This window comes from Antechinus flavipes, chromosome 1 (assembly GCF_016432865.1).
Source record: "Antechinus flavipes isolate AdamAnt ecotype Samford, QLD, Australia chromosome 1, AdamAnt_v2, whole genome shotgun sequence".
NCBI classification, from domain to species: Eukaryota; Metazoa; Chordata; class Mammalia; order Dasyuromorphia; family Dasyuridae; genus Antechinus; species Antechinus flavipes.
In genome coordinates this window covers 662,159,348-662,303,526 of record NC_067398.1, presented here as the reverse complement: position 1 = coordinate 662,303,526, position 144,179 = coordinate 662,159,348, and the positions used below count along the sequence as shown (strand labels likewise).

Sequence of the window (144,179 nt, the reverse complement as noted above, 5' to 3'; positions counted from 1 at the left end):
TTTTCTTGGAAGTCTGATTGGTATAGCACTAAATAAATAGATTAGTTTAGGGAGTATTGTCATCTTTATTATGTTCGCTCGGCCGATCCAAGAGCACTTAATATTTTTCCAATTATTTAAGTCTGACTTTATTTGTGTGGAGACTTTTTTATAATTTTGCTCATATAATTCCTGACTTTCCTTTGGTAGATAGATTCCCAAATATTTTATGGTATCAACAGTTATTCTGAATGGAATTTCTCTTTGTATCTCTTGCTGTTGGGTTTTGTTGGTGATGTATAAAAATGCTGAGGATTTATGGGGATTTATTTTGTAGCCAGCTACTTTGCTAAAATTATGAATTATTTCCAATAGCTTTTTGGTAGAATCTCTGGGGTTCTCTAGGTATACCATCATATCATCTGCAAAGAGTGATAGTTTGGTTTCCTCATTGCCTATTCTAATTCCTTTAATATCTTTCTCGACTCTTATTGCCGAGGCTAGTGTTTCTAATACGATATTAAATAATAATGGTGATAGTGGGCAACCTTGCTTCACTCCAGATCTTACTGGGAAAGGTTCCAGTTTTTCCCCATTGCATATGATGCTTACTGATGGTTTTAAATATATGCTCCTGACTATTTTAAGGAAAAGTCCATTTATTCCTATGCTCTCAAGTGTTTTTATTAGGAATGGATGTTGGATTTTATCAAATGCTTTTTCTGCATCTATTGAGATGATCATATGGTTTTTGTTTGTTTGGTTATTGATATAGTCAATTATGCTAATAGTTTTCCTAATATTGAACCAGCCCTGCATTCCTGGTATAAATCCTACTTGGTCATAGTGTATTATCCTGGTGACGATTTTCTGTAATCTTTTTGCTAATATTTTATTTAAGATTTTAGCATCAATATTCATTAGGGAGATTGGTCTATAATTTTCTTTCTCTGTTTTCAGCCTACCTGGTTTAGGTATCAGTACCATGTCTGTGTCATAAAAGGAATTTGGTAGGACTCCTTCAATCCCTATTTTTTCAAATAGTTTATTTAGCATTGGAGTTAATTGTTCTTTAAATATTTGGTAGAATTCACATGTAAATCCATCTGGTCCTGGGGATTTTTTCTTAGGGAGTTGATTGATAGTTTGTTCTATTTCTTTTTCTGAGATGGGACTGTTTAGGATATTTACTTCTTCCTCTGTTAGTTTGGGCAAGCTATATTTTTGGAGGTATTTTTCTATTTCATTTAAGTTGTCGAATTTATTGGCATAAAGTTGGGCAAAGTAACTCCTAATTATTGCTCTAATTTCCTCTTCGTTAGTGGCGAGTTCTCCCTTTTCATTTTTAAGACTAACAATTTGATTTTCCTCTTTCCTTTTTTAATCAGATTTACTAAGGGTTTGTCTATTTTGTTGGTTTTTTCATAGAACCAACTCTTAGTTTTATTAATTAATTCAATACTTTTTTTACTTTCAATTTTATTGATCTCTCCTTTTATTTTTAGAATTTCAAGTTTAGTGTTTGACTGGGGGTTTTTAATTTGTTCCTTTTCTAGCATTTTTAGTTGCAAACCCAATTCATTGACCTTCTCTTTCTCTATTTTATACAAATAGGCCTCTAGAGATATGAAATTTCCCCTTATTACCGCTTTGGCTGCATCCCATACATTTTGGTATGATGTCTCATTATTATCGTTTTCTTGGGTGAAGTTATTAATTATGTCTATGATTTGCTGCTTCACCCAATCATTCTTTAGTATGAGATTATTTAGTTTCCAATTATTTTTTGGTCTACTTTCCCCTGGCTTTTTGTTGAATGTAATTTTCATTGCATCGTGGTCTGAAAAGGATGCATTTACTATTTCTGCCTTACTGCATTTGAGTTTGAGGTTTTTATGTCCTAATATATGGTCAATTTTTGTATAGGTTCCATGAACTGCTGAAAAGAAAGTGTATTCCTTTCTGTCTCCATTACATTTTCTCCAGAGATCTATCATATCTAACTTTTCTAGTATTCTATTTACCTCTTTGACTTCTTTCTTATTTGTTTTGTGGTTTGATTTATCTAATTCTGAGAGTGCAAGGTTAAGATCTCCCACTATTATAGTTTTACTGTCTACTTCTTCTTGCAGCTCTCTTAATTTCTCTTTTAAGAATTTAGATGCTACACCACTTGGTGCATATATGTTTAATATAGATAGTGCTTCACTATCCATGCTACTCTTTAGCAAGATATAGTGCCCTTCCTTATCTCTTTTAATTAGATCAATTTTTGCTTTAGCTTGATCTGAGATCAGGATGGCTACCCCTGCTTTTTTGACTTCACCTGAAGCATAGTAGATTTTGCTCCAACCTTTTACCTTTAACCTGCATGTATCTCCCCGCTTCAGGTGTGTTTCCTGTAAACAACATATTGTAGGATTCTGGCTTTTAATCCATTCTGCTAACCGCTTCCTCTTTATGGGGGAGTTTACCCCGTTCACATTTATGGTTAAAATGACCAATTCTGTATTACTTGCCATCTTGTTAACCCCGGTTTATGCTTTTCTCCCTTCTTTCCCCTTTCCCCCCTTCCCAGTATTAAGCTTGTGAGCACCACTTGCTTCTCACAGCTCTCCCTTTTTAGAATCCCTCCCCCCGCCTTAGAATTCCTCCCCCTATCTTACCCCTTTCCCTCCCAGTTTCCGTATTCCCTTCCGCTTAGCTTATTCCTTCTCTTTTCACTTTTCCCTTCTCACTTTTCAATGAGGTGGGAGAAGTTTCACCATAGATTGAATATGTCTTAAGATTTTTCATTTAAAGCCAATTCTGAAGGCAGTAAGATACCCACTATATTCATCCCCCTCCATTCTTTCTCTCAGATATAATAGGTTTCCTATGCCTCTTCATGAGATGTACTACCCCCATTTTACCCTTTTTCTGGTACAATGTCCTTTCTACATCAATTTCTAGAACAAGGTATACATGTATTCTTTATACATCTATATAGTCGAAATAAGTTCCCAAGATTAATCTTTACCTTTTTAGATTTCTCTTGAGTTCTATATTTGTAGATCAAACTTTTTGTTAAGTTCTGGCTTTTTCATCAGAAATAGATGAAATTCGCTTACTTCGTTGAATGTCCATCTTCTTCCCTGGAAAAAGATGCTCATTCTTGCTGGGTAAGTTATTTTTGGTTGCATACCAAGTTCCTTAGCCTTTCGGAATATCATATTCCAGGCCCTTCGATCCTTTAATGTGGATGCTGCCAGATCCTGGGTGATCCTTATTGTGGCTCCTTGATACTTGAATTGGGTTTTTCTAGCCACTTGCAATATTTTTTCCTTCGTCTGAGGGTTCTGGCATTTGGCCACTATATTCCTTGGTGTTTTGATTTTAGGATCCCTTTCAGTGGGTGATCGATGAATCCTTTCAATGTTTATTTTTTCCTCTGTTCCTATGACTTCTGGGCAGTTCTCTTTGATAATTTCCTGGAAAATAGTGTCCAGGCTCTTTTTTTCATCATGTTTTTCTGGAAGTCCAATGATTCTCAGATTGTCTCTCCTGGATCTGTTTTCCAGGTCTGTTGTCTTCCCCAGAAGGTATTTCACATTCTTTTCCATTGTTTGATTTTTTTGGATTTGCTTGACTGATTCTTCTTGTCTCCTTGAGTCATTCAATTCCAATTGTTCAATTCTGATTTTCAGTGAAGTATTTTCTTCACTCACTTTTTTAAAGTCTTTTTCTAATTGTCCCATTGAGTTCTTTTGTTCTGTGGAGTTTTTTTCCATTTCGCCAATTTTGTTTTTTAGAGAGCTATTTTCTGTTTCCAGTTCACCAATCCTATTTTTCAAGGATTTTACTTCTTTATCCACTCTCTCTTTAACTGACTTCTCCAGGCTCTTTTGCCAAGCCTCCCTCTCCTTTTCCCAAGCTTCCCTCTCCTTTTGCCAAGCCTCCCTCTCCTTTTCCCATTTTTCTTCTAGCTCCCTTGTGAGAGCCTTTTTAATTACTTCTATGAGGTTCATCTGTGCTGAGGAACAGATGATCTCCTCCTTTGGGGATTCACCTGGGGACTGTCTGTTTTTAGTCTCCTCAGGATTTAGAGTCTGCTCTCTATCTGTATAGAAGCTGTCAAGGGTTAAAGTCCTCTTCAGTTTCTTGCTGATTCTGTCTAATAATCAAAGACAAACTAGCAAAGAAAAACAGAGAAAACTGGAATCTTTCTTTGGGGGAGGGGCTGGATGTGTTACCGAGCTTCCTCTCCAGTCTGCGGGGGGCAGCAGTGAGGCACTAGCCCGACTGTGCTGCGCCTGCGCTCTGATATCCCAGAGCGTGCTGAGTCACTGTGGGGGGACAGGGGGGGGGGGGGGGGATGGGGGGGGCAGCCAGGTCCCGGGAGACTCCAGCTGTTTGGGGTTGTATTCTTCACCCCGGGTGTTTTTAGCTTCTCTGCTGGGCTGCTGACTTGCTGCCGGAGCAAAGTATCCAAACCTGTAGCGAAGCTCTCCCCGCAGAGACGGCTGCGATCACTCCCCATCCCCTCTCCAGTCTGCTCCTGTGCTCTCACTGCCGCTGCCCGCCGCCTGCACCCGATCTAAAACCATCCCAGCCCTCCAGTAAAGACAGACCTTTCTTGGCGAATCTCAAGGATGGCTTCTCTTGGTAACTCTTTGTGGGTTTTTTTTCAGTCAAGCATTAATTCAGAGGCTTGTAATGAAATGGATAGTGAGAGAAAGCATGGAGCTTACCCAACTGTGTGCCTCCTCTCCGCCATCTTAACCGGAAGTCCATTAGATTTCTTGAGATGAAAAATTGTTGATGAGATTATTGCAATACTTAAATTTTCATGTTGATTCATGTTATTTGTTACATTATTACTAGCCTGTGTTATATTGCTATGTGCTTATGTAAATTATGTGTAATGCCTCCCATATTGATGGATTTATGTATACCATGTATATCTGTTTCAAAGTTCTGGTTCATATTGATGGATTTATGTGTACCTGTTTCAAGTGAACCCCTTCAGAAACCCGCTAATCTGATTTGATTTCCTATTTCCTCTGGTGTTTTCATCTCCCTTCCTGAGGTGTCAGGGAAGGCATGATCACCTTTTTTGGGGGGTTCTCACCTCCTTGAGAAGTCAGGGAGGTCATGACCTCCCTATGTTCTAAAACAAAAGAAAAGGGGAGATGTTGGAATCTTTACAAACTGCTAACTCATTAGAGTTGATAGATTATTGATCTGATCTTACAAGAAGGTGTTTTGGGCCAGAATCTGAAACAAGGTACTAAGTAGAACTAATTGATACAATGCTTGTGTTCACACCTTTACTCATTGGAGTTCACAAGTATGGGAAGTCACAAAGTAAACTTTGTAACTTTGTGAATTCACACCTCCCTTGAAGCTCTTAGGGCCAGAGAGCACTATGGGAGAAAACCCATAATCCCATTCTCTCAGAAGAGTCATATATAAGCCAGTGAAGAGTGATTCATTAGAATATTTTCCACTTGGCTGGCTGGTGGTAGAAGAAGAGTTTTGAGAGGAAGAAGCTACTAGTGGAGAGTTCAGTAAAGATTGAGAAGGCTCTCTCAGAGGCAAGACAGATTCAATTTGGTGCTGGTTCTGGAGGCTGAAGAAAGCAGAGGCAGAGGCTGAAGGACAAACCTTTGGATTTGGAGACATTTGGAGGGAGCTCTTTGAACCAAGCAGAGAGAGAGGCCTCAACTAACCAGGCTACTTTGGAAGGAGAAAATAAACGCTTGTATTTTTACCAGCTGGCTGCATTTGGGAAGAACAAGAACACCACAGAAAAGGTTTCTAAGGTTCCTCTTAAAGGACCAACTATCTTTACAGATGCATCCAAACAAAATATTTGTAGTGTATACTTTCATGATTTAACCATAGAGTAGTCAGAACTTCTTTTCTGTCTACTCAGCAGAACGAATTATATGCAATCATGCTAGCTCTTACTTATTATCAAGGAGATATATATACAAGATATATACAATATACAATATATACAATGCTTGTGTTTACACCTTTACTCATTGGAGTTCACAAGTATGGGAGATTCACAAAGTAAACTTTGTAACTTTGTGAATTCACACCTTCCTTGAAGCTCTTAGGGCCAGAGAGCACTATAATTCCTCTCTCTCACATCCCACAATTCCTCTCTCTCTCTCTCAAATAAATAGAGCTTCAAAGGGGCCAGTAGCAGGAGTTTTCAGAGGAAGAAGCTACGAGTCGAGAGTGCAACTAAAGATTGAGAAGGCTCTCTCAGAGGCAACACAGATTCAACTTGGTGCTGGCTCTGGAGGCTGAAGAAAACAGAGACAGAAGCAAAGGACAAAGCGGCAAGAGCTCTTGGAACCAAGCAGAGAGATAGGCCTCTAAGCTAACCAGACTATATTGGAGATAATAAAAGATCTGAACTTTTATCACCTGGCTGCATTTGGGGTAATTATTGATCTGAACTGACACTAAGGCTGCCTCAAGAAAACCTCCCCAAGAAACCTGCCCTCTCCCCCAGAGAGAACCTTTATATTATCTTAAAGAAGAGAAAGAACACTACAGAGTTCTTCTTCTAGATCCTCCAAACTTACTTATTGGGAAATCCTCACTAATCAACAGTAATTGTTCATAGTGATTTGCATCTAGAGAAAATGTTTGTTCTTCCTCAGAGAAGTAGGTAATACCCCATACAGACACTGTCACCTCTCCTGAACTTGACAACCCTAACCCTAAATTCTGTGGGGAAATGATCTCAGAGTATATATATACACTATGTATAACAACTATAACAATAGCTTAGTTTCCCCCCCTCAAAAAAAAAAAAAAAAAAAAAACCCAGCCCAAATACACACATATGCTAGTTCCTGTAGCCCTGCTTATCTTTACCTAAGAGGCAAAAACAAACCAGGTGAGTGACTCTTTATGTCTTGAGGTCAAAAATGGGAGAGAGAATGCCTTCGAGGAGATAGAGGAAGAACCAAAAGAGGCCAGGCTTTCTTTTATATATTTCAAAGGATGAGGATAGAAACCTAAAGGGGGAAAGGCTCCATAAGTAGCAATAGAAGAAAGAAGGAGATAGTCCCCTCTGCACTCTGCCCTGGTCTGTCCATAACTGAGGAATATCACAAGAGGAAGACTATATTTTAGGGCAAGTGAAGAAAATTCTGACATATCCAGAATCAGGTAACCATAATGGTAAGTAAACTAAGACCACAGAAGTGTGGGAAAAAAGCAACCAGAAGTGTTTAGCATGAAAGAAACTATGGGTAAAGATGGGAACAGAGAGCAGGGAATCAATATCTCTCTGAATATTTATATAGTGTTGGGAAGAATTTATTCTACAGGCACTTCACATTCATTCCAAGAGTCTTCATGAAATTAAAGTCTTATATTTTTGTTGGCAGATTTTATCTAATAACTCCATCTTTCCTAAGTATCTCAGTATAAATTTATTAAGAAAATAAAATGTAACTAAGGACAGCTAGTTGGTGTAGTGAATAGTTCAAATCTGGCCTCAGACTCTTAACACTTCCTGGCTGTGTGACCCTGAGCAAGTCACTTAACCCCAATTGCCTCAGCAATATATATATAGTCCTTTGAAGTGACTAAATAAACAAATTTAAACTGTACTTTGATCACATTAGGGAAATTTTAGCTCACAATCACAGAAAATAAGGAGAACTAACCCAATCATATAACTATGAATTAGGAATGTCATGTAAGTTTAGGATCATGTTCAGTTGAATAGCATGTACTATAGCATGTGTTGAATAATTTATTGATACTCTCAGCTAGAAGTAGATGAACAGATAAATAGCAATTGAGTTAGAAATAGAGTTCCATACCGCCTTCCTCAATCCCAGTGCGTCAAGGAGAAGCATATTGAGTGGTGGTCCAAATTGAACAGTAGGATATGCCCTCCAGTCAAAGGCACAGAGCCAGAAAATCAAAGGCCTGATTTTCCATAGGGTTTTCAGATGAATGAGCTGTGGCAGCTACCATATTGCCCAGTGTCAAGATGAGGTCAAGGAACACAAATTAAATGTAAATAGGCACCTTTAAATATTAATCAGAAGACCTATTCAGGATCAGAAATGTGTAATTATACTTATTCCACTTGCTCAAGGGTTTCAGAAGCCAATTCTAATTAGAACTCTCTCTAATTTAAATTGTAAATGTAATTATGTAACAAGAGACAAATTTAGGAAAATGGGGACATGAAGTTCTTCTGAGTATGCAAACTATTTAACTTTCTTAGTTTTTAATAGTAAAAGCCCGTCCACTAGCATCAGTAACAGAAAGTTCCTATCTAGAGGAGAGAGAAAGAGGCTAAAATTAATTAGAAAGCTTATACTTTCACTTACAAAAAATACTAGGACCAGAATGGAGGTAAACAAGTATCTCCTTGAAGATAGGACAGAGACATAAAGCTCTTCTTAACAAACTGCTTATTAATCTCTGAAATAAATAGTGAAGCTCTAATGCTGCTTCTGAGGGGAGGCTTCCATCTGAATACTTACTCAATTCTATGAAGCTAAGTGGAGACAGTGAAAAGACTGAAGAAGCAATGTCTCAAAAGGGAGAAATTAGGTGCTTCTGGAGATCTTACTGTTTTCTTTCCTTTGAAAGGGGGAAATCAAACCTAAATGATATAGGACTGACCTGACCAATCCAGTCCAAGTTAATCAAACAAGCAATTATTAAATGCTATGTACAATATACATAGCACCTTGGAAATGGGAGTAATAATAATAACAAAATTAAAATAAAAAGTTAGTCCCCCCTTCAGGTGCTTTTATTATTGAGGAAATATGGAAAGAGGAGAAGAAAGGAACAAGCATTTATTTATTAAGGACCTATAATGTGCCACTTTATAAATGCTCATTTTTACATCTCATATTTACAAATATCTATAATATTAAGATACTCATGTGAGCCAATATATATAATAAAGTGAGAAGAGAACAAGTATTAATATTTAATAATTAGGAAAAAATCTTTCCAAAAACTATTACATCAAATAAGTTTTGAAGGAATACCAGAATTCTAAAGGGCAAAGGTAAGGATAGAAAGCCTAAGGGTAAGGGTTGGAGGTGGGAAGCACAAGAGCAAAGAGAGAAGGAGATACAATGTCCAGATTGGTATGAGAGAAAGGAAAATCTAATCAGTCTGAGAAGATAGACTGAAGCCAGATCATAATCAATTTAAAACACCAAATGAGTTTGCAAATTATGCTAAGAGCAATGGAGAATCTCTGAAACTTCACAAGCAGAATGACTTGGTCAGAATTGAACCACAAGAATATCAATTTAGCAGCTTAGAGGAGGTTCACTTGTAGAGGAGAAAGACTGCATGCAAGGGAAAAAAAATAGGATTCTATTTATTGTAATATGGAAATGGAAAGTTGGCCAGAGTATAAACTGAGGACTGAGATTGAGGTTGGGAACCTGGGTTACTATAAGAATGATGATACTTTTGCAAAATGAGGGAAGAGTGGATGAAGGAAGATAGTTCCTTTTATTTTAGACATTGAATTTGAAATGCTTAAAAAATAGAAAAATTCTTTCAATGGAAAAGTTCAGACAAGGAAGAATCAGAAATAATGGAACACAATAACCCATTATTTAACAAACCTGAAAACATAAATTATATAAGAAAAAGGTCCCTGTTAAGAATTACTGGGTGGGATGAATACAGAGAGGACTGGCGAGACTTACATGAACTGATGCTAAGTGAAATGAGCAGAACCAGGAGATCATTATATACCTCAACAATGATACTGTTTGAGGATGTATTCTGATGGAAATGGATCTCTTCGATAAAGAGAGCTAATTCAGTTTCAATTGATCAAAGATGGACAGAAGCAGCTACACCCAAAGAAAGAACACTGGGGAATGATATAAACTGCTTGCATTTTTGTTTTTCTTCCCGGGTTATTTATACCTTCTGAATTCAATTCTCCCTGTGCAACAAGAAAACTGTTCGGTTCTGCACACATATATTGTATCTAGGATATACTGTAACCTATTCAACATGTAAAAGACTGTTTGCCATCTGGGGGAGGGGGTGGAGGGAGGGAGGGAAAAAATAGGAATAGAAGTGAATGCAAGAGATAATGCTGTAAAAAATTACCCTGGCATGGGTTCTATCAATAAAAAGTTATTAAAAAAAAAAAAGACAAAAAAAGAAGAATTACTGGGAAAACTAAAAAACAAGTTGACAGAAGTTAGATTTAGATCAGTATCTTCCATTTTATTCCACAACAGATTCAAAGTGGATATGTAACCAGAATATGAAAATTACACCACAAGAAAAAGGCAAGAGAAATAGATCATGTACCTCTCACAGCTGTGAGTGGGTAATGAATTCTGAGGCAAAAAAAAAAAAAAAATTAGGGGAAATTACTAAAGTTATTTGAATTAATGAAATTGAAAATTTTTGCACAAACAAAATTAACCTATCTAAAATTTGAAGTGAAGACACTGACTAGGGAAAAAGTTCTTTGCATCAAATATATTTGATATCTGATTTTGGTCTCCAATACATCTAGATAATTAAGAGAATTACAAAAGAAAAAGTTGTTATCACAAAGAGAAGTAGTTAGGTTTGTGATAAATGATTGTCAAAGATCTTGCTCCTTGGAAGATTTCAGAAAAACCTGTATTTACATGAACTGATATGGAATGGAGTGAACAATATCAAGAGAATCTTGTACAAATTACCAGCAATACTGTGTGATGATTAATTTTGATAGATTTAGCTCTCCTTAGTAATATAATAATCTAAGACTATTCCAAAAGACTCATGAAAGAAAATTCTATCCACTTTCAGAGAAAGAGCTATGGAGTCTGAATGTAGTTTGAAACATCGAAACATACTATTTTCACTTTTTTTGCTTGTTTTTTCTTTCTCGTGGATTTTCCCTTTTGTCCCAATTCTTATTTCACAATAAGGCTAATGTGGAAATATGTTTAATATGAGTGTACATGTATAATCTATATCTGTCAGGTTGCTTGACATCTTGGGGAACAGAAGGGGTAAGAGAAAAAAATTGGAATTCTATTTTATAAAAGTCAATGTTAAAAATGATTCTGTATGAATTAGAAAAAAATAATGTATTTTAAGTGGGAAATTTTTAAAAAATAAAAATTTGCTATTCATATCATATGATATTATATCATTTCCAAAACCTCACCAAACTCTTGGCCAATAGATCCAGAACAGCTTTGAGTATCAGGCCTAGAGTCTCTCTAATCTACAGGGGACTGGAGCTGAAATTCTCTCAGAAGAACTCACTCTCTCAACAAGAGAATTTTATATGGTTTGCCTCCAATCTCTTGTTTATGAAAGATGAGCCTCAGGGACTATGGAAGCAGAAATAGTCCCAACAAAAGCTAGTGACTGGGTAGTCCCAAGCCTAAAACAATGCATGGGGTACATATGCAAAGACAAACACCAACTTGGTCTCAAAGATTCCCTCATTTTCTGAAATCATCCTGCTGGTCATTTCAAAAAAAAAAAAAATTCCCTCATTCATCTTCCCTGTGTGACTGGTTTGGGGCACATATTTAGATAACTTAAAATGAAGATACCCCTATGGGAGATTCTGAGGCCTACTTCTAGAAGAAGAAATTCTGCCTTCCTCCAATCACATAGATAGGAGTATTCTCTTTCTATTCATTGTCTGCATAGCTAGAACTAGCCATATCTTTAAAATTACCAAATTGGGGTAATTTCTCTTTCTGGTGGCATTCAGAAGTGAAGGTCTTATTCACTCACAGAATGGGTATTATGTGCTAAGTTGGGTGAGAGAAAGGACAACTTTGTGGCCCCAAGAAATTGACTTGGAGTTTGGGTCAGACTCATTTATCCTTTTCAATTCTAGCTGTTAAGGATTGGAATCCCTGGGAGCTTGAGCCATGGCAAACTTGGAGCCAGGATTCTGGGCTGAATGCTATTGCCAATCTAACAAGAAAGACTTAAAAATTCAGGGGGCCAAGGTGTAAACTCAGGGAGATTTGGGAACATGGCAAGACTAGTGCTTTATAGATACTGAACTAACCAGTGAGCCTAATTCTCCCTTTCAGAGTCTGAGGTGGGATAGAAGGATAGTGGGATAGAGGAAGCATTGGGGAGGAATGTCTGTAGGTTGTTTTTACTACATATAATTGCAGGCAAATCTATCTGCTAAAAGATTAAATAAAACTAGTAGGACAGCTAAAATTTTTGGAAAGAAAATCACTGGGGACCTCAAATAATGGCAAAAGTGAGGGACACCAAAACCCCTTTAAGATGTCTGGCATTCTAGGTTCACACTTCCTAGTGAAGGAATGAATTTGAACCTATCTGGTCTTCAGGTAGTGGGAACTAAAATAGTTATTATGATCCCTGAAAGGTCCTATGTGACTCTTACAGGGACTAAAGATTTTCTACTCTTAGAACTACCCCTTTTATTGGAAACTCTCATTAATAAGCACTCATTACTAAATGGATCATTAAAAAAAAAAGTACTATAATTTACTGAGGCTAAGCCCTATTACTAATAATAATGCTAACATTTATATAGCCTGTACTATGCACCAAATACTATGCTAAGCACTTGACAGTTATTCTCATTTGATCCTCACAACAACCATCTGAGGTAGGTACTATTATTATCCCCATTTTATAGATGACAAAACCAAGGCAAACAATAGTCCCAAAAAACTAATAAGCGTTTGAGACCAAATTTAAACTTGGGTCTTTACTCAAAATCCATTGTTTTATCCACTGTACCATCTAGGTGCTCTTTTAAGGAGTAAGGTCCCTCAGTGCTGCATTTGATCCCACTCATTGCAGTGGAAACCTAAGCCAACAATGACTGCTCACATCCTGAATGACGTAAAGTATTAGTGTCTAATATTATTGTCCTATACCAAATATGGAACCCTGAGGTAGGACTTCAAATATTCTAACTTCTTCTTCTCTGCCTACTGTTAGCCTGAGCATTTCAGAAGATTTAGCATAATTGAAGGTTCTATATTCCAAAATAGAGGAGCAGATAGGAGACAGTTCCTTTGGTTCTTGATCTGAAATCAAAGATAGATAGATAAAAAGGACCTCAGCAATCATCAAGTAAGAACCTCATCAACAACACACCAAATGAGTGGTAATCCTTGTTTGAAGCTTGTGTTTGAGGATCCCTGATGGGGCAGAGCCGACACCTTGGAGTAGCTCTTTGGGGTAAGTCTAATGTTTTGTGAATTTGTATTTACCTAAAGTATAAATCAGCCACTTTGCAACTTCTCACCTTTGTTTCTAGTTCTGTTCTCTAAAGTCAAGCCAATTAAGTCTACTCCTTCTTTCATACCATCAGCCCTTGGAATGGTTAAGGGTAGCTTCGTGTCCTGCCTCCCTTTTCTAGTCTTAACTCAACATTTCATCTTCCAGCTCACTGGCTTCTCACATGCTGGAGCTGTGATGCACAGAATCTGCAGTCTGTGTTTTCAGTAAGGCTTTCTTCATTATAATCTTCCATGAGTACCTAAAATTCCAGTGGCTCCCTGATTGCCTTCTCAATAAAGTTGTATCTTCCATCCTCAGCATTTATCATTCACCTCCCTAGCCTCTTTTTGCATCAACGGATCATAAATTTGAATTTGGAAGAGGCCTCAAAGGTCATCGAGCACAACCCCCTCATTATACAGAAGGGAAAATGATGTGCTCAGGGCCATACAGAAAGTAAGGAACAGGGCCATCAATCAAACCAGGTTCTCTAGTTCCAAATTCTACTTTCCTTTGAAGTGCATCACACAACCTCATATATTCCATTACATTTGCTAAAGCTTTCACCGAGAGATTAATTTGCCTTCTCACTATGGATTTACATTTTGGATTATGTATCTAAGTGGCACAATGGAGACAGTAATGGGACTGGAGTTAGGAGGACCAAAGTTAATATTGTTTTCTAGCATTATGATCCTACACAAATCATTTGACTTTTGCCTCAGTATCTTCATCTGTAAAATGGGAATAACACCTACCTCCTAGATTTGCTATGAGGATAAACAATATTTGTGAAGCTCATAGAACAGTGTCTAACACATAGCACTATCTGAATATTGTTACTATTAATGCAGTGAGATATCATCTCCATCATTGGGGCTTCTTTCAAATTATCCATTCAAACAAGGAAAAAGTGCTTTTTTCCCCCTCAAGTTTATCAAACTTTGTCAACATCATAATTTATTTTTAATGTTGATTTATACTTATATTTATGTTGTTTTATCCTTAACTACATACTAAACACTTTCAAAATAGAGACTGTATAATTTTTCTCACAGTACCTGTGGACTTCTATTTCTTCAGATGGGTTGAAATGATAAAACTCATAAATGCGCAAATATTTGCCCCAAAAAAAGGATGAATCCAGTAAGATCCAACAACATAGCAAGATAAATGAAATGGCAGTATTGGTTAAAATCTTTCCCATGAGATGATTCTCTTCAAGCAAGTTCCTGGCCCACCCCTCCAAATAAGCTCTACATCTATTCCTAGCAGGAAGTAGCTTCAGAAGATGAGATCATTGCCTCATATCCCAAATATCCCAAAGAACTTTGGACTTCATATGTTTGGCAGGAAACTGACTGTTGGGATAAACAGACCTCAAAAAAATACCACCCAATGCCTGAGGGGGCCTCCAGCAAGATGCTAACTGACTTTACATTAGACTCTGCCGTTGGCCCTTATTAACTAACTTTGTATCCCTGTGATATCATTAACTTTGGCTTCAGTTTATCTCTGCAACACTCCAACTCTATAGATCTCTCACTGTATTGATTCACTCCCAGTTTCTGAACAGTATTTAACAAGTATCCCAGGATTTGACCCCTAAAATTTCAGTGGTCTAATAGAACCCCTTCTATTTAATCCACTTTTTAAAAGATTTTTTTAATAAATTAAAAGAATGGGGAAATGATGAAGTCTTCATGGCTAGATGTGATTAGCAGAGGAACTGATAAAAATTAATTTCTTAGGCAAACAGGAAGAAGGCACTGATAATGGAGATCAGTTTAGATACTTGGTCCCACCCTCTAAAGGTAAGCCACTTTTATTATTTATTATAATCAGAAATCCAAGTTATATCAAGTTCCCTATAAAACAACTTATGGTTCGTGGCTTTACTGCTGCCTTCCTTTGGGTCAGCCCACTATGGTACTCTGCCTTATTGTGTCTTTCTCCTTACTTCCCCCACCCATCCTATGTGGTATCTCCTCTAACCCCACTATGCTTCCCACTCCTCCTCCTTACACTAACTCTTTTAGGGTGCTAAGTCTCTTTCAGGATTTAGCCTGACAGCTAAGGGCATGCCCCAACTTCATGGTGTGCTCCCTTTCTACTGGGTAATTGTGAGTTGCACTGAGGAACTTGTCTTTCATATAGTCTCCCACTCTGTCATATTTACCATTCCTGGTATCTATTGTATTCCTGTTTGTAACCTGTTCTCCTAAATAAATCTACCTTTTGCAGAAAGGAAGGAAGGAAGGATGGAACGAAGGAACAAAGGAAGAAATGAATGCAGGAACGAAGGAAGAAAAGAAGAGAAATTTTTCCCATGAACAAGATTCCAGTGTTGTTACAGTCATACCGTCTTTTTCTTTCTCTAGGTGACTCTGGCTCAAGTCTTCTCTTCAAAATCCAAAGAATGCTTTCAAGTAATATATGTCTTGGGATTGTTTTCCTCTGTGAGACTGTAGCTGGGATCATGGTAAATATCTTCCTCCTGTCTCTTCATATTTTAAAGGTCATTACTGGTCACAAGGTGACACCTATAAACCTGATTCTTACCCAGTTGATCTTGGCCAATGTCACCATACTTGCTAGCAAGGGTATCCCACAAACATTGTTAGTTTTGGGGTGGAACAATTTCCTGGATGAAGTTGGATGTAAAATTGTGTTTTCCTTTTAAAAAGTGAGCCAAGGGAGACTTACATGAATTGATGCTAAGTGAAATGAGCAGAACCAGGAGATCATTATATACCTCAACAACGATACTGTTTGAGGATGTATTCTGATAGAAGTGGATTTCTTTGACAAAGACTCAGTTTCAATTGATAAATGATGGACAGAAGCAGCTACACCCAAAGAAAGAACACTGGGAAATGAATGTGAACTATCTGCATCTTTGTTTTTCTTCCCGGGTTATTTTTACCTTCTGAATCCAATTCTCCCTGTGCAACAAGAGAACTGCTCGGTTCTGCAAACATATATTGTATCTAGGATATACTGAAACCTATTTAACATGTAAAGGACTGCTTGCCATCTGGGGGAGGGGGAGGAGAGAGGGAGGGAAGGGGAAAATCAGAACAGAAGTGAGTGCAAGGGATAATGTTGTAAAAAATTACCCTGGCATGGGTTCTGTCAACAAAAAGTTATTTAAAAAAAAAAAAGTGAGCCAAAGGCTTTCAGTTTCCTTCACTTGCCTCCTTAATAATACCTTTCAAGCAATCACTATCAGTCCTAGTGTCTCCAAGTGGACAAAGTACAAAGCCAGAGCCTCAGAATTCATTGCCCCCACCTGTATCTTGTTTTGGAGCCTCAATCTTCTGATTGAAATTCCTGTACCAGTAACTGTGAGAAGCCCAAAGATCAGTACTAACATTACATATAGGATAAATATTGTGTATTGTTCTTTGGGAAGATTTCTGAAGACCTTTTTAATCATAACCACTCTCAGAAATGTGTTCTGTGTAGGACTTATGATCTGTACCTGTGGGTATATAGTATTTCTCCTGTAAAGACACCACCAGCAGGTCCAGAATATCTATAGCACCAGGCTCTCTCCCAGAGCCTCTCCTGAGATCAGAGCAACCAAAAACATCCTGGTGATGGTGATCTTCTTTGTCTGCTGTTACTTATTCAACTCCATCTTGGTGCTTTGTTTTAGTTACGTAGGTCAAAGAGATGTCTGGCTATAGCCCATTTCTGCTTTTCTGTCTCTTTCTTTCGCAACTCTTAGTCTTTTTGTGTTTATCCCCCAAGTCCATTATTCCTACTGTGTTTTCTGGAAAACTCAACAACCCAAACCCCCTGTTGACCTCTTGTGAAACCATTCAATCACTAAAATCAATTAAACATCCAATATTCATTATAAACCTACTATGTATCAAGCACTGTCTTAAACACCAGACATATATTCCTCCCAGAATCCATCATTACCAACACACACACACACACACACACACACCAAATCATAAAGTATCTTTTCACAGGGAAGAGAAAGAAAATATGTCACTGATTTAGACACAATAAATGGAACCAAAATCCTCTGGTGTCATAAGATCAGAATTTTAATATTATTTACAGATTAAAAGATTACATGTCCACATTTCCCCCAGATGTTGTCTACCCATTAGAATATAAGCTCCTAGAGAACAAAAACTAGTTTTGCTTTGTCAGTTAGGCTGAACTGTCTTGTAACCTGACCAGAGCAAAACAGAGCAAGCTAGAGACAGTAAAGTCAAGAATCAAAAACATGTTTAATTTCAAAGTGAGGGAAATGGATTGAAAGCACAGATTACACAAAATTCCCCTAGTGGGGGGGACTCACTCTGGTATAGCTAAATTTTAATACTTATGTCAATAACTACACAGTGAACTACAGCCCAGACAGTGAAGGGAAACGGCAATAGTGAGACAAGTTTGATTCATAGCAGAACTTCATTACCATGGGTACATGGGTACTTGTCCAAGCTGGTCTGAGCTCAGAGAATACCTGTTGCTGGTCAAAGCAACACAATAATTATGTAATTTTGCCAAAGAGAGAATGCAAAGGATTGTTGTTATGCCAAGCTCAAGGCACAGCCTGCTTGCTGAGTCTTAGCGCTGGAAAACAGGGTGTCTCCTAACATCTTGACAGCTTTTTATTTTTACGTTAGCCAGTGGGAGGGACCTACCTCCCAGGATTGTTGTGAAGATCAAATAAAATAACATTTTGCCTTTTTTTGTACCCTCATGATTAGCACAATGTTGGCACATAATAGACATTCAATAAATATTTATTCAATGGAGTGAATTAATGGTTTTCAAGAAGTCAGAGTTATTGTTCTGGATATGGGGATGACTCATACATCTTCATATCCCTTAAAGATAAATAAAGTTCTTATCTCCTGTAAGCTGTAAGGAAAGTGTTTGAGGATTATTGGAGACACAGAGAAATAGAAAGCTTGATGACTTCTAGTAACCCTAGTATGTAAAGCTAGAAGGAATCTGTCAAATCCTGAAATAAATCAAAGCTATTAGTTGAGGAATAAAATATTTTTAATTGAGATAAGGTAGCATACTTGCTACCCTGGGAGATTACCAGTGGATTTGCCAACCAAAGAGATCCATAAAAAAGTTTTTATAGTTTTAGGAGAATGGAATACTGTGAGGTGACAAGGTCCCCGGTGGACCCTGGCAGTCTAAGCAAGGAAAGCCACTTCATTCTAGCTGTTTTGCCCTTCATGCCATGAATCCCAATAGAAGGAGTCAAGGACACTAGAAACTGAGATCCAACTTGAGCTGGGCTCCCCAAAAAGCAACAACATGGAGGGGAAGAATGACAGTTCATATTACAATCAGTATTAACAATTTTCTGTCATTACCATTCACAATTATATTAATAGTTTTGTCAAACCTCACCTCTGAGATCACTTAGTTAAATCCTCTACTTTAAAGATAAGGAGACTGACTCTCAGAAAGATGAAGTGATTTTTCAAGGCCACAAAAACAGTATCACAATAAACAAGACTTTTGAACTCAGGTATCCTTAGTCCAAATCCAGAGCTTTCCCCCATATACCAGGCTAAGAACAATAAAAATAACACAAAAAGAACATTAAATCCAAGACTTAAACTGAAACCAATTTATCAACTTAAGTGAGTTACTTAATTTAAAGATCACCCCTGATCTTTAAAATCAGGGGGTGGTCCAGATTATCTCTGAGACTGTTTCCATTTTTAAATCTATGATTCTGTGAATCATCCATAGAACTGCAGAATCTCCAAATCTGAAGGTATTGAAAGTTATGTTAATTCAGTTACCCATTAATCCCAGTTTTGCTTATCAACCACTGTTGGGGGAGACAGTGATGGGGAAGAAAACACCAAGTCTTCAGCTTCTGGTATTATCAACTCTTTATCAGTACCCCTACCTGCAAACTATCACATTCTTGTAATCTTAGGAAGGAACTGAGACTCAAGGGCCCATCCTTTTTTACTGAAGTGGATCTCTCTGTATTGTCTTAAAGTTACATATAAAAGCTTCCTCCACTTTGAAACCATCGATGATCTTCATTGATCAGTTTATCAATGTGTTGCTATCTTGACTTACTTATAATAAAATTCTTTTAATTCTCTTTGTCCTGAGTTTTGCTTCATTAATAAGGGTAAAAACCCAAATAAGGAATTTTCCTTTCAACAAAAGAAACCTCAGTGACCTTTGAGGATGAAAGGGAACATTCCCTTGGAGGAATACTTATTCCTGAAAAAAAGACACATTTTTAGAAATGCTTCAAGGTTTACAAGTGATGCCCCCACATCAATCTTGGGATTATGTATTATCTCCATTTTACAGATGAAAAAGTTAAGGCAGGAGGACTTTCTTGCTGAAAATCATCAGAATAGATTTTTCATGTACATCATCATAAATGTAGAAATATGTTATATAAAACTGCACATATTTAACCAATCTTGGATTACTTGCTATCTACAAGGAGGGAAGGGAGGGAGAAAAAATTGGAACACAAGGTTTTGCAAGGGAAAATATTGAAAACTATCTTTGTGTGTACTTTGAAAAGAAAAAGCTATTATTATAAAATAATAAGGAGCAGCTAGGTGGGGTAGTAGATAGAGCACCAGCTCTGAAGTCAAGAGGACCTGAATTGAAATCTGGCCTCAGACACTTTACACTGCCTACTTGTGTGACCTTGGGCAAGTCACTTAACCCCAACTGCCTTGGCAAAAAATAAGAAAGAAAGAAAAAAGAAAAGAAAAGAATAAAAGTGTGGGGGGAAGAAATTAAAGTAATTATTAGAAGAAGAAAAAAGAAAATCATCAGAGCAGTGACTATGAGAGCCAAGAATTTAATCTTACTCTTTTAATGATAAATCCCAGCATTCTCCATAAAAGGACTTTTAAAGTAGGTCAGGAACTATCCTGAAGAAAGGTTAAAAGTAGTGTAATTTAAAAGAAAGAAAATTGTTGGCGAAGGCTCTCCATTTTTTTTTTTTTTTTTACTGCCACTTTCTCAACCCTAAAGTCTAAGGTCCTGATCTTTGGGTAATTTCTTCCTTGCTGAGTCTCCCATCCCACTATGTCTCACAGGGCTCTCTGTTGGGACTAGATAGTGTTGGAACTGGAGTGCTCTCCACTTTATAGACACTCTTGAAGGCCCTGAGGCGTCAGACCTGGGCCACAGAACCAAGACATATGGTAGGACTTGTTTCTACTGAATCCAGGACAAGATAACACAGAGAAATCATCAGAAGGGCAGGAAGAGAAGATGCAACAGGGAAGAGGACCAGTGAAATAACAAACAATCATGCAGCCCCTTCTCATGAGAGATTTAAATCAAATTCTGACATTTTCTTAGTAACATTGGATGATGGCATGACCACGGAATATTTTGTGATCCCGAATTGAAGTGAAAGTTCATCTTGCTGTGGGAGACAAAGGAATTATCTTTTCAGTGATAGTCTAAGATCTTTGATAGAGGAAGGAGGTCCAACTTAATATAACCTGACAAATATTATTAATGAAGCAAAACTCAGGACAAAGAGAATTAAAATCTAGTGGCATAATGTCATACTACCTGAGATTTAAGGACCAAAATCCATAAATAACCAACTCTGTGCTCAAGGTGCTTACATTCCCCTGGGGGAAACATCTTGTAAACAGATGAGTATGGGTGGTGATAAATTGAGAAAGAGGCAAAAAGAATGACTAACCAAATAAGGGGACTAACTTAGAGAGGCTGCGCACAAGAGATCACACCTGAAATGAATCTTGTGGGAAAATAGACAATCTAAGAAGCAGAGAGGAATAGAAAGAAAACAAGCAATTGTTAAGCACTTATTAAATGTCAGACATTATGCTAAGTTTGACCCTTACCTGGTAGGTACAATTCCTATCTCAATTTTACAGCTAGGGAATCTCAGAAAGGGAAGACTGAGTTAGATTAAATGACTTGCATTGCTGGTTATCCAAGTATCTCAAGCCTAATTTGAACTCACATCTTCCCATCTCCAGACCCAGCATTCTATCCACTGAGCCACTACTAAACAAGAGAAACATTCTATACAGACACACAGGTGTTAGAGGGTGGGATTAATGGATAAAGACATAACTCTGGTTAGCTAGAACAGATTGTATGAAGGGTGAAAGAAGCCTATAGAGAAGGGACAGAGCCACACTCTGAGGGCTTTAAGTACCAAGTTAAGACAGATGCATTTTATTCTTTATCCCCTATAGCCCAAGTCTGTAAAGAGTAGATGAGATTCCCAGAACCTCCATCTAAGGAGAAAACCCAAGCTAGTCATCTCTTTATTTCCCACCCTGTTATATCCTCTGGATTTCTTCATCATGCTCCCATGCTGTCTACCTTCTCCCTCCATTCTTTTATTCAGCTGTGTATTGCTCTCCCCATTAAATTGCAAGCTCCTCAAGAGCAGACTATCATTTTTTTCATATTTTTATTCTCAGAGCTTAGCATAGTGCCTGACATACTTCTTGTTGTTATTGTTGCTACTGTTCAGTAGCTTATCTCAGCTGTGTCTAAATGTTTTTATGAGCCCACTTTGGGTTTTCTTGGCAAAAATATTGAAATACTAAGTCTTTTCTTTCTCCAGCTCATCAGGTAAACAGGGTTGTGACTTGCTCGGGATCACTGTTTGAAGTGGACTTTGAACTCAGGCCTTCCTAAATCTAGATGTGTTACTCTATCTGCCCTGCCAACCACATAGTAGGTACTTAATAAATGTTTATAGATTGAATGGCCAGCTATCACTAAGGAAACCATGCAATTATCATTGGCACTACTTGTGAAGTTTAAGAGAAAGGTCTTATTTAGAAAATAATAATAATTGTAGCTGGAATTTATATAGAACTAAGGTTTGCAAAGCACTTTGCATGGGTAATTTTGAGATTATATCATTTCATTATGATTTTAAATTGTGTAATTAGATTATATAAACTGCCTAATATAATCTTACAACAGCACTGTGAACTAACTGCTATTATTATCCCTATAAGGAAGAAAACTGAGACTGAGAGAAGCTAATAGATTTGCACAGGATCTAATAAAAGTCTAAACAAGGATTTGAGCTCAGGCTTTCCTGTTTACAAGTCCAGCACTCTTTTCCATCACACCACCTTCTTTTCTATCATGTGTATCAACTTACATTTTATAAGTTAATTAATCAATATTAAGCACCTATTGATGTGCCAAGCACTGTGCTTTGTTTAGGGAACAAAAAAGGACTCTGTCCTCAAGAAACTCACAGACTGCGATGATCAGCTATGAAAGGCATGGTTCTCAGTACTTCAATGATCCAAGGCAATCTCAATAAACTTTGGATTGAAAATGCCATCTGCTTCCAGAAAGAGAATTGTGTATGTTAAATGTAAATCAGCAAAGCTATGTTCAATTCTTTTTTCTGTTTTTTTCTTCTCTCGTGGTTTTTCCCCTTTTGTTGTGATCTTTGTCTCCCAACATGATTCATAAAGAAATATGTATTTTAAAAAGTTAATATACCTGTATAACTAGAAAAAATATTTAAAAAAAAAAAAAGCTCACAGACTAGGGAATAAAAATGCCAACAATTATGTGTAAACAAGCTATATACAAAATAAATTGCTAGAGGGGGCAATCTGCTAAAATATTCTAGATGGAATGGAAACACTTATTCCTACAGAGGATTTGACCTTGGCAAGAAGAGCTACCTGGTCATGAGAGACAGCAGTGAAAGGCAATAGAAGACAAGGAGAAGAAAAGAAAAGAGAATTCTCAGTGAAGAGCTTTATTTTTTTTTTCCAGTAAAATACGAACTAAAGTTCTCAGCCAAGAGAATGTTTACAGGGGAAGCTATGGAAAGTTTAAGAAGGGATGAAAAGATCTGGAAGAGCTACTGTGGTGAATGGGATAATTTGTTAATTAGGGAGATATAAAAGGATTGTTTTGCATCAGTGAGAGAGCCTACATAAAACAGTGAGAGAGCCTTTATAGGTGAAGCAGTGCAATTTAGTTCTGAACTTAAGAAGTTGTTATGATCATGTACTGGTCAACCCATCATCTGGGGGAGGGTATGGGGAATAGAGGGGAAAAATTGGAACAAAAGGTTTTGCAATTGTCAATGCTGAAAAATTACCCATTCATTACATTATCTTGTAAATAAAAAGCTATAATTAAAAGGGGGTAAAATTGTTATGATTATGTGATAGTTTTCAATTGCATCCAAATCTTTATGATGTCAATAGAGTTTTCTTGGCAAAGATACTAGAATTATTTGCCATTTCCTTCTCCAATTCATTTTATATAATTGAAGTAAACAGAGTAAAGTGACTTGTACATAGTCACACAGTAAGTATCTAGGTTTCTTCCTACTCAGTGCAATAGATAAGAGTACCAGGCTTGAAGTAAGAAATACAAAGAATTAGACATGATGGAAATGATATGACAGCTTCCTGACTCCAAGCCCAGCACTCTATCCTCTATGCCACTTAACTACCTTAGGGCAGAGGAAAACCTAAGTTTAAATTCAGTTTCAGACACTTACTAGATATGTGACCTTAAGCAAGTCATTTCTGTTTTCTCTACTACAAAATAGGAATGCGAATACCAACACCTATCTCCCAGGATTGTTGTAAGAATCAAATGAGATAATCTTTGCAAAGTGCATAGCATAGTGTTATATAAATGTTAATTATAATAATTACTATTAAAGTTATTTGCCTAAGTCTTTGTTAATTTCCTCTGAAGGATAAGTAAGCATATTATAATCTCCTTGGATTCTAGATTCTACTAATATCCATACTTCCTGAAACTGAGATCCTCATTTCACTGTTACTCTTCCTACAGCAAATATTTCCCTAATCAAACTGTTCATAATGATAGAGGATCCTTTGAAGACTTTGCTATATATAGAAAACTTTTTCAAGTTTTTCCTCTGGTTCTAAAGTGGCAATCTGAAGGTAGCTGTATATTATAATACCTTCAGCATTCTGGGAGTAACTCTGGGAGGTTACTAGAGTTCTAGTACTTTTCCTCATTTAGGTGCCACATTGATAACTATTATGGGCCAGAACTTGAAACAAGGTGCCAAGTCAGTGGAATTGATAGAGACAATGGTTGTTTAGCATGGTGCTTAACAGTTCCCTAGTTCAGTACATATACTTAGTACTTACTATAGTTCTACAAGATTCACACCTTTGAGAGCATATATAAGCTAGGAGCCTCAGCCAGGATTCAGTCGGGGAGATTCAGAAGCCAGAGAAGACAAGCGGAAGCTCAAGCTCTCAGAACCAAGGCCAGACTGAAATCCTCTCTAGAAAGCTGCCCAGCCCCAGGAAGGAGATAATAAAGGCTCTGGACTATAAGAAAGCTAACCAGGCCACAGGAAAGGAGACAAGACTTTGAAAAAGACAATAAAGAATTTGGACTTTAATTCCTGGCTGCACTTGTGGTGATTACTGAACTGAAATGAAAGCTGCTCTCAGAGACCCAAGAAAACCCCAACAAGAGAACAATACATTTTAGAGAGAATATTACAGATAACTAGCTAGCATCTCAAATACCTTTTAGAAAAGTTACTTACTAAACTGATATAACAAAAGCAGTTGTTATACAAACAATCCCCCCTGAAAAAAGCCCTTGAAATTACCCATGCATATGCTTTGTAAATAAAAAGCTTTAATTAAAAAAAAAAAAAAGCCCTTGAGTAGAGAGAGGCTAAAATAGGAACATGGTAGTAAGGAATATAGAGAGAATCCATATAGCAAAGAGTTAACTCACAGATTCTCATTATTAGAAATCCTTTTTCCCTTTTTATAAAGCTCAACCTCTGATGCAGATCCAGCTGTTGCCATCAATCATTGCTTCTCCAAAGTCACAATTATTTCTATGATGTTTTCAGATTCACATTTGATTTTGATGGTTGATTCACTTAGTGATGAAGGAGAGATATCTGTAATTAATCAAGTGGGAATGTGTGACAACCGCGTATTTTAAAATCAGCCGGAGTCAGGAATTCAGGTTAAGGGAAAATCTTCAATCTTTATTCTTTTTGAGGTGAAAGGGGATTAGCAATGTGAGCAGCTGCAAGAAGACGCCAGCCAGCAGTCTCTTTCCGCTTCTCTCTTCGCCCCTCTGCCTCCATCCACCAAAATCGTCATTTCCTATACAACACATCAGGACTTGCACAAAGAGTGGCGGAAGCCATTCTTTCTCCAAGCATATATATTAATAGAGTATGGTCCAATTACTATTTAGCCTCACATGCTTGGGATCTCAGTGCATAAATTCAAGCTTCAGCCCATTACAGGGATGGACATCCATTTTTACACACACACACACACACACACACACACACACACATACACACACAAATTAAGAGATAGAAACCACTAAAAACTACAAAAATCATTGCAAACTTCAACAAAAGCAGCACTTTAGTTGAGCCTTGAAGAATGAAAAGGATCATGAAAGTATTAAATGATGAAAGAGTACATTCTAGATATGGTAACAGTGCTGAGACAAGGTGGAAGGAACTTGAATCTTTTATTATCTGGGTTTTTCTTTATTAATTTTCCTCATTTAATAAACATTTATTTTCTTTCTCACAAACTCTATCTCTGAAAAAAGAAAAAAAAATCCTTAAAAGAAATGTGAATAGTCAAGCAAAGCAATTTCCTACATTGGCCACATCCAAAACTGTTTGTCCATCACCTTCACATTATAGGGTGAAGTTCTCTGAAATCATGGTAATCATTGGGTTATCAGAATTCTTAAATCTAAGTTATTTGTCTTTACCATACTGTTCTTAGAGTATAAATCATTCTCCTGATTCTCCTCATTTCACTCTGTGATAGTTTAAAAAATCTTCCAAGCTTTCTCTGAAACCATATCTTTGACATCTCTAAGAGCACATTCCATTATATTGGTATGCCATAATTTGTTTAAGTACTCCTCAACTGATGGGCACCCCTTAGTTAACAGTTCTTTGCCATCACAAAAAGAGCTGTTATAAATATTCTGTGCACACAAAATCTTTTCCTCTTTCTTTGATATCTTTAGGGCACTTATAGTCCTAAAAGAAGATCTCTAGATAAAACATGCGCAGTTCAATAAATATATTGATGTAGTTCCAAATTGTTTTCCAGAATAGCTAAACCAAATCACAGCTCTATAAATAATGCATCAATATGCATTGATTCTCATATCCTGTCTCCAACATTTGTCATTTTGGATAATTAAGTTTACCAATCTGATGTTTGTGAGATGAAACCTCAGAATTGATTTAATTTGAAATTATCTAATGAATTGGTGATAAGGAGCATTTTTTTTTCATGATTGCTTAGATATCTTCCAAGAATTAATTATTTATATACTTTGATGATTTATCATCTGGGGAGAAATGTGTTGTATTCAGTGAAAACTAATCATATAATTACTCCCAAAAGTAGATTTTATAAAGAAGATGTCACTGAAAGTTATGGATTAGTAGAGTTATTTAGGAATATTATTTTTCAGTTGTGAGGAGAATAAATTAATTAAGAAAGACAATGTAAACTCTGAGGTACCATTTCACACTTCTCAGATTGGCTAAGATGACAGGAAAAGATAATGATAAATATTTGGGGAAGGAATGTGGGAAAACTGGGACATTAATGCATTGTTGGTGGAATTGTGAAATGATCCAACCATTCTGGAGAGCAATTTGGAACTATGCCCAAAGAGCTATCGAACTGTCCATACCCTCTGATCCAGCAGAGTCTCTATTGGATTTGTATCTCAAAGAGATCAAAAAAGAGGAAAGAGGATCCACATGTGCAAAAACGTTTGTAGCAGCCTATTTTGTAGCAGCAAAGGACTGGAAATTGAATGGGTATCTCTCAGTTGGGAAATGGATGAATAAATTATGGCATATGAATATAATGAAATATTATTATTCTGTAAGAAATGATGAGCAGGCTGATTTTAAAAAATCCTAAAAAGTCTTACATAAACTGATGCTAAGAGAAGTGAGTAGAACCAAGAAAACATTGTACACAACAAGTACAACATAACTGTGTGATGATTAACTATGACAAACTGATCCAAGAAAATTTTAATGGACTTGTGATGGAACATGCCATCTGCATTTAGAGAGAGAACTATGGAGACTGAACATGGAACAAAGCATAGTATTTTCACTTTTTGTTTGATTGATTTTTCTTTCTCATGGCTTTTTTCTTTTTTCTGATTTTCCTTTCAAAATGTGACAAATATGCAAATATGGGAATTGCATGTTTACCCATACTGGGTTGCTTGCTGTCTTGAGGCAGAGGGAAGAGAGGGAGAAAAATTTGGAACAAAAGATTTTGCAAAGGTGAAAGCTATTTTGCATCTATTTGGAAAAATAAAAAATAAAATACTACTAAAATGTGAAAAAAAAATTAAAGTAGGTTAGAAGAGGAGGAAAGAATTTTTTTTTAAAAAAAAAGGAAGAAAGAAAGAATGAGCAAGCTGAATTCAGAAAACCCTGGAAAGGCTTACATGAATTGATGCTGAATGAAGTGAACAGAACCAAGAAGACAAAATTATGTGATGACCAGCTGTCACAGACTTGGCTCTTTTCAACAGTGAAGTGATTCAGGACAATTCCAGTAGATTTGTGAGGGAAAGTGCTATCCACATCCAGAGAGAGAACTATGGAGTCTGAATGTGGATCAAAGAATAGTATTTTCACCTGTTGTTGCTTATTCTTCTTTTCTTTCATGTATTTTTAATTCCCTTTTGATCTGATTTTTCTTGCACTGTGTGATGAATGTGGAAATATATTTAGAAGAATTGTACATTTAATCTCTATCAGATAGTTTATTGTCTTGAGGAGGGAGGAAAAGGGAGGAAAGACAAAAAATTTGGAGCGCAAAGTTTTGCAAAGATGAATGTTGAAAACTATCTTTGCATGTATTTGGAACAATAAAATACTATTAATTTTTTTAATTGCAAGCAATGAAATCAATTAGTAGACTAGAATAATAAAGATAGCAAAATTTTATATTTACATAGGAAGGACAGCATTCTCTGCAGAAAGGAAGCCGTCAAGAAATAGAGACTGAGGCAGAAACAAGTTTAAAAATAGATTTAATCTAAAGCTCAAATTTTAATCTGGCTAGATATGTGTGGGTATAGCTGTGAACCTGATTTACAAAAAGAATTGAAATAGTCTAACGCTCTGACTAAAGAAGCTAGATCTCCATTCTTATAGCAAGAATTTGTATATCCTTATAGTTCATGGCAGATGGCACTAGAGAGCCAAAGCCAAGCTGAGGATTGGAGCCAGCAGCTATAGCAATAAGGACCACAGTTATCAGTCTGTCTGCAAATTATTATGTGCACAGTCTGAAGACACCACCAGTCATGACATCAACATGTCCAGATAGAGAGAAGGAAGCAGCAGCTTCAGAGGCAGAGTTGAAAGAACATGAGTTAGCCTAGCTTCTTGAGTTTCTGGATGGCAAAAGTTCCATTTGTGTTTTTACTTTCAGTATATTGCCACTGACTACAAGTGATCTGTCTATATATACATTTTATATGACTGTTCATTGGCCATGAGTGTGGTATAGAAGTTCTTTAAATTAAGAAAATTATGGAACATTGCCCATTGAATAGATAACTGACACCTCATTAAGAAATGTCTAGGGCAAACTGAACCAATCACCTCTGATTTATAATTTACATTCTATTATATTATATCATGTAATATTATATCATGTTGGCTTATATTATATTAGATCATTAATATTGTGTTGTACAATGATACATAGTATTATACCATTTGGTATATTATATCATATATTATATTATATTACATTAAATTGCTACATTATATAGTGTTATGTGTTCTAAAAGTCTTCATGTTTTAACTTTAATAGCTATTTATTGAATAGCTACATATTAAAGCTTAAAATTGCACTAAGGCTTTTGGAACAACTTGTATTATATTGTATCACCATATTATGTTTTGTTAACCTAGCACAGTGCCTGATTCAGAGAAGATACTTAATAAAATTTTATTGAATGACTGACTATACTATGTAGTGCAATGATATATGATGTAATGTGATTTAATGCATATATATGCAAGTTTTACATATATAACATGTAATTAATATAATCATTAGATTAACATCTATACATATATATATTAAGGCAAATCATCTAGCAACTCAAAAGTAGGAGACAAGCAAGACTCCAAGAAACTATTTAATGAGATTCTGTTCTCTCCTATCCCTACCATCAATCATAAAACCAAACAGCTAAAGAGAAACCTATAAAGTAAAGAGGATCTACAGAAAAGGGTAACTGACAAAGGATCAAGAAGGATGAGAATTAAGAAAAGGCCATTAGATTTGACAATTAAGAAATCACTGGATCTTTGGAAAGAACTGTTTCAGTTATGTAATGAGATTGAAAGCCAGACAATAAAGCTAAGAAGAGAATGAGAGTTTATTTCTAGGTCCCTTTAGGGGTATATGGATACAGCCTCCTTTTCCTGAATTCAAAGCTGATCTAAGACACTAGCTGTGTGATCCTGAGCAAGTGACTTGACTCTGTGTACCTCAGTTTCCTCCTTGTAAAACTCTGCAAAAGCAGGAGAAGGAAATGGCAAAGCCCTCCAATGTTTTTGCCAAGAAAACCCCAAATGGTGTAACAAAAAGAAGAACACAACTGAAAATGACTGAACAGCAAATAGCAACAACAATCTAGCTCCTGGCCCCTGCCTCCTCTGAAGAGTCAAAGTAAAGGAATTATTCTGGAATATGCATTCTCTCTACTATCAATCAATTGAACCCAGACTTTCAGTTTGTCACTCTCATTAATCAGAGATGAAGGAGAGAAACCATGTCTTCCAGATAAAGATGAAATTGTGGCCTGGGATCCTTTAAAAATAAAAGGAAAGAAAAGTTAGTCCCCAAAAAGGCTTGTGGCTGAACAAAAGCCTATTACCATTTCAGCCCATCAAAGGGACTTTGACTTTACCCCTCCCTACCTAGATCAGAGCAGCATATACCTGGACCTCCCACTGAGGTAAGATTTTTGTCTCACCTGGAGACTTATTGATTGGGACTGATCTTCAATCAGGTTAGGAATCTGTTTTCCAGGATTTCACCTGCAGGTGGAAAGTTGGGCTCAGTCTGTTAAAGATTGTTTTCATTATTGTGTTTTTGTGTATAATCATTACTGTTTCTTTGGCAACTTCTCCACACTGAAATCCTGAGGAAAAACAGGTACTTTTGTTGTTAAAATGTGGCTTATATTAGCCAATAGGAGCAGCTGGTGATGCAGTAAATAGACAACTTCCCTGAGTTCAAATTTGACCCTGGACACATACTAGCTGTGTGACCCCCCCATTTGCTTTAGTTCCTCATCTGTAAACTGAGCTGCTAAGGAAACCCCAAATAAGGTCACAAATATTCGGGAAGATTGAAACAATTCAAGAATAGTTAGCCAATTATTGTTAGTTAGGACCAATGGATAGATTTCAATACTTTATATTATTGTTAAAGTTATAATATATACCATAAGTAATCAGCATTCAATAATAATAAGCAGGAATATAGATCTTTCTCTCAGTCTCAAGTCTTGGAGGGCTAGGTCTTTCAAAGTAAACAGAGATAAGTGTGGAGTTCTTGTTATTTTTTAAAACAATATAATGGTTTTCTCTCTGGGAGAAAGCAGGTTTCTCGGGGAGGTTTTCTGGAGGCAGCCTTAGCATCAGTTCAGATCAATAATTACCCCAAATGCAGCCAGATGATAAAAGTTCAGATCTTTTATTGTCTCCAATACAGCCCAGTTAGCTTAGAGGCCTATCTCTCTGCTTGGTTCCAAGAGCTCCCTCCGAATGTCTCCAAAACCAAAGATTTGTCCTTCAGCCCAGCCAGCCAAGTGGAAAATGGAATGGATCTCTCTTGCCACGGAGAGAGGGCTTCTGGCTCTCAATCTCCCAGAGTGCTCTCTGTCTGAACCAGAGTGCTCCTCTCCAATCTAATTCAGCTGTACTCTCCTCACTGGGCCTCTGCTTTCTTCTTATATATCAGAGAGTGGGATTATGGGTTTTCTCCCATAGTGCTCTCTGGCCCTAAGAGCTTCAAGGGAGGTGTGAATTCGGATATCTCATACTAAACCATGAAATCTCCCAAATGTGTGAACTCCAATGAGTAAAGGTGTGAACACAAGCATTGTATCAATTAGTTCTACTTAGTACCTTGTTTCAGGTTCTGGCCCAAAACATCTTCTTGTAAGATCAGATCAATAATCTATCAACTCTAATGAGTTAGCAGTTTGTAAAGATTCCAACAGATAAAGTATAACTTTGCAGTAGAGATACCAGGGCAACTTGAAATCAGAAAAAATTACAACCTTGGCAACCATTTCTGTCAAGGCGTTTCCACAAATAAAACCATTTTTAGTCTTGGTGGACAACAGCAACAGCAACCACATAGCATCAGCTGGAGATGCTGTAGAATACCCCCAAAGCATCCAAACAAATCAGTGTTGGTTTTGACTATTTGCTAAAGTATAAGATTGAGTAAGAGAAATGGGTTCAGGACCTAGACAGAAGGGCAATCAAGATGATGGTCATGGTACACAGTAGAATGCAGTAGAACGCTGAGAAGAGACAGTATATCCCGAAACCAGTGCTCCAAGGAAATCCCTAAGACTAAATCTATCCACCTAAAACATGAAGACAGGACTATGGAGCATAGAATCTGCAAAATTAAGACAAGTGGCTAACAACTTAGTAGCAAAAACAGCATCATAGGACTTCCATCCTCCCACCCTATCAAAATAGATATGCTCCACAGTTCATTTTGGACAACATTGGAGGAAATAAGAAATGATTTGTTCTTTTCAAAGATTATCACAACTCAATATATTGGGCATTGGGGCAGGGAAGAAAGAGCTGGAGACTGACTACTTTTCTTTTTTTTATGTTCAGTACTTAATTGATATTTTTTCATTCAAAACAGATGAATAAAAATTTGATCAAGGAAATTCTGTGTAACCCACTTTAATGATAATAGTGAGCAGCAGAGAGACACATTGGTTTGAAACTCTTCCATGGACTTGAATATGAGTTACATGACTCTTCTGTTTCTTTCTGTGGTGTTCTTGCTCAAATCTTCTTTTCAAAATACATTGGAGCTAGCAAGCATAAATTTTCCTCTCGCTTTATTCTTTTACTTTCCTTGCTGGCCACAAAATCTGTCCAATAATCCTGAAACCCCCACTTAATCCTAGCCAGCAATTCTCTATTCCAAAAGAAACCCAGAAATATTTGAACCTAAATGTGTTAGGGTCAAATGACTGGCTGATGATGCTAAGCGTAAATTTGTCTTTTTCCTTCACAGGGTGAGCCAAGGGTCCTGTGTTTAGTGTAGCTTCCAAAACATCACTATCAGCCCTAGTGACTCAAGGGAGCACAGAATGCAAAGCCAAAGAACTAGAGCTCCCCTGCTTTTGCTTCTGAATCTGTGACATACAGATAGAAATTCTGAATCAATGTCTAGGAGCAACACAAGGATTACCAGAAATTTTTATATCATGTATTGTTTTCTGAGTATTATGGGTATTTCTGTAATCATTACTATTCTCAGAAATGAGCTCAGTATGGTGCTTATGGTCTGGGCCAGTGTTTACAAAGTGGCTTTCCTATACAAACACAGCTCCAAATCCAAGATATTCCTACATAGTACAAGCTTTTTACCCAGAACCCCACCTAAGATCAGAGCCATGGAACCAACCTGTGGCTGGTAAGCATCTTAGAGCCACCTTCACTCAACTCCACCTTTACTCTTTGCTTTCTTTATTTGGAACAAAAAGCCCTCAGAATGCTATCAACTCTTTTTCCAACAATCAGCTTTTTATGTTGATGTTGTCACTTCTAAATTCTACCCCTCCTCTCTCCCTTCTTTAGACCAGAAGCAATCAGATATAGTTTATATTTGTACAATTATACAAAACATTTCCATATTTATTCATTTCCAGATGATTTTCAAAACAATTGTCTAATCTTGCGTCCCCTATTTCTTACTTGTGAAATTGATTTATGGTATCTAAGCATAAACTTTACATCTTTTCTATTGAATTTGATTTGATAAGAAAAAAAAAGGAAAAAAAGGTACAGCATGACATATATTGGGAGAATTTGGGGTCTATGTGATGTTTTAGATTAGAAATTTATTTAATTCTTGGTGTGATAATCAATCAATTAGGTATCTTTAATAAGTTCCTACTCTACACTATACTAGGCTCTGGTGGGAATTGATTGTGGAGATAAGTACTGGGAAGAGGAGATGTAACACTGGTGGTAAGGTTGGAAATGGAAGTGTTTCTTTACTCCAAGCATAGAATTGGTAAACCTAGGGCCTTACAGATGAAAAAACTGAGACTGAGTGAGGTTAATTGATTTGCTCAGTCACATAGCTAATAAGTGTCTCAGGTAAATTTGAATTCAGATCTTCCCAATTTCAAATTTAGCACCCTATCCTCATGGGCAGGTAGGTGGTGCAGTGGATAGAGTGCCAGGCCTGATGTCAGGAATTCAAATCCTGCCTCAGATACTAGCTATATGATCCCAGGCAAGTTACTTCAACCTGTTTGTCTCCATTTCCTATTCTCTAAAATGATCTGAAGAGGGAAATGGCAAACCACTCCAATATCTCTGCTAAGAAAATGTCACATAGGATCACAAAGAATCAGACACAACCAAACCAACTCAACAACAAAATCCCAGTTCCACCTTCCTGTCTCTAGACGCCAATCAATCACCTTCTATGTTTGAGATAGTGCGCTAAGTGTTGAGGATACAAAGAATGAAACAATACCTAATCTGTAAGAATCTTACATTCTAAAGGGGGAAGACAATAAGTATTTATATAAATACTTTATATAAATATATTCAACATTAGGTGGATAAGCACAAATATGTCCAAAGTATTTAAATACAAGTTAGTTTGGGAATGAGATCACTAGCAGGTGGGGTAGTAGGGAACAAAGCCTTCAAGCAGTAAATGATGCACTAGTACCATCTTTCACTTTTCTCAAAAGATAGCCTTTATGACATAAAGATAAGGAAAATGAGTATGTGAAAATAATAGAATATTATTGTTCTATAATAAATGATGTGAGTGCAAGGGATAATGTTGTAAAAAAAAAAAATTACCCATGCATATATACTCTCAATAAAAAGTTATTTTAAAAAATGAAAAAAAGAAATTATGAACTGGCTGATTTTAGAAAAGCCTGGGAAGATTTACATGAACTGATGCTGAATGAAACAACCAAAACCAGAAAAACAATGCACACAACAACAGCAGAATTGTACGATGATCAACTATGACAGATTTGGTTCTTCTCCAGTATTTCAGTGATCCAAAGCAATGCCAATAAACTTTGAATGGAAAATGCCATCTGCATCTAGAGAGAAAACTATGAAGATTGAATATGGACCAATACATATTTTTTCACTTTTTCTTCTTATGGTTTTTCTCTTTAGTTCTGATTTTTTTCTCCAACATGATACATATGGGAAAATGTAAAAAAAAAAAAAAAAATGAATATACATGTACAATTTAAAAAATGTTTTTACATATAACTAGGGAAAATAGAACTGCTCACATTAAACCTAGAGAAAAGAAGATTCAACAGGGATATATTAATTGTCTTAAAATATTAGAAGGGTTGTCATCCATGTATACTTATTTTGTATTTAATTTATACTTTAATATATTTAACATGTATTGGTCATCCTGCCACATAGGGGAGGGGGTGGGGGGAAGGAGGGGAAAAATTGGAACAAAAGTTTGGCAATTGTCAATCTGTAAAATTACCTATGCATATAACGTGGAAATAAAAAGCTAGTAAAAATTAAAAAAAAAAAAAAAAAAAAAAAAAAGGTTGTCATATAAAAGAAGGGTTAGACTTTTTCTGTTTGACCCCAAGGGTCAGAACCAGGATTAATAGGAAGAAACTGCAAAAAGGTAATTTTAGGTAATGTCAGGAAAATCTTATAATTAGAGCTGTTCAAAATGTAAATGGGGTGCTTCAAGACATTCAGTTTCCTCCTCCTTAGAGGTTCTGAGAAAAAGGCTATGTTATTATTAATCATCAAACTCTCCATGACTCCATTCGGGGTTTTCTTGGCAAAGATATTGGAGTGGTTTGCCATTTTCTTCTCCAGCTTATTTTACAGCTGAGGAAATAAGAGGCAAACAGGGCTAAGTGACTTATTAGGATCATATAGCTAGTAAATTTCTGAGACCAGATTTTAAGTCTCCCAACCTAGAACTTTATACAGTGTCACCTAGCTGCCCCCTACTACTTTGGGGGCATGTTAGGCTAGGTACTCATTTCTCTTATGGCTTGTACAAGATGGTTACTGAGAAAACTTCTAACACTTCAGTTTTGTGAGTATGAATAACTGAAGGTATCCCTCCTATGTTATGAATCTCCCACTCTTCCCTTGGAAATGTTCCCAACATGTGCTTGACATGTGACCATTTAACTTATATAGAGTGAGGGTACCAGCACTGATGTATCTATTTCAAGTAATGCTTAATTCTGTCATCTTTTTTAGATGAAAAATAAATATAAATATTTCTAATATATTTTCTTCTCACATTCTCATAGGTTGTCTTGCAAAACCCACTTTAGAGACTACAGTTTTAGCCCAATTCCCTCATTGTGCAATAACAAAACTAAGGCCTAGAGAGGTGCTTTACTTAATTTACCATTATCAAGGTTCTTTTCTTGTCTTCTACATTTGCCTATTAGACTATTCTCTACAAGGGGAATGAAAAGATGAATTTGACATATACTTTGTCACATTCATTTCATTCCCTTTAGAATCATTTAACTACTTTGCAAAGTAACTAGGTGATGCAATGAACAGAGTACCAAGTGTGAAGTGAGGAAGACCTGAATTCAAATCCAGCACCAGAAACTTCCTAAGCTGCATGACCCTCAATTAGTCATTTAACCCTATTTGCCCTATAAAATGACTTGGAGAAGAAAATGGCAAACTATTTCAGAATCTTTGCCAAGAAAACCCCAAATGTGGTCATGAAGAGTCAGACACAAATAAAAAGACTGAACAATAAGTACTACTATGGATATTGGTTTCTCTTTCATAAAATGAGAAAGTTAGATATTTAACATGAATGAGACTGCCTGCCATCTAGGGGAGGGGGCAGAAGGAGGGAAGGGAAAAGTCAGAACAGAAGTGAGTGCAAGGGATAATGTTGTAAAAAATTACCCAGGCATGGGTTCTGTCAATAAAAAGTTACAATAAAAAAAATGAGAAAGTTAGGATAGATGACTTCTAGGATACCTTCTGCTCCTATCATATGACTAGATTATCCCCCTGTCCTACTTAAAACCCCGCAGGAGCTCTTAATCAAGTAATGAAGAACAGAATTGAGTGTTCTGGCCTCAGTTATTCATCCTATATGGTCCTACATGGAAAGGACTCTCCAACTAAACAGAAGTCATCATCTGCCCCCTTCCTTGGAATGGGCCATTTTAGGTGTTTGCCTCCAATCTCTTCTCCACAATTAAGAGTATACTTCAAGGCCTGAAAGGTCAGAAGCAGCCCCATTACAGGGCAACAGTGGGGGAACTCAGAGCCCAGAGCTATGCACGGGCCTGGGGTCTAGGACTATGATGGCCTCAGATTTCTCTTTTTCACCTTCCCTGTATACCTCATCTGACCCTCTCAGGGATTACAAAAGTTTTCCTTCCAGCTGCTCCCCTTTCCTTTGCTGGAAATTCTTATTCATTGTTGATAATTGCTAATTATACCTGAGTCAGTGACTCCCTATACAGACAGTGTCACATAAAAGACAATCACACATCTCTGGGGGCCATGAGTTCTGGGAATCTAATCCTTGTAATTGTGGCTAGGCCTTTTCCTCTGCCTGCTCCCACCTACCTTCTACAGGCAATTATTCTGATTACTGACAGCCCAGGTCTCTCTGCATTAGCCACCCCCAGAGACCAGACTGTGGAGAACTTTTTGTGTCATACCTAACTTTTGTTGTTTGTTCTTCATTCTCCACGAGGACCATGACATCAGGTAGCTGCCATGACAAGTAAGTGAATTGTATTGGAGTGAGAGAGGCTGTACAAAGCCACCTGCCTCACTTTCCCCTCCGGAGCTACCTGGGTCCAGTGGCCAGATATAGATCAGAATGGTGAGATGGACCTGGGTGCAACAGAAGACCTTGACCTTTTTAATCTAGGACTTCAATAGGTCTCAGTTTGACTGAGGTCACATCTATTCAATATAATTCACACACTGTTATGTTTAATCTGCACTATTAACTCTTTACCACTTTCTTAAGTCTAGATAATCAACCAACAATAAATTAAGGCCTTAGGAGTAAGAATGTACTGGAATGTAAATGTCCACAGTGATATATTCAATATATATTCAACATAATTCAACAATTTCTTCTTATTGGATCATGGTGATAAGCTATTTTCTTCCTGCCTCTAGTCTTATCCCAAGTCTATCCATCCTCAGCACATCTCCAAAAATACTTTTCCTAAGACTCAAATCTTACTTGTCATCACTCTGATTCTGTGCTGTCCCCATTATATATGAAGAAGTATGTGTTACATCCTCCATCACCATTAGACTGTAAGTCCTTTAAGGAAACACGTAATCATTTTATCTTTATCCTACTATCTGAAGTGCTTAACATAGAGCCATGAACATTTTTTTTTTAAGTTGTAGAATTAAGGTAGTTGAACTAAGATAATTTCTAATGAATTTTTATGAATCTCACTTATAGAATAAGTCTCAGGCCATTTTCTTCTCCAAGTCATTTTATAGGGCAAACAGGGTTAAATGACTTGTCACAATAGTGATTTGTGAGACTCAAATGACATAATGGATGTAGAGTACTTTGCAAATGACATAAAAGCCATCAGTTGTTGATGTTGTTGTTGCCAATTATTCTACCAGTCACCAAAGGAAGTCTGGTGATGACTTCCTTTCCTCAGTTTTCTACTGCATGGTTACTGAATTCAAGCAATGTTTTTACTGAACCAGCTATGGAGACCTTGAGTTGGCCATATAACTTGGCTCCCTCAGTTTCCCAACTGATAAAATGCAGATAATTATAGTTTTTACCTCATATGGTTGTTTTAGGGATCAAATGATATAATATTTGTAAAGTGCTTAGCATAGTGTCTGGCACATAGTAAGTACTATATAAATACTACTTATTAATGTCATTATAATAATAATAACAAAAATATAATAGAAACATATGGAGGTACCAGTAAACCAGTTTCTGGTGAGGAGAAAATGTATACATCACACACTGTTATGTTTAATCTGCATTACTAACTCTTTACCATTTTCCTAAGTCTAGATAATCAATCAACAATAAATTAAGGCCTTAGGAGTAAGAATGTACTGGAATGTAAATGTTCACAGTAGTGATCATTTAACAATGGGCTCTTGGTCTAGCGGACTCTAGCACATCCCTGGTCTTAACCACAATTGTCTCCATATAGTTTCTTCAAAAAGGAAGAGAATGGAGGTTCTCAACTTTACATCAATTCAATTCAATATTAAATGCCTACTCTGTGTGCCCAAAAAATTGTCCTATATTCTGAAGGAAATACAAAAACAGCTATAGAATGTATATAATAACAACTACACTATGATACCATATACCCTGTATTTGTTAAAAGCTGCAGCTTATTCTTCCTCTTCTTTCTTTTCCCCTTCCTCCTTCCTCTTTTTTCTTCTTTCCTTCTCTTCTTCCTCTTCCTCCTCTACCTCCACCTCATCATCATCTCATCTTTCTCCTCCTCTTCTTCCTCCTCATTCTCCTTCTCTTCCTCCTCCTCCTCTTTTCTTCTTCTTCTGCTGCCTATGACGCTGCTTCTGCTTCATCTGCCTCTTCTTCATCATAAAATTGACCCATCTCTGACCCTGCTTGTTTGCTTGTTGGCAAGGGAATCCCACAAGCTATTGAAAGCTTTTAAACAATTTTCTGAATAATATCATATTTAAATTTATTTTCTTCCTTCATAGAGTGAACTAGGGGCTTTCAATTTCCTTCATTATCTTTCTGGGCACTTTGCAGGCCACCACCATTAGTCCTCCTGTCTTCAGTTGGGCAGAGTTCAAAACCAAAGTCCAAGTGCAAAAACTCTTTTTGTCTCGTCTGTTGACCCCTTTATCTGCTGTTAGAAAGTGGTATAGTAGTATAGGTATATGAGAGGCCTAAGGAGAAGAATCAACACATGGATGTTGGGTTTTGTACTCCAAAAAGCATTATAGTAATACATATGATCATTACCACCCATGTGCTCTATGTGGGATTCTCAGAGTCAGTGACTACATGATTTACAGAAACTCAACCAGAAAGTACAAAAAAATCCTTAGCACCAATCTCTGGCCTCCCCCAATCCTCAGCTGAGATGATATCTTCAGTACATGTTATATCCTCTGTCCTCCATATACCAGAGGTATTATGATTAGTAAGCCTCTCACAGAGAAGGACTTACCCTCAGCTAGGCTGCCCCAGAAGATAACAGAAGCCTCGCTAAGATGTGCTCTTGGAATATGCTCTAAATTGTTCAAATCATAGACGATCAAAGAAAAGTCTCCATTTTCTGCCTCTCTCCTTGAGTCCCTCAGTTCTATCCATTTAAGTACTTAATTCAAAGAAATTTTCATGAGATGTCTGGATAAAAGGGCTATCTAAATCAAGACAGGAAGTCCCAGAATTATATACCTTCTCCAGGAGAAAAAAAACTATAAATAATACCAGATCAAATAATTCCCAAGAAATTTAACATAAAATCACATTAAGTGATTTCATATACTCTAGAACTTCACACACACACACACACACACACACACACACACACACACACACCAGCCAACCAGAGGTTCACAGAGAATAAGAAAGGACATCCCCCAGGAAAAAAAAATAAATCTAACAAGACAAACAAACTGGAAGTTTTCAAAGGCAACCAGATACAAACCTATGTATCTGAAGGCAAAAGAATGAAGGCTCCCATAAGAATGTCCCAAGATGGTCACAAATCTACATCATGAACTTTGGAAGTAACCAAAGTGATTACCCAGACTGGGACAGCCAAGACCCAAGTGCATAAAGGTCCATAGCTCTCTATCCTATTCTTTTATATTTTTGCTTCTTTTTCTCCACCCCTCACTCTTACAAAAAAAAAAAAAAAAAAGGTAGTGAGGAGGGAGAAGTATGCTTAGCTCCTCTATTTTGGGAATTGTTCCCCTGTCCTTTTTCTTTTTCCCTTTCCAAGCCCAGAGCCTCTGAGTTGAATTATCCTCTCTATTTCTCTTTTTAAATCCTTCTTTGAAATCTATCCTTCCTGATTAAAGTTTGGTTTTTTTTTAGAATCAATCCTTCCCTTCAGCTATTTGGTGGAGCGGTGAATAGAGCTGGATCTGGAAACAAAAAGACTCAGCTATGTTGGTTTTGTTGTTCAGTGCACTCTTTGAGACTCCATGGACATGCTAGGCTCTCCTATTCTCTACTATCTCTTGAAGTCTGTTAGAGTTCATGTTTGTTGTTTCCATGGCACAATCTATTCATCCCATCTTCTCCCATCCCCTTTTTCTTTTACCTTCAATCTTTCCAACATTAGGGTCTTTTCCAATGCTGTAGCATCATGTAGCCAAAGTATTTAAGCTTCAACTTCAGTATTTAACTTTTCAGTGATTAGCCTGAATTAATTTATTTACATATTGACTGATTTGATCTCCTTGTTATACAAAGGGCCTTAAAAGTCTTTTCCAGAACCACAATTTAAAAGCATCATTTCTGTGGGGCTCAACTTTCCTTATAGTCCAACTCTCACAGCCATACATTGCTACCAGAAAAATGATAACTTGGACTATTCAGCCCTTGTCTGCAAGGCGATATCTCTGCTTTTTAGTAAGCTCTCCAGATCTGCCATACCTTTTCTTCCAAGGATCAAGCATCTCTTAATTTCATGACTGTAGTCATCATCTGTAATGATTTTTGAGCCTAAGAATACAAAATCTGATACCAATTCCATTTTTCCTCTCTGTTTGCCGGGAAATTATGGGACTAGTGGCCAAGATCTTTTTTTATGTTAAACTTCAAGCCAGCTCTTTTACCTTCTCTTCTTTCACCCTCATCAAGAGGCTTCTTAATTCCTCTTTTGATATCATGCATGCCTAAAATTGCTGATATTTTTCCAAGCAATTTTGATTCCAGCTTTTGATCATCTATCCTGGCATTTTGCAAGATGTATTCTGCATATAAGTTAAATAAATAGCTTAATAATATATAGTCTTGTGGCATTCTTTTTCCAATCTTAAACCAATCGATTCTTCCTGACCCTCATGCAGGTTCCTCATGAGACAAAGTCCTCTTTGAGAACTTTACCACATTTCCTTATGATTCACATAGTCAAAGGTTTTAGTGTAATCCCTGAAGTAGAAATAGATGTTTTTATGTAACTCCCTTGCTTTCTTTATTACTGTGTGACCCTGGGCAAGTCATTTAACTGTGTTTGCCTCAGTTTCTTCATCTGTAAAATGAGCTAGAAAAGTCTAGTCCAGTATTTTTGGCGAGAAAATCCCAAATGTGGTCATGAAGAATTGAACATGACTGAAAACAACTGAACAACAGTAATCCTTCCCTTAACCTATCCTTTCTTTTATTCTCTTCTCCTTTCCTTACAGTTTCCCTGTTGAGTAAAATCTAATTCTACATCCAATTGTATGTGTGTGTGTGTGTGTGTGTGTGTGTGTGTGTGTGTGTATTCTTCCCTCCTCTGACCGTTAAAATGAGGTTCAAGTGTTTTTTCTTTCCTTGCCCCATCCTCTTTGTTGCAAATCTTTTTCTTGCACACTCAAATTATGTGACTTTATTTCCTCCATCCTCCCTCCCCTTCCTCACATCTCTTGTGTATTCTTTTTCTTTCCTTTTCGTTTCTTCTTTTAAAATCATCAAAAACATTCCTAGGTCCACTGTTTTTATTAAGCTTCATCTCTGATCCTTGATAATGATAAGGTTCTGAGGGCATTCATGTATCATCTATCCATATTAAAATGTAAAGTTTGTCCTTCTGTAGGTCCTTATGATTGCTCACATTTACCTTTTTTTTTTTTTAATTCCTCTTGACTTCTGTCTTTCCAAAGTTTCTATTCAGTTCTTATCTTTTCAACAGGAATGATTTGAAGTCGTCTATTTCATTAAAAAATCATTTTCCCCCTACAGAATTATACTCAGTTTTGCTAGGTAAATTATTCCGGATTGTAAACATGTATATTTTTGCTTTCTAGAATATCATACTCCGTACTGTTGAACTACCACTACATTCCAATATTGGCTACTTATTCATGCCTGAATCTGATTGTAGCACCTTGATACTTGAATTATTTCTTTCTGGCTACTTGAAATATTTGTGTTTGACCTAGATGCTCTGGATTTTGTCTCTAATGTTCCTAGAAGTTTTCATTTTGATGTATCTTTTTGGAGGTGATGAATGGATTTTTTTCTATTTTAATCAATAAATATTAATTTACCTCCTACTACATACCAGGCACTATGCTAAGTACCAAGAAAACAAAATGAGTCAAAAAGTAGACCCTGCCATTAATGAGTTCACAATCTAATGGGTGATAATAAGCACAAATAAACAAATATGTACAAACAAGCTATATACAGGAGATATAGAAAATAATTAATAGAGGAAAGGCACTAGAATTAAGAGGGGTTGAGAAAGGTTTCCTGTAGCTGGTGAAATTTTAGCTTGGATTTGAAAAAATCCAACAATTAATAAGGATATAAGATAAGGAGGCAGAGAATTTTTGGAATGGGAAATAACCAGAGAAAGTGACCAAAGCTAAGAGATGGAGTGTCTTGTTCACGAAAGAGCAAAGAGGACAATGACATTGGATTAAGAAGGAAGGAAGTGTAAGGAATAAAGTAGACTAGACAGGGGATGAAGTAGATTGGAAATAATTCATAAAGGGCTTTGAACACTAAACAGAGGATTTTTTACTTGATTCTGTGGTAATAGGGAGCCATAAGATGGTTGAAATGGTGTTTTAGGAAAATCATTCTAGTAACTAATTCCCAGATGGAAATTCAGTCTGGTATTTTCTGGATCTTTGTAGAGTAGTATAGCAGAATGTGGTCCTTCCTCTGCCATCTTGGCTGGTCTCACTTCTTGCAGTAGAATTTTTATTTTTTTTTTTTTTTGTCTGTGAGTTATTTAATTAAGTGGCCTGCCTAGTGTCATACAGCAAGTAAGTTTTTAGTGTCTGAAGCTGGATTTGAACTAAGGTATTCTTGACTCCAGGGCCAGTGCTATATTCACTATACTCTCAAGCACCCTAACTCACTTTTAAAAAAATAATATATTTGTTTCTCTCCCATGACTTTTTGCAAACTTTATGTTGACTTTACCCCCTTAAAGTGCAAACGTGCTCCTGCCTTCTAAAAAATAAATTACCTTCTAGTCCATCATAATCCCTCCAATATAATTGAGTTGGCTTAATTTTGCTTTTGTATTATAACTGTTGCAAGATGTATATAGCAATCAGATTTAACTTTGCTGAAGTATAACTGCAATCTTTCTAATAATTAATTGATATTTGAATTATTATGATCTAAAGCTCATATATATATATGTATATAAAACCAAAGTCAACTTGCTTTAATAAAATTAAACTTTTTGGCTTCTTATAAAATAAAAATCTAGGGGTAGGAGAAAAGTATGAAAATGTGAAGGAATGGGTTGGGGGATGGACTTCAGAGAAACTTCACTCTAAATTGGATTAAGGATGGCTGAGGGAAAGGAAGGAGGAGAATCAGAAAAAGTGAGTAGTCTCAAGCATAATCTTCAACTTCAGGAAATGATTCTGAAGGATTAAAGGAGAGGAAGGAAGGCAAGGAACTAGAAATTAATTGAGTAACAATTAATTGGGATAATAACAGAACAAGTTATGTTATTTTAATATGATATATAATTATTATATCATAAGTAGCCAAAGACAGAATTTCTGAAAATTGTAAAAATAACTGTACGTCTCTACAGAAATAAAATGTGCAGCAGTGGGAGAACAATTTAAACAACAAGAATAACATAATAATGAAAAATGACTTTGAAAGACTTGAACTCTGATCATCACAGTGATTTCAGTGACTTAAGAGGACCTGTGATGAAATAAGGTGACATATAGAATTGACAGAGATGTTGGATTCAACAAACAGAAATTTCAGAGACAAATTTTGTCAGACATGCTTGACTAAGCGTATTTGTTATGTTTTATTTTTCCTTTTTAATGGGAGGTGGGTGGGTGAGGGAACTAATGATAATGATGATAAAAAAAAATTAAAAAGAAAAACGGGAAATTGAAATATTTTTAATTCACAACATACAAGGAAATTCAGGAAGACAACTTTGAAACAATATGCTCAATTTATTACTTTTTAAAGTATTCTGCATGAAATCAAGATTAATCATTTCATATGCAATCCTCCTTTTATATTCTACTTTGTACATGGAAATGCCCTTTTTATGTTGTCTTAAGATTTTGGCTAAAAACTAAAAAAGAAAAGAAAGACAAGTCAAATAGCAGACTGAAGTTGAGGAACAGAATATGAAGCTAGGAAGCAAAGAAGCTCAAAATCTAAGTCCAATTCCAGTAGCTCCAGTTCTCTGGATGAAAGTGGTTTTATGGCTGAACACACACACACACACACACACACACCAAATACTGAAAATACTGGATCAGAGGTTGCTATTATAATCTTTGATACATTTCACTAAGGCTACATTGCAGCTGCAACTCAACATAAAACCAGTAGATGGTAGAAGAGAGTAGCAAAACCCTGATCAACCAAAGGGTTCCAAGGACCATTTATCAAAAGTTTCACACATTCCAACATCATCATTCCATCTGCTAGAAGGTAGAGAGAGGTCCAGTAAGGAAGAGAACTGAGTTATATGGGAATAAGAGTTATACAGAGGAAGCACAAAACATTTTTATCTCTAATTTCAGGCTTACGTTCACTTTAGGTGTTATCCTGGCCTCTTCATTCTCACTCACCTTTCCCCAGTTATAATCTGTGTCAAGTGTTTTCAGTTCTGCCTTCATACTATCTCATAGAAGCTCCCTTGCCTCCTCTGACATTGTTACTTCTTCAGTAAAGATCTTCATGCCTTCCCACTTAGATTACTGTAATAGCGCGATGGTTGGGTTCCCTGCCTCAAATCTCCCCCAATCCAGTCCATCCCTGATTCAGCTATCAAACTGATATTCCAATTGAAAGTACAAGTCTGCCCTTGTCACCCCACCCCCTCCTCCAGTAGCTCCCTATTAGCTCTAGGCTCATTTATAGAACTTTTAAACAACCTAAATCCTTCTTACTTTCCCAGTTTACTTTACTTTTATTCCCCAAATCTGCAAACCATCTACAATGGTCTTATTACTGTTCCTCATAGAACATACTCCACCTTCCAATTATGCACTTTTTCACTGGCCATCCCCCCATATCTGGAATGCTCTCTCTCCTCTCTTCAAAATCCTGGCTTCTCTTACTTCTCTCAAGTCTCAGCTTAAATCCGATTTTACCCATTTTGTCCTCAATGCTGGTGTCCTCTCTCTGAGATTACTCTAAATTATCCAGTTTACATCTTGTTTGTACATGGTTGATTACATGTTGTCTTCCCTCCCTTCCCCCTTCAAATGTGAGCTTCTTGAGGGCAATGACTGTGGTTGTATTTCTTCCTACATCTATATCATCAGTGCTTAACCCCATGCCTGGCATTGCAAGTGCTTAATAAATGTGTGTTGTTGTAAACAGCAAGAATAGCAAATATTACCATACTGCAGAAACTTCAAAATGAGATTACTAATCATACCATTTCTTTGATGAAGGAAAAATCAAGCAAATGAAGACTTTGTTGTTCAGTTGTTTTTCAGTCATGTGCAATGCTCCATGACCCAATCAGGAGTTTTCTCAGCAAAAAATACTAAAGTGGTTTGCCATTTCCTTCTCCAGCTCACTGGAGCTTAGGAAAACGAGGCAAACAGCATTATGTGACTTGCCAAAGGTCATACATCTAATAAGTGTCTAAGGCAAAATTTGAACTCAGGAAGGCAAGACCTCCTAAATCCAGATCCAGGGCTCTATCCATTGTACTACCTAGTTAGCCCAAATAAGGAATATTTATTGTCTAAACTCTCTAATGTCTAAATTATGATCTAGTGTCTAAATTGGGATCTAGTATCTATACTATTTATTTTCTACATAGTTGGACAGACTAGAGTTCCTCCATCAATATGTATACTTAGAATAGATAAAGCATTTATTGCTAAACATTGACCTAAGCCTTAAATTGTACAAATACAAGCAAATTGGACAGTTCCAAGCCCCAAGGAACATTTTTGCTTAGCAAAATCCTAGAGAAGAAAGATTAACAGAAATAAAAGAAAAAATAATAACAAATAAAAACAAAATATGGGAACAATTTCAATAAAGCTTCTTTTTCTTAAGGGAAATATTTTAAAAGTTATTATGACAATCAAAAGTCAAAAAAATTTTTTTATTTAAACTACGTACTTACATTTAGTATTCTAAAAACTATTTGTCTCTCCTACATGAAAACTTCTAGATATCCCTTGAATAGAAGATTTAATCAGTATTGAGAAGTCAACTTTCTTATCTGGTGTTCTTACTTGCATTCTTATCAAAGACCTAATCTTTTCTTATTGTAGAAGACTCAATAAAGTTTAGGAAAGAATCCTGATTTCCTGGAATTCAAGATGAGATGGTGAACAAAGTAAGAATGGGAACCTCTTTTGCTTAATCCAATTAAGACATTCCTCTCTGCTTGAATTGAAAAGGGAATCCTTTCAAGGATTAGTTGAAGGAGTAATTGGTTTTTTGGAAGGTATAGCAATACTAACACTTGTATAGTTATTCGGTGAATCGAAAACTTTAATCTAGGCTTTGTATCCTTGTCTCATTTTGCTGTGAATTTTTTGTCTTTCAGATGGTTACTATTAAATGAAAGAAGACATTGTTTAGATGAGAAGGAATTCCAATTAGCAGAGGAAATTTTGCTGATTAAAATGTCCCTCAAAGCAATAATGTTTATATGATAAACTTTCTGAAAGACATTTGCTAAAAATGCACAATACAAAATTTTCCTTCCATAATAACAATAGTAAAAGACTTCAAAGCTTCTCTATAAGAATTCAATAAATAAAATATAAAGTAAAACATCAAAGAAATCATTTAATAAATTAAAATAGCTACATAGTGAGAAAACTAAACAAAATGCACATCTTTTTCAAGTTTGCACAAAAATAAAATACTTTCTTATAGAAAAACTTTCTTATAGAAAAAATTCAAGAAGGCAGAAATTACACATATGGTATTTTCAGACCATAGGATAATTAAAACAATAAACAATATAAAATTAAAAGGAATCTGAAAAGCAATCGACTACACAATTGGGATGAAGTAACATGGCAATGCAAAATAAAATAAATCTGGAATCAGAAGACCTAGATTTAGATTCTAGCTCTAATAGTGACCTGGGTGATTTGGAGTAAGGTGTATCATTTCTCAAGGCTATCTCCTCATCTGTAAAAATGAGATGATTGTATTAGATAACTTCAAAGATCTTTTCCATTTCTAAAACTGTGATAGAACCTTTGATTAGGTTACAGAAGAAAGCAGAAGAAACCAATATTTTAAAAACAAGGATCACAACTACACTGTAACGTCCATTGACCTTTATGACTAAGCGAGGAGTGTCACACAACTCACCATGCAGCCCAGCTAGGGAAACTTAATAGTAAACATTTGCTATCCAAAAAAAAAAAAAAAAAGCTGAACAACTGTGTTTTTCTCTTGAATTTTTATATATTTCCAAGTCCTCCCCATAGAATAGATTGCATCCCTCCCAGGATTCATGCAACCCACTTTGAAAACCACTGGTCTGAATTCAGAAGGCTAACAGAATGCTACTAAGATCATAGAAAATAGAGCAGGAGAGATGTTAAAAGATGGCAGAAAGATTATACAAATTATTCAGGTTGAGACTTAAACCAGTTTCCTGGTGATCAGCAGAGATATAAAACAGGTTCTCTGGGAGGTCTAGATTCAAACTAGGCTCCCACAAGTTGTTTAGCTTTGGGACATGCAAAAGGAAAAAACTAGAAACATCCAACTGAAAGTCTGATGGATAAGCAGGATGGGAAACAGCACTAGGATAGCAATAGCAACATTTTATTGTCGTTGTTTTTATTATAGACTCATGAAACTTGTAAATTCTTAAACAATTATTATGCTAGAGATGATCTGACTAGTTTCAGAAAGAAGAATTTATTGATTTAAATAAAATTGTGTCTCAAAAAATTAACATTTGAATCCTGCAGGAATAAAATTAAATAGGCTGAAGAGTAAACTTTCTTTGCTTGATATGCAGAAACTTCTAAAGAATACCTTATCTCAAGTTAGGCATCTTAATGACTACAGTAAACAAAAACTAAATTCCAAACTCTAAAACAAATATACCTTCCTAATCAATCCATTTTTCCTGTTTTTTTCTCTCAATCCTCAATTAGCTACAACTAATATAGGAAAAATGGGAAAGGAAAATGGAACTTTTTTATTCTCTGGTCCCTAATTTGGTTGGACTGAAAAGTTTTAAAATAATGGTACAGAACAGATTCCTACTATCCTTATACTTCTTCCCTCTCTTTTTCCCTTTATCCCTCTAGGACTACCACTTTCCATAATTCTAGTATTTTTCTCCAGGCCTTTTCCTTGATTGTGGATCAATCTAGGAGTGACCATTTGTTAAATATATAATGAATTAGTGGGAGGGAATGGCTTGATGACTATGACTTCTAGGAAATAATGGGGATTTGAACACCATTTAAATCCCTTGAACTCTACAATGTCATTAAAGACTACAGAAGAATCTTAGTTTAGAGAAAAAATAGCTAATATAGGATAGCATTAACTTATCTGGGCAGATATTAAAGAGGCCTCAGTTGCTATGCTAGCTAATGAATTCAGATAATGAATTGTGGAAGAGACATAGTGACCCAATGTTGATCCTGAATAACATCAGAACCTTGTTTTGATTTGGCAGGAATTGTTCAGTATAATTCTGACAGTCTGTAACATGAAAACAGAATGCCAGTTTAATAATTACAAGCAAGATAAGGATGAGTAACCAGCAGATTGCTTCATTGTCTAAAAGAAGTTTTCAAAAGGCATTCCTGTGTTGATGATCCACTCAGAAGTGCCAAGGAAGCAGGAGCAGCTGTATATATACCCAAGATCAATTCTCAAGATTTTAGGAAGAACTGCATACCATTGGCATTGGGGTGGTGGACCAAGGATCTTCAAGAAGGAGTAGTATTATTTATTGAAAAAAGGGAGCAAGGTGGGCTGGGGAAAGGGAGGGAGTAGGGAAGAAGGGAAGAGAATCTCTGAAGCCAAATACTGGCTCTTCAGTTGCAAAGATTCCAGTCCAATAACATCAGAGATCACAGAATGAAAAGAAAAAAGTTATCATGGCAATATGTTAATAATGCTTGTACATGTACAACCTATATCAGATTGCTTGCTGTCTTGTGAGGGAGGAGATTAGGGAGAGAAGGAGAAAAAAATAGAACTCAAAATCTTACTAAAATGAATGCTTAAAACTATTTTTTATGTGTAATTGGAAAAATAAAATAAAAAATAGGAAGTCCTGGGTTCAAACTCTCATAAACTTATTAGCTTTGTGACCCTGAGCGAATCAGTTAATTTCTGTGTTCCTCCTCTGTGAGGAAGGAGGATATAATGATCAACAATAAAACTAAGATATTATGATTGCTTTGTCCCTTAAAATACACTTTGTCTTTCATTTCAGTCAACTTGATCACTGGAAAAAGGAATCCCCTAACAATCCAAAAACAACCTGTGCTTCAAACCCATCCTCAAAACTTTTACCACTAGAAGAATCTGAGGATAACTACTCTATCATCTTCTATTCTTGCCATTTGATGAAGATAGCCTATATTGAATACTTAGTAAATGACTCTAAAAGATCCTGTCTGGTAGATACCAGAACTAGCAGCTCCCTGTTCAGTACCCAAGATTTCCCTAATCGTCAGCTTTCTGACAATATATTCAATGCCATAGGCATTAGCAAGCAGTTACTCACCTAGTTAATAAACTTCATTCTGTTACTATTACATCTATTTCCAACCAGCATATCTTTTGATTCAATTCTTTTCAAAACCTTTTGTTTGGAATACACTACATTACAAGCTGAAATGTATAGTCTCTTTTTTTCCCCCTAAAGTTTTAATTTTTTTCCAATTATATGTAAAAACTATTTTAACCTCCTTTTTTTAAATATGAGTTCCAAATTCCTTTCCACTCTTCCTTCCCTCCCCAATCATTAAAAAAGAAAGCAATTTGATAAAGATTATGCAGTCATACCACAAGACACATTTCCAAATTAGTCAAGTTATGAACAAATATACAAACAAAAAAAACAAAAAATAAAATTTTTAAAAAGCATACTTCCATACACATTCAATTCCATCAGTTCTTTCTTTGGAGATGAACGGCATTTTTTCATCATAAGTCTGGATTGTCTTGAATCATTGTATTGATAAGAATAGCTAAGTCATTCACAATGATCTTACTAAAATATTGCTGTTCTCATTTCACTTTGCATCAATTCATGTAAATCTTCCCAGATTTTTCTGAAAGCCTGTTCATCATTTCTTATAGCACAATAGTATTCCATCACAATCATATACCACTTGTTTGGCCATTCCCCAATTAAGGGTCATCCTCTCAACTTCCAAAAGGAGTACTGTAAATATTTTTGAACATATATAGGGCTTTTTTGTTTTCCTTTTTTAATCTCTTTGGGATATAGACCTAGTGGTGGTATTGCTAGGTCAAAGGGTAGAGATAGTTTTATAGTCCTTTGAGCATAGTTCCAAATTAATGCACAGTCTCTCATATTACTTCCAGGAAGAGTTTTTCTTTGTTCTCCAGCAGAAAATTAATGTGTTATCTTGGCAACTCTGTGGGAATAGCTATTGCCTTCTTAATTGGCTTCTGAACAACTGCTGAAGTTGAGTCTCAAATAAAAAGCACCCAATTTGTAGTTTTAGTAGAAAAATAAAGACAGACACATGTTAATGGAAAAACTAGTTCAGCTTCATTGGAATTCTAAAAAGCCTTTACCCCCAAGTCCTCCTCTACTTTCTATAGCCAAAGAGAGAGAATGGCATCAGGTCAGTTATTTCTGACCTTCTAAAACAAGATCTTACAATTCCAATAACTAATCTTTATAAAACTACTATATTACTTATTGCAAAATCTGGCAAGGAACCAATTTGTTTGTTCAAGTTCTAAGGGCTACAAATTCTATTTCCTCCTACTTCTTAATTGTGTCAAACATGCTATTATCTGATCTACAAATTTGTTTTCATCTTAAGATTGTTTATTTCTTCAACTTCCCTGACCATCCTTTCTAACACTGGCTGAACTGTCATACATAGCAACTCCTCCAACTCACTAGTCACATAGTAAGGAAGTTAGAATACTCCTTGTTCCCCATAGCCATTTTAAGTTTCTCCTATTTCTAACATTACTTTGGCAATCTGTTTTCCTCTGATATTCATTTAATCCATATTTATCATTCAATCAAGATTCTGGTAGTTTTAATCTCCTGAACTTCAGGACATTTTTTCTTCTTCAATGAGTTCAGTGGCTGATTCACAGTCTTTCCTCCTCAAAACCTGAACTCATACTAGGGAACTTCAACATACTATCCAATGCTATCCAACGTACATATTGGATAATCCTCCAAACAGTCAAGCTCATAGTTCCTCAATTTATTCACTTCCCATAACTTTACTCTATTCTATCTTAGCTATATATACAGATGATCATATATCCTTGATTTTATATCACCTAAAATGTTCCACTTCCATGTACAAGAGCTCTGAAATTGCTTTATCTAATCATTATCTCCTGCTTTTTAACCCTTTTTTCTTTCTCATCATGACCTCTAATGCCTTCACTTCTCAATTCTTTCATAAGCCATCACCCACACACTGACCACACTTTCATTTCCCTTCCTTTACTTGACTCCTTAGTGAACCAATATGAACTCTATACTTTTATCTTCCCTTCTCCCCAATCCTATATTTGGTCTTGCACTGTCAAGTCTAAGCCTTGGATTACTCCCACCATCCACTGCTTTCCCTCATGTGCAGTTGAACAAAGCTAGAGAAAATCACAAAATCTTTCTGATTGGACCCATTACATGTTTGCTACATAATTCAAATTGGGTCTTACCAAAGCAAGGCAATACTTTTACATTTCCCTAATTAACTCAGTATCCCACTCCCCACTACAACTTTTCCAAACCTTTTCATCCGTCCTCAAACTTTCTGTAGCTGTACTTCCTTTTCCTCAGCTAAGAGCTTTGCCACATACACAGTGGAAAATAACTGAGGCTAGTGTAATAAAAAGTCCCTCTTCTCCCCTCCTTATCTCACATTATTCAGAGGCCTTCTAATATTACCTCTTCCTTCACCCCTCTTTCATAAGGAAGAGATGACTCTTTTTCTAGGGCTAACCCTTCTACACGTACAGGTAGTACCTTTCCATCTCATTTTTTTTCCAGCAGGTTGCCTCCTAAATCATCTCTTCTCTCTCACTAACTTTCACTCTCTCCCTATCTACTGGCTATTTTCCTATCACCTACAAAAATATCTTTGCCTACTCTGATCTCAAAAATCCTTCACTTGATCTAGCCATCCCACTAGTTCTCATTCCTTGAGCTATTTTATCTCCTTCTTGTGGTTAAACTCCTTAAGAAAGCCATATAAAATTGATGCCTTCCTCTCATTCTCTTTAATCCCTAAAGGATGACTTCTGACTTCATTATTCAACTGAAATCACGAACTCAAAGTTACCAATAATCTCTTTATTACCCAATCTAATGATCTTTTCTCAACATTATTTTTCTTGATCTCTCTGCAGCCTGTGACACTGTCAATCATCCTCATATCATTGATAATTTCTTCCCTCTAGGTTTTGACAATACTGTTCTCCTCCTACATGTCCAACCAGCCCCTCTTGGTCTCTTTTTGTTCTTTTTGCATCTTTATCCAGATCATGCCTTCCAACTGCAGGTGCCCCTCAAGGCACTATACCAGGTCAGCTTCTCTTCTATACTCTTTTGCTTAGGGATTCTCATCAGTTCCAGAAATTCAATTATTATCTCAATATAGATAACTCTCAGCTTCACTTGTCCAGTTCTTCTCCCAACCTCCAGTCTTTTTTTCAAATTGCTTCTCAGACATCTGAATTGGATATCCTAAAGACATCTTAAATTCAGTATGTCCAAAACTGAATTAATTATCTTTCCCTATAAACTGACTAATGTCTTTATTACTGTCAAGAATACCACCATTTTCCCATATTCGTAACCTAAGTGCCAGTCTTAATTTCTCACTGTCATTCATTACTCATATTCCTACTCCATGGCAACCTTTCACATCCTTTTCTGAAGTCCATGATTTTTTGAATAACTAGTTGCAGACTATACATGATAGTTTTGTTCATTAATATTGATCTAGTAGTTTAAACAGTTATTCAGAAGTCCCTCTTATCTTATGACCAGAGAATTATGCTTAGAAATTCTGGGATTGAGAGTGTCACCATTCAAAATGAACCAGCTATTCCTATAATTTCACTAAGGAAAACTGGGCTCCAATTTAAAGCTACTCAGGTCCTACACTGGGTAAGTATATGAGAGTAAGTAATACACTGCAATAAAATGGCAATCAAGCCCTAATGAAAGCTTCACCTACATTCCTTTGTTGCTGGAATAATATCAGATAATTTGTATGGAATGAGATATCAGTGGACTTTCTGGTATTTGCGACCACCCCAAATGAAGTGTGTGGAAAAATTAGAGAGGGGGACCTTCTGCGGGCTTATGATAAGCAAAGTTTGCTGTGCTGAACAAGGAATAGAAAGTACAATCTCTCTACAAAATGTATTTGGGCCAATGATAGTTGGATGGGAGAAATCAGTACTAGAACTCAGAATGTCCTTTTTATAAAAGCTATGGTCAAGGAGACATAGACTACCTTCTGGTTTGCCTGTTGATAGATTAAAGATTCTCTTTAATCATATCATCCTGATCCCAAACAATTTATTAATTTCAATAACCTGCTTATTGTTACATCTATTTTTCAGGTTATTAAAGAAATGGAGATTTAAGGTCTTGTTTTATAGAACATGTTTGATTTGAAACAATGGATCTTTCTCTGAACTCACTGAACAGTTCTTTTTTGTACCTTCATTGAAATTGGCTACCAAGTATTCAAGGCAATGCATCAACCCTATGATGGCACAGCATAAAGTTACAATGTCGTAGTTTTCCTCTTTGACATCATAAATTCAAAATGTGCAAAAAAGATCTATCTTTCTTCCCAAATAGTAATTCCTAAACATCCTTTTTCAAACTTCCTAATTCTATCAGAAGTACCACCATTCTTCCCACATTGATAATGTTGGCATTGTACTCGATTCCTCACTTTTTTTCCCCACTTATCCAATCAGTTGACTAATCTTGCTCTTTCTGCTTTCACAACATCTCTCATATCCTCCCTCCTCTCCTTATTTACACAGCTACTACTAGATTATGGCAATAATAAATCTTCCTGTCTCAAGTTCCCCAAATTAAGTCTATCTTAAACATTGTTATTTTTTAAAATGCTTTTAAGTGTAGATCTGACCATATGACTCCTTGGCTCAATCCAACTCCTCTAGAATCAGTTAGAAATTTCTCTTTCAAAGTGCTTTTAAAGCCTTTCACAACCTAGTCCTGATCCTTCTTTCCAGCTTTACTGGATATGACTCCAACATTCAGCTATCCAGCTAAACTAGCTCTTCACTAGTCACATGACTCTTCATGACCCACTTCTGTGTTTTGCTCATACCTTTCGATGTATTCATTCCCCACCCTCATAGGATTTCTCTCTTTCTTTAAGATAACAAATCAAGCAACATCTTTTACATCTAGTACCCATCTCTCAAAATATCTTCTATTATCTATTTGTTTATCCTGAAGGTAAATGAAGTATCCCTGTTGCTTTATCCTTTGGAATGCAAGGTCCTAGCAAATGGGTATTTTTATTCATTGCATTTTCCTCAAAATGGACATAGTAGACATTTAATAAATTGTTCACTTTTTGGTTGTTGAACTAGCTACATCCTTTGTATTAAAGTACAATGAAAAAATATTCAGATTATATTGAACCAACTAGAGCAATGTATCTTGATGACCATTACATGCAGCCTAAAGTACGAAAATAACAGGTACAAAATGAAAACAAGGAACTGTCATCTTTTATTCAATCTCTCCGTGTAGAAGAGATTAGGAACCTGCTCTGAGAAACTCATGATGACACGTCATGAGAGTGCCTTGGCGTATGACAGACTTCTGTAACCATCTGACTATGTGAATGGAAGACTTTGATTTGCCACAATTGCAGAACCAAGACAGAGGACAGCACGGAAAGGCCTTAACTGGGTTCAGTCATTTATTTTTTTGACTGCTCTCTCTTAATGGGACCCTGATCTTGGTTTAACTCACTGGTAATATCTAGTGAGAGACAATGCAATAAAGAGAGAGGCCTGAGACACTCCCCCCTCCAAGGATGATATGTAACTTTATGAAAATAGATCTAGTTCTTTGGCATACCTCAGTGTTTGTTTTTTCATTTTAAGAAGAGATTAATCTGGAGGTTCAATCTGCCTATTTAAGGTACCCCAAAAACCCTTATGGAGGGACATAGATACCCTCATTCTGGTAGAGTAAGCCCAGAGGCACTTGTTTTACTAGAATTAATGATCATAGAAAAAACATGGAAGAAAAAGGGGGTGGGGGAAATATGGAAGCTTATTGTTTTAGAGCCTCCAATATGTTTTTTAAATTAAGGGTTAATATTACAACAATGTTCTTGTTCTATTACTAGGTCTTCTTAGTGTATTATGTATCAAATCAAAAGATAACAATTTATTGATTATCTCTAAATTATCTTGTATATATTTTGTTCTATATAGATACTTGCATGACTGTAAGTTCCTTGAGAACAAGACCCTTTTTGGCCTATCTTCGTATCCCCAAAACTTAACAAGGTGCCTGGCACACAATAGGTACTGAAAAAATGATTGTTGACTCACTGAAAAGAGAGAAAGTTTTCCAAGAAGACATCTTCCCCAAGACTGTATTCACATTACTATTTTTAATTTGATAAATAATTCTGAATCCCTATCTGAAAACTGCATGCTTTTGTTTCTCATTTCTGGGAGACTCGTTCATCTTTTTCCCCCCACAATTACGTGAAAGATGGATTGGCCATGGCTTGATTGTGGGCAGCTAGGTGGCACAGTAGATAGAGAGCCAAGACATGGCAAGAATACTGATCTTTCTGTATTCAAATCTGGCCTCAGACACTTACTTGCTGTGTGACACTGGGCAAGTCACTTAACCCTGTTTGCCTCAGTTTCCTCACTTGTAAAATAAACTGGAGAAAGAAATTGGCAAATTGTTCCAATATTTCTACCAAATAGGATCACAAAGAATCAGACACAACAATAACAATTGCTCCATCAAAGCATTTTTCTAATTTCTAATTAGCAAGAGGAACTCTCTTCATTAGAATCTCTGTCTAACTATTGCATTGGTAGTGGAGTTGTGAAATGATCCAACCATTCTGGAGAGCAATTTGGAACTATGCCCAAAGAGCTATAAAATTTTGCATACCTTTTGACCCAGCCGTGCCATTACTGGGTTTATATCTCAAGAAATCATAGAGGAGAAAGGACCTACATGTGCAAAAATGTTTATAGCAGTTCTTTTTATGGTAGTAAAGAATTGTATATATGCATATTGTACTTGCTGTCTAGGGGAGGGGATGGGAGAAGGGAAGAAGAAAAATTTGGAACACAGGATTTTGCAAGGGTGAATATTGAAAATCATCTTTTTATGTATTTTGAAAATAAAAAGCTATTTTTAAAAAATATTCAATTTAATATTAAAAATGTTTAATTTTTTTTAAATAAAGAAAGAAAATAGATCCAGGAGAAATAATATAAGAATTATTGGACTAGTTGAAAACCAAGATTTAAAAAAAAAAAAACTGGACCATCTCTTTCAAGAAATTATCAAGGAAAACTGTCGTGATATACTAGAACCAGATGACAAAATTGAAATTTTAAAAATCCACTAATCACCATGTGAAAGAGATACCAAACCAAAAACTTCCAAGAACATTATCAAATTCCAAATTTGGTATTCCAAATTCCAAAGTTCATAGATCAAGGATCAAGCAGCCAAAAATCATGGAGCTAGAGCCAGAATTACACAGGATTTAGCAGTTTCCATATTAAAAAACTGAAAAATTTTGGATGAAAGAAAATATAAAGAGCATTACAAAATGTGAAATACATCATTTTGATTATATAAAATTTAAAAGGTTTTGAACAAACATAACTAATATAACCAAAATTACAAGGAAAGCAGAAAATGGGAATGAAGGCAAAATTTTGCAAAAGATATTTTTAATAAAGGTCTCATTTCTCTAATATATGAAAAAAAAGAGTCAATTTTATAAAAATACAAGTCATTCTCCAATTGATAAATGGTCAAAAAATACAACCAGGCAATTTTCAGACAAAGAAATCAAAGCTATCTATACTCATATGAAAAAATGCTCTAAATCACCATGGACTAGAGAAAAACAAATTAAAATAATTCTCAGGTACCACTTCATACCTATCAGATTGGCTAATATGACAGAAAAGAAAAGTGATGGATGTTGTAGAGCATGTGGGAAAATTGGGATACTAATGCATTGTTAATGGATTTGTGAGCTGCTTTGAGATCTATTTATCCAGCCTTCATCTGTCCCTGAATCTCCTGCCTCTCTTCTCCTTACTATCCAATGGACATAACAAACATATCAAATACAACATGTCTAAAAAATACACAATTCTCCCAGTCACTCAGGCTTATAATCTAGGTTATCATCTTTAGATGTTATTTCTCTCATTCCCCCATAGCCAATTTGTAGTCATATATTGTTGTTTCTACCTTCATAACATTTCTTGAGTACTCTGCCTCTTAATTCAAATGGAAAGATCTCAAGGTCCTTAGGGTACAGCAGTAAAACAGATGATAATCCATCTTCTTTAATATCATTTCAACTGATAAAATCTCATGCATTTCTAATGTTGAACATTTTGACAGTGCCAAGAACTATAGTGACAAGATCTTTCTATTCTCATATCTAGATTATTGTTATTGCAATATTGTCTTTTCAAAACTTTATATTATTTTTAATTTATGAAAAAGAAAAGCATCTCTATAGAATTTTTTTAAGTGCTGAATGAAACAAGCAGAACCAGGAATACATTGTACACAATAACAGCAAGAATGTGCAATGATCAACTATGAAAGACTTGGTTCTTCTCAGTGGTTCAGTGATCTAAAGCAATCTCAATACACTTTGGACAAAAAGTACCATCTGCACCCAGAAAAAGAATTAAGGAGACTGAATACAAATCAACACATACTAGGTTCGCTTCTTTTTTCTGTTTTTTTTTTTTTAATTTCTCCCATGGTTTTTCCCTTTTGCTCTGATTTTTCCCTCCCAATATGATTCATGAACCAAAATGAATTAAAAGTAACTAAGTGAATGAATGAATTTTTTAAAAAAGATAATTGTATGTGAAATGGCAAGTCCATTATGTACAACTTGTTATTCCTCTTAAATTTTGTAAAGTTAATGTAAATTTTTCCTTTTTCCCCTCCCTTTCCACACTCTAGAGATGGCTACCATTAGACACAAATGTTTGTATATGTAAAATTATTCTATGCATATTTTTATTTATCAGCTCTTTCTCTGAATGCAGATAGTGTCTTTTTTCATATATTCTCTGTAGTTAATTTGGGTATTTATAATAGTGAAAATGACTCATTCACTCAAAGTGAATTCATTTAAAACTTATTCACTTAAAACAATGTTGTTACTGTATACAATATTCTTTGGATTCAGTTCATTTTTCTCTTATTTCATGCAAGTCTATCCATGTTCTTCTAAAATTATTGAGCTCATCATTTCACAGTAGCATTCCATCGTGATCATATACCATAGCTTGTTCAGCCATTCCCCAATGTCTCTCTGCCTCTCCTCTTCCAATTTATCTTCCCCTCAGATGTCAAAGTGATCTTCCTAAAACACAAGTCTAACCATATCACTTCCTTAGTTGATAAACAATGGCTCTCCAATACCTCTAACATCAAATATAAAACCCTCTATTTGGCTTTGAAAGCCCTTCATAACCTAGCCCCTTCCTACCTTTCCAGCCTTCTTATTCCCTTCTACATACTCTGCAATCCAGTGACATGACCACGATGCACATTCCTCAAACTGTCATTCTCACTGGATATTTTTTGTGCCTGAAATGTTATCCCTCCTCATCTCAACATCCTGAATTCTCTCGACTTCCTTCAAGTTAAATTAAATCCCACCTTTTCTTTTCCTCATCCTCCTTAATGACTTCCTTCTGCTGATTACCTCCAGTTTATCCCTTATATAATTTATTTGTACATAGTTATTTTCATGTGGTTTCCCCCATTCTATTGTGAGCTCCTTGAGAGCACAGACTTTTTTACTTTTCTTTGTATCCCCAGACTTTTATCACAATTACTGGAACATATTAAGTATTTAATAAATATTAATTTATTTAATGAATGACATGCAGTATTGGTAGAACTTTGATTTGGGAAAATGAGCCCAACAAGTCACTCTACTATGCTTTAACCCACCTTTTGAGTAAATGAAAAAGTATTTACTGGGAACTTATTATATGCAAAGAATTATGCAAAGCACTGGGATACAAATAGAAGAGTAAGACACACTCTCAAAGAATTCACATTCTAATGGGAAAAACAACCTATAAATTTCACATGGAAAGGTCCCAAGGTCCTTAGGATGTAGCAGTAAAACAGATGATAATGCATCTTCTTTAATGTCATTTCAACTGATAAAATCCCATAAATTTCTAATGTTGAATCCTTTGATATTGCCAAGGACTATGATGGTAAGAACTTTCTTTTCTGATCCTTCAGTAGCTACTGTAACAGTATTTGGAAATGATGGTAATGGGGCATTGGTAGAAAGTAGGGTGGGCTGATAGGATCAGGGGCTCAATGCTAATCACCAGGTTCTTGATCTCAGAAATTCTAAGATATTTCCATCAGGATCTGAGGAGAGATAGTGATTTACATGGTGTTATGATATGATTTGCCTAGTACATTTCTCCTCATCTCCCTCACTCAGGAACCTCGTTGCTTTGGCTAGATTGCCTTGCCTGACCCATATGTTGTGGTACCCCAATGAAAGCAAAGAAAAAGAAAAGGACACAGATGTTTATAGCTGCTGTTTTCATAATAGCAATGAATTGGAAACTAAGGGAGTGCCTACATATCAAGGAATGGCTAAATAAATTATGGCATATGAATACAATGGAATATTGTATTGCAATGATGATGATGAGTACAGCCAGCATTTAAATAGCCCTTTAAATCTGGAAAGTGTTTAACGAACACTTTATTAATCTCACAATATTATCCTCACAACAATCCTGGAGGTAGGTGCTATTAGCATCTTTATTTTATAGATGAAGAAATTGAAATAGATGGAAGTTAATGATTTGTCCATGGTCACACAGCAGTATCTGGGGCCAGATTTAAACTCTAGGCTTCTGAATCCAGGTCTAGAACTCTATTTACTGCAACACCACTGAACTTTATAGAGTGTATGGTTGCCAAGAAACATAGGAGGACCTGAATGAACTGAAGTAAACGGAACCAGGCCTGGATATAGAAAACTTTCTATGAGGAAACTCTAGCTACCAATTTAGTTGATTTGCCCTTCAATCTGTAGAATGAGAGCATTGCTTACATAGATCCTAGAAATTTGCTCCAAATGACATAGTGAGTATGTTTCAGAGCAGACATGATCCACGTTTTTCTAATTCTGAGCCTTGCTCTCTGTACATTCCAATGAACTATCTTTTGGCTATATTACATATGATTAAAAAAAAAACTGAATATACACTAAATACCCAAGAACAGAGGGATAGGATGGTTAAATTAATTGTAATAAATGGAGACAAAAGAAATAAAATGAAATAATTAAGATCTAGAATGAAAAAAAAAATGAAAAAAAGATTTATGAAATAATACAGAGGAAAAAAAAAAGAAGGAAAAAAAAAAAAAAAAAACAGAACCAGGAGAATAAACTACATTAAGAGGTAAAATGAATGAGAAGGAATCAACATAGAATTCAGATAAGGATTTAAACATAGTGACTCAAAAACTATTAGGATACATTGTTAGTTAAAATTAGTTAATTTATGATCAACACCTAACCCCTATACCAAGATATGGTTGAAATGAGGTCATGATTTAGACATATAGGGTAATGCTATAAGCAAATTAGGAGAACAAGGGATAATCAGTCTACTTATCAGATTTGTGGAAAAGGAAGGAATTTATGGCCAATGAACTAGAGAACATTATGAAATACAAAGTGGAAAATTTTGATTATATTAAATTAAAAAATTTTTGTACAAACAAACCAATACAGCCAAGATTAGAAGGAGTGGAGGAAGAATTTACATCCAAGGATTCTGATAAAGGCTTCATTTCTAAAGTATATAGAGAATAGACTCAAATTTTTAAGAATACAAGCCATTCTCCATTGATAAATGGTCAAATGATAGGAACAGACAATTTTCAGACAGCAAAATTAGAGCCATTTCTAATCATATAAAAAAATGCACTAAATCACTCTTGATTAGAGAAATGCAAATTAAGACAGCTCTGAGGTACTACTATAGATGGCTAAGATAACAGAAAAAGATAAAGATAAATGTTGGGGGAGGGGGAGCAGGGAATTGTGAAATGATCCAACTATTCTGGAGAATAATGTGACACTATACCCAAAGAGCTATCACTGTACATACCCTTTGATCCAGCAGTGTCTCTACTGGGTCTGTATGCAAAAGGCATCATAAAAAAGGAAAAGGATCTATGTGTGCAAAAATGTTTGTGGCAGCCCTTTTTGTAGTGGCAAGGAACTGGAAATTGAGTGCCCATCAGGTAGGGAATGGTTGAATAAGTTATGGTATATAATGTAATGAAGTATTATTATTCTATAAGAAATGAGCAATAGGATAATTTCAGAAGAACTTGGAAAGACTTACATGAACTGATGCTAAGTGAAGTGAGTAGAACCAGGAAATCATTGTACACAGCAACAATAAGATTATGTAATGATTAACTGATAAATATGGCTCTTTTTAACAAGTCATTGTGATTCAGGTCAATTCCAATAGACTTATGATGTAGAGAGCTATCTGGAGAGATTCAGTTACTATGTTGTGATTTTTCTTATGCAGCATGATAAAATGGAAATATGTATAGAAGAATTGCACATGTTTAATCTATATCATATAGCTTGCTGGCTAGGGAAGGGGGATTGGGAGGGAGGGAAAAAAAATTGTTACACAGTATTTTGCAGAGGTGAATGTTGAAAACTATCTTTGCATGTATTTTGAAAATAAAAAACTGGGGTTGAGGGGGAGGGGATTGTTTTCTTGTTTTTGCTGAGGCAATTGGGGTTGAGTGACTTGCCCAAGGTCACACAGCTAGGATGTATTAAGTGTCTGAGGTCAGATTTGAACTAAGGTCCTCCTGACTTCAGGGCTGACTTCAGCTCTATCCACTGTACCACTTGCTACCCCAAAAAGCTGTTATTAATGGAAGAAAATTAGTTAATTTAAATGAAAACGATTATTAAGAAAGTTTGATTGATTCTATTGGTATTTATTTTTTTAATATAACTTTTTATTGACAGAACCTATGCCAGGGTAAATTTTTACATTATCTCTTGTACTCACTTCTGTTCCTATTATTCCCCTCCCTCCCTTTACCCCCTCCCCCAGATGGCAGGCAGTCCTATACATGTTTTAAATATGTTGCAGTGTATCCTAGATACAATATATGTGTGCAGAACTGAACAGTTTTCTTGTTGCACAGGGAGAATTGGATTCAGAAGATAAAAATAACCTGGGAAGAAAAACAAAAATGCAAGAATCTTTATATTAATTTCCCAGTGTTCTTTCTTTGGGTGTAGCTGCTTCTGTCCATCCTTGATAAGTTGAAACTGAGATCTTTTTGTCAAAGAAATCCACTTCCATCAGAATACATCCTCATACAGTATCGTTGTTGAAGTATATAATGATCTCCTGGTTCTGCTCATTTCACTTAGCATCAGTTCATGTAAGTCTCTCCAAGCCTCTCTGTATTCATCCTGCTGGTCATTTCTTACAGAACAATAATATTCTATAACATTTATATACCACAATTTACTCAACCATTCTCCAATTGATGGGCATCCATTCATTTTCCAGTTTCTAGCCACTACAAACAGGGCTGCCACAAACATTTTGGAACATGGTATTTATTGTTAAACTTTTAATATTATTTTTTAAAAGTAAACTCCAAAGCCCTGAGACTGTATGGTTGGGGATGGCTCTATTTCTCTCTCCACATGTATTTCCCATGTAATAACCCACATTTGATTCTATATACTTCATCTCTAGGCATGCTCATTGTGTATGTTCCCTGCTACTGGGGCATATATTAATGAAAGGTTTATGAGGGTTGGGAGTCCTATTGCAAAACTTGTAATTATTGTGAAAGTAGACTTAAAACCCTCTCCTTTTAAAAATATTAATAAGGGATATACAACTACACTATTCTGAAGTCTTTGAACTAATCTAAAAGAGAAAAAATCCTTTCAGTCTTGATTTAACTACCATTTAGGAAATAAAGTCTTGCTTCACTCTTTCCAAGAGACTAAGAAAGATTGCTCCCAGAAGTCATTGGGGTCATGACCAGACTAAAGCAGAGGACCTTGGGTTGATCCACTTGAACATAATGGCAAAAGAGCAGTCAAAGAGAAGTCTCTGATTACAGCAGTTAATAGAACTATATTTTGTGTTCACCTTTGAGCCACTGTACAACAAATTCTTAAAAGGAATAGTCAAAGAGGATGTTGAATAGTTTTTAGAAAAATTAGTCTCAGAAGTGGTGCTGAATCTAAGTGACTATTGTTCATGGCAGAACAAAAAATTAACTGAGCTTTACCCTGAGGGCTGTATGTTTCATATCTTTGTGGAACTGTGTGTATTGTCCTGGAATGCTATAGGTGGAACTACAAATAGGACTAAAGGACTTGATTTATAACAAGATTTTCAGAGATAGGGGATGGCTCAGTTTCAAATGTTTCTCTCTCTCTCTCTGTCTGTCTGTCTGTCTCTCTCTCTCTCCCTCCCTTACCTCCATCCCATTGTCTCCTGTCCCTCTCCTCATCTCCTCTATCTCTCCCTCTACTTTTTTTTTTTACAGAATTGTTTTGATTCAAATAATCTAAATTAAATTCTTTAGTTCCCAAAAGGCTTGTGCCTAAAATACAGAATATTAGAATTCTCTTCCATATTCTGCTACTTTGAATTAATTGTTCCTTCTGGCCAACTAGAGAAAAATTTAACACAAGTCTGGGTTTGTATGTATGTCCCAAAATACTTAAGATAGTCTTTTAGCTGGCCTATAATGACTCAATAGTCTCCTCCATTCCAACATCCCTTCTTTCCTCCCACCAATGTCCATCATCTCTTTTTTCCCTGGTCTTTGATTGTGGCCCAGTGATTGTGAATGGGTGAATAGGATATAAGAAAGATAGGGCTCTCAATCAAGAAATCTTCACCCTTATCGCTAAACTGAAGGGGTTAGACTAGACTATCTAATTCTGAATCCTCTGAGCATTCTGTCACCTTATGAAGTGACAGTCCTAAGGAAAAAGTAATGCCAAATTCTCACTTTAAAATGAAATAGATCTCAGAATGTCAGAGCTGGAAGGGGATCTTAGAGACCATAGAATTCCAACTCCTCATTATGAAGATGGGGAACTCTAATCCCAAAGACTCATCTAAAATCTTCCAGGAAACCAAAGTGTAAGACTACCAATTCAAGGATCTTTCCATATTACCGTTTTGCCTTTGAATGATCCCTGTACATGACTTGAAAATTGTAAGCAAATACAGAAATAGCTCACCTAATAACAAAGTTATATAGAAACAGGACTTTCTTCTCACCCAACTATCTGCCTTCTCATCAATTAATTAATTGATTGATTAAATGGACGAGTCAATCAATCCATTAAAGCCTAAGGGAGAATAAATGGGTTTCCGGCTCAGATTTAGAAGTTTGGAAAAGGAGTTAAGAGAAGTGGAGAGGAAAGATGTGAAAGGAAGGAGGTGGATAGGGCGGGCTGTGTTTTCAGGATTCTATCCCCATGGACAGAAGGAGAGATTTGTAACTCATCCACCCTACCATCTTCTTTCCTTTGCCAGCAGAAACTTCAACGAGGTTAAACTCTGGGAAATCAAGGGTTAAAATCAGGTGCTTCAAAGTGAAAGCATTGTGCAAAAGCAGCCCCTCCCTCTCTAGCTAACTCACACGCCCCCACTGCCACTCCTAGGGAGCCGATTCTTCCAGGACCTGACCCATCTTGGGGAAGGAGACGCAGCAGGGAAGAGCAGCAGCTGGCAACCTCCTAGTTTCCCACTCCCTCCGCTCATGTTCAGTCCCCCTCCTTTTTGCCCAACGTCATCTCTCCAAACAGGTAAGAACTCCCCCCCACTCCCCCCGGCATTCCCACCCCGCCCCCAAACACAAACTGAGGTGCGCGCGTACCAACCCCCTCCCTACATAACGTACATCTTGCCTTTCCTCCCATCCTTAGCTTGCCCCCCCCATCCCGTCCCGTCCCACCCCAAAATCGTAGAAGATGGTCCCTGCCTGAGATGAAAATTCTACATCCCGCGCTCCTCAAAGGCACACACAATAATTCTGAAGATCCTAGTTCTTCCGAGTCCTACAATCTCCTCTCCCGAAGAGGAAACTGAGACTCCTGCCCAGCATCTGACATGATTTTGCAAAGGATCAGTTTGCCAGCCTACGGCTAGCAGTTCGCCAGGAACTCGGGGGAATCTTGCCCCCTCTATGTTGCTGGTTGCTAGATGAAACCTTGGGAAGGGTTCCAGGTGCACACTGGGGAATGTCTACTGAATCTACCGAAGGGTGTAAGGAAGCTGACCCTGTCTACTCCCAAGAGTCTCTTGGAATCTTCCCAGAGTCTCTGGCTCCAAACAGAGCTCTTTGGCTCCTAGGGAAGTGGAAGGGCAGGACTGAGGTAACAAGGGAAGTGAAAGACAGGCAGGACTTCTCTCCAATCCTACCTTGAGCAGCAGCTCAGATTAGGAATATGATAGTTGGAGAAACAGGATCAGGCATGGGAGATGGAGATTGGTGAGATATCACTGTTAAAGTGACTTTTTCTGTCTTGATTTCTGTGTAGAAAATATCCTTATTTGGCTAAAAGGCAAAATGAGAGATTATTTGCTCAAAGGAAACCAAAACTGGTGGGGAACTCTATCTATCAAGCCCAAGTTCTAGGTCTTCTGGGGCAGGGCCCCAAACTTGTGCTAAAAAGGAGCCAAGGGGTCTATATTGATATCCCATCTGGCCCCTGCCTCAACTGTCAGGAGAATGGTTAAGACAAAGCAAGCTCTTGGGGTAGCTCCCTTGGGAAGAAGCAGATTTCAATCACAAGCTGGCTTTGTAAGGTGCAACCTGACCATGGTCAACAGAGACCTGGGCTGGTCCTCAGAGGAGGCAGGGCCAAGGAGGCTTAGGAAAGTACCTCCTTTCTATTCTAAGGTGATTGGATTTTTGAGTCCAGGTACCAGTATTGGGGACGCAAATCTAGGGACAAGGACCTAGTCAAGACCTAGCTTTCTTCAGGACTAGGAATGGGAAAATGGATACTCGGGTTCTTCTCTGTGCAGTTCACCTAGGCTAGCCCCTATCTCTAAATTATCTCTAAGATCCCACTTCCCATCAGAATTTTGATCTGTTCAAAAGGAAACAAGCATTTACTAAGCACTACAATCTCATTTGATCCTCTCAACAAGTCTGAGACATAGGCACTATTATTATCCTTATTTTATAATTGAGGAAACTGAGGCAGGGATTAAGTGACTTAGGGTCACTTCTAAATTCTGCTCTTCCTGACTTTAAGCCCAGCACTCTCTCCACTGTGCCATAGAGCTGTCAGAAATCATTTACCTTAAAACTATGACCCCTCTAGAGACTTAGCTGAAGGCTGATCATCTTTGAAGGAGCATCTTCTCTTTGGCTTCTTATTCTGAGATGAGACTTGATTCTCCTTTTTCCAGTCCTGAGGCTTGAGCTCCAATTTGGTCTTCTTCCCTTTTCTTTTCCTATTTTCAGAAGCACAGTGCCAGTATCCCTGAACACCATTCCTCAGAGTTTTTTACCAGTAGTCTTGGATCCCCTTCTCAATGGATTTTCCCCTCTTAGCTCAGTGACAGAGAGTAAATGTCCCCCCTCCTTGGGCTCAACATCAATGGTCCCTCATATCCTCATAAGGCTTCCTAATCTCTTATTAGCACCTCCCCATCTATTCTCAAATCATTTGAAGATAGTCCTGGGAGGTAGCCAAAGCCAGCAGGATCACCCCCATTTTATGTTATTTTATTTTTTTAAATAACTTTTTATTGACAGAACCCATGCCAGGGTAATTTTTTACAGCATTATCCCTTGCACTCACTTCTGTTCCGATTTTTCCCCTCCCTTCCCCACTCTCTCCCCCAGATGGCAAGCAGTCCTATCATGTTGAATAGGTTACAGTATATCTTAGATACAATATATGTGTGCAGAACCGAACAGTTTTCTTGTTGCACAGGGAGAATTGGATTCAGAAGGTATAAATAACCGACACCCCCATTTTACAGAGAAAGAAACTGAGGCTCAGAGGACAATCATAGGATCATAGGATTTCAGAGCTGAAAGGAACTTTAAAGATCATCTAATTCATTTTACTGAAATTGAAACTGTCTCAGGTTAAAAAACAAACAACAACAACCACACACACACACACACACACACTAAACCTTGTCCATAGTTATGTCTCAGAACTAGGGCTAGAACCCAAGCTTCTTCTCTCCAAGGCTAAACTCATCAATTGGATCCAGAGTTCTTCTCCAGCCTCCAATTTTGTCTATCAGATTGAAGAAAAACACAGAATCTCAGAGGTCAAAGGAGCTGATTGTAAAGGTCATCTAATGCAACCTGAGTGGGAATTTACTCATTGACTTATTTGGTCTCAGCACTAACCTTAGAAGGTGCAGGGCAGAGAAGGGAGGAAAGTCCCCAGTGAGAGGATTTGAAAATGAAGTGATCTTGGGGGAAGGGAGGTGAGAATAGAGAAGAGACCTTTGTTTTGCTAGAAATTAAGCTTGGCTCTAGAAATATATTTAATCAAACAGCAAGACTAGCAGTATTCAAAATATGGAGCTATTAGTGATCACATAGAGAAACAAGTTTGTAGACTTGGGTTTGGGGGAGGGGGGAAGCCTGTCCCCTAACCTATCCATCCCCTACTTCCTAACGACATTCCTGTAGATTTGTAAAATCTTTGCCAGGGTTGGTGGCCGGCAAAGTGTAAGTGGCCTGGTACATTTCCTGGTAGTAGGGGTGTGGGGGAAAGTCCATGGGGAGGGCTTTGTTTCTAACTGTGTGTTTGATTAGGGAGGAGCCAGACTTTGGAATGGGGCTGGTCTGACCCAGCAGTCCCTATGCTCTTGTTTCCAGTGAGGAGGGCCACTGCAACATCCTGACCATTATCATCATGATTTTGAAAAATCAATCCTAAATCAAATAATAGGCAAGCTTGGACCATAGTCTTCCTATGAAGACAACTAATTTTTGCTTGAGTCAGACTTCTCCTGGACCATAATGTTCAATTAATTGGATTTAAAGTTGGAAGAGAGCTCTGAGGTTAAAACAATTACAACTTCTCTAGGACCTGTGGGGGAAGGGAAAAAAAAACAAGTACATTAAGCACCTACTGTGTGCTAAGCACTTTATCAATATGATCTCTTTTGGACCGCACCACTCTGAAAGGTGTTATTATTATCCTCATTTTACAACTGAGGAAACCAAAATAAATTTGCCCAAGATCACATAGCCAGTAAATGAGGCTGGTTTTGAACTTGGGTCTTCCCAACTCCAAGCACAGCACTCTATCCATTACATTATTTAGCTACCAATAAACATGTCAGAGAGAAAAACATGCTTCAGCTCAGCAAAAGAGAGAGGCAGTGCCTCAGGGTGGTTGGAAAGCTGGCTTCACACACAGAACCTGGGTTCAAGTCCCATATCTGACCCAAAATGATTGTTTGACCCTAAGAGTTCACTTGAACTCCCAAGCAACTCTCTTAAGAGTTTAAGTTGCAGATTAGATGCTTTCCTGCATTGATAGAGAAGAGTTCTCACCCAGAAGTTCTCTGTAGTAGTAAACCCATAATCCCTTTCCAGATAGATAGATAGATAGATGGATGGATGGATGCATGGGTGGATGGATGGATGAATGGGTGAAATGAATGGATGGATGGAGATAGGGCATTTATTTAGTGTTTGCTATGTACCAAGTACTGTGCTGGGGTGTGTGTGTATTTAAGTCAATACTTGAAAGAGTTCTGTTTTCTCTTGCCATGGGCACTCCCTATACAGATAGAGATGCAGCCCCTCCATATCTTAACAGACAGCTTCATGACCTAAATTAATCTCCTAGAGAGTACACTCTGATGTTAAAAACACAAAACTCAAAAAGACTGATCCTTAGATCACAGATACAGAGCTCATTTCCAGGACAATACTCCAAACTTCCAAATAACTGTCTAATAATAAAAGGGACTAACTCAACAGATAGTGAATTTCCCACTACTAAAAATGTTTCAGCAAAAACCCAAGAATATCTTTTGGGGAAAGAGCTATTTGATTTTTGATGGGCCTTCCAATTTTGGAGTTTCCTTATACTGTTCTCTTTAAAAGGTGGATGGACTAGAGAAAGGGCCAAGATTAATTACCAGGGCATTTTTCTTCACTCATTAGGTTTGTAGACAATGGGGTTTAATGAGAGGTGGTGTAGTAGAATGAAAAGAATATTGAATTGAAATCAAAAGACATGGGTTTATATCTTGAGTTCTGCTACTTACTAACTTGGTGTCTAACTTTAAGTTATTTTCCTTCACTGGGCCTCAGTTTCTCCATCTGTAAAGTGAAGAGATCAGACAGGTTGATCTCCAAATCCCTTCTTAGCTCTAAATCCAATGATCCTATGACTGGCTCCAGAATCTGGAGGCCTGCTGGCCCTAAAGGCCTCTCAGATTCATTTCTGGGTTCCTGGATTCTTGTCAAACTCGTTTGGCTGTGAGATAAGAGCTGAGGAGGCAGTCCTGGCCTGGCTGTACCTGGGCCAGCTGGGTCAACTCCTGGTGAATAAACCTTTTGCTTAACTTCCTCCTCTGACTCTTGCTTCCCTTGGCCCTTTGCACCAATAATCCCTGGGGGTGGGAAGTCTTTTGGCTTCTAGCCCCTGGCTCTCCTAGCTGCGTGACTTCCCCCAAAAAGAACCTGCTCCTACTGACAGACTGGCCCTGCCCTCTGCTGGTTGAGTAGTCTAATCTATAGTATATATGCTAACCCTAACTCCTTTGTCCTCTGATCAGAAAGTCCCCACTCAGGATCAAAGGCAATGAAGTAGAAAGGGAAAGAGAAAAATTGATGGATTGAGCTTCAGTTCTAGACTAAGGAATTGTTTTGGCAAGTCACATCCCATCCCTGAGCCTCCCTAAAATTCCCTCTCCTCTAATCGATAAAATTATAATGTCTTCTGGAATAAGAATGAACATTATTATTGCTTATAACTGCTGTTTCTAGAATACATGAAGGTTCACAGGAAGCTTTCCCTCCAAAAAGTCAATCAATCAACAAATATTTATCATTTAACTACTATGAGCTGGCATTATGCTAAGTATTGGGGATACATAAAAAAGTAAAATTTCCATCCTTGCTCTCAAAGAGCTCACAGTGAGAGGAAGTTTTTCTTTGGACCAGAAGTAGCCGATTTCATTGGTAGAGGGGAAATTTCCAATGAGAAAACTTCCTCTCTCCATATAGAGCCATACCTGCTTACCCAGGAGCTAATTGAGATGCTCAATGTCACAAAACTAGTATACATCCGTCAAAGGATTTAAATACAGATCTTCCTAACTCAGTGACCTACTCTCTCTTAGAACAAGCTGGTTCCCCTGCTGCAAGTATCATTATTCCTATTTTACAGATGAGGAAACGAAGGCTCAGAGAAGAATAGTAAACTGATTAGACAGCTTAGTGGTAGAAATATTATGAGGCATTCATAATGGAGCCCAAAATGCACTGGTTTTGGAACAGGATTCAACTCCTAGCTGTCATGAACTGACTATGAAAAAATCCTTTGCCCTCTGTAGGTCTCCATTTTTATATTTATAAAATGGGGAGAATTTCTTCCTTTCTGGGCTTCAGTTTTCACATTAATAAATTAGAGAGGATTTCCTTGTTCCTTGTTATTGTCAGGAAAACACAAGGAATTGTTCAAGCAATATGAGTTCTTTTCATTTTTTGTTAAGTGGCTCCCATGCAGCAATTAAAGTTCAGAAAAGGAAATGGAACACTAGGGAAGGGTTTTCTGGGGCTCAGGTGGAGCCACAGAGTGAGTGAAATTTCATGGGATCATAGATTTTTAGAGATAATCTACTCCAATTCCTTCATTTTGTAGAGGAAAATGAAATTATCAAAGGAAGAGTAATTGAGTCAACCTAATCAGCCACAGTAGAGAATATAAATAAGATCCTTTACACTTTTTTCACTAACTGCCCCAAGCATAGATGATTCCCACAATAGTGAACCCTCCGGGGTATTGTTGAGAGGTGGGGAGGGTCCGGGACTCTAACTCATTCTTCCAGTGTTTCCTCTCAATTATATTCCTCCCTACTTTCTTCCCCTCAGCTTTTGCCTTACGGCCAGTTTCCTTCCTTTCTCTCTTTCCCTCTCCCCTAACTTTCTGTGGCTGGCTGAGAGTCTGGTTTTGTGCCTTTCTACCACACCTCTCCTCACTTCCCTACTCCTAAGGTTTTAGCCTTGGAAGCTGTCAGCTTTTTTGCCTTAGGACAGTAAGTGACTAGCTAGAATAGAAAGTGAAAAAAAGCGTTTACCAAGACTGGGAAAAAAGCTTACCTTTCTTCTGTTACAAAGCAAAAATCTCTTCAAAAATAAAAAAATCCACATCCTACAAAGAAAGCTCTAAGTGTTGGAAGGGATCTCAAAACCCATCTAATCCAAGCACAACTTTTTACTGTGCAGATAAGGAAACTGAGGCCCAAGGACACTGAGTTGTCCCATGTGATGCTATCAAAAAGGGTCAATAAATATCATGTTTATTCTGCTGTAAGAATTTCATAAAATTGTGTATTTAAAGCTAAGAGGAACCATTTAATCTGACAACTTCATTTTTTAACTGGTGAGAAAATGGGCTCAAAATCACACAGTGTCAATGGCTGAATGGGGAGATGGAGTGTCCTGTGTGAGGAACAAGAAGAGTATAATTGAATTGTATAAGGAGAATAATGTTTAAGAATACTGGAAAGGTAGGGAAGAGCCAGGGTATGAAGGGCTTTCCAAACCAAATGGAGAATTTTATATTTGATCCTGAAGGAATAAGAAGCACCAGAGTTTATTGAATGGAGGAGCGGGAGTCCATGTATTCAGCTCCTTCAGAAGACCAATTTGACAGATGAGTGAAAGATAAATTGAAGTGGGGAAAGATGAGATAGAGGGACTAACCATCATGTTCAGTGAGTATGGCAGGGAACAAATAATTGATACAGGAGTTAGAGGAGAGAGGAGTTACAGGGGGCTGCAGTGCCTTCTCAGACTTGGAAAGGACTTTAAGGGACATTTGATCTAGCCAAAATCCCCATCCCCAAGTATGAATCCTCTCTATGGCATGCCCAACAAATGGTCATCTCGTTTTTACATGAAGCTCTTCGTAATGGGCAGTTCACTAACTCTTAAAAGGCAGCTTGCCCATTCTGGGATGGTTCTCATTGTTGGGGGTTTTTCTTAACTCAAATCTACTCCCTTGTGATTGCCCCACTTAGGTCCCAATTCTGCTTTCCAAGACCTAGCAAAATAAGTAAAATCCTTCTTCCAGTAGAGGGCAGAATGGTATAATACAAAGAAAGCACATTAAACATGAAACTTGCTTTCAATGTTGGCCATATCATTAACTGCATTAACCTCTGTCAACTTCTCCATCTATAAAACAGGAATAATAATAATAATACTTGAACTACCTACTTCCTTGGATGCTTGAGAAAAAAATTACTAGAGAAACATTTGCACTGATTTTTTTTTTTTTTTTTAGTAAGACCTGAATGGCATTTTTTTCTTTTGTTTTATTGATACTTTTAAAAATATTACTGTTCAGGTGATAATCAGCTATGATAGACTTAGTTCTTTTCAGCAATACAGTGATCCAAAATAATTACAATAGAATTGTGATGGAAAATGCCAGCCACCTCCAAAGAAAGAACTAAGGAAACTAAATGTAAATCAAAGCATACTATTTTCATTTTTTTCTTTCTCAAAAAAAAAAAAAAATATATATATATATATATACACACACACACATAAAACTGCCATATCCAATAATTCCTCCCCCACCCTAACATAACCCTCTCTTGTAATAAAGAGATAGAGTTAACACTGACTATATCTGGTGAGACTTCATTCCCTAAATATGCCTTCCCTTCCAATTTCAAATTAAGAAAAAATATCAAACAAAACCAAGCAACTAAGTCCTATATGTTTGCTGATAGCTTGCATTTTTCTTGAAAATCATTTGTTCATCTTTTGCCCACTTACCTATTGGAGAATGGCTCTTAATCGTAACAATTCCTTATATCTCTTATAAATTAAGCTTTTATTAGCTATGTTTGATGCACAGATTTCTGGCTACTCTTTTACTCTAGTTAGCTATATACTCTAGTAGAGTCATATATCCTAAAGGCAAACTCTTCCGTTTTCCTCTTATTTTGAAATGATATGACCCTTTATATTTAGGTCAGGTGTCCATTTGGAGAATATTGTGACATAAATTATAAAATGCTGCCTAAACCAATCTCTAGATTCCCCACTGGAATGTGTCAAATAGGGAAATTATTCTTCTAGTAGGTTGTATTCTTGAGTTTATTTAACATGGCATCTCTATGTTCATTTTCTTTTGGATTTTGCTTCTTCTAGTCTGTTCCCTTGATTTGATTCAGAAAGCATCTATTAAATGCATTTTCTGTGCCAGACACTGTACTGAGAATAAAAAGGACTTTAAAAAGAAACATTAATTGCTTTTAAGGTATTTTCTTTCTTTTTTTTTTTTTTTAAAGGTAAAACAACAAATACCTGGATAAATAAATACATAGACTATGTATATATAAATAATAGTTTTTGGGAAGGGGAACATCAGCTAAGACTAGATGTTAAAGGTATTCTTGAATTGAGTCTCAAAAGGGAGTCAGGAATTCTAGAATGTGGGGAGGAAGAGCATTCCAGGCTTAGGAACTGGCCTGTACAAAGAGGTGGAATGTTGTATACAGAGAACAGCAAATAGGTAAGTCTAATTGGATTTTAGAGAGTATAAAGTATAATACTAATAAAAAAGAAATTAATCTAGAATGATAGGTTTTAAAGGAAAATAAATCCCAGAAGAATGTTTTATCCTAGAGACTATTTGTTGTTCAATCATTTTTAGTTGTATGTACCCATTTGAAGTTTTCTTAGTAGAGATACTAGAGTGATTTGCCATTTCCTTCTCCAATTCATTTTACAGAGGAAGGACTCAGGCAGAGTTAAGCCCAGGATCACAGAGCTAATATCAGGGGCCAGATTTGAACTACTTCCAAGCATAGAACTCTATGCAGTATGCTACCAGCTGGGACAATTCTTTTGTCTCATGTAGTTCCCACTTATGATTCCTTGAAGTATAGCTCATGTCTTCCAAATTCTTTTCTCCTCCAGCCACATAACCTAGTTTGTAATGCATAGGGTTTCAAGGCTCCTCACCAATCTGAGAATTCAGACCTCACTCAAGTCTGAGGGGATTTTTCACTGTGGCAACAGAAACAGGATGTTGGTATTGGTCCATTCAGATGACTCAACCTTAACATTGCAGAAATGTAGACAGGGATTCATTTTGTTCATGGGTTAGTTTAGATGGCTCCTGAAATTTCTTATAACTCTCATTCTATGATTGGGTTCAACTAGAGAGAAGTTAAAAGAGCAGGAATTAAGGAAATGGACCCAGGGAGAAGACTCCTGGGTCAGCTCTGGGGAGTCTCCTAGGAAATAATCTTGTTGGAAATAACAGCTTAGATTTGTATAGCCCTTCCACCAACATTATTATTTTTTTTCCCCTCAAAGCAGCCTTTTTGAAGGAAGTAATGCAACTACTATTATCTCATTCTTTGGGGAACCTGAACTTTACAGGGATGAGGTGATTTGCTCAAGGTTTTACAGCTAGAAAATAATAGCTATGATTCAAACAAGGTTTTCTCACTCCAAATCCAGGCCTGGTGCCTGTACCACTTGCAACCTTTCAGTTGCAAGACATGAATGCCAGGGCTAACTTCGTGGAGATCATGGTAATAGAAATTTGCCAAAGTATAATTTTTTAATACTTTTCCAACCTTTTTCTCATTCAGTGATTTTCCAAACATTCTTGGGAAGGAAAATAAAATATCATTTCTGTCCTTTTACAAATGAGGAAACTATATGATACTGTGGAAAGACATCCAGGAGGTCTTGATTCTGTTCATTCATTGTACAATCATTTATTAAGCACAGTCACTGAACTAGATCCTGGGAATACAAGACAAAAATAAAATGGTCCCTATCTTCAAGGAATTTATATTCTTTTAGAATGAAAAATAAATGCATAGTTAAGTATCGATAAAATATTTGCAAGGTAATTGGGGAGGGAGAGCACTGGAATATGGGGAGAGGGGAATGAATCAGAATAAGCTTTGTGCAGGAGATGGCTGTCAAGCTGAGCCTTGAAGGAAGCTGGGGATTCTGGATGGATTTGAACAGAATGTAGTTCAGGGCTTTGTTCCCACCCTCCAGTCTTTGAGTCAGAGAACACCTGTACAAAACCACAGAGAGGAGGGGAGGACATCTTGACAAAGAGCAAATTGGCTGGTTTATCTGGAACATAGAGAAAGTGACCAGAAGAGGAAAATGTGCAGTAAATCTAGTGGGCTGTGCCAGATGGTGAAGTATTTTAAATGCCAAATAAAAGTTTATATTTTTGCCTAAAGACAATAGAGAGCTGCTAAAGCAGGGAAGAGATGTGGTCAGCCCTGCACTTGAGAAATTTGGCAGGTGGAGGTTGGGGGGAGAGACTTGAGACTGGGAGGCCATTCCAAAGGCTTTTACTATAATTCAGATGAGAGAGTTACAAAATAAATTTTTGAGTTGTTGTTGAAGTCAAAGATTTGGCCATGGATTGATTATGAGGGGTAAAAGGGAGAGAAACAGGAGAGTCAAGGATGATTCTGAGTCTGTAAGTCTGAATGAAGAAGAATGGAAATGTAGAGGGTGCCTTTCACAGGATTAAGGAAGTTAGACGTTTGGGCTGGATGAGGGAAGATAATGGATTTTGGATAGTTTGAGCCAGCCTGGAAACCTGGATTCAATTCCCATTTCTGGTACATGCTGATTTGTATGATCCTGGGCAAATCACTTATGATTTAGGAAACTCCCTAAAGACCATCTTCAGGGAACATCATGACCTGAATTGTTTCCTATACCAATGAGATCACAGGTCTAGTCTCTTTCCCTGTGGGACATGCACTTGGGGAATGTACATTATACATTTGGTGATACAAAGCCTTGTATTGGAGCTATGGTAGAAAGAAAGAAGATGCCACGGTAGAGAGATAGATGATACTAATGAAAGAGAGACTAAAACAGCCTAGCCAGGCTGGTAAGAGTAAAAGCATGAGAGAACAGTATCATGAAATCTCAGGGAGAAAAGAGTACCCAAAAGGAGTGTTTGGTCAACAGGTTCCTATAAGGGATGAATTTATGAGCATCTTGTTCCATGGAATAAAATGATACCTTTTAAAATAGCATTTTATTTTTCCATTCATGTAAAGATAGTTTTCAACATTCATTTTTGTAAAACTTTTTTTTCCAAATTTTTTCCCTCCCTTATCTCTCTCTCCCCAAGACAGTAAATAATCTGAACATTGCTTAACATGTTCAATCGTTTTAAACATATTTCCATATTTATCATGTGCAAAAAAAAAAAAAAAAAAAAACAAAACAAAACAGGAGAAGGAAAAAGCAAACAAACAAAAAGGTGAAAACATCCACATTCAGTCTCCATAGTTCTCTCTGGATGTAGATGGCATTTTTCATTCCAAGTCTATTGGAACTGTCTTGAATTACGCCATTTTTGAGAAGAACCATGTCCATCATAGTTGATCATTAAATCTTGCTGATACTGTGTATAATGTTTTCTTGGTCCTGCTTACTTTATTTAGCATCAGTTCATGTAAGTCTTTCCAGGCTTTTCTGAAATCAGCTTGTTCTTCATTTCTTTTGGAACAATGATATTCCATTACATTCATGTACCATAATTCACCCATTCCCCATCTGATGGGTATCCACTCAGTTTCCAGTTTCTTGCTCACTTCACTCAGCATCAGTAAAATTATGTAGTTTCCAAGAGAAATGAAGACTGAGAAAAACTATCCATATTTGACTCTTTTAGACTCTTTTCTTTTCAGTCTAACCTCTTTTTCTTGGTGATCTCAGTTCTCCTTTGAATTTCATTATCATTTTTAAGCTAATCTATATGTAAAGTACTGATTGCCTCTCTGACCTGCTAAAGGGTCATCTTGGATTCCACAGTCTTCTCATTCCCAATGAGGCATTTCCATCCTGATTTCAAATCTCTCCTATTTTCTCATCTCTACTTACATGGATTACATTTCTGTTCAAACACGCATCACCTCATACCTGAACCCTTTGCACTAGGTATCCTCATAATGAATTTCTCAATTTCTAGGCGCTCTATTCTCTCCAATTCCTCAGACAAAATGGTCATTCCTAAAATACTGGTCTAATTATGTTATTTTCTGCTTGAAATACTCTGATGTCTCCTCTGGGAAAATATACAAACTCTATTTAGCCTCTAAAGCTCTTTCCCATCTAGCTCCAGCCTACATTTCTAGGTTTATTATATCATTTTCCCCTTCACAAACGGAAGATTCCAGCCAACTGAGCTTTTTGTTGTTTCCCATTTCAGACATTATTTCATTACCTGGGGGATAGGTGAAAGAAGACTGTTTTTTAGAATCTGAGGACTTAAAGCTAAATCCCAGGTCTGCTATTTACATATTGAACAAGTCATTTAACTTTTTAATACCATCAGTAAAGTGACTAGATAACCTCTAAGCTTTTTCCCAGTTCTAAATGTATGATCATATGATCCATTTCCATTCTGTTCCAAAATCCTCCCAGGATAAGCTCATCACTTCTAAACTTATCATTGTTTCTAACTCAAATCTTTTGACTAAAGCCACCTCCCTAAGCCTCCTCTCTCCTCTGAATGGAGGGCTGGAGGACAGATTACAAACTTCTCTTAATATCTTCCTTTACAGAGTGCAGAAAGTAGACTCAGATCACTTCTCTTTGCATCTGCTACCCTGCCAGATTTCAACTCCCTAGGTGTAGGGATCCAGAGACAAAAATTTAAAAAAAAATTTTTTTTAAATGGTATTTAGGGAGAAAAGGCACTGACAATTGGAAGACTCAGGAAAGACAACATGTAGAAGCTAACGCTTGAATTGGGTCTTGAAGGAAGTAAGAAATTCAGTTGGGGCAACTAGTTGGTGTAATGGATAGAGCACCAGTCCTGAAGTCAGGAGGATCTAACTTCAAATCTGGCCTCAGACACGTAACACTCCTAATTATTTCAGAAAAAAAAAAAAAAAAAAGGAAAGAAAGAAAATTCAGTCAAATATTTATTAAATACTTATGTGCTTCGGGAATACACAGACAAAAACTTAATCCCCTGTGTTCAATGAGCTCACATGCTAATGGGGAAATAATGCTTAGCCCAGTGCCTGGCACATAGTAGGTACTTTTTAAATGCAAGTTGTTAACTGGAAGATAATCCACCAATAAATATTTATTTATTACCTACTATGTGCTAAGTCCTGGGGATACAATTAATAAAAAGAAAGACTTTCCTGCCCTCAGAGAGTATATATGCTAAAGCTGGGAAAGGGATGGAACATCAGGGCTACCTGATCCTAGGGAATCTTGTTCCATGGAATTGAAACCAGGAAGGGCATCAGATGCAAAGTGGGGTGAGCCGAGTCCAGTTTCTGTCCCCATAAAGGAAGGAATCTGCTTTCCAGTTCTTGCTATTCAGAGGACAGAGAAGGCTAAAGGGAAATGGTGTTTGAGTTAGCAGCAGGGTGTCAAATTTAGAAGTGATGAGCTAATTCTGGGAGTGGCAACTTGTTGTGTGGAGTTGAAACCAGGCAGGGCAATAGATTGAGAGTGCAGATCTCAAGAGGCAAGGATTCCGTAAACTGAAAGTGCAGTTAGTGTCTTCTATCAGTCATTTTCCCTGGTGACATAGTGACTATCTATAACCATATCTGTCTGGAAAGTGTCTCTGTTCCCCTTCCATTGTGGCTCTAACTCTGAAGACAAAAAAATCCCCTCGGGCAAAAGTGTAGGAGTCCTCTTCCACAACTACCTTCAACATCGAAACTAACATTAAACTCTAACCTTCAACTACTCAATTGCCTGATGGGCCCAAAGGGTGTAATTTGTTCTCTCCTGCCAATCTCAAGATATTTCCTATGTAAAGATGTCCAAAGGTCAAGGCCCTATAACTTCAGCTTGCATAATGAACTTATTCATACACTGTTGTAAGGAAAACTATATTATTTCCTTTATACTTTGCAAACAAACAAATAGCTTTTTCTAGGATTTTGGCTTTAAAAAGAGGGGGAGAGATGCAACTAGGTGGTGCAGTAGATAGAGCACTAGCCCTGAAATCAGAAGGACCTAAGTTCAAATATGGTCTCAGACACTTAACACTTCCTGGCTGTGTGACCCTGGCAAGTCACTTAACCCCAACTGCCTCAGCAAAAAAAAAAAAAAAAAAAAAAAAAAGGAAAGAAAGAAAATTCAGTCAAATATTTATTAAATAATTATGTGCTTCGGGAATACACAGACAAAAACTTAATCCCCTGTGTTCAATGAGCTCACATGCTAATGGGGAAATAATGCTTAGCCCAGTGCCTGGCACATAGTAGGTACTTTTTAAATGCAAGTTGTTAACTGGAAGATAATCCACCAATAAATATTTATTTATTACCTACTATGTGCTAAGTCCTGGGGATACAATTAATAAAAAGAAAGACTTTCCTGCCCTCAGAGAGTTTATATGCTAAAGGAGACGGGAAAGCTGGGAAAGGGATGGGACATCAGGGCTACCTGATCCTAGGGAATCTTGTTCCATGGAATTGAAACCAGGAAGGGCATCAGATGCAAAGTGGGGTGAGCCGAGTCCAGTTTCTGTCCCCATAAAGGAAGGAATCTGCTTTCCAGTTCTTGCTATTCAGAGGACAGAGAAGGCTAAAGGGAAATGGTGTTTGAGTTAGCAGCAGGGTGTCAAATTTAGAAGTGATGAGCTAATTCTGGGAGTGGCAACTTGTTGTGTGGAGTTGAAACCAGGCAGGGCAATAGATTGAGAGTGCAGATCTCAAGAGGCAAGGATTCCGTAAACTGAAAGTGCAGTTAGTGTCTTCTATCAGTCATTTTCCCTGGTGACATAGTGACTATCTATAACCATATCTGTCTGGAAAGTGTCTCTGTTCCCCTTCCATTGTGGCTCTAACTCTGAAGACAAAAAAATCCCCTCGGGCAAAAGTGTAGGAGTCCTCTTCCACGACTACCTTCAACATCGAAACTAACATTAAACTCTAACCTTCAACTACTCAATTGCCTTATGGGCCCAAAGGGTGTAATTTATTCTCTCCTGCCAATCTCAAGATATTTCCTATGTAAAGATGTCCAAAGGTCAAGGCCCTATAACTTCAGCTTCCATAATGAACTTATTCATACACTGTTGTAAGGAAAACTATATTATTTCCTTTATACTTTGCAAACAAACAAATAGCTTTTTCTAGGATTTTGGCTTTAAAAAGAGGGGGAGAGATGCAACTAGGTGGTGCAGTAGATAGAGCACTAGCCCTGAAATCAGAAGGACCTAAGTTCAAATATGGTCTCAGACACTTAACACTTCCTGGCTGTGTGACCCTGGCAAGTCACTTAACCCCAACTGCCTCAGCAAAAAAAAAAAAAAAAAAAAAAAAAAAAAAGAAGAAGAAGAAGAAGAAGAAGAAGAGGAGGAAGAGGAGGAGAAGGAAAGAAAGCACTTATTAAGTAAGCTCTGTGTGCCAAGCACTTCTATTAGCTGGGAGTGAGGGGTGAGGGGGGGAGGAGGGAGATTAGTGGAAGGTGATTACAAAATACAAGTAAGTTTACATTCTAATGGAGAGAAGACATATAAAGGGGAGCTTAAAAAAAAAGCAGGTACATGTGCCAGAACTTTTCTAGATGGAGCAAAAGTTTACCTATAATACCCTATGACAGAGTCCAGGGTTCCAATTGATAACTTGAGTGAATAGGGTGTTGTGAAGGTTTTTACTAATTGCTAAACCTTGGGTATATTTGAAGTCAGTAGGGATGGGACTCATAGATAAGGAGAAATTGAAGATTTGATATAAAGGGATGGTTAAGAGAACAATCTGCTAAAGAGAATGAGTATCTGGAAGGGTTGGGATTAGTTTCAACCATCTATCAGAATAAAGTAAAGAAGAAGAGAGCATCGATAATGTCCAAGGATTTTAAAGTGGGAAAAAAAAAAAAAAAAGGAAATTCAAAGGAGTTCAAAGACAATGGCCTTGAGTTTCTCAGTAAACAATGAGGTAGCAGAAAGGTGGTATCCTCCAACTTCATTCAGTAATCCAGGAATAGAAGCCTGAGAGTGAGGGGTGGAGAAATATTGAATTGGGTTTCTTGGTTATCCAATGATCTCCCACTAGTCAAATCTAATGGCCTTTTCTCAATCCTCTTTCTTCTTGACTTCCCTGCTGCCTTTGACACTGTTGAATCACTCTCTTCTCCTTGATACCCTCCTCGCTTTAGGTTTTCAGGGCATTATTCTTTCCTGGTTCGCTATCTTTCAGACCACTCTTTCTCATTCTCTTTTGCTGGATCCTCATCTAGCTCACACCCACTAATCCGAGGTAGTCCACTGAGCTCTATACACTCTATACTGGGCCTCTTCTTCCTTTCCACCACTTCACTTAGTGACTTCATCATTTCTCTGTCTCTGTCTCTCTCTTTTTGCCGGGACAATTGGGGTTAAGTGACTTGCCCAGGGTCACACAGCCAGGAAGTATTAAGTATCTGAGGTTAGATTTGAACTCAGGTCCTGATTTCAGGATTGGCGCTCTATTCACTGTGCCACCTAGCTGCTTCTATTATTTCTTTCTTTATGCCAATGATTCTCAAATCTCTACTCTCTACTGACCTCCAATCTCACAGCTCCAACAGTCTCTCAAACATATTGCATGTCCAGAAGACATCTTAAACTCAATATGTCCCAAACTAAACTCTTTCTTTCCCCTTTAATTCCTCCCCTCTCCAAACTTCTCTATTACTGTCAAAGGCACCACCATCCCCCCAGTCCCATGCTTATCTTGTTTGTGTTTCCTTAGATTTCTTCTCTCTCACCATTCATATTGGACCTGTTGCCAAGAAACAACCCTTTGCAATTTCACCTTTGCAATATCCCCTTCTCTCCTCTGATAAAGCACATCATGCTTGGACTCTTACAATGACATGCTGGTGGGTCTGTTTGCTACATGTCTCTCCTCACTCCAATCCATCCTGATTTTCCTAAAGAGGTCTAGCTATGTCACCCCCATACCGCAACAGCACCCCCACACACATACACTGAATGTGTGAACTTCTATGTCTCTCACCTTTGGGATCAAATACAAAAATTATCTGTTTTATGTGCAAAGCCCTTCACACACTAGCTCTTTTCTACCTTTCCAGGCTCTAGTGGCTTACTCTGCTACATGTTCTCTGCTGTTCCCGGGGAACAAGATACTCCGTCTCCAAATTCTACCTTTGCATGACTGTTGCCCATGCTTGGAATATTCTTATTATATTCACCCCCTGATTTCAAATCCCAACTTCTACAGGAAATTTTTCCTAACTCCTCTTAATTATAAGTAGTTTCTATTCATTTTTATTATATATATATCTGTCTTTTATATATGTATACATATACATACATATCTTGTTTGTACATATTTCTTCAATGTTTCCCCAACTAGATGGTGAGCTCCTTGAGGGCAGGGATTGTCTTTTGCCTGTTTTGTATCTCCAGAAATTAACACAGTGGCTGGCACATAGTAGGTGCTTAATAAATGTTTACTGATTTATAATCAAGGCATGGAGGAATCATAGGACAGGCAAGCAAGGGGTCTCCAAGACAACTATGGAGTTGTTAATTATGAAATCAAAAAGGGAAAGGAAAGAAAGTGAATTCAGAATTGAATATCAGCTCTAAAAAGTAGGAAGCATGTAGAAATAGGTCACAAAGTTAGGGTTCGAAGGAGTAAGACACAGAAGGTTAGAGTAATAACATTTTTATGTAGCATTTATGAATTTTGTAATTCATCAAGCATTTTGTAAATCTCTCATAACAAACCTGGGAGGTAAATATTATCTCATTTTATAGATGTGGAACTGAGGCAGAAGTTAATTGCACGTTATTACACAGGTAGAAAGTGTCTGAGACTGGATTTGAACTCTGGTTTTCCTGACTTCTGGTGCAGTCCTCAAAACCCCTACTTCGGCCACATTACCGTCTCTCCGAAACCCTACCTTAGTTCAAAGCTCTGCTCAAGTGCCACTTATTTCCAGATTTAACCAATCCACTCCTTGGTACTAGTGCCACACCCGCTTGTATAGCATTCGTGTTTACTTATCTTTGTGAGTTCTCTTCCTCTCCCCCTCTAAGAATGTAACTCCTTTAGGGCTGGGACTGTTACCTTTTTTACGCAGCATCAGGCTTGGAGGCAGGAAGATCTGAGTTCAAATGTGACATCAGACAGGTACTTGCTGTGTGACCCTAGCCAAGTCATGATGCCTGTTTGCTTCAGTTCCGTCTATAAAATAGTCCTCGTTGGACAAGGAAATGGCAATCCACCTTTGCCAAGAACATGGCAAATGTGATCACTGAGAATCGGACTTTACTAAACGAGAACAACCAAAAAAAAAATCCTTATTGATTGGACTAAGCCTCTAGTAGTCTGGGAAAATGCTCTTTCAGTTGAGTGATGTTAGAAAGCAGAAAGCAAGGGATTGAGTAATGAATGAAAGAGTGGGTGGAGATGAGGGCCAAGGGAAAGTGTTTTAAGGATGTTGGTGAGACTCACAGAAGATGGTGGTGGCTCTTGAACCTACTAGAGGAACAAGTCACTTCCCCTCTTAACCTCTGTTTCTCCGTTGGTAAGACGAAAGGGTTGAATTTAGATTGTTTCCTAGCCATTCAAGCCAAAGCAAAACTCTAGCTTGGTGACTGCCAGCCTCTAGTGACGGTCCGATTAGACTCTTCTGGAAAACCCTCAAAGACAAACCACCCTCTCTCCATTCTGGTCAAACATCAGCAAAGACCCAACCCCCCCAAGCTCCGATCTCACAGCGGGGCTAAGGTGAGCCGGGACCTGAAGAGTGGGAGACGGTGCCCAGAGGGGAGCGGGGCTGAATCTCAGGTGGGTCTAGCGGTTGGCTCGGCACTTACTCTTTCTTCTAGCTGGTCTACCCCACCCCCTCCCCTGGCCCTGGGCCAGTAGCTAAGAGAAAACCTGGCCTGGAATTTCCATCCACTCAGAGTACAGGTGCCAAAGTTAGGGCCGGCCCCGGGGCTGGGGAAGGGCTCTGGCCATCTTGAAGGCGTGTCTCTGGCTCCTACTGGAGGCGGGGCAAGGTATCCCGGCCAGGGGCGGAGGAGGAAGAGGAGCAGGTGTAGCTGAGACTGAGACGGACAGGGACTAGAATTTGGGTTCCCCGCGCCAAGTTTCCTTCCCTCAGTCCTCCCTCCCGTACAGCAGTGTTAACAGCTTCCTGGGGTCCCAAAGGAAACCCTCCAGTGTTTTTAGCCGCCCACCATGCTGGGAAGCTGAAGGACCTCCCCGGTGTATGATGGCGGTGAGATTTCAGGTGAGTGGCGGACCAGATAAGGGGAAGGAGAACCCCTAGGGCATTGCAGGGGGAGGAGGGGTGAATAATCTGACCTCTTTGTAGCTGTTTAGCCAGGATCTCTTGGAAAGGGCCACACACACTCACAAACACCCTCAGTAACTAGAATTGCGAACTATTAGGACAGAAAAAGACTAAAATCCTGTCGGTAATCCTGCCTCATTTTACAGCTAGAGAAACTGAGACCCTAAAGGAAAAAGGAAATAGCCCTAGGACACAATTATGGCTGAGCTGAAGACTGCACTACTGAGCTCTCAGCCTCTCCCTTCTTGGCTCTTTCCTCAAGCCAATTCCCTCCTTTTCAGTGTCCCCCCCACCAAAAAAAATTTTTTTAGGGTTAGTCACTTCCCAGAGCCTCAGTTTCCTCATTTGTAAAAACAGGTTGAGTTCTCCCAAATCTCTTTCTGTTCTAAATCCTAATTATCAATCCCTGATTTGGCTGAACGTGTACTAAAGAAAATCTCTAAACCTAGTTGTCCCGCCCCCTTGTGCCTTCAACCTTTTTTTCCTCTCCGGAGCAGTTGCTTTCTAATCCTGAATTTCAATAGCGACTGTGGGAGGGAAAGGGGAGAGGGTGGGGAAGAGAGAGCAGAAAAGGCTTTGGGGCTGAGGCCCCTGGGAAAAAATATTCTAGGTTTCCGGGAATACCCAAGTGCTAAGAGCCCTCATCCTGTGATTCAGGAGTCCTGAGGCCCAGGCTAAACTTCGAATTCGCTGTATGTTTTTGGACAAGTCACAGTCACTCTAAGACAATTACAGATTCAATAGGGCTTTTGCATTCCTAATCACATTACCCTTTTACTGGGTAGTTATAAATAAATCTCTATTGGAATGTGAGTAATTTTATTATCCCTGATTACAAGGAAATTCAAACTTAGAAGTGATTTTTTAAAAAAAATAGACTTTTAAAATCTTTATCCTTTGTTCTACTTCTATTGCCTGGGTATCCCTCCCTTTCCCAAAGAGGCACCCTTTTAATAAAAAGGAGGGGGGGGGGGACGGGAGAGGAAGAAGAGAAAAAGAGCAAAGCATTGAAAAATTCTGATATGCTGAGGTCCTCCCATGGACCCCTACCTCTGCAAAACTCTTCACACCTTTTTTTTTTTTTTTTTTAAGACTTCTTTTGGGGATAGTGGTTCCTTCCATTTATGTTGTTGTCTTCATTGTGTAAACTAGCTCATGTTTTCCTGATTCTGCTTATTTTACTTTGTATCAGTTCATATAAATCTTTTCATTGTTTCTCTTAAGTTGGTCGTTTTTTACAGTCTGATAATGTTCCATAACATGCTTGTACCGCAAATTTGTCTAGCCACTTCTGATCAATTTATTTTCAATTCTTTTTATTGCGAAAGGATAGAGCCTTTATTTTTTTCCCCTCCTTCCCTCCACCCTCTCCCCAGATGACAGGTAGTCTCATACATGTTAAATATGTTATAAAGTATATGTTTAATACTATATATATATATACATATTTATACAGTTATCTTGCTATACAAGAAAGGTCGGATTTAGAAAGAAGGTAAAAATAACCTGAGAAGAAAAAACAAAAATGCAAGCAAACTGACAGAAAGAGTAGAAATGCTATGTTGTGGTTTACTCTCATTTCCCAATGTTCTTTCTCTGGGTGTAGCTGGTTCTGTTCATTGTAGATCAATTGGAACTGATTTGGATTATCTCATTGTTAAAGAGAGCCATGTCCATCAGAATTGATCATCATGTAGTATTGTTGCTGAAGTGTATAATGATCTCCTGGTTCTGCTCATTTCACTTAGCATCAGTTCATGTAAGTCTTTCCAAGCCTCTCTGCATTCATCCTGCTGAACCTTTCTTTCTTTCTTTCTTTCTTTTTTTTTAAATAATACTTGAGGCACCAAGTTCCTAGAAGTAGAATCTCTTGGTCAAAGCACAGTTTAGACTATTCCGTTCTTTGCTTGTCTACATTGCTTTGCTGAATGGCAGCTAGCACCAATTCTTAACTCCACTAATAGCCTCTCCCACCTTGACTATTGCTGTTTTATGAGTCTGTGATTATATTTCTTTAGGGATCAGGGAGTGTGTAATCAGAACTCTAAAAATCCTACTACTTTCTATCTGAAAGTTACATGGAGGAAGAAACCAAAAAGAGAAACCCTTTTAAAAGCTTAAGTAGTATCTACTGACCCATGATCCTAAGAGGGGCCAACTGGTCACTTCCTAAATGGGATTTGGAGCTGAAGTTGAGGTTTTAAGTACCAAGCATTGGGGAGGGGGGGAGGGAGACAGGGGAGGAGATGTACAGCAAATTGTTCTTCCACTAAGCAGGAGGAGTTTTTCAAACCATTGTATTCAATGACCAGTTTTCCGTAAAGTCACTTCAGAAGTTCCACTCTCCTTGAAAACAAACATCAACAGAAACCTACCTAACACAAAGGTGATGTTATTGTTGTTTGTCCTTCATTCTTCAAGAGAACCATCAGGGAGGTGATGCCATGACATGCAAGTGGACTGGATTTAAGTGAAGAAGGACTGTGCAAGGTCATCTGCCTCACTTTATCCTCAGCCATCTGGGTCCAATGGCCAGATGTAAGTCTAGATGACTGGCGATGGCCCTGGATGCAGTGAGAGGCTTTGGTCTTTGTAAACTAAGTCTTTAATAGGTCTCAGTTTATCTGAGGCAATGCTCATTTTTACTGGGAAAAAAAAAGAGGTTGTGCATTTCCTTCTCTATATGTAGTGTCTCTTAGAGTTGAAAGCAATCTTGTCTGCCCAATCCCCTCATTTTACTGATGAGACAGAAAAAAAAAGACTGCCCAGTTAAGTAAGTACTTGAGGCAAGCTCTGAATCCAGCTCCATTTTATCACAGTTTAACTGTCTTTCTTTTTCTGTGTCTCTTAATTGTTCATTAAACATGATTTCTTTCCATTTTCTGTTTCACCTGTGTCTCCCTTTGTCTATTTTATTTTATTTAATAATAACTTTATATTGACAGAACCCATGCCAGGGTAATTTTTTATAGCATTATCCCTTACACTCACTTCTGTTCCGATTTTTCCCCTCCCTCCCTCCACCCCCTCCCCTAGATGGCAAGCAGTCCTATCTATGTTAGATATGTTGCAGTATATCCTAGCTACAATATGTGTGTGCAGAACCGAACAGTTCTCTTGTTGCACAGGGAGAATTGGATTCAGAAGGTAAAAATAACCCGGGAAGAAAAACAAAAATGCAAATAGTTCATATTCATTTCCCGGTGTTCTTTCTTTGGATGTAGCTGCTTCTGTCCATCATTTATCAATTGAAACTCAGGTCTCTTTGTCCCTTTGTCTATTTTAGATTTACTCTTTGTCTTTGCTTTCTTTTTTCCCTCCATGTGCAACTGTTATTGCTGTAATAATAGATGACCATTTCACACTTTTTTGCTTTCCATTATATCATCCCCCTTTCCTTCCCAGGAATTCTTAGGTCCAACCTTGATACCACTCCTATCCTTACTCTGGGCATAGCATGGGCACTGGTGCCCATTATTTGCCTGTTTCATTCCACAGACTACATTGGTTGTTCCTGAGATCTGTTTCTCACTACCATTCACAAGCCCCTTTCCCCATAACCTTATGGTCAGCTACCCCCAGCTGTTTGAACCCCCAGAGAGTTTGAACCTGCCAAGGAAACCGGGAAGGGGAGGTATGCCAAGCTAACACAAAAGGAGCACAAGCTGACATCCCCTGGGGGTGGGAAACAGGCCTGGGCAAGTCAACCCAGAGGGTGGCACACTGGGCTGGGGCCAGGAGTTCAGTGACTAGAGCATTAGGTAGGGGAATGGGGAGAGAACAAAGTGAAACACCTGGCACCTGCTTTCTCCAGGGCCCTCCTGTGGCTTTTTTTAAAAAATAAGGTCCCCCAAGGGAAATTTTGATGCTTATGAGAGATCCTTTTCCCTCTCCTACCTTCTATCTTCCTATGGAGCCTTCTCCCTGAGATTAGTTGTACCCTTGTTAAGTATCTACTATGTGACTTGTAGATAGACCCTTCCTTGAAGCTGGTGCTTACAAAGTTGACTGAATCAGCCTGTGTTCTTCAGGAACTTGCAGTTCAACTCAACCATTCAGTTCAAACATATTAAATGCTTGCTATGTGGTGAGACAAGTTAGAAAGTGCTAAGTACTCAGGTCAAGCTGAAGCTTAGATTAAGGAGGGAGGGATCATGGATAGGGCTGAGGAGTGTCAGGGAAGAAACCATGGTAAAAGAGGTATTTGAAGGATGTGAATATTCAGAAATGAAAGGAATCTATTCCAAGCACAAATCTGGAGAACCAAAGTCAAGAAATGGCAAGCCCAATTAGGCCGGAGAGTATACATTCTTTATGTTGATTGCAGAGGACCTTATGTAAGAGGCTAGGATACATGCAACTTAATTGCTAGGCAATGAGAAGCCCTTGAAAGTTTCTGAGTAGTTAACTGGCATCATAATAATACCTCAGATTTTAGAATGTAAGCTACTTGAGTGCAGAAATTGTTTCGTTTTTTGTTTTGTTTTTGCCTTTTTTTTTATTTTATTTTTTTTTTTTTGTTTTGTTTTTTTATCTGTTAAAATGCCTGGCATATAGTAGACTTAGACTGAGCTCGAGAGCAGGAAGCTATCTTTGTTTGTGTCTCTAGTGCTTTGCTAACTAGTAGGTATTTAATAAATGCCTATTGAGTGATGACATTGAAATTATTCACTGGGCTTGATGAGTATTTGGATGTCTGGGACTGAGGGAGAGGGAATAGTACAAGCACCTTGAGATTCCCAAAGGACTTTATATACATTATCTTCATTTAATCAACAAGCATTTATTAAGCACCTACTATGTGCCAAGAACTGAACTAATCACATGGATAAAAGTACAAAGAATGAAACAATCCCTACTAGCAGTGAGTTTACATTTCCAATGAAGAAAACAAGTACTGTCAGTTCTTGTATAATGAGACTTGCAGCCAGAAAAATCTAAATATGAACCAGAAAAATCATGAAATATAAACTAGAAGGTTTATTACTGGGCTTACAAGGAAATGGGGTGAGGAGCATAACATTCACAAATTTTGACAGTGATACATTTTTTCCAGTAATATTTTATTTTTCCAAATAAAAGTAAAGATAATTTTCAACATTCATTTTTGTAAAAACTTATGTGTTCCAAATTTTTCTCCCTCACTCCCCCCCCCCCCGAGATAGCAAGCATCTGATATACTTTAAATATGTGCACTTTTGAACATATTTCCATATTTGTCATGTTGTGCAAGAAAAAGCAGATCAATGAGGAGAAAAAAAAAACACAAAAAAGCAAACAACCAACAGCAACCAAAAAAAAGTGAAAATACTCTGCTTTGATCCACATTCAGTCTTCATAGTTCTCTTTCTATATGTAGATGGCATTTAACATCCCAAGTCAATTGGAATTACTTTGAACCACCACATTGCTGAAAAGAGCCAAGTCCATCACAGTTGATCAAGTGACACTTTTTTTTTTGAATCATAGGAACCCAATAAAAATGGTAGCCCAATTTTATACATATTAAATACTTAAGAAATATTAGATCTCGCAACGTCTAGACATGGTACTTTGAAAAAGACCTGAAGTTTGTGGAATTTGGTATTAGAAGGGGTTGGAGTTTGTGAGTCATTGTGAAGTAGAGAATAAAGATAATCTGAAATCAGGTGGAAAGTTACAACAGATGTAGATGCATGTAGCTTACTGCCCTCTTGTCGCATATATAACCAAACTCAGAATTCAAGTTATGCTCAAACTGTTGCCTAAGATGTCAATTACATTGGAATAAATTCACATTTTCAAAACAAGCATTATGGCAGAACTGACTAAACATAAAAAGGTATACAGCATATATAGAAAGTGGATAGCTATAAATTCATATACAGGTAATTTGGGAAGGAGATCACTGGCAGTTAAAGGGATGGGACAGCATTCATGCAGACAAAGGTGCCTGAGCTGCCTCTTAAGGAAGATAGGGGATTCTTTGAGGTAGCTCGAGGTGAGAGGGAATGAATGATAAGCATGGGGGTCAGACAGTACAAGGTTAAAGAGATGGGAAATGTAGTTTTATTAGTGAAAAACAGAAGGTCAGGTTGGTTACACTGAAGAGTGTGAGAGGGGCAGTAGTGTCCATTGAGATTAGAAAGGGTTGGGGTCTGGTGGTATAGAACTTTAAAAGCTTAATAGAGCCATTTAGATTTTATCCTAGGGGTGATAGGAAGCCATCAAACTTGCTTCAGTAAGGAAGTCACATGATCAGATCCAGGAATAAGGAAAATTATTTTGGCAGCAGTGTGTCTGAAGGAGTGAAAAGTTGGGGGGAATGAGTTAGAGAGACCAATTAGAGGCTGTTGTAATAATCTGAAAGAGAGGGGATAAGGTCCTGAACTAAGGTGGTTGCTGAGTGGAGAGAAGGAATCAAATTATGACTGTAGAAATATCAAGCCTTAGCAACTGATTGAATATATGGTTTAAATGAGAAGAAGAAGGATAATGCCATGATTATAAACCGAGGAGACCAGGAAGATGGTTTTGTTTTTGACAGAAATAGGGAAATTTGAAAGAGGAAAGAGTTTAGGGAAAAGATTATGAGTTCCATTTTAGAAAAGTTGAGTTTAAGATGTCTTTGGGACATCCAGTCTTGGTCTTCATAACAATCCAGTGAAGTAATTGATATTATCCCTATCGTACAAAAGGAAAAGGGGAGGTCAAGAGGGATTAAATAAATTGCTGGAATCATAAAACTAATAGTGTCAGAGGTAAAATTTAAAGCTTGCTCTGCCTGGGTCCAAGATCAACATGCCATACCCTACATCATTTAAGCATTAAGAATACAATTATCCAAAAAAAAGCAATTATCCTTTGTTAATTGGAATTCATGCGGGATGAACTGGAGGAGGGCCAAGCTCCTAAAATGATGAGGACCATGAATTAAGTAGGGTCATGACAATGAGTCTGAAGAGGAAAGATGGAAATTATTTATTGGGCTTGACAAGTGTTTGGCTGCCTGGGACTGAGGGAAAGGGAACAGTACAACAAAGTGATGCCATCTGCAAAAACAAAAACAAAAACAAAAACAAAATAGGGAGCTGGGAAGTATAAATGTGTTTAGTTTGAAATATGTTGGGTTTGAAATACTGGTAGCATTCTCTTCTGGGAGATGTCCAATGGGTCGTTGGAAATGCAAGATTGAAATTTAAAGAAAAGATCAGAATGAAAAATACTGGTGGTGTCATCTACATAGAGATAATTGCAACAAGGAACTAGATGAGCTACCCAAAGGAGAGAGTATAGCTAGAACAGAAAGTCAAAGGGAGCTTTGAGGAAATCCTATCCTTCCTCCTACAAATACACTTAGAGGCCAGGAGGAAGAGGAACTAAGGAAAGAATAGAAGGAAGAGAGAGTAAAGAGAACGGGGTCTCAAAAAGCAAAAAAATTTTGGAGGAAAAAAACTAGTCAGCCTTTTTTTTTTTTTTGTGGGGGGGAGGTTAATATTGCTGGTAAAGTAGGATTGAGCAACAATATTTGGGTCTGGCAATTAAGTATTGGTGATGGAAGATAAGTTTCACTAGTAGGAGCAGGAATGATTGAAGGATTTCCAGGAGCAAATTGATGAATGGAATAAGTTCCCAAAAGAGACTGAAGTGATGAAATTGGAGGTGGGAAGTGGGAATGAGGATGTTGGAGTCAGTAAGAGCCCATTGTTAAATCTTCAATGTGAGTATTTTATACCAGGGCTTCTGAAACTTTTTCTACTTCTACGGAATTTTTACACGATCTGATATATATGAGAGGTATACAAATCAAACATTTACCGATAATAAATCATAAGTTAGCAACCCCCACATTCAGTTATGAGACTCCTATGGGGTCTAGAATCACAGTTTAAGAAATTGAGATTTATACCACCAGAATTATAAAGCTTCTAAATCAGGACTTTATTGTTTGTCTAGACTTAAGAAAGTGATAGAAAAATGTTAATGGTGCAGAGTAAACTTAAAAAGTGAGTCCTGTGTACGTTAATTTTTTTTAAATCTGGTGAGCCATTTAAACATTTACCAGCATACCCTGGTGAGAGGGTAACCCATAACTTTTTGTCAAGAAGAGATCCACCTCTCCTTCTGAGATGGAGGGAAGAAAAAAATCTAATGAAGAAAGCAGAGAAAATACTAGATAGAGACGTAATGGATAGAGAACTGAAGGTCTAGGATCGAGGCCTATGTGATTCATGCATTGCTCTAATAGTCCTAACAACTGTCTTAGTTATACTGTATCCCAATCATCTCTCTAAGACTAAAGTGGCAAAAAGGGATGATCCAAACTGATGGTTAAGGTCTCTTATGGGGTGTTCCCTACAATTCCCTATAAAGAAATAGATCCAGTCCTAAAAAAGACTCAAAAAGGTTTTGAAGGGAAGAGAAGTGTTAAAGAAGGCGGGCTCCCAAGCATTACCTCTCAACCTGTACTATTGCCCCCAGCTACTTTTACTCTACATAGTTTTCAGTGATATTGCAAAAGCCCCCGTGTTACTTCTCAGCTCAACAAGACCCAAGATTTTGGATTATTATTATGCAATAGGATAAAACACAAACCCTTCTGTTTGGCATTTGAAGCAAAGCCTTACACAACCTACCTCCATCTAGCCTTATTATACATGGCTCTTCTTCATGCAAATAATCCACAAGTATTTATTAAGCTCAATTATGTGCCTGAGGCACTGGAGATAATAAACAAGATCAACACAATCTCTATTCTCTCCAAGTCTATGTTCTGTGGAGGAGAAAAATGTGTACTCTTTTAGATCCAAGGCAACTGAAGAAGCTTGAAGAAAGAAGCTGAGAAAGAAACACTAGGAGCTGGAAGAATCAGGAAAAACCTTCAGGAAAAGATGGGACTTGAGAAAAGACTTAAACACATCCTGTGACCCATTTGTTATTCCACAAATATGACTTTCTATCTTCCATCTCTGCTTTTGCACAGGTGATCACCCATGCCTAGAACATACTCTTCAACTCCACTGAGAATCCCCAACTTCCTTTAAGGCTCAGCTTACTTTCACCCATCCCCCAACTGCTGGCCTCTCCTTGTAATGTAATGTAATGTAATATAATATAAACTTGAGGACAAAAACTGTTTGATTTTTGTCTTTGTATTTCTGGTGCACAGTAGGTGTTTAATAAAAGTAGATGGAATGAATGATCAAGACTGCTCTGTAGGTTTCCTGGATATCTCTCAGTAAAGGAAATAGTATCAAAATAGGATTTTTCTCCCAAGACTTGTCCCATTTATTCTCCACTGTTTAGTTTTTTCCTCCATCAAAAAAACTTAAACCTTTTCCCCAAAGGAATTTAGACAAGGTGACCCCTAAGATTTCTGCCTAAGTTTTTTTTTTTTTCTATTATAGCTTTTTATTTACAAAACACATGCATGGGTAATTTTTCAATATTCATCCTTGCAAGACCTTCTGTTTCAATTTTCCCCCCTTTCCCCCTACCCCCTTCCCTTAGATATCAGGTAGTCATATTTATGCAGTTGCTTGCACAAGAAAAATCAGATCTAGAAAGAAAGGAAAAAACCTGAGAAGAAAAACAAAACTGCAAGCAAACAGTAACTGAAAGAGTGGAAATACTATGTTGTGATCCACATTCATTTCCCATAGTTCTCTCCCTGGGTGTAGCTGATTTTCTTCATTATTGAACAATTGGAACTGGTTTGAATCATCACAGTGTTGAAGAGAGCCACATCCATCAAAATTGATCATCATATAGTATTGTTGTTGAAGTGGATAATGATCTCCTAGCTATGCTCATTTCACTTAGCATCAGTTCATGAAAGTCTCTTCAGCCCTCTCTAAAATCATCCTGCTGGTCATTCCTTACAGAATAATAATATTCTATAACATTATAAACCACAATTTATTCAGTCATTCTCCAATTGATTCCACTCAGTTTCCAGTTTTTAGCCACTAGAAAGAGGGCTGCCACAAACATTTTTGCACATGTGGGTCCCTTTCCCTTCTTTAAGATATCTTTGGGATATAATCCCAGTAATAACACTGCTGGTTCAAAGAGTATGCATAGTTTGATAACTTTTTGAGCCTAGTTCCAAATTGCTCTCCAGAATGGTGGATTCATTCACAACTCCACCAACAATGTATCAGTGTCCCAGCCTTCCCACAATCCCTCCAACATTCCGCATTATCTTTCCTTGTCATTCTAGCCAATCTGACAGGTGTATAGTGGTTATCTCAGAGTTGTTTTAATTTTCATTTCTCTGATCAGTAATGATTTGGAGTACCTTTTCATATGACTAGAAATAGTTTCAATTTCTTTATCCAAAAACTGTCTGTTCATATCCTTTGACCATTTATCATTTGGAGAATGGCTTGATTTCTTATTAATTTGAGACAATTCTCTATATATTTATCAGAACTTTTGACTATAAAAATGTTTTCCCAGTTTATTGCTTTTCTTCTAATCTTGTCTGCATTAGTTTTATTTGTACAAAATCTTTTTAACTTAATAAAAATTTTCTATTTTGTGATCAATAATGATCTCTAGTTCTTCTTTGGTCACAAATTCCTTCTTTCTCCCCAGGTCTGAGAGGTAAACTATCCTATGTTCTTCTAATTTATTTATAATCTCATTCTTTATGTCTAGATCATAAACCCATTTTGACCTTATCTTGGTGTATGGTGTTGTGTTGGTCAGTGCCTAGTTTCTGCCATACTAATTTCCAATTTTCCCCGCAGTTTTTGTCAAATAATGAATTCTTATCCCAAAAGCTAAGTTATAGGTATTGACTATTTTGTCCTGTGAACCTAACCTATTCCACTGATCAATTAGTCTATTTCTTAGCCAGTACCAAATGGTTTTGATGACTACTACTTTATAATATAATTTTAGATCGGTACAGCTAGGCCACCTTCATTTGATTTTTTTTTTCATTAGTTCCTTTGAAATTCTTGACCTTTTGTTCTTCCATATGAATTTTGTTATTTTTTCTAGGTCACTGAAATAGTTTCTTGGAAGTTTGATTGGTAAATAAATTAGTTTAGGTAGTATTATCATCTTTATAATATTCACTCCCCCTATCCAAGAACACTTAATATTTTCCCAATTGTTTAGATCTGACTTTATTTTGGTGGAAAGCGTTTTGTAATTTTGCTCATATGGTTCCTGACTTTCCTTTGGCAAATAGTTTCCCAAATATTTTATACTATTGATAGTTATTTTAAATGGAATTTCTCTTTGGGTTTTGTTAGTGATGTATAAAAATGCTGATGATTTATGTGGATTTATTTTGTATCCTGCAACTTTGCTGAACTTGTGGATTATTTCTAATAGCTTTTTAGTAGATTCTCTGGGGTTCTCTAAGTATACCATCATATCGTTTGCAAAGTGGTAATTTGATTTTGTCATTACCTACTGTAATTCCTTTAATCTCATTTTCATCTCTTATTGCCAAAGCTAGCATTTCTAATACAATATTGAATAGTAATGGTGATAGTGTTCTGCCTAAGTTCTTTACAAGGGAATGGGACAACTTGGGCTTCTACTTCCAGTGTTGTCATGGTGTGACATGAGACACTTTTTCTCCTCTGGACTTTAGCTTCTTCCTCCATTGAATGAGGAGATTAGATTAAATTATCTGCAAGGTCCCTTCTAGCTCTAACATAATTTTGTGAATGAGGAAAATAGCAATTCTTTGAAAGGGATAAATGTAAAATATTGCACTTGGGTTGGAAAAAAATCCATTTTGAGTAAGTACAAGATGGATAATCATGTTGAAAAAAAGACTCGGGGGCTTTGGTGGATTGTGTTCTGTGAGTCAGGAATGCAATATGATGGCCCACAGAACCAGTACACTCTTTTTAGATGGGAAACCCATAGTTCAGAATGAGTCTTGTGACCATGAGTGAGATCCTGTATTTTATTTTGTTTTTTAGTAACCAGCTGCCCTTTCCTGACCAAGGTGAATTCTTTCACAAATGGGTTCTAATCACTTTCTTTATCAGCTGGGATTGGCTGCTCACCAGCTTTCCTCAGGTCTCACACTATTGGGTTCACTGCTCTTTTTGCCTCTTATCTGGTTAGAAGTAAGCTTTTTGATAGAGGCCGCCCCTGGGGTAAGGGAATAGGGATTCAGTTTTTTTCCAACTTCACAGCTCCTTACCTCTCCCTTCCCTGCCTTCCATTCCTTTCCCAGTTGTTGTAGAATTGTAGAAGGGACTACTTTGAGTCCCTGAATGAGAATCTCCAGAGTATTTCTGACAATTGATCATCTACCCTCTCATGGAACACCTCTAGGGAGGGAGAATACACTCTCCTCCAAGTTAGTGCATACCACTTTATGACAATTCTAGGGTTTAGAAAATTTTTTCTTGTATGGAGTTGAGATTTTTACCTTTACAGTTCTTTCCACTTGTTTCTAGCTGTGCCCTCTGGGGCCAAGTAAAACACAGCTCATCCATCCTACCACAGGACAACTATACAGTGATATAGATGCATATATACATACTTGTCTCTATAGTTAGGGCTTGGGTCTTGGTAAGGACTAAGTCTTCTAGTTTTTGGACAAGTATAGGAAAATAAATTGGTATTATTGAAAGAATAGATAACTAATGTGTGTATGTATGAATGAAACTTTTCTGTTAGTTATTAGCACCACACATCTTCATAGCTTTTCAATGTCTCTCACTTTCCTAGTCATTCTTCTAGACAAGAGTCCATTTTTTAGTCCTTCCTAAAGAGACAACCAAAACTGAAGCTATGGCAAGCCATTACTGCGGGACCATTATCTCTCTGATTCCGAATATTGTTTTCCTTCATGTAGCCTGAGATCATCATAAGTTTTTCTTTGGAAGTCAGTGGGTTGATCCCTATTGAATTTTGCAGTTTTTAATTTTTTAACCCAAGAGATTTGATCTGTTACATTTCATTAAACAGGTTCAACCCATCATTCTATTTAATTTTTTAGCAAATTGGATAAGATAGCATCTTTGCCTTTGGCCAAAATATTGATTAAAATGTTAAACAGCAGAAGGTCAAACACAAATCCATAGAGAACTCCACTATTGACTTTTCTTCCAAGAGGATCAATGAGTATGACTGTTCATTGTGTTTGGTCATTCATCCAATGTTATGAGCCAGAACGTGAAACAAGGTGTTAACTCACTGGAATTGATAGAAACAGTGTTTAAGTTTATACCTTTGAGAGTTCACAAATAGCTCACACATTGAGTTTACAAGTTTGAGAGATTCACAAATCAGAAGCCCACAATTCCACTCTCTCAGAGGAGGAGTCAACCTTTGGGTTCACATCTTTTAAGAGATCATATATAAGGAGCTCCTGGAGTCAGAGGAAAGTCAGTTGAAAAGATTGAAAGCCAGAAGTCAATCAGTTGAGGGGACTGAGAAGCCAGGAGTCAGAGTTGAACTAGAGGCAGAAGCTGGCAGATGCAAAAGACTAGCAACGAGAGCTCTCGGAACCAAAGAAAGCTAACTGGGCTATTTTGGAAGAAACAATAAAGAACTACTCTAACAGCTGGCTGCATTTGCGGTGATTATTACTCTAAACTGAAACTAAGGCTGCCTCCAGAACCTCCCTGAGAAACCTGCACCCAGAGAACCATCATATTTTAGAAAAAAGAAGAGAACACTACAATCCAGTAATGAATTCACCTAATTATACTATTATCTAGCCCCATATTTCTCCTTAGTTATCTCTAGCTGCAATCTAGGTATACCTATATAGCATCCTCCTGGGTTATTAATCAATGCCTTCTACAAACATCATAGACTCTATATCATCCATTGTCAGTGCTTCCTGTGCCCTGAATGGCCCTTCCTTAGCATCTTGTATTGAAGTCCACACCCATCCTCAAAGCCTAACTCTCATGTGACTGAATCCTGGAAACTTTCCTTCTATCTCTCCAACCTTCTTCCAACTGCAAAACATTTTATTTAATACTTTCTAGGAGAAGCTAGGTGGTATAGTGGATAGAATGCTGCTAAGTCAGGAAGAACTTAAATTCAAATCCAACCTCAGATATCTACTAGCTGCATGACCCTAGGCAAGTCACTTTCTTGCCTCAGTTTCCTCATCTTTCAAATGAGTGGAGAAGTAAATGGCATACCACTCCAATATTTTTCCCTAGAAAACCCAAATGGGGTAATGAAGAATCAGACGTGACTCAACAACAACATCCACAACAACAACAAAATATACTTTTTTTTCTCTATTTGTTGTAAGAAACTTCAATTGACAACTCTTCTCATAGCCTTAGGGAGTTGAAAAGTTAAATGTCTTGACCATGGTCACATATACCATATGTTTCAGGGGTAGGTGTTGAACCTGGGTTTTTCCAGTTATGGGGGCAGCCCACCATCCATGATACCTTCAGTTAGCACTGTTCATGACACATAGAAGACAATTAATTATCTATGTATGTGACACTTTACATGCAGGCAATTCCTTGTCTACTCTATGATCCCATAATCTTTCCCTTTTTAAAAAAATAATAACTTTTTTATTTTCAAAATACATGCAAAGATAGTTTTCAATATTCATCCTTGCAAAACCTTGTGTCTCAAATTTTTCTCCCTCCTTTCCCCCTTCCCTTAAGACAACAAGGAATCCAGTATAGGTTAAACATGTGCAATTTTTCTAAATATATTTCCACATTTATCGTGCTATACAAGAAAAATCAGCCATAATCCTTTCCTTATTGCTTTTCCTTGAATGTGGCATCCCATCTGCCAACTTAGTGCATTTTCCCATGTTTCCCCATGTCTTGAATAATCTCCTCTTTCTCACATCTACATCCTGACTTCCTGGCTTCATGACTCAGCTCAAATATAACTGTCTTACTTTTTTTTTTAGATTTTTTTTTAAGTTATAACTTTTTATATACAAAACATATGCATGGGTAATTTTTCAACATTGACCGTTGCAAAAACTTGTTTTAACTTTTCCCCTCCTTTCTAGCCCCTCCCCTAGATGGCAGGTAGTCCCATACATGTTAAATATGTTAAAAGTATATGTTAAATATAATATGTGTATACATATTTATAGTTATCTTTTATAATTGTCTTTCAAGAGGATTTTCCTAGTCCTTATATACTTTCTTTCTATCTGTCTCTACACACACACACATACACACTTAATTTCCTTCTGAGATTTAATATATTGTTTATACACTGTAAAGTATATGCATATTTATTTAGATGTTATTAGACTGGGTTTGAGAGTAGGTTGAATGATTTTTTTTTAAATTAGTATCTTTTATTCATTCATTTATTAATTTATTTTGAGGCATTTGGGGCTATGTGGGATTACACAACTATGGTCAAATTTAAACTTGGGTCCTTCTGATTCTAGGGCCAGTGCTCTATCCAATATCTCTTATCTGTCCCACCTGGTTGTCAAAAATATTTTTTTGCCTTTACTCCACCATCTTGGCTCTGCCTCCCCAAAATACTTTTTAACAGATACAAAGTATTGGATATTTGACACCAAATATTATTAAATACATTGTCTTTCAGCACATTGTTTTCAAGTTTAAAATGTGAGAAGCAAACACCAATACTTACAATCTTTGAAAGAATACTACATAATGATACCATGAGGTAGAAATTCTTTTGTCTTCTAATTTTTTTTAGCATTTATTTGATTTATTTACTTAATATTTTCCCCAGTTAACATTCAAAAAATGCAATTTTTTACATTTGTTTTTAATTTTTTTAATTTCCAGGTTCTCTTTTATCCTCATCTATAAGAAACCATATGTGAAGTTAAGTAAAATATTTCTATAAAATTCAAGTTGTGAAAACCCTAATGGAAATAAAAACCCTCAAGAAAAGTTAAGTTTTAAAAAAAAAGAGAGAGAATGCTTCAATCTATTTTCAGCCTCAATCAGTTCCTTTTCTAGGTATGGATAGGATTTTCATCATAAATCCTTGAGAGTAATCATGGATGATTGTATTATTAAGAGTAGCAAAGTCACTTACAGCCAATCATCCCAGAATATTGCTGTTATTTTGTGCACAGTACATTTTACTTTACTTGAGTTAATGGAGGACTTTTCAGATTGTTGGGGCTTTTTGGTTTGTTTTGTTTTGTTTTCTGGGAGCATCCTGCTCATCCATTTTCCATCAAACAATAATATTCTATCACAAACACATACCACAATTTATTGAGCCATTTCCCAATTGATGGGCATCCCCTCAATTTCCAATTTTTTTGCCCTGAGAAGAGAGCTGCTATGAATGTTTTTGTACATATAAGCCATTTTCCTTTTTTTTTTTTTTTTTTAATCTTTTTTGTTATTCATGCCTGGTAGTGGTGGTGTTAGGTCAAAGGGATATGTATGGATTTATAGCCTTTTGGGCACAGAGCATATCTTTTGAGCATTTGTCATTTGGGGCGTGGCTCTTATTTTTTATAAATTTGACTCAGTTCCCTCTGTATTTGAGAAATGAGAGCCTATCAGAGAAACTTCCTTCAAAATTCTTTTTTAAATTACTATTGCTAACTGTATTCACCTCCTCCATTTATTCTCTCACCTTTTGCCCTATCCTTCCTTAAAAGTATTTTGGTACTAACCACTCCTTCCCCCAATATGCACTCTCATTTATCACCCTCCCTCTTTTTCCTATATCCCATCCCCCTCCTATTTTCCCAGTGTAAGACAGACTTTTATATCCCTATTGAGTATGTATATTATTACTTCTTTGAGCCAATTCTGATGAGAGTAAGGTTACTCATTTACCCTCTCCTTCCCTCTGCCCCTCCACTGTAAAGGCTTTTTCTTGCCTCTTTATAACATAATTTGCATCATTCCATTTCTCTCTTTCATTTTCTCCCATATTTCCTCTTACCCCTTAATTTCATCATTTAAAAAGATATTATCCCTTCATATTCAACTCACACCCTGTGCCTTTTGTCTTTATATACATTCCTTTTAACTGCCATAATAATGAGAAAGTTGTAATGAGTTACAGGTATCATCCTCCCTTGTAAGAATGTAAACAGATAAATCTTATTAAGTCCCTTATAATATTACTTTCCCGATTACTTATAATTCTTCAGACTACAGTATTTGAAAATCAGATTTTCCAATCAGCTTTGGTCTTTTTATAATAAATTCTTGAAAAGCTTCTATTTCATTGAATGACCACCTTTTCCTCTGCAAGATTATACTCAGTTTTGCTAGGTAGGTCATTCTTGGTTGTAATCCTACCTCCATTGCTCTCTAGAATATCATATTCCAAGCTGGTCCTTTAATATAGAAGCGACTAAATCTTGTGTTATCCTGACTATGACTCCATTATACTTGAATTTTTTTTTTCTGGATGCTTGAATATTTTGTAATTGACCTATAAATTCTGGAATTTGACTATAATATTCCTTGGAGTTTTCATTTTGGGATCTCTTTCAGGAGGTAATCAGTGAATTCTTTCAATTTCTATTTTACCCTCTGGTTCTAGAACATCAGGACAGTTTTCCTTGATAATTTCTAGAAAGATGATATCCAGGCTCATTTTTATTTTTTTATTTTTTGTTGAGGCATTTGAGGGTAAGTGACTTGCCCAGGATCACACAGCTAGGAAATATAAGTGTCTAAGAGCAGATTTGAACTCAGGTCCTCTTGACTTCAGAGCTAGTGCAAGCTCATTTTTTGATCATGACTTTCAGGTAAACCAATAATTTTAAAATTATCTTAACTGGATCTATTTTCCAGGAAAGTTGTTTTTCCAGTGAGACATTTCACTTTTTTTTTTCCTATTTGGAGGGTTTTCCTTTGTTGTATCTTGATTTCTCATAAAATCATTAGCTTGCATTTTCTAAATTCTAATTTTTAAGGAATTATTTTCCTCAGCTTTTGTACCTCCTTTTCCCAATTGGACAGTTTTGCTTTTTAAGGCATTCTTCTCCTCATTATCTTTTTGTGTTTTCTTTTGCATCACTTTGAATTCTTTTCCTAATTTTTCCTCCATCTCTCTTACTTAAGTTTCAAAATTCTTCTTAAGTTCTTCCATGGTCTGAGCCTTATTCTTATTTTTCTTAGAGGCTTTGGATATAAGACTTTTGAGTTTGTTATCTTCTGAGTGTGTGTTTTGATCTTTCTTATTACCATAATAACTTTCAGTGATCAGAAACTTTTTCTGTTGTCTACTTATTTTCTTAACCTATTACTATGCTTTTAACTCTTTGTTAAAGTAGGGCTCTGTATCCAGGGTAGAGGGTTGCACTGTCCCAAGCTTCAAGGGTTTTGTGCAGCTGTTTTCAGAGCTCCTTCTAGGAAATCTGATCACAAGCACTCTTTTCTGCCCTGGAGCTGTTAGGAGTGTCCCCACCCCACCATAGCTGTAAGATTTGTGCTAAAACAACAGAGTCCTGCTTTGCTGACCCAGGAGCCAGAGCTGGAGCCCAGGCTGCATTGGTGTAAACTGTATAGGGCCTTCTTTCTGGACTCGCACCCAGAGCCACAGACTTTCTCTGCTGACTTTCCAAGTTCTCCCTAAAGGTCCAGAAGCCTCCAGCACTGCTGAAGATTTAAAGGTCTCACCTTGCTGACACTGGCATCTGATCAGGGAAGGGGCAGGGTCAGGGGCAAGGCCAGGGGCAAGGGTGGGGACCAGGACTACATTGGTGTGACTTGAACCAGGATTGTGTCCTAAGACTCCCACCTGGGGTCACAGACCTTTTCTGCTGAGCTTCTAAGCTGCCTTCAGCTGGAAAATGTTCTATCCCATCTTTTTGTGTTTTTTGACACTCTAAAATTTGTTTAGAGTCATTTAAAGGAATTTGGAATGGTTTGGGGGAGATGTTGGCCTTGTTCAGCCTTTATTCTGCCATCTTGGCTCCACCTCTTTTGATTTATAATTCTTAAAAAGAATAATAATAGCAAAAATGATGCAAAATCTCTGGTGTGAGATTATTATTAAGCTATGTTTTAGAAAAATATGGGGTAAAGTGGCAATAATCTTATTCAGCATCCTGGATTAGATACCTTCAGCAGGGATTGATAATTTTTATAGTCAGAATTTACAGATAAATGCAGCAGCTTAATATGACTGTAATGACTTAACATACACAATTTCCAGGGCATAATCTTGAACATCTGATGTATCAATGATGAATTAGTCAGTTGGCACTTATGAACACATTTATTGCTTTTCCATCTTTAAAATGGATTTTCAGAATGTCACTGAAGCTTTTGGAGTACTTTATAAGTTCTTTCTATTGATGCTCAGTATTTCTATTGATGTTCAGGATGTCAGTTCTGTGTTGATATTTTTAAAAGATGTTAATAATGTCCAGAAGTTCTTTTATTGCTGATATCTTTGATTGTCTGAAGAAATCTTATTCCTCTCATTGATTTTATCTGGGATCTTACTGAGAATCTGTTTTGAGTGCTCATGCCTTTTCATTCAAAGCCTAGAATTCAGGTGCTGGTCTCTCAATCATAAACTCTTTTACATCATCAACTTATACACTTTTCTCCAGAATTTTCAGAATGATGTCCTGAGTTTTCTTCTTAAGTCTTGATGAAAGCTACTCTCAGTGTCTGAGCTGCAGATTACTTATTCTAACTCATTACATACACACAGGGTTATATGACCACATAGAAATCACAGAAATAGTCCCAGCTTCATTATTCACCTCAGATATCTTTTATTTTAATATCACCTAAACATCCTTCTTACTCCCCTTTCTTAGAAAGCTATCCGATAGAACAAACTTTTTTTTTAAGAAAAAAAGGAAAGCATTCAGCAAAATTGATCAATGTATCAAATAAATCTGAAAATATATGTAATGTGCCACAGCCATGGACTTTAAACTTGAAATTCTGCAACATTTACTTTTCTATGAAGTCAATTTTTCTATTTATCAGGGGTAGGAAACCTTTTTTCTGCCAAGGACCAATTAGATATTTATAATATCATTCCTCGCCATATAAAAATATTAATCTATAGAACTCAAGCAGTGGAAGATTGTTGTACATATTTTCCAGCTCCTCTCCTGCAGTTGCCTTATTGCAAAGGCAATAATGCTCCTCACTCTTGATTTACATCACAGTAGTCATTGTTTTCTTGATTTACTTCCTTCACTGCATTCACAGAAATCATTCCATGCTTACCTGTGCTAATCATGTTCATTGTTTCTTAAACTTCAGGACAGTAAAATTTCATATTCATGGACTGAGGTTTTTTAAACCATTTCCCATCAGTGGGAAGGGACCATTCCCATTAACGGGAAGAGACCATTTCTCCTCCTCCCCTTTTGGTATTCTCAATATCTGGCTTGTTAATAAATGGTTGTTGACTGTTCCAGATTATCAATCATAGAAATAGATACATATAACCCTTAAAAGACATCTAGACCAAGTCTCTCATTTTACAAGTATAAAACATCCCGAAGAAGTTGTGACATTTTCTCTCCCTTCTCCATTAAGTAAATATTTGATAATTAAATATTAATTGAATTGATTTGAATTAGCCCAAGAGGCAATATGGTATTTTGGAAAGAGAACTAGTATTCTTGGAAAGGGACACTGGCTTCCTTGCTATTCCTGGAACAACACACTCCCCTCTCCCCCCTCTCTGACTTTGTCCTAGCTTTCCACCAGGCCTGGAAAGCTTTCCCTCCTCATGGCCACTTCCTAGCTCTGTGGCTTCCTTCAAGTCCTAGCTAAAATTGACCCTGTACTGGAAGACTTTACTGATCCTCATTAATGCTAATCCCTTTCCTATCCTCTCTATATTTTGCTTGTCTCCCTCATTAGACTGAGCTCTGAGGGCAGACGCTGTCTTTTCCCTTTCTTGGTATCCACAGTAGGTAGTACAGGATGTGGCACAAAGCAGGCACTTCATAAATGTATGTTGACTGAAAGAAAACTAGTTTTGAATCCTCTCTGCTTTCCTGCCTTGTGTGTTCTTGGGCAAAAAAAAAATATGAAAAAATAGTAAATAATCTCCGCGGTTTCTTATAGCTCTAAATCTAAGTTTCCTGTGCTCTTGGAATTTTGATGGAAAGAGCACTGAATTTGGAGTCAAGGGATATGAATTCAGCTTCTGATTCTTCTATATATCACCTTAGTGATATTGGGCAAATTCACCTGATTTCTCTGGCAGTTTTCTCGTCTGTAAAAGTTAGGAGGTTGTATAGATGATTTCCAGTTTAATTTGATAAAATGTATTAAATATCTACTATATGCTGGAGCTGTGTTAGGTGCTGAGGATGACGATATATGAAAGGAAACTGAGAAAAAAGAAGACAGGAGAAGTCAGAAGTCAGGAGGTAGCCAGCCATAACAGAAAAAACAGGAAACTCTTGAATGTTTCAGGGTGAGCAGAGTACAGGGGGTGGGTGGGAGGTTGATCCAAAGCAAAGAGGCACTGAAAGAAGTTTCAATATAAGCCAACAGTCAGAGTTTGGAAGACCAGAAACAAATCTGTAAGACTTATCTGAGGATCTATAGATAATTGTTAGCAGGAACTCAATAAAATGATCTGAGCAAAATGAACCTTAAAGCAGAAGTTGCTGAGTAACAGAAAGAAAGAGGACCTAGAAGTATCTTTGAGTGGCAAGAAATATGTCTGCTTCTCCTGACTTTGTATGTCCAGGGGCAAGATATTAGGGACTCATTCAGCATTGGAAAAGATAATCAGGAATACATTGTCATCTGGGAGGACCTGAGAGGAAGATATGAAAGGTAGTTTGTTAATGGAACAGATTCCAAATATAGTAGAAAGGGGAGGGTGGAGAGGACTGTGGAGTGGGAAAGGTAAATCAGACTTGGGTGAGTTTGAGAGATAAGGGAGGGAAACACCTGTTTAGGCAGCCTGAGGCTCAAAATCACCCCGACCTCTGAGAGGAAGAACAAGAATTTGGAAGCATAGAATGGTAGATTATCATGCCCTTCTCTGTAGCAATTAAAGCTGATCCTCTGATCTCGAAATGAAGATGATTTGATGATTATTCTGTGAAGAAAAGGTGACAGATGTCCACATCCCAACCTAGATAAGCAGGGACTCTTGAGTCTTGTTGACTATAGAGGGCTGGGTTAAAAGGATTTGGGCCTGGTGGCCTGAATACAAGGGACAGAATCTATAGAGATCCATGTCTCGGCCATTGAAGTTCTGAAAGCCATCGTCCCCTTTATTTTCTGAAAGCCATCATCCCCTTTATTTTCCTCTTTCCCTCTTCTCTTTCTCTTTTGGCTCTTCCCAGCTTGAAGAAATTTGCCAACCAGCCCTGGAAGCTGCCTTGGACAGGTTTCCCTGAGATGGCCTTGAGCATTCCTGTCCTCATATGTCTTTCTCTCATTAACCCAGGTTTTGGACATGGAAGAGATGACCATCTGGGAGCAGCATACCACCACACTGTGCAGGGTGAGTAAAGGAAAGAGGCCTTCTGTGGTTCATTTCCAGACTCTTTCTGGGCTCCCTGGAATACCTGGGCTCTGCCCAGTCTGCAGTCACAGGCCTCAAGTCAGAACCTAATAAGCAAAACAGAGAGCACCAGGAAGGCTCAGAAGAATGGATGACCATGGTGGAACCAAAGCTTGAGCCTACCCTTAAAGGATACAGGTTTTTCTGAGAAAAATGGGGGTAAATCAGAAAAAGCCCAGGCCTTGGAATTATTAGTAAGTTTGGATATTAGCCCAGGCTCTCCATTTATTCGGTTATCCTAGACAATTGTTTCTCTTCCACTGGCCTTGGTTATCTTGTCTATAAAGTGAGATGGGGGGCCCTATAAGGTCCCTTTCAGCTCTAATCATAATCTTAGAATTCTTATGAACACTCTTGTCTTCCAGGATCCTCGAAGGGGCTTTGGGATTGCCATTTCAGGAGGCCGTGACCGACCCAGTGGGGCTAACAGTAATGGATCAGTAGTGATATCTGATGTGGTACTAGGAGGACCAGCTATGGGCAGGCTACAGTGAGTACTTAGGCTGGGAGATATAACCTCGTGTAATGCCATTGAGAGGAGAGGATGTAATGTTACTTCAGGGGAAAGAGTCTTTGATTAGGAGTCAGGAATTCTGGGTTGTTACCTTGTGCAGGACACTTTCTCTCCTAGACAGCTAGTTGTTCCCTCCTCTAAAAAATAAAAAAAATGGACCATATTTTCTTTCTTTCTTTTTAAATTATAGCTTTCTATTTTCAAAATATATACATGGATAATTTTAAACATTCACCCCTACAAAATCCTGTGTTCCAATTTTTCCCTTTCCTTCCCCCTTCCCCAATCAGCAATTGATCCAATATATGTTAAACATGTGCAATTCCTCTCGACATATTTCTTTTTCTTTCTTTTTTTTTTTTTTAATAATTTTTTATTGATAGAACGCATGCCAGGGTAATTTTTTACAGCATTATCCCTTGCATTCATTTCTGTTCCGATTTTACCCCTCCCTCCCTCCACCCCTTCCCCGAGATGGCAAGAGTCCTTTACATGTTGAATGGGTTGCAGTATATCCTAGATACAATATATGTGTGCAGAACCAAACAGTTTTCTTGTTGCACAGGGAGAATTGGATTCAGAAGGTATAAATAACCCGGGAGGAAAAACATAAATGCAAGCAGTTTATATTCATTTCCAGTGTTCTTTCTCTGGGTGTAGCTGCTTCTGTCCATCTTTGATCAATTAAGGCTCTCTTTATCGAAGAGGTCCACTTCCATTAGAATACATCCTCAAACAGTATCATTGTTGCCTCTCGACATATTTCCATAAATATCATGTTGCATCAGAAAAATCAGATCCAAAAGGGGAAAAAATGAGAAAGAAAACAAAAGGCAAGCAAACAACAACTAAAAGAATGAAAATTCTATGTTGTGGTTCACATTCAGTTCCCACTGTCCTCTTGCTGGGTGCAGACGGCTTTCTTTATTACAAGACTATTGTAACTGGTAGGACCATATTTTCACTAAAAGCTCTTAAGATAATGATATTTCATGTTCTATGTTCTAAGCTTCCTCCCAGTTCTGACATACTCCATTCTAAGGTCCATCCAACTATGACATACTCTAGTTTTGATTGTTCTCTGTTCTCATGTCCTTTAGCTCCAACAGTCTTCCATTCTAAGGTCTCTCATTTCTGATATTGATATTTGTTCTGTTTCAAGATCCCTAACTCCATTATTCTAAGTTCTAAGGGAAGGGTGGGGCCCAGCTTTAACCTTCTATGTACTATAGCCCCTCTCATATCCAATAATCTACATTCCAAAGCTCCTAGCTTTAATATTCTGTGGCCTAAGATCCCTTCCAGCTCCGTTACCTGGTATTTTTCCAGTTCAGCCAACACTTTAAGGATTTTCAGGCAGGAGAAAATAAAAGTCTAGAGTGCATTTGGAGCAAGAATCCCTGAAAGGCTATTTTTTTTCCCTAATTATTTTATAGCAGCAAGGTCTTCTCTCAATCACAATCAACCTAGGACTATCCTAAGGGAATGAGTAGGCTCAGATTTCCCTCTTTTTTCCTTCTCCATCTCATCTACCAGGAGGGCCTCTGGGACAGACTGGGGTATCAGTTAACATCACCCACTGTAACTGAGGCCATCAAAGCAGCCGGCCCATGGTGGTGACGTGGCCCTGACCCTACCCTGCCAAGCTAGCCCAGAACTGGTAAACAAGCCCTTGGGAGAAGAAATGCATAAGAGAAAATATGAGTTAAAAAGTAAGAGAGGGAGAAGAAAGGAGAAGGGAAGGAAAGGACTGAGACAGAAAGGGAGAGAGAAGACCTAGAATGGGATGGGGAAGGAGAGAAGGAAATGGAGAGGGAGAAAGAAAGAAAAGGGGGAATGGGGGAAAGGGGCTGAATGAAATAACAAGAGAAAAAGAAGGGTTGAAAGGGGAAAAAGGAGATTGGGGATAAAGAAGAACTGAAGTTGAAATAGAAGGAAAATTTGATTGAAATGCATTGAGGAAAAGTCTCTTTCTCTACCTGCCTCTGGATCTCTAATCCACAAAATGCCCTAACTAAGATCTTGCCAGTGGCTGCCTTTCAGAACTATGTCCCCTTCCTCTGCCAGGACTGGAGACCATATCGTCATGGTGAATGGGGTTTCCATGGAGAATGTGTCTTCGACTTTTGCCATACAGACCCTCAAGACTTGCACCAAATTTGCCAACATTGTGAGTTGGCCCTAGTCCTAGGTGGGAGGACATTAGGGACAGGGAAGCTGGGTGGGCAGGCAAGATAATGGTATGAGAGTTTCCGGTGTGAAATTACTCTGGGCTGCAGGTCCATTCTCAAACAGTCAACCTGTGGCTTGTGACCGAGTCATCCGGTAGTCAGATGTCAATGTTTAAGGGGCAAGGATTATGGGATTATGATTTTGAGTTTATATCTACTTTTCCCTTTCTATTGTCCACCCAAATAGACCATAAAAAGGCCTCGAAAAATTCAGCTGCCAACCACTAAGACCAGCTACCCCACTTCAAGCCTGGGCCCCAACTCACAGAATCAGGGGCCACCATGGGGCCACCAGGACCAGGAGGAACTGGATCACAGCCGGGGCTATGAGGGTGACTCTTCCAGTGAGCGCAGCTCAGGCCACAGCTGGACTGAGCGTTCTCGGAGGCGGAGTCGAGCTGGTAGCCGCAGAGGTCACAGTCGGGAGAGCCGGGTAGATCAGCCAGATGGAGCCAATGGGCTGGCCCTGGTATCTGGCTTCAAGAGACTCCCAAGACATGATGTATTGATGAAGCCAGTGGAATCAGTATTGGTGAAGAAAAAAGAGAGTGAGGGTAAGGAAAATTCTGGATTTATGGGTGAACCAGAGGGCCGGTTCATTGACAGCTGACCTTAGTCCACTTTGAGGAATAGAATAGAATAGAGTAGGCACTAGAATAACCCCAGCCCATATCATGATGCCAGGTACCACATTTGGCATAAATGCTATGATGATCAATGCCCAGCTGCCCATCCTCAAAGCCCTGCTTTAAGAGTTGAAGAACCCAGCTGATTCTGCCACTCAGTTGTGACCTGTAATAATATAATAAATACTAATACATAGTAGTATGTACAATATGTACAATAAACAAATAATAATACAATAAATGAGTAATAATATCAGCTCAGATATAGAGCAGTTTAATAATTGTAAATACTTTACATGCATTTTCTTCTTTGACTACAACAACAACCTTGTTGTTATTATGTCCATTTTTATAGATGAGAAATTGAGGTTGATATGGGTTAAGTGACTTGCCAGGATCACATAGCAAGAGTCTGCAAGTCAATTATCCTCTAATCCTGTTTCCTTGTATAAAATGGGTCTAATGTTAACACAACCTACCATCCTTGGGTTTGGGGAAACGTCTTTATAAGCCTTAAGCAGTGGATAAATGTGAGTTGCTATTATCACTCTGGGTACCAGAGGAGTGTCTTTATGGGAAGGCAGGTGTAGTGTCTTGTTGGGTCATTCTCCCTGAGATTGGGAAGAGAATTGTCTTAACTTTAGTTATATTTTATCTTGATAAGACCAGGTGAAAACATGGGGACACAGCTAAGTGCCTTCTCCTAGATCATTGACTCTAAAGGCAACATTTTCCCCTTGCCCTCTGACTCAATGCCACTCAGCTCCCTTGCCAGATTGGTCTATGTTGAGCAAGACTCCCCAAAGTGGCTGGTTCAGATAGTCTGACCTCAGCCCACCCTATATGAAAGGGGTTTGAGATTGAGCTAGAACCTCATGTAAAGCAGAGACAGAGTAACAGATAGTGGAAGGAATACTAGTTTAGGAATCAAAGGACTCTTCTCAGTGACTCACCTTTGGCAGGGCACTCTGGTACCTCCTAGCCTCAAGAGTCCTCAGTATAAAACCATAAGTACTTGGATAGTCTCTCTACAGTACCTTCCAACTCTACATCCTCTGCTCTTTAAAAAGGTCTTGGACCAGATCTTCAAGAGACCACAAAGGTCATCTGGGCTCATCCCTGCATTTTGCAAAAAAAAGGAAAGTGAAACAGGGGTGGGAAATGGCTTGCCCAGGCTCATTCAAGGTGTAAACTTCAAAGGTAGAAGTGGAATCCAGGTCTTGTTCCTCCAGAGTCAGTGTTCTTTCTATAGTAATACAGTGGTGATCTCTCAGGTCTTTTCCACCTCTCCCATGAATATTCCCAATCTTGCAGAAATACCCTGATATCATTTTCCCCAGAGTTAGCACCACCAAGCCCAAGCCTTTGTCTCTGATTCTTAGGAAGCAGCTTGATTCATTTGGCCATTCTTTATCTACTCAATAGACAAGATCAGACCTCTTTAACCTCTTGAGTAAACATTAAAGACCTGTCTGAAGCTTCTCTCTGACTCTTCAGGTAGCTGGCATGGGCCTTCAGACTAGAGGAAGCTCAGATGCTAGGACCCAAACTCCCAGACACATCCAGGGATATCTGCACTCCTCACTACTATTCAGAGGTTGGGAGACTTAGCTCCCAACCTTCTTAGCTCCCTAAAAAATCTTTGTCTAGAGAGTCTGTTTCCCATAGGGACATCCTGATCCTTAACTGCTTAACCCACACTCCCGTGGTCATGCTTTAGTCTTTCTTTTCTGGGGCCTCTGCAGAGTTTGGCGTAAAGCTCGGCAGTCAGATCTTCATCAAGCACATTACAGAATCAGGCCTAGCCTCCAAGAGCAAGGGACTGAAGGAGGGTGATCTCGTCCTTAAGGTGAGCTCTGGAAAGGGTGAATTGGAACCTCCTTGGGGCTAAGGGGCTGCTTCTTTACCACCCTCTACTCTCCCTCAGCCACTAAAAACAGGATGTGGAAGCTGGGCAGTAAGAGCTCTTTATATCCCACCCCCTACTCTATTCCCCATGGGCTCATACTCTATGGCTAGAGCTTCTTGTCCGATCTCATGTCTGGCCAAGATAGTCTCCCCCCACATCTCAGGGTCTCTTTTAGGATCCTCCCAGAAGACTGTCTCTTCCTAGGGTCACCCATATCTGAATATTTTTCAAGGGCCTTAGTCCCATCCTCTCCTCAACCCTTGCAATCTGGTGGAACCTTTCAGATCAATGGAGTGTCGAGCCAAAACTTGTCCCTGAATGATACCCGACGATTGATCGAGAGGTCAGAAGGGACCCTGACCTTATTGGTACTCAGAGATCATCAGCAGTTCTTGGTGAACATCCCCCCAGCAGTCAACAGTGACAGTGAGAGTTCTGGCTTGGAGGGTAAGGATGGATCAATGGAAGGAATGGGGAGGAACATATTCTCTGCACCTGCTTGTCTCCAGTTCTTAGCTCTGCTCTTAACCTAGCTAGTCTTCCTTTCTTCACCATCTTTCCTCACTTGAATTCCCAGACATCATTTCAAATTCTCCTAACTCTCTAACCCTCTCTTCTAAGTCTTCCTCAATGGTTTTCCCCTCTTCCCCAGTCTAGTGACTTTATATTTACCAAAGATCTGTCCTTATTCCTTCTTACTGTGCTCTCTCCTTTGGCAGTCTCAATCACCCCAGAGCTTTCAACTGCCCCCTCTCTAATAGAGTTCGTTGGTTTGGGAGACTCCTAATAATGCAAATGACATTTACCTCTTTAGAGAGTTACCTAGAGCACTCAGAGCACCAGTAATTCTCAGTCTAGTCCTCTTTCTGTTAATTATATGGTACTGGTAGAACATGCTGGTGTCCTATATATATAGTCCAATACTATATATAGTCCAGTACTATATATAGTACAAAGTCCTTATATACCTATAAACAGATAAAGATGTAGGTTTGTAGCTAGGAAGAAAAGTCAGTAATAAAGATATTTTTCATAAAGATTGTGGTCTAGTGGGTAAAGAGCAAGCCTCAAAGCCCAGAATATCTGGATTCAAAGTTCTGTCTCTTACAATTACTAATTATATGATATTAGGTAAGTCACTTAATCTCTGACAGCCCCAGTATTTAGCACAGTGCCTGGCACATCATAGGCACTTAATAAACTTTATTGCCTCACTGGTGATCATAATACCTACCTCCCAAGATTATTGTGAGGATCAAAAGTGATATTTGTGAAGCACTTAGCACAGTGCCTGACACATAGATAATAAATGCTTGTTCCCTTCCCCCTTCTCCATAATAATGCTCCTTTACTCACCGCCTGACTAATCCTCCTGCATAAGTCCCATGATGTCATTTCCACTCCTCCCTCCCCCTCAAAAAAAAAAAAAATCCTTTAACAGCTACCTGGCTGCTTCCCAAGTAAAATCCAGACTCCATTGCCTGGCTTCCAGGGCCCCCCACCATCTGGCACCCCTTTTTTTCCAGCCTTATCTTAGCTTATTTTACACTATTAACAACATTCTGGCTAATCTGAATACTCACCTTAGGTCCTTGTGTCACATTTTCTGCCTTTACTAATGGGATACTTAATTCTTGGAACCATCCTTATAGCCTCCGTCCAACCCCAACCAATCGAAATCATACGTCAACTGCAGGAAGCTTTCTCTGCTGTCTATAGCTAATAATGCAGTTTTTTACATAGATAGCACTATGTTTGCCCTGCTGAATGTGAAGGATGTGATACAATGTTCTGTGTTTGTGTTTCATCCCTCTACTAGACCAACCTAAAGGGAAGGACCAAGTTTTGTGTAAACTTTGTATCTTTTTTGTGTCCCTGAGTACTATCATGTTGCGGTACAAAGTGGATACCCTGAAAGTGTTTGAATTGTATCCAATCAAATTCAGATTCACAATTGAGAAGACAGCCTCTTTGTGGGCTCTCTCTCCTCTTGGGGATGATGGCATTGATCTTACTGTTGTTGTCATCTTGGAAGGCTCAGGGAGTCTGGGGAAATGAGGCAAGTAGTGATAGCTTGGGACAATGATCTTTTGCTGTTACAGACATCTCTGACATTGGCTCTGAGCCTTCCCAGGCACCCCCATCCCACGTGCCCCCACCACCTGGTGGCAAACGTCGGATTTCTGATGCCAGCTGGACAGAGTCTCCTCCGTAAGTGCTAACACTACACACTCATCTGTTTTTAATGTCTTGGAGCTTCTCTGTTTCCAGGATGCTCAACATAGTCAATAGTTGGGAGTGGGGGGGAAGGGAGGGTGTTAATCTGTTTCTGGTAACCCTTGCCAATGACTGATCATGAGGGAAATATTAGCCCTGTTCTTCTCCACCTGTTAGCAGGTGATAAAGTCTTTGAAATATGGAAGAGAGTTTCCAGAATGCCATAATCCCCACTCCCCAACTAGTTATAAGAGATTATAGAGATTATAAAGATAATCTGTTATTTTATGATATGCTATTATAAAAATAATCTATAAAGAGATTATAAAGGAGCCAGTTTTTTTGAGATACTGATAACAGGGTTGATACTTTGACTAGCCAGAGATTTGAAAGTTTTGGGCCAGTGACTGGAAGCAAAGAAAATGGTCAGTCTGAGATGAGAGTGTTGAGGTTGGGCTCAGAACTTAGTGGTGTGAGTTAGAGAAGGTGTAGAAGAGGAAGGCTTCTGGTTCATTTTCCTGGCCAATGTCTCAATTTCTGGTGTGTACCCCAACCACATCTGTGCTCAGAGGAAGTAAATAAGTTTTGAGCTGTGTTTGTAGGGAGAGAGCAGGTGCTAGATTGAGAAAGGGGCAGGAATCCCCAACCTGTGTAGCTGGTCAGACAGGTTGTGCCCTGGATCCTTGTCTCCATGGAGTGAAATCAATATTTAGGGAGCTATGATGGCAAGGTATGGCAGATATTAGAGCCACAGTACACGAATCTGTGTAAATGAATCTGTCTCTCCTAGGGTCCTTCATCCTCATGAACAGAAGGGACTCCTGCTTAGAAACTAGAAACTCCTCTAGTAATATGGGAGAAATTCCTGTATCCATCCCCCAGGTTTTAAAGAACCTTTGGTCTGAATATATCATCAGCTCCTTTGCAAGGACTCAGAATAGGGAGAAAGCTACAGAGAAAACCTTCTACAAGGTTGGGGTACAATGATTTCTAGGGGGAAGAACGTATTAAGGAAGGGATAATCAATCAAAATGATCTATTTAGGAATCATTTCTTACTGCAGTTACAGCTGGACTCAGCTTCTTTCCTTCCCCCTCACCCCCAACCTCTTCTTCTCACACACCTGGGGTACTATTGAAGCTGACCCTATACCATCTTAACTTTAATCTTTTGTTTGATCAGGGAGGAGTCAGTGGAACCAGGATCCCCTCGGGAATCAGGTGAGAGAGAGAGCAACTATGTGGCTTTTCTGTATGGGTTTGTCCATTAGATTTCAATCTGGTTACTATCTGGGAGTGTTTGAAGGTTTGGAGCCCTAGTTTGGGACCTCTACTCATCTGAGTAGAGAGGGAACAGCAGCTCTCTGGGTTCAAGGGCAAGGGCTCAGATCATCTACTTTGGTTTAAACCTGGCCAGGGACACTGTGTGGTCCAGATTTTAAAGGCTATAAAGGGCTCAAAAGAAATAAAAAAGTTCTAGGAATTGCATTATTCAGGCCATACTTGCAGGTAGTTTAGGGCATGAGTAGGGCCTGGAGAGTCTAGGATGGATGAAAAGGAGGGAGGAGCAGGGCATTCTGTGAAAGAAAGGGGAATTATGTGGTGAGACACAGAATAGAGTGGAGGGACTGATTCTTCCCTTTTAGGTACCCAGGAGACCCTGAGAGGAAGCAGCTACGATATCTATCGGGTCCCCACTAGCCAAAAACAAGATTATGGGTAAGTGTTCTAGTCTAGGGTCCCTGCTGTCCTCGTGACCCCCTTACACACACATATTCATACTTCTTCATTGCTACTATTACCCCAGTACAAAAGTCACCTATTCTTGGAAGCCAGGGAATCCATGTATGAGTAGTCAAGGCCATTAGAAACCCCATAATCCAATGCCTCATTTTACAAATGGCAGAACAGGCTTAGAAGAGAGGACATAAAGAGCATTGTTAAAAGCACCATCCAGTTCTACCATTCCATCCCCTATCCAAGTCGATAGCACCTGTAGAATGCAGGTTGTGAGAGTCAAAGAGTGAAGAAGATCTTATTAAACTCTCAGTTCCCTCTCAGTTTTTAGATGATGAAATTGTATCAAGAAAGAGAAAAGACCTACTCAGAAACATTTATAAAATCAGTCTCTTCAACTTCCAGTGCAGGCCTGGATGAATCCCTGATGAGCTTAACATTTCAATCCCTTACCTCCCCAGGTATAGTCCAGACACTCGGGTGATCCATTTCATCAAAGGTGCCAGCATCGGGCTCCGTCTAGCTGGGGGCAATGACGTTGGCATTTTCGTATCAGACGTGCAAGAAGGGAGCCCAGCAGATGGACAAGGAATTCAGGAAGGAGACCAGATCCTACAGGTATATAGGTTAGCTTGAAGCCAAAGAAGGATGGGGCAATGGGAAGCTAGATGAAAACCCTGTCCCTATCATTTTAGAAACTGATAACCTGGTAGAAGCCCCATGTTAGACCAAACTAGAGGATGAGTATTCTTGGCCAAGGGTTCGGCCTCTGTCAGTTCAGTTATTTTGGTTGAGAGTGAATATAATGCCCCATTCCCATTTTTCTCTATGAAGAATCTTATAGAAATTAGAATTTCATACTTGAAAAGCCCCTTAGAGCTCATCTGTTACAACCCATCCCTGAACAGGAATCTACTACAGCATATCCATTATACCTTTGTTTAAAGACTTCCTTCCAAGGAGCAGAGAACCCATTCCCTCTAGACATCAGGAGACCAGCCATTTATTTTACTTTGAGATTCTTTTATGCATTAGGGAGTCATTCCTAATCAAGTCTAATTCTGCCCTTTGGTGCCAGGCAGAAGGAAAAAAAATCTAATCTTCCATGTAATAGTCCATTCAGCACTTTGAAAAAACTACCAGATTCCCTTCCCACTCAACTCCCAGTATTCTTTAGGCTTTGCAAATTTCCATTCTCTTCAATTAATGCTCATATGTCACGAAGTAGATGCTTTTCATCATCTTTTTTTGCCATTCCCTGAATTCTCTCCAGCTTATCCATTTCCTTCCCCCAATGTCATGCCCTAAACATTGAACACAACATTCTAGGCATTGCAGCAGAGTACACATTGGTGTTGCCCTAGACATCACTTTGTTAAAGTAGCTTTTCTGGAATTGCACATCATTAATTCACATTGAGCTTGCAGTACACTAAAACCTCCAGATTTTTTTCAAATGAATTTCTAGTTATGCCTTCCCCCATTTGGTAATTGTGAGATTGTTTGGGGAGTTTTATCAAAGTATAGAAAAACGTTTTTATGGTTCTTTATACATTTCATTTTTTAAAAAGATTTGGCCTGCAAAGATCTTTTAGAGGTCCTAACCTTATCATGTAAGATGTTAAACTACTAGTTTTATGTAATCTGTAAATTTGATAAATTTTGTCAAACATACTTTCAAACAAGTCATTGATAAAAGTGTTAAGTATCATAAGGCCAAGTACAGATCCATGGGTGTCTCTTGAAAACCTGTTTCCAAACTGATGTGGAAGCACTGAAGCCTACTTTATGAGTCTTTTCATTCATCTGGTTCCCAATCTAACATTATTGTTCTCCAATCCACAGATCTCCATCTTTTCTTCATGAATAAGACCGAGAGACTTTTTCAAATGCTTCGCCTAGTTAATCAGTCTCCTAACCTACCTAAAATCCTATCTTCTACAGGAAGACTTTGCCCAATCCCTCACCACCACCACTCAGCCTTGAATTCTAGTGCTCTCTCTTAAAATTATTTCCTATTTATCTTGTACTTAACAGTTTATTTGCATACATTACATTGTTGTCTCCCTTGTTAGATTGTCAGTTCTTTGCCGGCAGAGTGAATGTTGAAAACTATCTGTATTAAAAGTTTTTTTTTTTTTAAATCAAAAAAAGAAATCACATCCAGCAGGTGTTTCAGTGCCTTGGGGTGTGGTTGTTTGCACACATCCAGAGCAGTTCAGTATTCTCTTACCATCATTCCATTTCCCTGGGACAACAGCTCTGCCTCTAACCAAAGGTCATTCTCCTTGACAGAGAAAATGACAACAGCATAAGTAGAGAAACTTCACCTTCACAAGGCCTTCTTTGCCATCTACCCAGAGTAGCGATCCAGTGTTTTTTTGATCTTTCTCTCTTTTTTTTTAATATTGCTGAAAAAGGTTATGGACTACACTCCAGAATGTCCATTAAGCCTTCCACAGTAATATCATTTTCTTTTTCTCTCCCTCCTTCCCAAGCCTTGCCACTTCAGGAATAATAATAATAATATTAATAGTTATAGCATTTTGATAGTGTTTTAAGGTTTGTGGATCCTCACCAACCCCTGGGAGATGCTATTATAATCCCCATTTTACAGAGGAGGAAACTAAGTCTGAGGGATTAAGTAACTTTGCCTAAGGTCATACAATCAGTGAATATCTGGGACATAATTTGAACTTGGGTTTTCCTGACTGAAATTCCAATACTTTCTCTCCACTTTGGTACCTACTTGTGCCAAGCCTACTCAGACTCTGCCTGTAGGTGGCCTGTAGGCCAGTTTAGAATTATCATCACCTTATTCCTTCCCCTCTTTCTCACCCTGTTCCCACTCCACAGGTGAATGAGCAGTCATTCCAAAACCTGACCAGGGAGGAGGCTGTTCAGTACTTACTGGGGCTGCCCCCAGGAGAGGAAATAGAGCTGCTTACTCAGCGCAAGCAAGATAGTAAGTGAGGATGGGCTGACGGGCTGTCCTGCCCAGGAGAAGCTTGGGGACATCTTTACTGGAAGTAGAGGCAAAGGGCAGGGAACCCTTTTAGTCAAAACCCTCATTGAGTGGGCTAAACCTGAAAATAGACATGTGCTAAGGCCATTGCATCCTTAGACTTCCCCATGATCAGCTCAACAAATGGAAAGTATGGATTTTAGCGCTGTCCCTACCATCATGGGGAGACCAAAAACTCTGCCTTCCTCAACTCTCTTGAGTCCCCAAGAATAGGGGCCTGGATTCCCAGACTTCTCCTAGGTGTCTCTTGACCCTGTAACCCACGAATCAGTTTCTAGGAGAGGGGAGAAAGATTGTGTGTCCCCAGCCATGCAAGTCTATAAAAAGAGCTCAATGGGGAATGGAAGCTAATGATCCACTTTATTTTGGGTTAGTACGTAGATTCTGGGTCACTCCTCTAGTTCACTTTACGCAAGTGAGATAATAGATGTAAAGTGTTTGCAGATCTTAAAGCACTCTACAAATGCTAGCTACCTAACCTGATTTCTTTGAACTTTAGTCTTTAGGAAGATGGTCAAGTCAAGTGTAGGTGACTCCTTCTATATCCGTACCCACTTTGAGCTGGAACCTAGTCCACCTCTGGGCTTGGGCTTTACCCGAGGGGACGTCTTCCATGTTTTGGACACATTGTACCCTGAGAAGGGAAGAGGTGGCAGCTGGCTGGCAGTTCGCATGGGCAGGGACCTGACAGAACAGGATCGGGGTATTATTCCCAACCAAAGCAGGTGAGACCCTACATAGGTGGGAGAAGACCAGAAATGGGGAAAAAAGCAAGCAATCAAGTTAACAGTCATGTGGGAGTGGGAAAAGGTTTGAGGAGGAAGGAAAAAGGATCTAAGCAAGGAGACTCTGTCTATCCTGTTCCTTCCCTATAAACTCAAGAGTGTTTAGGGAAAGAAGAGAAATTTGCCTGCCTCCTGTTCCTCTGTGGTACTCTCAAGGTCAGTGTTAGGAAGAGAACTTCAGCAATGACTAAATGGAGAATCACAGACTCGGCCCCTGGGGATCCTGGAACCTTTGCTGGTCTGGCTAACTATCCCTTTTATCTCACAGGGCTGAGCAATTGGCGTCGCTGGAAGCTGCCCAGAGAGCTATGGGCTCAGGGCCTTTCTCTTCCTCAGCTTCCACAGGAGCCCGAGCTGAGTTCTGGAAGCTTCGGGGCCTGCGTATAGGTGCCAAAAAGCATATGCGCCAAAGCCGTGAGGACTTGTCAGCCCTGACAAAGCAGGGCAACTATCCACCCTATGAGCGGGTAGTGCTGAGGGAAGGTTAGTTATGGAATGGATAAAGGGGGAGAAGGGGAGTAGCAGGGATCCAGAATATTTAATTATCTCTTGCAATCAAGGAGTGGAACACCTAAATGACCTAAAGATATACTGTGGGGAATCTTGGATCAGAGTTAGGGATAAGAGGAGGTTTGAGGAAAAAAAATGAGTTGCATCTGCTAATTGCTCGCCTGTTCTGTCCCAGCCAGCTTCAAACGTCCTGTGGTTATCATGGGCCCTGTGGCTGACGTTGCCATGCAGAAGTTGTGTTCTGAGATGCCTGATCAGTTTGAAGTTGCAGGTGAGGAACCTGGGCCCTCTCTGATTCACATGTGTTCTTCACCAGCTGTTCCACCTTTTGCTAAAGGAACTCACAGAAGGATATGAGGGGTAGGCTGGTTAGTGAGATGGTAGGGTTGGTAGGATTGGAGGTAGGATTTGAAGGGTCTGAAATGATCCTGTCACACTCTGGAAGGAGTCTGGTGCTTATATGGAGAAATAAAGCTGGAGATCAGAACTGAAGACAGATCATGTGTCTGAATATGTGGGATTTAATTTAACCTTGAGAGCAATAGAGAGCCTCGAAGGTTTTATCAAGAAGCTATAAGAATAAGCAATCCTAACGATCATGTATTTTCAGAAGCTTCCCAGTACAATTCCCAGTAGGAGAGTTCTCCTAAAGACTGATTCCATCTTGGCTGAAATGAGCAGCTGGTACACAGAGGGAGGGGGCGGGAAATGATTGCCATCCTTCCAAACTCTTACTGAAGGAGCTGCCTTCATCCCTACAGAGAGCGTCACAAGAACAGAGGGTCCCTCAAAGGTTGTCAAGCTGGACACAGTGCGGGTGATTGCTGAGAAGGTGAGTAGAGCAGAGAGGGGAAAAGATAAGGATATGAAGCTGAGGACATAGGGTATAGAATTGTGAAGGGCGTTAGAGCATAGAATGTTATAGGATGGATCTACAGACAAAACAGACTTTTGAAGATACAATGAAGTTCATCTGGTCCAACTTCCTCATTTTACGAAGGAAAAATATTGAAGTGAAGGCTTCAGGGTATGGTTGGGACCTAAGCTTGGGGTTTCTATTGCATCTATCTCTCTCTCTGAACCAGGACAAGCACACTCTGCTAGATGTGACACCTTCTGCTGTGGAGCGTCTCAATTATGTGCAGTATTACCCTATTGTGGTGTTCTGTGCCCCTGAAAGCCGGACAGGAGTCAAGTCCCTGCGGCAATGGTTGACACCCACCTCTAGGAAGAGTTCTCGCCGCCTCTATGCCCAAGCCACCAAGCTGAAGAAGTACCACAGCCATCTATTCACAGGTGAGACCAGGCTAGGTGGCTCAATGGATCGTATCAGACTTGGATTCAGAAATACCTGCATTCAAATCCCTCTCAGACATTTAATGCTATGTGGCAAGTTGCTCAAACTGTCTGCCTTGGTTTCCTCAGCTACAAAAGGATTCTAAGAATAGCACCCATCTCTCAGAGATGTGATGATCCGATAACAAGGACCATTATTAATTTGGGAGGATGTGACATAACAGATAAACAGAAATTGGGATGGGGAAGGAAGACTTCTTTGGTTTAGGGCTTGGGCAGAAGCTCAAAGGTGGTAGACGTAGGGAGGTAGAGAAAAGGCTGACATAGAGAAAAGGGCTTTAGACTAGAAACCAGGAGATTTGCCATCTATTTCTAGCTCTGACAGTGACTTCCTGTATGACTTTTCCTTTTCTGGGCTTGTTTCCCTACCTAAAAATGAGCATGATATTGAAAATGAGATTGGTGGAGGATTACAGTGTTATTAAGGAATCTTAGTACAAATAGAACTGGGGGGGTTAAATTACTTGCCTATTTTTTCCTGAGGTATGGGAAAGGAAGAGAATTCCCCTTACCTAAAATGAAACCCCAATATGGAAATGCTAATAAAGAATCCAGACCCAAGTCTTAAGGGGCTCATGATGATTCAATGAGACTATAGTTGTTAAGGTTCATCATTAATTAACAATTTTTATATTGAATCTGTCAGATGTCAGAAAACCCTCTAATGGACTGATCTCTTGGGATTTGTCATTAGAAGAGGATTATATTTCTCTTACCACCAATATCCATTTATCTTTAGCTACCATTCAACTTAAGGGGAACAACAATGGCTGGTACCAGGAGCTCAAAGATATCATCAAAACCCAGCAATCCCGACCCATTTGGACAGCTGAAGACCAGGTAAACCTACTTAGCAAGGGTCTACTTTTGTTATATGCCTTCAGGGTAGGAAGGGAAAGAAAATGACTTTACTGTGAAGATAATAATGGTAGCAACGGTGATCACTAATGTGGCTTCCACGCTACTCTAGAAAGGTGAGGCTATATTGAATTATTTTACCCTTACGAGAAGACTGGCATATTTTCTTTGCTAAGTAACAGCATGATGCGTCAGTGGGAAAAGTTGAATTCTTTATGATCCTATAGCTAAGCTCAATGTTTTTTTCCTGGACATCTTTTTCCTGGATTGTACCAGTTTCTACTAAATGGATGTTCCCAAGGTTAGACCATTTATGTCCATCTCCTACATCATTCCCTCCCCCAGTTTGACAATGCAGCCGAAGAGAATCTGGACCTGCCCCACCAGGACTTTGGGGGGAGCAATGCCTATCTCAGCTGTGACAGTCGTGTCAATAGTGACTATGAGACAGATGGAGAAGGTGGATTTTACACGGACAATGACATGGAGGAGGAGCTCACAGAACCAGCATTGGCTCGTTCATCAGAACCAGTAGAAATAGATGAGGTAGAGAATCTGAGGAAAGAGACACTGCCAGCTTCAACATACCCAAGAGCCCAGGTAAGCCAAAGCTTCTTTCCAACCTTGAGTAGAATGTTACCATTTACACCTAACAGACACAAAAGATAATATGCAATTTTATCTTGAGTTGTAAAGGTCAAAAGGTAGGGGTGATATTTCTCCACAAATTCAGATTTTCTTTTCTTACTGTCCCTCCTTCCACATCCCTTTCTTGTGTCTTTCTTTGTTCTTGTACATATATCCTTGACAAGTTTTTCCTTATTGGATGTTTCTAAAATCTCTCCTTGCCCTAATATTATGATTCTTTCCATTTTGTCTCCATTTCCCTTCCTTTTCTCCCCTCTTTAGTGAAACAAATGTCTGGTATTTTTATTTCTCAATGATTTTGATGGTGCTTAGTTTGAACTTTAAAAGCACACATGGGGGAATGTTTTCCTGACTTTTTAGCCTCCCTTTAATATTAAATGAAGTTCTTACTGATAGGGTTCTTGTTTGAAAATAGGATGTTTCTTCCTAAAACCATGGGTTCTTCCCTTTCCCTGCTTCAACACTGAGCACTTAGATGCCCAAGTCCCTGTTGCACTGACAGATTTTGTTTCCATTTTTTTTGTTAGCAGTTTGTGTTTCCTGGAAAGGGAGAGGGAAGGGGTATGGTAAAACACTCTTCTCCCCCTCCCCCATCCTCCTGCCCACATTTCCCCAACTTATCTCCACTATAAATCTACTCTCTTGCCCCCATTAACCTTCACTGACTCCCTACAGGCCAGGGATCTATCTGCCAAAGGCCAGTGGAGAGAAGATAGCATGAGGTAAGGCTATTTCTCGTACATGGGTAAAGGGAAGGGGCACAGTTGGTGCTAAGGGAAACTCTGGAGAGTATGGGGCAGGGTGAATCTCTTTCTAAAGTTAAGAAAATGCATTTTTAAAAAAAGGAAGTGACTCGCCCGTTCAAATCATGGGTACTCCAAATTCCAATGCTCTTTCCATATCATCGTGATCTCCCCACTGATATCTCAACAGCTTCATATTTAGAAATTTTAGACCCAAAGAAGGGGTTATCTGTGGTCACATAGCCAGCCACCAGGTTCTCATTTCTTGCTCTCCCCAGAACCTATGAGCGAGAAGCCTTGAGAAAAAAATTCACCCGAGCCCGGAACTATGAGTCGGATGAGGATGATGGCTATGACTGGGGCCCTGCCACTGACCTGTGACCCTGGGGCATGTTGACCTGTCCAACACCAAGGTCACCTCAGGGAATCTGAAAGGTCCTCCTGCCTTATTCCAGCAGCCTCAAGGAAGGGGACTCACTCTGGCTTCTACCTCCTCATTCTGGGAACGCCATCTCCACATCTGCCTACTTCTAAGAAAGTTGGATTTTTGTACACCACCACCCACTCCTTTGGTAATGCAAGACGTGGAAGGAAGACACTACCCCATCCCTCATACTCCCTACTGTCAGTGTCACAAAACATGAGCCCCTCCAGCACAGTCTTGTCCTAGACTGTGTTAGGAGAACATGTTTTCATTCTCCCAGAACCACTGGACCAAAATCAAGGCAAACTCTTGTGAGTTTTGTGTGGGGAAACAAAGATCATTTTGAGGGTCTGGATTTAACCCAGGGCTTGAATGGTGTTAGTATAGAGTTAAGAGTTTAAAAAAAAAAAAAAAAAAACCTGGGTATCTATGAACTTAAAAAAAAACTTGATAACTATATTTCAATACAATTGGTTTTCTTGGTAATCCTGCATTGTTTATTTTATTAAAAAATATTCTGAGAAATCCATCAGTTTCAGCAGACTAAGTGTGTGGGATTTGGATACCATGCTATGTATGGTACAACCCCTGAATGATGGGTTTCAAATGCTGTGTGTGTTTTGTATGTTGAATCATTTACAATCCCTCTGAGTTTATAAAAGCTTAACCCCTACCCTGGTCTTGTGGTAATCTCTGGGGCCTCTTTTTGCTCCAAATCCATTCAGACCATGACTAAATCCAGGGATTCAGCCGCTCTTCACCCTGCCTGCTCCCGCTGACCCCAACATGACAGTGGAACTCCCAGCTTCACTCCAAACCCCATGCTTTGTCCACTATTGCACTCAGGCTCTTTTCACTACATAGTTTAATCTTTACCAGCCAAAATGATAGGTTAAAAATCCCATGTGAGTGACAGTTGTTTCTGTAGCCCCTCCCCTCCAGAAAGGGGCACATCTCTTTGGTGGGTGGAGAGAAGAAGGTAGGCAAACTGAGTCTAGGATTATGGTAGCTCCAGCCTGATGATGGGCTGAGGCCCAAAGTGGCCCTTGGGAGCATAAGGCACTGACACAGCCTTGGCACAGTGGGCAAAGCCCAGGAGAAAGTCTTGGCCACGAGGATTTCCTGGAGAGGCAAGGTTTGAGAGTACGGATGTTGGGGTAATCATTCAGGGGGGCCAGGCTGGGCCCCCCTCCCAGGTCACAGATAGACGGGTTGCTCCTGGCCAGTGAGGAGGCGGTAGGTGGAGGCTGGCATCATCTTAATATGGACCTGGTAGGAGAGAGGAGGCTCAGGGCTCGGGTGCATACCCCAATAAAGGAAACTCGCCCCACCCAACCCCAGTCTGAGGGCCTGGGAGAGAAACGGGGAGCTCTGAGGGAAAGGTGCCCACCTCATCGTGGGCCTGGGTAAGCAGCTGAATAATCCTGTCATGGGGGGTGGCCACCACGCTCTGCCCATTGATCTCGATGATCCGGTGTCCAACTCGGACTCCGCCACGCTCTGCAATGCCTCCTCGCATCAAGCTGCAAATCTGATGGATGAGATCAGGACATGACTGTTATGGGGCCCTCCCCAAGGGCCAAAATCCAGATCTCTTCCCAGCATGCATTCCTACATCCTCTGAGGTCCTGGAGGAGAGGGCCAATCCTGCCCTGAAGCAGAATATCTGCAATTCCCAGGACCCAGAGAGCCAGGCCATCTGTCTGTCTTCACCAACTACCACCAGCCCACTTGTATCCAAGCAGAAGAGAGAATGAGCCTCCCAACCTTCTCTGGACCTCCAGGACCCTTCTCAGACACCCAGTGCTTGAGGAACACACAGTCCCGGCCCTTAGCCCCCCATACTCACAATGCCATTTTCCACACAAAAGCCCAGCTGCTCTCGAGCATGAGGTCGGCGGATGATGGCTGTGGTGACAGGTGGACAGTGCACAATACTCAGTGTTACTGAAGTCTCAGACTTTAGTTCCTTTTGGAGAGGGGCAGAGATCAGAATTAGACCCCAACAGCTGTATAGGGGAGGAAGGGAGGAGAGAACTAGATCCTAAGAAATCTGGTTTCTAATCTTGGTTTTACCACGTGGTGTGGGGTTAGTCACCTCTTCTCTTGGGGCTTTACCCATCTGAAAACTGAGGGAGCTGGTCTAAATCAGTAGTTCTCAAAGTGTAGTCCAGAGGGGGTCTCTGAAACCCTTCCAGAGTCTACAAATTAAAAATTAGTTTTTATTTCTAATATGGTAAATATCCATAAACATAACCCACATGAACAGATCCTCAATAATTGACAGTATAATAATAGTATAAATTTAAATCGTATAAACAAAAATTTGAGAACTATTAGTCTCAATAATTTCCAAGATCCTTCCTAGTCCTCCAAAGGTTTTTCAGCCCAATGGGTCATGGACTCAACCTCTACTTGCTATACTTGATTCAGGGTCTGCAGCAGGTCCTCAACCCAAATCCCAAAGGACACTTACTCGGACTATAGCTTGGCACGAGGCTAAGGGCAGCCCCACCAGGCTGGTGCCATTGACTGCAGTGAGCCGGTCCCCGATGCTCAGCAGCCCAGAGCGCTCAGCTGGACCACCATGCAGCAGGTTGGCGATGACGGCTGTGGGCAGCAGGGAACCCCAGCCAGATTCTACCAGGGCCACACCCAGGCACTCTCCCCGCTGCTTCTCAATACATACCTGTCAGGAGAGAAGAACTGTCAGGCACAGAGCCACATATCCCCCCCTCCTCACTGCTTCCTGACCTGGGGGAGCAGATGGGATTAAAGACCAGGAGGCACAAGAGTCCGAATGATCTAGGATAATCACTTTCTCACATACTTGGAGCTAAAAGAGACCTTAAATGCCAGTCGAATCCCTCTACCTCACAGTCATATATCAAGTTTCAAAGCAGTTATTGGGCATGTCCCAGATCATGTGGTAGTCAAAAGAGCAGTGTCCAGATTTGAACACATATTCTCCAAATCAGGCTCTTGCCAACACACCATGCTGCCTTAATGGGGGAGAAGAGAACAAAATGGCTTTCTAGAAGCAGTTGTGGTATAATGGACAAGAGCAGTGATTTAGTCTCTGAAAACTAGTGTGAATCCCAGCTTTACCATTGCTAGCTGTCTAACCTTGGGCAAGAGGCTTTAGTAATACTTGGAGCAGAAGAGTGGAATGAGGTAATGGACAGAACCTATTTTTGTAATTTATATGGCATGAGTTCTATGTAAATGTTAATTATTGTTATTTTAAAATATTTATTGATATATCAAAACCTTAGGATGAAAATAACCTTAAACTTCCGGAACATAAAACTATCAGAGCTGAGAAGTTCAGACCCTAAACTGTTTATTATCTGAGCTGATCAGAACTTTAAGATCATCAGTCCAAGTCTTCCCACCTCTCAGCTCTTACTCCACAGATAAAGCAACACGAAGCCCAGAAGGGTGAAGGCATCTCACTGCTTTCTCAAGATTGCCTGAGAGCAAAATGAAGTACTAAATGATTTAAAGGTCAAGAAATAATAACAGGTCAGAAAATACTGAGGACTCCAAGGACCTAAGGGTGGAAATTATGGGAACAAAAAAGGGAAGGGATGAATCTTGGGAGAGTGGACTGTGGAAGCAAAGGGCTGGGGGGGAATGATTAGCTGGTGAGGAGACTTCACTTTCACTCACATCCCTGCAGTTCTCTTGATTGGAGAAGTGGGCCAGGTCTCCATTGTGCAGGTCCCCTTCCTTCGGCCTCCCACGGGCTTCTTGAGTACTCAGCTGGCTAGGATCAATGCCACTGGCCCGAAGGAACTGGCCATAGGCCACGCCAAAAGCCTGTCCAATGGCTTGGGCAATCAGCTGGGCCTGGAAGGGCATAGAGAACACTGATAGCCTGCTCCTTCTTAAGCTCCCAATTCTGGGCATTTCCCAACCACTGGGCAGCCCCTAATCCATGCATTCTTGGAATCATCCCTCAGGATGGACACTGAGGACAAAAGCTTGGCCTGGGGCTTTAGAGAAGTACCCAGGGCAGGTTCAGGCCATATGCCCGCTGAGCCCCAGCCCACTGTGGAACCCTCAGAAAAGACCCAGGCCTGCTCCTGCCCCTCCCGCGGGCAGCTCACATCTGCCGAGTGGAAGACGTGGCAGATCATCTTGTAGAGTCGCCGCTCCTGCGAGCCAGGCTGCCTCGCCAGACGCCTTCGTGCCATCAGCACGACCACGTTGCCAATGTCAGCAATGTAGGAGATGGTCTGCAGGGAGTGATCCATCATAGCTTCCTGGTGGGGACAAAGGCCAGAGACAAGAGACTCAGAGCGCAGTGGCCCGTCCCAGGCCAGAAGCCTGAATCCTGATTCAGACACTAAGGCTGTGTGGCCAAATCATTTATCCTCTAAGCTACAGCTTCCTCATCTTTTAATAACAATGATAGCCAGCATGCATGCATTGCTCTGTTTCCATCTTGAATAATGGCAGCATTTCTGTATCTCTATACATTATCTTTTGGGGGGTGGATGCTATTCTCATATTTTACAGATGAGGAAACTGAGGGGGGGGCCAAGCCAGATTTGAGCTCAGGTCTTGCTAAGTCTAAGCCCAGGGCTCTATCGACTGCTAGCTCCCTCAATATAAAACAACAGGCTAACACGTGTGATAATGACCATCCACGGCTGTAGCAAGGAAAGGACCCTGCAGACTTTCAACCACTATGGGAGCACGTTAGGATGACCTCTTTCTCCCATTTCTTTGATGCCCAGCTCTTCATTTTCAAGCCCTCCCTTTCAAGAACCTTCACTGGCTCCATATGTTCAAGAGTCAGAACTGGAAGGGACCTTGGGGACCCTCCCAGTCCAAATCCCTCTTTTTAAAGAAAAAGAAAGTGGCCCAGAGGGCTTAAGTGACTTAGTTGTCAGGCTTAAGTGCAAGACTCTCCACCTGGAGTTTGAAAGCCCTTCATGACCTGGCCCCAATCTCCCTCTCTAGGTCCCTCATCCCTCATAGCCCCCACCCTAGCTTGAGCTCCTTGCCAACCTACTTCTCCCTCCCCTTGCTCCAGGGCAGGTACCTGGGAGTCAGCGGTCAAGACTTTAATCCTCTTTGTGGAGATGAAGAGGTCAACCTCAGTCATGGGCTGGGTCTCTCCCTCAGGAGCCTGCAGAAAAGGATGGGAGTGAGCCAGACCAAGCCATCCTCCACCCCAGCTTCTCTCCTTCTCAGGAGCCAGGAAGCTCTGGCTACTGCTACAACCAATCCTCTCCTCCCTCAATGGAACCCAGCTGTCCCTGGCCTCTGACATAAAGGAAAACAGAGACTGAGAGAAAAGAGCACTGGATTCGTATTAGTGGAGTTCCAGCTCTCCCCACTAAATACCTGTTTGACTTTAGGCAAGACATTTAAGCTGCTATAAAACGGGGGTGAGGAGTGCAGGGTAGGTTTGGAGGTAGAAAAAATGAACATTGGGATGGGGTAACTTCATTTTCATCAGGCAGTAAAGAAGGGAAATAAAACCAAGTAATTGACTGGGTGACATCTACCCTATTGATTCAGTTCAAGGACAAAGCCTTGATGGGATAAGGCCCTAGACTCCCCCCATGATTTTCCCCAAAGGTATGTAGAATCTCAAGGCTAAGCTCCAGTTCCAGGCTCCATTCTCTTATCTACAGACCTTTATTCTCAAGAGCAAAAGGATATGGTGACAAGGTCGCCTATCATATTCTTTTCCTGCTGTCTCCTTCCCCACCCTTTTTAGTCTTACCTTGATCCGATCCACAGCCTCTTGGGCCTGGGCCATGCGGGCACTCGGGGAGGGGTTTCGTTCTGAAACGAGCTGGGTGGAGCCTAGATACTTGGCTCCAAAAATGACACCATCCAGGAGATCTTCTGGGTCACAGGGTCCTGCCACTAAGACGCAGGGTCAAATAGGTGAGTCCTCATAATCCCCCCTTTTGGTCCCCAGCTCTCCCCTGGAGTCTTTGGGGTAGTCATAGAGCTAAGAACCTTGAGATCCCAAACCTGTCCCTCCACCTCTCCAAAGTATAACTGCAACCTCTATCACCCATGAGTCCAGACGCCACCAATAAGCTGACCTACGCATTTTTTTTGAAACTTAAAAGTAGCTCCCAGTACTCAACCAGAGAATGGCGGGTGGGTCCTGGAAGCAAAAATAACCTCACTAAAGTCTATCTTGAGTGGTCTAGACATACCAGTCTAGAGCTCTCCATTCCCATCTAGTCTGCAGAGGAAACCTAAGCTTCGAGCAGAGATGGCTCTTGTTCTCCCCTTTAAAACTCCTCCCATCAGGTCCCACATTGGTGGAATGGAGGAAGAGGACACTCACCTTCTTGGAAAGTAGGATAGGATGCTAAGGCTTCAGAAGTCTGAAAGGAGACATGGGAAAGGAGGAAGCTTAGTAACAAGATTTCCTAGTTTCGCTCCTAAGTTTTGCTGAGGGAGATGGGAAAATCATTTTTACCTGGGTGGCGCCAGCATCAGCAGACGGATCCTCAGAATGGACCAGTGGACCAGGGTCCAGCCAGGGCTCTGGAGAGCTACTAGAACTACCCTCTCCATCCACAGACCCCTCCTCTGTCCTTTCAGCACAGTCCTTCGGGGGCTGGAGAAGGCAAGGGACAGGGCCCGGGGGTCTTCAGGAGTTGGGGGGGCTGTTTGAGTCAGAGGTGCTCCCTCCTCACCACACAGTAGATTGATCAGGTCTTCATGCCTGGCTTCGGATGACAAAAGTCCATGATGTTCTGAGGCTTCGGGAGTGGTCAAACCATGACCAGTGGCGATGTGGAGGGGGCAGGGGTGTCCATTCTGGGAAGGGGCTTCTGGCAAATCTAAAGGCAAAGCCTGGAACTGGTCCACCAGGTGCTGAAGTTCCTGCCCACTGGGGTCTTCGTCCAAGTCCATCTGGTTCTGACTCCCCAAAACCTTGGGCCCCGTGCCTTCAAGGTCACTGGTTGGAGCTGCCTCGGGGACTGCCAGGTCCCAAGGGCAAGGAGGTTCTGAGGGGGTAGCGGCTGAGGGTGGAGGACCAAAAGAGAGAGGACCGGAGGCCTCTGACTGTCCCAGGTCCATGGCTGGCAGCTCTGAGGAAGCCACATCAGAGTCCATGTTCTCACACTAGTATCTTAAAGGCGCAGGCGGGGTCCTGGGCTTTGTCACTAGGGGACCTTGCGAAGGGAAGTCTCTGGATCTCCGCTGACCCATCTGTAAAGCAAGAAGGCTGATGAATAACAGAAGTAATAGTGAGTCACGGAGGGAATAACGGCAGCTAGATGGTGCAGGGGACAGTCCTGGACTTGGAGCCAGGAGTTCAAATCCATCCAAGACACCGAGCTGCCTTGCTCACCCGGCGGATCTCTGGAAGGAGGGCTGCTGGGAAGATCTCCTGAAACAGCATGTAGCATTCTGCAGACTAAAGCACTACAGAAATGCCAGCGGGCTATGCAGGTTAGAGCATACACTTCCTCGGGTTTGCAGAGCCCCTTGCATCGGGCTCCCATCCCGGGAAGAAGGCAGAACAGTGTTGTTATATCCCCATTCTGTAGTTGTCCTTTGGTTGTGACTCACTCTTGGAAGAGACACCAGAGTGCTTTGCCATGTCCTCCTCCAGCTCATTTTACAGATGAGCAAACTGAGGCTAACGGGGCGACGTGACTGAGGCTAACGGGGTGACGTGTCTGAGGCCACATTTGGGCTCGGGTCTCCGCCCGGCACTCTGCACAGCTACCCCCGTTTTACAGATGAGCAAACTGAGGCTAACGGGGCGACGTGTCTGAGGCCACATTTGGGCTCGGGTCTCCCCGAGTCCCCGCCCGGCACTCTGTGCACAGCTATCCCCGTTTTACAGATGAGCAAACTGAGGCTAACGGGGCGACGTGTCTGAGGCCACATTTGGGCTCGGGTCTCCCCGAGTCCCCGCCAGGCACTCTGCACAGCTATCCCCGTTTTACAGATGAGCAAACTGAGGCTAACGGGGCGACGTGTCTGAGACCACATTTGGGCTCGGTCTCCCCGAGTCCCCGCCAGGCACTCTGCACAGCTATCCCCGTTTTACAGATGAGCAAACTGAGGCTAACGGGGCGACGTGTCTGAGGCCACATTTGGGCTCGGGTCTCCCCGAGTCCCCGCCCGGCACTCTGCACAGCTACCCCCGTTTTACAGATGAGCAAACTGAGGCTAACGGGGCGACGTGTCTGAGGCCACATTTGGGCTCGGGTCTCCCCGAGTCCCCGCCCGGCACTCTGTGCACAGCTACCCCCGTTTTGCAGATGAGGAAACTGAGGCTGAGTATGTAAGGGACCCCCGGGAGGTCAAACAGCTACTAAGTAGCAGAACGGAAGTCGGCCCTCGCCCCCTCCACTTCCCCTTCATTTTACCCGGCCCTTCCGCCACGAGCCCAGCCTCCCCTTCCCTGACACCCCTGCCCCAATTTCCCAAACCTGCTCAGGGTTCCAGGCCTGGCTGGACCACATTCTGCCCCCTCAGTTACTCCCAAGCAGCGGCGCGTCCCCGCGAGGCCGGAGTCCTGGGGCGGCTCTGGCTTAGGTCCCGGAGCCGGTGCGCAGAGCTCCACGCTGGGTTCCCCGCGGGGTCCGGACCCTGGGTCACCCACCGCAGCCGCCACCGCAGCCGCTCCCAGCCCAGCCCAGCCCAGCCCGGCCAGGTCCTCACGCCCCACTGCGCCGGCGCCATCCCCAAGGCTTGTTGGGAAATGTAGTTCCTTTGAAGTCTGAGCCGTGAGGCTGAGGGAAAATCTCCTGGGGAAGTGAATGGGAGAAAGTCAGAGCTGAAAGCACAGACATTTAACTTTATAGAGAGTTCTGAAACTCTATGTGATTTATCTGACTTGTCTTCAGTCTGACTCAGTCTTCAGACTGAGGATTGTGGTATATTATATATACATTAAATATTACACACACTCACATATATCACTTTTGTTATATACAATATATGTTATATAACACGGGATTATGTGATGTGTATTTTATGTATAATTTAGGGTACATATGACATATGAATACTGCGGGAATTATACTTATTTTGCAGATGAGGAACCCGAGTTTCAGACTGGATGATTTGTCTCTTGGGAACTTTTGGCGCCTCCAAAACAAAGGTTAGGTTTGGCTCATTCAGATTATAAATATATATATATTAAACATTGCTACCACATAACTTGTTTTTCCCACTTAAAATCCAGCGTTCTTTCCACCACATTACCCCAAGCCCTACTACAATATAGTTCCAGAGATAGGACTGGAACCCAAGTACCCTGACTCTTAATTCACTGGATCACACGGATGTCTTGGAACTTGTTAAGCACTGACCTTTATGTACCTTATTTTGTATTATAATGTATATATACATATGTGTGTTTGCCAGGAGGACCTCTGAAACTTGGAACAAAAGACCAAAAAACCTCCTTTTCATGGAATGAAACCAATTTTTCTATTGTCAACATCTTGTTCAAATATCAGATTTGAATCGCCTCGATTCCATGTCATATCTTCACATTTTTATTCTTCAGTAACTAATAATGAGCATCGATTTAGTACTTTTAAGATTTGCAAAGTGATTTACAAATTTTTTTCATTTGATCCTAAGAACAACCTCAGAGGGAAGTACTATTTATACCCCCATGTTGATAGTTGAAGAAACCTAGGAAGAAAGTTAAATGGCTTATACAGCTTAGTAAATGTCTGAAGCGGAATTTGAACTGAGGTCTAGTGCAGGTTCCACTGCCCACAAACATCGTGGGGAGTGGGGAGAAGCAAGAACAAGCTGGTTTTGATTTCATTGATGGAGGGAGCTCTAAGGAGACGATCCATCAGATTCACCAGCACCTACATAAATTTTGGGGCTTTCCCAGGCACTGAGACTCTAAGGGAATACCCCATAATCACAAACCACAAGCGTCAGAGACAGGCCCGCCCCCTGGTGGATAATTATGAGAGAAAACCATATCTAAGTTTTGGAGGAGAGCAAACACTGTACTTGACGTATAATTACTGCTTAAAAAAGACTTTTAATTCACGTGATGATGGAGTGAAGAAACGAAATATTTAAAAGGTCGATACTTAATAAGGAAGACTTCCTGGAAGAGGCGTTACTTAAGGGGATGTCAGATAGTCACTTAAGCTCCTTAGGTCTTATTTGCTTATCAGTAAAATAAAAGATCTAACCTATAGAACCTTTCTGGTTTTAAATCCTATGAATAAGAAGGAAAGAAAGCAGGAACGCATTTTAGACATAGCATGAATAAAAATATGGAGAATTGGAGCCTATAATTTAGAACAAGACAGTTTCCTTGAAGAGTGGCGAAAGGACAAAAAAAAAAAATTAAACTGGGAAAGTAATGTGTAAAGTGTAAATTACTAGATTATGAAAGGTCCTGAATAGCAAACTTTACTCGGGAACCCAGGAAGATTTTTGCCCGATTTACAATTTATTTATTTTAGTTAGAGATTAGAGTGCAAATTGAGACCCCTCCCAGTTCTGTAATCCGGGAACTACTCAAATTTCTTAGTACGGACTGCACTTCCCAAAATGCTGTGCGGCCGCTTCAGTTCTGCGCACTCTTATGACGAAAATAGTATCCGCCACGGGAGGACGTTATGGCCGCGCGCTTTGTCTTCGGAGTTCCCTGGACCTTGGGGAGCTTACGTGGATCGTCTTTTCGGGGTCTCAGCGCCCCTTGTGGCCTCTGTTTTAGGGGGTACGCTAAAAAACCGGGTGAGTTGGCCGGACCGGGCAATAACAGAGATCGGGGACCAGCTTTGACTTTGCACCGACGCGTGCGGGAGGACCAGGACTGCGAGCGGAAGCGCTGAGACTTGTCAGTTCAACGCGCCTGCGCCGGTTGTGGAGCTGGGTCACACTCGCTCAACGCACTACGCAAGCGCCGGCTGCGGGCCTTGGGCTAGGGAAAGGGAGCGAGGACGTGACCGAACGCGCCTTAGTATTTTCTCTCAGTCCTCTTTTCCCCGGAATTGAGGCGTTTCTTGCCAGACGAGAAAAAGCCCCTTAGGGTCATTGGGCCTGAGGAAGGAGATCCCCTAATCAATCAATTGAGCATCTGGTATACAGTAGGAGCTTAATAAATGCTCGTTGCCCCCCCCCCCTCAATCTGCAAGCATTTGTTAAGTGCCTACAGTTGGGAGGCACCCAGACTTTCAGAAGGATGGGGCATATGATTTTGAGCCAAAAGGGACTTTTAGGCCAGTGATCTTATTTTACAAAAGGAAGCCGATTTCAGAAAGAGTGAAATGACCTCTTAGTAAGTAAACAGTAAACTGGTAAGTAAAAAAGTTGGGATTCAAACTCAGATGTGTTGATTCCCAAATGCGTTGCTCTTTGTGCCACTGTGACCTAAGTGGAGATCCCGCGGGCTGACTCGTTGTTGGCCCATTTGGCGTTTTCTTGGTTTGCCACCTCCTTCTCCATCTCATTGTACAGATGAGAAAACTGAGGCAAATGGTGAAGGTGATGAGCTCCGAAGCTGAGCTTGGAGAAGGAGGGAAAGGAAGAAAGGCAGAGCAAGATGGGACAGGAATTCGGGAACCCGAGTTATCTGCGGCACAGAATAGGAAAGTTTATTTCTGGATATCACTAAGAAAGAGACTCTCTTGCTGAACAAAAGCCCCTACAAGCTAGAGATTTTGTAAAGAGGTTTGTTGGGGATACTTAGTTTTATGGGCAGATCCTAGAGCTTGGGACAATTGAAACAATGGAGAATTTTAGAATTGAATGGGTGCGTGTCTGTAGATTAATCTTTACCTCTTTGGAGAACTTTCAGTAGAGAGTGTTATCAATGGGGGTGGTCTCGCAGGATAACTGAAGGAAGCTGGTTGTCCTGTTTGTCCTGGGTTGGGGACAGAGGCAAGGTTCAAGGAGGCTTTGTCCTTGAGAAAGTTTGGAGGTCTCCCCTGGTCCAAGTGACTTGTCCAGAGTCACCCAGCTAGGAAGTGTCTGAAGGCAGATTTGGATTCAGGTCCTCCTGGCTCCAGGTCCAGCTTTCTCTGCCCTCTGCGCTGCTTAACTGCCTAGTGTCAGAACCACTCAGGACCTGTGTTAGACTGTTTGGGCTGACAAGTACCGTAGGACATATCAAATAGAATTTGAAGCGGCTGTAGAGATCATATCGTCCACTTTGCAGAAAAAGTTGTTGAAGTTACCCCATAACTAGGAGGTGATGTAGATGGAGCACCAGACCTGGAGGCAGGAAGTCCCGAGTTCCTGGACCAGTCACTTAAGCCTTGGTTTGCCTTCGTTTTTTTTCACCGGTAAAGTGGGGTAATAACACTGACCTTCAAGGCTTGTTATAAAGATCAACTGAAATAATCATTGTAAAGCTCTTAGTGTATTACCAGGCAGTGCTATATGTTTGCTATCATTGTCATCCACCTTCTGCTTGCTGAGTGAAGAGGGGCAGTGACTAACCTTTTCTAAATTTGGCAGCACTTCTAAATCACTGTTGATTAGAGAAAAGCAAATTAAGCTAACCATGCACACCTCTCAAATCGTCTAGATGACAGGAAAAGATAATGATGAATGTTGGAAAGGATATGGGAAAACTGGGACACTGATACATGTTAGTGGAACTGAACTGATCCAACCAATCTGGAGAGCAATTTGTAACTGTGTCCATGGAGTTATCAAACTGTGCATGAAGAAGGGACCTTGAAACTCTAAAAATCCTTGGAGGAGAAAATCTCCAACTCTGCCTCAATGAGGGACCCCTCCTGAAAGACAATTTCTTTCTTGTTATCTAGATGGGGTCGTTTCAGTCCTGAAACTCATTGAATTCTATTCAAATCCCAACCCAAGCTTATGAGTGAACTCCCTCTGTCCCAGCCTCCACTAAGACACTCAATATAAAAGAGCCAAAGTAAAATCTTCTCTTTGCAGAGGTTCCAAACATGCCAGCTATGTCATGCTTGGGATGTCAAGGAGCCTTTGTCCACTGGAATATTCTTTTCCCATGTCACCCTCTCTTTACTCTCACCTGTTTCCCTAACCAGACTTTATGCCTCTCTGTCAGGATTTCTAACCTTTCTCCCCAATCCTTATAATTAAACCTCTTTTGTCAATCTAGGTTTTGGGGTCTGTAAATTCCTTTACCAGAGAATCTCTGCGCCACCAGAAGGGAGGTGCCAACTCCAAAGGGGGTGTAGGGGAGCCAAACCTCTCCATTTGGTTCCCTGAAGCCCGAACCTGTCACTAGATCTTATTACTTAACTTCCTGACCACCGGAAACCCTAATTTCATTTTGGTTCCCTAAATCTAGACCTTATCATGCATACCCTTTTTGATCCAGCAGTGTTTCTACTGGGCTTATATCCCAAAGAAATATTAAAGGAGGAAAAGGGACCCACATGTGCAAAAATGTTTGTGGCAGCCCTCTTTGCAGCGGCTAGAAACTGGAAACTGAGTGGATGTCCATCAATTGGAGAACGGCTGAATAAATTATGGTATATGAATGTTATGGAATATTACTATTCTATAAGAAGTGATCAGCAGGATGATTTTAGAGAAGCTTGGAGAGACTTACATGGACTGATGCTGAATGAAATGAGCAGAACCAGGAGATCATTACAAAAACTACAAAATTATACAATAATCAATTCTCATGGGCATGGCTCTTTCCAATAATGAGATGATTGAGGCCAGTTCCAATGATCTTGTAATGAAGAGAGCCATCTACACTCAGAGACAAACTGTGGGAACTGAATTGGATCACAACATAGCATTTTCACTCTTTATATTGTTGTTTGATTGCATTTTGTTTTCTTTCTCATTTTTTCCTTCTTGATATGACTTTTCTTATACAGCAAGATAATTGTATAATTATGCATATATTGGATTTAACATATTGGATTATTTGCCATGTCGGGGAGGGGAGAGGGGAAGAAAGGAAATTTAGAACACAAGGTTTTGCAAGGATCAGTGTTGAAAAATTATCAATGTATATGTTTTAAAAATAAAAAGTTTTAATAAAAAAATTTAAAAAACTTTGCAGCACTTAACACAGTATTTGATACATAGTAAGTGCTTAATAAATGCTTCTTAACTTCTGCCCTGGGATAATCTGGCATAGTGCTGAGTTGAGCTATCATTCTCTTCATAGGAGTAAAAGGAGGCAAAGGCAAAGGGTTACCTGCAGAGGCCCTGAAGGACCCAGAAGTATGTAAGGACCCAGTAATGCTCACTACTCACGCCATGGGGGTCAACATCTACAAAGAGGGCCCTGAAGTGACCCTGAAGCCGGACGCAGAGTATCCTGACTGGTGAGTCAAGAGAGAGCCCCATAAAAAAACCTCAGAGAAATGCCTGTTACTTGGTACCTGAAAGCTGGGAAGATCATTCATAGTTGGATGTTGTTTCCCAAACTCAGCCTTCTTTCTCCTACTTTTGCACAGGCTCTTCCCTCACTTCAGTCCAGCAGTGTACCCTCTTTACCTCTTAGAATCGGTAGTACGTGCTTAATAAATGCTTACTGAATTTAAAAAGAACTTTTTGTTTCCTTCAAGACTCATTTCCAATCCAGTTCAAAATGGAAAGGCTCTGTGTAACAAGTAGCTCCTGAGCTGAGCTTTGAAGGAAGCTGGGGATTGTAAAAAGTGGAGATGAATTTAATTTAATTGCAGGCTTACTAGACAGATGGCCCTTACAGAGGCCAAGAGAGGGGAAATGGAAGACTAGGAACATGGAGAAGCCAGTTTGGCTAGAATGTTGAGTGAGTAAAGGTGATGGGTTCTATTGGCAGTCAGAGAGTTGTGGAAATCCCCTTGTGGTTGGTGCAGGTCCTTCATGAAAGAATTCACAAACTCGAAGAGTTTTAAGTGGCAAAAATGGAAGTTTATTGTTGGATGAGAAGTCAGCTTTGCTAGGAAAACTGATTTCTTCAATGGCAAAGTCCTATTAAAAAAATAGAGTCTGGCACTAAGAAGAGAATGTCTTCTCAGCGGACAGGAGTGCTAACAGGCAGCTATGCCCTATTCCAGACTTCTGCAAAGAAATGAGAGAGCAAAAACCTATTTTATGAGTAGATTGAGGGGAGGGTTTAAGTGGGGGGCTGAGGGCAATTTGAACTGATCAGACCAGGATCTCCCTATTGAAATTACTTTGAAGGCTTTTTCAGCCTGAATTTGAATGGATATCGGGCTATCAGTGGAGGTGATTTGCTTTAGAAATGGCCCAGGCTGAGAAGCTCTCTTACAGACTCCATAGAGCCTGGGAGGCCAGGAATCAAAGGGGACAGAATTTCAGAGTGTTAATTTTACAGATCAAAAAGGAACACAATTTCATACCCCCATCAAAGGGGAGTGATGTGCAGTAAACTAGAGCTAGATTGGAGAGGGCTTTAAGTGGCAAACAGAGGGGTTTATATTTTGTTATAGAAACAATTGGGAGTCATTCATATTTATTGAGCAGAGGAATGACATGGTAATATTTCTTTAGGAAGGTTATTTTAGTAGCTGAATGGAAAGTGGATTGGAGAAGGGAGAAATAGGAGTCTGATAAGGAGTATCTTGAAATAGGCTGATGATCCAGAAGGAATGAAGTCCTGAAGCATGGGAGGGCCATGTGAATAGATAGAAAGAGATGGAGATGAGAAATGTTATCCAGGCAGAATGGGCCAGACTTAGCAACCATTTGAACCTGAGAGGTGGGGGAGAGGGAATAGTCCAGTATGACTCTGTGGCTGTAAATCTGAATTACTGGAAGGACAGAGATATTCCCTAAGAGAAGATGGAAGTTTGTTCCTTTAATCCTTTCCTGATGTCCTCAAATTCTTTCTTCTTCTGCCAATTACTTGGCAGTCCCTCATTTGTTTATGTGTTGTATCCTCCCAATGGAATGTAAGCTCTTTGAGGCTGGGAAGGGTGGTTGAGGATATTTTATTTGTCCTTGTATTCCTAGCACCTGCAAAAGCAGAGTGCTTTGCAAATAGTATTTGCAAATAGATTATTTGTTGATTTGGATTAAAGGTCTCCTGTAGCAGGTGGGACTTGAATTGGAGCTCAAAGGTTTTGGATAGGGGAAAAGAGTAGGCTTTGTCCTGGGATGTAGAATGGTAAGGAGGCTGGTTGGGTTGGGGTAGTGTGGAGCAGCCTAAATTGACTTGTGGAAGACCTCAAATACTTGACTTGGTTTTTATTCTATGACCCAGAGATTAACAAATGAAAGTCCTGGGGCAAATATAGCTTTTGCTTATTTTTTGTAAGGCTGCAAGTTAAGATTTGTCTTTTCCATTTTTTAGATAAAGCTTTGTTATATTTTAAAGTTAAAAATCATTCTTAGATGGGAATTTGTCCCCTCTCTGCTATAGACTAAAGGGAGCCATTGGAGTATTATTAATCAGGTAGTGACTCTCTTTTTTTTCCTCAGGCTTTTTGAGATGAACCTGGGGCCGCCCAAGACACTGGAGGAGCTAGATTCTGAAAGCCGGGAATACTGGCGACTCCTGCGCAAACAGAACATCTGGAGGCACAACAAGTTACACAAGAACAAGAAACTGTGACAGAGGACATTGTGGGCAGCATCCCTCCTTGTTCCTGTGATGGGATATCTTCTGGGGACCCCTCACTAAACAGAGCCTCTCCTCAGAACAGGACTGTGGGCATCAGGGGAGGAGGGGGCCAGAGGCCATAGAGAAAAGGGTTTTCTCCCAAGAACTCTGTATTGGGGGGAGGGGAGGACGCGGAAAGAGAGCAAGACGTGGAAGAGAAAGCTCTTTCCCTTCTATTCTTGGACTGTGATTCTTCAAGCCTCCCTCTCATTTTGCTTTCTGAGAGTCCCAGCAGCCCCTTGTGCTGAAGCTGGCTGAGAAGGACCTGGGCCCAGGCAGGTGAATAAAAACCCTCCCAGGAGTTTCTTTGGGAGCAGAATGACACCTTTTCATAGTATCCTCTCTTGTGACCCTGGAGTTTGGGAGTGGGGAGATCATCTTCCATGGGGGATTCATTGTTCTAATGTAGAGAGAACTCACAAGAGTAGGGGTAAAAATGGTGAAACAGCCCCCTCCCTTCCCCAAAAACCCCATTCTCTTGTTCCCCCAGTGAACCAACCAACTCCAGTTTCCTTGGAGTCTCCTGCACTTAAAGAGTCCTTCGACTCCTGGGGGGATGTGATATTTTCCTGGGGAAATATGTGGTTGTGATGAGGTTCAGCGCCCTTCAATTCCTGGTCAGGGAACCAAAAATGATGAGATTCGGCATAGGGCAGAGAGTTGTGAGAACCCCCTTCTGGTCAGCACAGGTCCTTTGTAAATGAATTTACGAACCCGAAAAGTTAGATTGGCAAAACAAGTTTATTGACACTGGAAAGTCAGCTTTTGCAGACTGACTTCCTTAGTGACAAGGTCTCAACTGAGAAGTAAAGGTCTAGCAGAGAAATCCTGACAGACAGGTAAAGAGAGGTATAGTCCTGTTAGGGAAACGTATGAGACAAAGAGAGGTTAAGGCTTTGACCTGGCATGATTCTTGCTTTGGCCTCTACAAGGTATTGAGCCCAGTTGCCTCTTTATAATTGAAACTTTGGCTAGACATTGAGGCAGTTTGAGTTAAAATCAGATAGATCTTCGGGAATTTAGTGGAAAGTTTCCATTTGAATGAGTGTCCCTGGACTGATCTCTACCTCAATAGAGGACAAAATCTAGTTCTCCAGCTCGGGCTAAGTAGGAGTGGTCCTGGACTCAACTAGTCCCACCAAGATAAACAGAATAAAAGCTTCCCTTTTATCTTGATTCCTTAGGACAGGTCTCTGGGAAGAGCTTTTCCGAGGGTTCCAGGCGGTTCTCAAGCATTCCCCCCAGTCAGAGAGAGTTTCGGGGCTCCCCTCCTCAGTTGGGTTTAATAATGCTGAGACTTAACTGGCATGTTGTGAGGTTTAAGTCTTTCAAAGCTTAGTGCCTCATTGCAGCTAGTCTTCCCAATAGGGCTATTTGATTAGCAGAGCAGGGATTTGTTATATGGTGCTGCTAACTATTTCCAGCATGTGATTGTGCTATCTTACAAGCTTTCTGGACCCCATTGGACCCCAGAACTGAGGGGTCTCTCTCTGAAGTCCCTCAGCCTCTCTCCCTTGTCCAGGCAGTGCTGTCCAAGGACAGTCCTTCACCTGGACCAGTGCCATTAAGGGAAGATAGTGTCTATACTGCCCTATTTTCCATTCTTCCACCCTTCCACCTAGGCTTGATGGATGGAAGTGAAAAGGAAGTGACATGAAAGATGACAGGGGAGATAAAGGGACCAGTATTCCCAAGGCCCTCCTTCTTTGCCGAGAGCTGGGTTGTCAGGGGTACCCT

General features: G+C 39.2%; 4 protein-coding genes across 6 annotated transcripts; 3 read left to right on the top strand and 1 right to left on the bottom strand.

Moving 5' to 3' along the window:
* The first annotated feature begins 15,655 nt into the window (after nt 1–15,655).
* Nucleotides 15,656–16,928, top strand: LOC127548145 (vomeronasal type-1 receptor 1-like). The gene is given in 2 exon segments (XM_051975398.1): nt 15,656–15,904; nt 16,383–16,928. Coding segments are annotated over 2 exon segments (795 nt in total).
* A 49,057-nt stretch (nt 16,929–65,985) lies between these two features.
* TJP3 (tight junction protein 3) lies at nt 65,986–126,407 on the top strand. Of its 3 annotated transcripts, none has more exons than XM_051971958.1 (21): nt 65,986–66,121; nt 108,181–108,237; nt 108,663–108,787; nt 110,879–110,981; nt 111,230–111,596; nt 113,414–113,517; nt 113,862–114,024; nt 115,680–115,788; nt 116,977–117,014; nt 117,440–117,512; nt 117,992–118,148; nt 120,386–120,494; nt 121,054–121,279; nt 121,608–121,822; nt 122,025–122,120; nt 122,611–122,681; nt 122,935–123,145; nt 123,945–124,045; nt 124,409–124,663; nt 125,387–125,433; nt 125,733–126,407. In XM_051971958.1, the coding sequence occupies exons 2-21, from the start codon at nt 108,190–108,192 to the stop codon at nt 125,833–125,835; spliced, it is 2,721 nt and encodes a 906-aa protein (XP_051827918.1). In that variant the 5' UTR covers nt 65,986–66,121; nt 108,181–108,189; the 3' UTR covers nt 125,836–126,407. The 3 variants fall into 3 exon arrangements, with proteins under 3 accessions (XP_051827918.1, XP_051827916.1, XP_051827917.1); XM_051971956.1 differs by lacking the exon at nt 65,986–66,121 and adding an exon at nt 85,590–85,791; XM_051971957.1 differs by lacking the exon at nt 65,986–66,121 and adding an exon at nt 85,596–85,791 and having other exon boundaries at nt 125,910–126,407.
* A 319-nt stretch (nt 126,408–126,726) lies between these two features.
* APBA3 (amyloid beta precursor protein binding family A member 3) lies at nt 126,727–134,524 on the bottom strand. The gene is given in 12 exon segments (XM_051971959.1): nt 126,727–127,147; nt 127,269–127,409; nt 127,728–127,847; nt 128,355–128,567; nt 129,551–129,730; nt 129,991–130,146; nt 130,932–131,018; nt 131,622–131,767; nt 132,204–132,243; nt 132,339–132,506; nt 132,509–133,078; nt 134,314–134,524. Coding segments are annotated over 11 exon segments (1,797 nt in total). The 5' UTR covers nt 132,983–133,078; nt 134,314–134,524; the 3' UTR covers nt 126,727–127,075.
* Nucleotides 134,525–136,453: 1,929 nt separating this feature from the next.
* On the top strand, nt 136,454–142,766 carry MRPL54 (mitochondrial ribosomal protein L54). Its single transcript, XM_051971955.1, has 3 exons — nt 136,454–136,603; nt 139,998–140,157; nt 142,262–142,766. The coding sequence occupies exons 1-3, from the start codon at nt 136,486–136,488 to the stop codon at nt 142,392–142,394; spliced, it is 411 nt and encodes a 136-aa protein (XP_051827915.1). The 5' UTR covers nt 136,454–136,485; the 3' UTR covers nt 142,395–142,766.
* The last annotated feature ends 1,413 nt before the right edge of the window (nt 142,767–144,179 follow it).

Coding starts and splice junctions, on each gene's coding strand:
- TJP3 (XM_051971956.1), top strand. CDS start 85,771: ATGATGGCGGTGAGATTTCAG. Junction 108,238..108,662: donor ATACCACCACACTGTGCAGG/GTGAGTAAAGGA, acceptor CTTGTCTTCCAG/GATCCTCGAAGGGGCTTTGG. Junction 122,682..122,934: donor TGCGGGTGATTGCTGAGAAG/GTGAGTAGAGCA, acceptor TCTCTGAACCAG/GACAAGCACACTCTGCTAGA.
- MRPL54 (XM_051971955.1), top strand. CDS start 136,486: ATGGCCGCGCGCTTTGTCTTCGGAGTTCCCTGGACCTTGGGGAGCTTA. Junction 136,604..139,997: donor GGGGTACGCTAAAAAACCGG/GTGAGTTGGCCG, acceptor TTCTCTTCATAG/GAGTAAAAGGAGGCAAAGGC. Junction 140,158..142,261: donor GACGCAGAGTATCCTGACTG/GTGAGTCAAGAG, acceptor TTTTTTCCTCAG/GCTTTTTGAGATGAACCTGG.